We start from the raw sequence: 144179 nt of genomic DNA, 5'->3' as shown, positions 1-144179 counted from the left end.
TTTCAAAGCTAAAAAGTGTTATCCAATTTCCTATTTTTCCATCTCCTGATTAGATTTTATCATGCATTTAACTAACAGCGAGCATAAACTAGTACAAGTTTGTATCTGATACAACTAAACGGTTCAGGAAAGATAACTAAAAGTTAGCATCCTGCAACTTAACAGCAACACCGCATACACAAAAGCATCATTAGCTTCGTTAAGGCAAAAGCGGGGCAATTAATAAAACTTAACTAGCCGCCATTAACCCACATTCGCTGAAGCTCGTTACAGTCGAGACTTTTGCAAACTTTCCCCCAGACGTCATGTGAACTAACCAGCCCGTTCTAATCGGTGACTCTCTGATTAAAACGATACACTGTTAACGACTGGGAATTCGAAATGGACTTTGTGCGTTTGTGTGAAGTCACATTTCAACAGTCGGATGTATTAAAATGAATATTGCCGAGGAACGTGTATGGATTTTTGTGGTGCAAGGGTGCGCCTGGCACAAAAGCTGTGTCGCGTGATAACCGTCTATTTGTTAACTCATATTCATTACTAGAGGGGCTACCTGAAGGTGATTTCGATAGTGCTAAATTTGTGGTACAGTTTATCCCTAATCTTCCTTGATTAATTGTAAATCAATATTTTGGGAAATTTGCACAATTTGATGAAAATTTATAATTACAATATGTATACAATACAATCAAGTATGTACAGTGCCAGTTTTAGGGGGGGGCTGGGTCGAGCGGTGCCCGAGGGCGCCAAATAAGTTAGGGCGCCGCTTGATGCGCCAAAAGCGCTTTAAAATTAGAGCGCCAAAGGCCCTACATTTGTAGTCAGCAAATTCTATTAAAACAATCTACTGGAAAAAGCCAATCTTCAAATTAAGCTCACTGCGAGTATTATTAGCAATGAACTTTTTTTTTAAATTTTATAAAACAGCACAATTTACAAGAATTATATCCAAACATTTGGGTTTCTATGCTTTTGCTGACACTGTCTGAAACTGTAGCAAGGTCCCAAAGCCGGGAAAAAGGAGGTTGGTAATCCAGCTTTTTATAATTTTTTTCTAAGGGTGTTTAGAAAAAATTGCCCGAGGGCGTCATTGGGTGTAAGGCCGGCACTGAGTATGTAACAGATTGACTAAAAATGCATCGAAAATACTCAATCATTCAGGTGGGTGAATTGGCCGGTATATAGTAATTATCTGATTTGATTTTTATGCTATTTAGTCATTTAATGGTGAAAAAGAGCATCATTATACATACATATGTAGATACACATTTTTTTTTTATTATTACAATCAATGTACACTCGTCATTACAGATCGCTCCAATGCGACGAGTGGACGAGAACAGTCAGACAACGTATACAGTGCGTTCAATAAACATAGAATGCAATAATTAATCAAGTACAGAAATAATAATCATAGAGACATCTATAGATTATTTTTAGATTTTGTACACAATTATTATTACAATTTTTATACACATAATAAACACGAAATTATAGAGACATATATAGATTTCAGATTTCTACAAATTGTACACACAGATTTTTGTGACAATAGGAAATGATCTATTACCAATTTTCAGGAACCTTTTCAACAATGATCATATAAAATTGGCAAACTCTGATAGAGAAACGATCGATTTGGAGTCACAAAACCCCTAAATCTAACCAGCAGTTTGACGAGTCGAACCATCGATCGCAGTGGTGCTAAATATATACGCTACCATTAAGCCAAACTGCTAGCTACATACATAATTCTCTCTAATTTTCATATAATCAATCAACTATGCTAATAGTTGTGATTTCTTACATGATTCAATGTGCAAAGTAGAAAGATCATCGTAATCCTAATAGTTATGATTAAAGGGTGGCGGTCAAGTTTCCATTGCCCATAAAAAATGATTCACTTCTGTCAATTACTATTGTCCTACAAAGCAAGAGAGCAAAAAAAAGGTTGACAATAGAAATTGACAATAATGAACCATTTTTTGTGGGCAATAGAAACTTGACCTTTAGTTATGATGTTTAAGAACATATGTATTCTAAAGCGTATTAATGAATTTTAGTAATAATAGTGAGAGCTGAAATATACAATTATATTAAATGCATTTGCTAGTTACTGATATGTGCTAAATTTTCACCTTAACACTATGGCGGCCGCTGACTCATATTTGTATCATGTTTGGTGCGCAACGCTTACTGGCCGCTAATACATACATATATTGTATAATACGTATATGTATGATTCGCGACTGCGCGAACTGTTTCATTCCGCTGGTATATGTCTGTATCATAAGCCACAAATGATTGGCAAAAACGTGATACAAAAATATATCATCGGACTGAAACAGTTCGCGCAGTCGTGAATCATATGTTTATGTGTCAGCGGCCAGTAAGCGTTGTGCACCCAACATGATACAAATATGAGTCAGCGGCGGTCATAGTGTTAAAATGTTATTCAACATGAAATATTTCAATTCGAATTTCGTATAAACGAGTCATAAAATTACTTTTAAATTAAAATCGAATCCAAAATGGCGACATTTTCTGTAGAAAATTTGTATGAGTATTACAAATGGGAGACTTTTAGAATACACCTCATTTTCCGATTCGAATCGAGTTCGCAATAAACTTCTATTCTTTTGGCGTTTCATGATAATGATAAATGGTTTTCACCATAAATAAATTTGGCAATTTACCAAAAACGCACTTACTAGGGTATAAATTAACCGCAACGAGGCCTAATTGTTGAAAAACTACAACGTTGCTATAATAATTGCTGGAGACCCCAAGGACATGAAAATCCCGGTAAGTAATCGTAAATGATGAATCTAATTGATTTTTTTCATAATACTTCGCGAACTGAATAATATGCTTCTTGGAAGCAAATTTCAGTTTATCACTTGTCAAAAATTGAATTGAAATGTTTGGCCATGAGAAAATTAACCATAACCATTGTGGAAAATTATAATTTTTGCCCCGTTTTGGCAAATTGTTACATAAAATAAATATATTAAACATTCATAAATTCGTTCCTAGCACGAAAACAAAATAATCTATATTTATATGATTGATATAAGAAAATATCGGGCATTTTTATGTTTATCCCCAGACGCATATAATATTTTCCTTTCCTCGAAGTTTTCAATCGCAAACACGCTAGACACCACCAGGCTCCAATATCTGAACCGCGATTCTCACACTGTTATTATATTCTAACAAAGTGAACATTTTCAAACATAGTAATTCTAACATAAACTGTATTTCCTGAAACCTTTCTTAATTTTTTTCCCTCTTTATCCAAGATACAATATTATATTTCAAACTAAATGACATAAAACATCTAAAAGGATTATTTAAAGTTATAAAATATAGGTATGATCTAATCTAATGAAGATTCCGTATAATCAATATAAATGTAAAAATCACATGAATACTATCATAAATGTTCACGCATAGTATTCAGGAAGAACTGAAGCAATACAAAAATTAAATTAAACAGGCTTGGACTTAACGTTGTATACTAAAAATATTAAGGATAAAAAATAATGTTGTATGTACATATGTATAGATTTCATAGCCACAGCGTAGTACGCTCGTAGAGCTATTGCTTACCAGTAGATAGGTCGTAGGTTCAAGGCTCGGCCAAATACGCTGCTGGTGAAGTCTTATGGTTATTAAAAAAACATGGATTGATCATCTGAGACATCTATGGAGAAATTTTTGCAGCATTTTATTATATGTACATACAATATATCGGTGAATCTGAAGACGCCGAAAAACATGAGATTTGCAAGAAAGTTGGGAAAGGAGATGCAATTTTTTTAGAAACCGTCTTAATGAAAATCAGAAATATTGGCAAACTCTGATGGGAAACGATCGACCTGGAGTCACAAACCAAGGTCTGACCAGCAGCGGGACTCTAGTGGGACTTGAACCCGTGACCACTCTGTTTGAAAGCATAATATTCTAACCACTAGCTCACGCTGCTGGTTAGCAATTTGTTGAATCTTATAAAAAAGCTACCTACATAATGTATTTATCGCAAATTTGCTGTGTATCAAAAATTTGTTGACTGTCCATAGATGTCTCTATGTGTATACTGTTTTGTCTGAAAAATTGTTAGTGGTGTAGCGTAGTAAAGAGAAGCCGATTAAGTGCATTAGGGATTATCTGCCGCCTAAAGTGCAGTCGGGAGTGGACAATGGAGACCCCCGAATTGGCTTAACGGGACGCACTTAGTGGCAGGTAGAATTCTCAGAACTGAGAGCACGAAAGCGTGAGACTTTGCGTGCCTGAGACCGTGAGACAAACGGATCGAGGAAGCTGTGGTGAGGAACCTGTCATTTAAAGGAGGTACTCAGTCCATATCAGACTATTCTGGAACGAGCGCTGGCTGCGCGTGAACCTCCTTAATCACCCTATAAATGCTGTGAAGCGACTTTGGCCTTTCACTTGGATCCTCCACCCACCAAAACTTAATATAACCATATGTATGTGTTACCTTGGGGTAATTCCTGTCATAGCACATATGATGTATGTATGTAAGAAATAAATAAAAATACAAAACTTTAGCACAATTAAATTACATTCTGAATACTTAAAGTTTATATATTAAGTAATTTGAATACTATAATATTAGACGACATAATAGAATAGTAACTTATAAAAGATTAATTATATTGTATCCGCGAACCGATTCCAATATATATATATTTTAATATGGAAAAAGTTTGAGACGCGCCTATCACGGTTTTTCACGTCACGAACGACCGAAGTTATAAAAGAGGGCATTTTCTTAAAAGGAAATTCCACACGGGCGCGCAGTGTGCGCATGCAATGTACTGTGGAACCACTCTCGACAGATATCTCCAGGACAGACTATACGGCACATCGACAATGGGCTCCACCAGCTACCTAACCAAGCCGAGGCCAAGTCTCAGAAGTTACATCAACGGCGACAAGGAAAACGTGCACTCCAAAAACAAAAAGTCCAAAATAAGGTGACAATCGCGTATTGATCATCATCGCACATACCCTTCCGTTACTATGGCACAATTACTAATGATCTAACTTTCAATAATTGAATGAGTAATATATTGATTTTTTAAATTTACACGTAATACAAGACAAGATTAGTTAAAATAATTAACATAAGACTAATTAAAATAATTGACAAGTATCGTAATAACTTTTGAAATCATTCCGTTATTATATTTTCAATGATGTAATCTACATATATGTATGTATGTATTATTACATATATATGAATCAGTTTTTATATCACTATTAATATATACTTACAATATTAGAATTTGATTTAAATAAAATCTTATCTATAATTAATACAAACTACAATAAAATCAATAAACTTGTATTAGAATGGGTTCGGTGATAATTAGTCACAAAGCGCTCGCCCAAAAGTCACTAAAATCTCTATAACGGAACATTTAGCAGCGGAAAAGTCCATCATGCTAGCAAGAACTTGAGTGCCAAATATTCCGTATTCGCGATTTTCGTGGCAAAAATTGTCTTTTGGGCGATCGTGATGTGACTAATAATCCAATTACCATTAGAATTGTATACTTTTTTTTTTCATTATTTATTTTAAGTTTTAAAAAACATTATTGAATATATAATATTATTTGAAATAAATCTTTTTGCAGAATTACATCCAATCATAAATTCAATATAATAGTTAAATAAAATATTATTAAATAAAGAAATTGAAAATATAAATACTTACATATATGTATGAACTAAATTCTCCATAATAAATCCAAGCCATTTAACAAATATTTTGAAAATTGTAACTTCGAAATCTTTTATGCTCAATAGTATATATATTTTTAAAATATGCAATAGTGAATATTCATAAAAAAGTATATGTACATACAGTTAAAATATACATATAATTATATAACATTTATTTTTTTAAATTGTACGTTTCATGTCTGCATAATAAATTATTAAAAAAATATTTATCATACATTTAATTATTCATTTATAATCAGGCTTGACGAGAGGGGGGGGTAACCAGTTGATGCTCATAACCAGGGCAAGGCCCCCGAAAGGGCACGACTCATATTTTTAAAAATTTAAATTTTGGCGAATTTTTATGCTAAAATCTTTTGGATATTTGTGACTCCAAGTGGATCGTTTCCTATCAAAATTTTCCAATTTATATGATTTCATTGTTGAAACAGTTCCTCACCAAATCGGCAACCAATCTACCTATGTACTATTTGTTACTATTTGAAATTTATAATCCTAATATAATGAATAATATAATGAAAGTAATGAAATAATATAATGAAATTTATAATATAATGAAATTTATAATATAATGAAATTTATAATATAATGAAATTTATAATATAATGAAATTTATAATATATAATGTTTATATGTATAAGATCAAAACCATAGGTGTCACTTTGGGGCAACCATGGTAATGGCACCATGGTCAAAATTTTAATTTATTTTATTTTTTAAAACAAATAAAATTCTCTCACGTATATGTATATAATGAATAAAAATAAACGGGGTGGATTCATATTTACGATACTACACCAGGACCCAGATTTTTTTTTTTAATGGCTCTGTTTATAATACATATGTTGCTTTGTGATTCATATACAAATGTATGTATATATGAATGTGCAAAATTTTAAAATGTACGTATCGATATATAGTCAAATATCCAAGTCTGACTATATTAAAGATTAGCACAGGATCGAGCCCGGTAGCCTCTCGGTGCTAAACATAAATGCATCCACCGAACCATACTGCTGGCTCATTCATAACCATCAATACACTGAAAAATGACTCATTCATAACCATCAATACACTTACTACTTAGATATAATCTCAATTGCATTCGCTTCCATAATTGAAATTGGTTCAGTAACCTAGGCGTTTCCATAGCAACGAAATGCATAAACAAATTTGACAACACTCGACCTCCAGTTGAAAAAATTATTGATCATTCATAATGTAGTGTCCTCTATACAAACACGCCCGAATAAAACCTGGTAGTGTTAATGGTATTATAAACTAGCATTCATATTATTTGCAATACTCCCATCAGTTGAATTAATCAGTTTATATACTATAATAAATTCGAACAATTTGTTTTAGGAGAAATATCCCTAAAATGACAGACTATGGCATAAAGAAACGACTGCCAGACTACACTGAGCTTGCTTACAAAGAAGCTGTAAACCGATTGAGGTTTTTCTTGTCGGAGAGCTATGCTCCAAGTGTACGTCCTTTATAAATTAAAAAATATATTACATTATTATTCATAATTATTTAAATATCTTATACATTTCAGTCTAGAAGTTCCAAAGTAGGAGCTCCGTCGATAAAAAATCTAGATGAATCCGGTGACGAAGGCTACGATGTCTTATCCAAAACGAAATATCCCATTAGTTTCTATGGTGGACTAAGATCATACAATCCAGTATTCTTACCACCATCAAACGTGGTAACTAAAAGATATCCATTTTATCCGAGAGAAAACTTCAGAAGCAACACTGATGCTACGTTGCCGTTACACATATCGACTCATGGTACGTTGAACAAATTTGAACCAAATTCAAACTAATAATTGTTAAATGGATATAATATTTCTCTATTGCATTCAGATGCAAACATCACTACAAACCCAGATCCAGTTTCAAATCCAAAATTTCAATCGAACGATCCGGAATTGATGGGTTTCATTCAAAAACAAGAAGAATACATTGAACAACTTGAGAGAGAAAGCTCGTATTGTCGTGTAAGTTGTTATTGTTGACTTTTATAGGATAGTATAAAATAATTTTAAAAGCATTTGGTTTGTATTGTATAGGATGAGTTGAACAATTTACTCGGTAAAGTGAAAGAAGTGATATCGGAAAATGAATCACTCCACGATAAACAAAAAAATCAACTTTTATCCAGCGTCATGGATCACAGGTCGGGTATGAGCGAATCTGATGATAACGATGGAGACAGTACCGGCTTGGACAGCGATGCCAAGGTGCTATAATTTGAATTTAATTGACGGAGCAAAAAAGAGTACTATTGTTCAAATGTATTAACTGTTTAAAATTGTATTTACAGTATACTACTGTAAAGAAAAAATCTTCCCTTAAGCCTTCGTCTCGTTTAGAAGGTCCTAACATTGTATTCGAATCTAAAATATCAGAGCTGGAAGCTCAGTTGACTCAGTCAAATATTAATCTCAAAAAAATGCAGGTGAAACATTTGTAAAGTGAATTGTAACCAAACGCTTATGATTTTCTTTTGCATGTATGCAATGTGATGTTCAGCTTGTGCCGTTAATATAATTTTATAAAACGCTTTCTCATACTTTATTATTATTTATTTTATCAATGTATCGACATATGCACATATATTATAAAACAAATTTAATCACATAAAGCAAAATTTATAGGAGGAAAATAATGAAATGCGCCGGAAGATGACCGAAGGTATCGTCGATTCGCCGTGTCTTGATTCATTCAAAAGACAAATTGAAAACTTACAAAGGTATTTACATTATCTTTACATATAAAATTAGTTTCATTTAAATATAAATCTTTATTGTTAAACATTTTAGAGATAAATCTGTGTTGGAAGCTCAAGTCGACCGATTGAAATCATCCTTGGATGACAAAAAGGATTGCGACTCGGATTTGGCGAGCAAAATTAAAAGATCATCAGACATTGCATACCAAGCTAATTATGACAAAACTCAGCTCGAAATGGAAATTAGACGCCTTAAGGTTTATTATAAAATTAAAACAAAATTCAGCCTAATCTAGGTATTTTTAATTAGCAATGTACATAACATTGCTAATCTAATAGTAAACATTTTTTTTATTTTTTATTAAATTTATTTGAATCAATTTGTTTTATATATCATCATCATCATCATCTACAGCCATTCGACATCCACTACTGGATGAAGACCTCTCCAGCACGCTTTCACTCGTCTCTGTTTTGCTAAACTCTCATCCATCTCACCCCACACATTTTCCTAATTTCGTCTACCCATCTTCCTTACGATCTTACTTTCCCCTTTTGCATTATCTCGGGTAACATTCTAGCATTTTTTTTGTCCACCTTTCATCCATTCTTCTAGCCACATGGCCCACGCATTTCCATTTCAATCTCTTCACTCTATCTACTCTATCTACAAGACTACAACCCTTGTCATACTTCTCACCCACGTATTCGGTTTCCTGCCTTTTCTCGTAATGCCAAGCATACAACGTTCCATACTTAGAATGCATTGGACTTTGTGTAGCAACTTGGCGTTCAATGTCCAAGTTTCACATCCATACGTCATCTCTGGCTAAACAAATTGATCAAAGATCCTTTTCTTCAGGCAAAGTAGCATTTTTTATTTAAAAACCGCATTTATTCGTCCAAATGCATTCCATCCTTATTTCATACGTCTCTTTATTTATTTTTTTTTATTACCGGAAATGTCTATTTGACCTAAATATAAATAATTATTTACTACTTCTACTGGTTTATCATCTATGTATGTAATTTTTTGCATATAAGACAAAACAAATGTATAAAATATTGATTTTATAATACAATTTAATAGGAAGAATTGGAAAGACAGCAAGCAAGAGTAAGAGAATTACTTGGAGAGCAAACTAGGCGTGTGATGGAAGAACGAAGTGCAATTGAAAGACGTTATTGCTCTCAGGTTGAACAGCTCACAAGCGACTTGACTACTCATTGGGATTCGGCTACCAAACTCCAGGTTCAAATCAACCATTCTAAAAATCAACAATAATTGATTTGTATTATGTATTAATTTAACAAATAAAATTGGGTTAATAGATGGAATTAGAACGACAAAAACGTGAAGAGAGCGAGCTGAAACGTGAACTGGTACAAAAGAATTCTCAAATTGAAGACCTCAAATTGGAACTGAAAAATAAAATTGGTAAATCATATCAGTTGCATACAAATAATTTTATGTTATTTTTATTAAATATCCACTGTTCTGTGTGTAAATTAGCATCACTACAAGCTGACGTTTCTCAAGCTCATGCAGATCGTTCAGCTGTCGAAGAGGAGTTGGCAAACGCTCGTCTCATATTAGAACGTCATCAAAGACAGTCTAAGCACGATGCCAACAGACTTAACTCTGAGGTTTGTACATTTGAAATTCAAATAAATGATTTGTTTGTGTGCGCTTTGAAGATTTATCTTTGGGTTGAATTGCCACCATAGGTACAATCGGTACGACAGCGTCTCGACAGAGCTGATGCTGATCTCGTCCATTCAAGGAGGGAAAACCTTCGTTTGATGGAGCAACTTGCAAATATGGAGAAGGAGGTATTTCGTTATAATAGCCTTCATAAAGTTTTAGTATAAAAAATAGTCATACAATATACCATATTGCTATTTTCAGATGAACCTACGCAGTCTTCGTCCTGCTTCACCAAAAGAAAAAGAAGCTCCCAGAGAAAAGGAACTTTCCAGTATGTTAATGAACATGGAGAACAAGCATGGTAAGCATTATTAGTTTGTATGACAAGTAAAATATGTAAAATTTAAAGTGAAAACAAAAAAAAAACTAAATAAAAAATTCCAACATTTAAGGATTAACACTAAAATAAAAAAAAGGAAAAGTTAGTTCTTTCATTAACTTTTTTTCTTTGTTGTTTTTTCTAATCTGAATGTGTAATATAGCGAATATTGAACACGCATTTTATTTACTCCATATCTTCACTGCTATGATTTTTATTTGGTTTTACTCGTGACGTATCGCTCCCGTTGAACTACATACTACATATGTATATTGAAATTTGGTACAAATACAGAATACGTAGTTAGAACGTTCGACCGACCTTCACAAAAAACTCTTGTCTTAACCGAAACAATAATGTATTATTATATGTATGATGAAAAGTAAACAGTATAGCATTGTAATAACATGAAAACACTGTCCCACAGCTCAAACGGTGAGCGAGCTAGAGACGATGGTGTGTTCGCAGAACTCACTCATGGAGAAACTCACGGCCGAGTGTCACTTGTTGACTTCCAAACTAGACGACGCTAGCCAAAGGCACAAGTAATTATAATACATTGACAATATTATAATAATATATCGACATCAGCTCTTAGTTGTTGTGCTTGCTTCACACACGTTGAATAAATACCTCGTGATTGAAGGTCGGTCAATGTTTGCCCTGTAGTTTGTCCTCACCATTTTTCCATCATTCGTTTCTGTATTTATTGTTGTTGTTATAGTTATTCACTGCCATGTTCGCAACAAATGCTTTAATATGATGTAAACGAACACTTTTTAGAAAACATTTATTCTCATATACATACATATGTTTAGTGCAACATCATCATGACCTACCTTCAATACTTGACATTTTTTTATGACATATATTTTTATACCACCTTAATTGTATGTATGTAGAATTTAATCTAGAAAATCATACATTCAATATAATTTAATTGTATCGTATGTATTTTGTATTTTTTCCTACATTTTCCTACAAGGAGACCGAACCTAATCTAATTCGATCATACAAAAAGCTATAGTGAAAAGTTTAATTTTAGATTTATTATTGATGAATTTATACAGATCGAATTATCTGTGGTTAAATCGTTTCTTATGATAATTACAGGTAGTTCTTATTACATACATATATGAAAGTGGTAAATCAGTGTTTTTATTTTTTAAAGACAAATGTTTTGATTCTTGATAAACTTTTAAGTGTTAGTTAGCGATACGTTGACGTAGTTTTGCCTGATGGAACTAACCCACATGAGATTTTTTGATATATGCAACATTATGAATTTTTTTTGTGTGTCTCATATAAAAGCAAATTCATAAAACTTATTAATAATTTCCAAAATATTGTTGTTTATTATCATTAAATAAACTTATTATTATTATTAAAGTAAATTAATAAAATTTAATGATAATAAACAACAATATTTTGGAAATTATTAATATTGTACATAAAAAATTGATGAAGTTGCAGATTTTAAAAGAATAGTCTTGTGGGTTGGTTCTATTAGGCAAAACAATGGTTATGTGTGCTTCGTTAGGTGGCTCAAACGCTTTGTTCGCTTGTAAAAGTTAACTTTAAGATCACTAATGTTGATTTTCTGACGCTTTTGGTTAATGCGGCTTTGTTTTGGTTGGTATGATTATAGGGCTCTCCGACAGTCGGATCGGCCAATCAGATCCAACGAGAACAGAGCGCGCATCGTCCAAAAGCAAAGAGCTGCAACTCGAAGTCGTACCGTCCCTGAGGCCACCTGTAGTAGGAAGCGTGTCCGATTCGTCGAATAAGGCCGACCGTTGTATTGCGGTCGGTGCGACGAAGAGCGACCACACCAATTCACAAATACTTAACTTTCCGCTGTACATTAAATCGCCCTTTTTACCGGAGAAAAAGGAACCGATTAAACTGGACATCAGCGTTAAAGTTGTGCCCAAACCGCGTACCAAGTCCGACAAGAAGGAACGTAAAAAGTCCAAGCACAGCCACTCGGAGAAAGATGCAATTGTAGACGCTCCCATGGAGGAATAGTTTATACTTGTAAAATCTAAATGTTTAATAGTACAAATCTAAAAGAAAAATGTTTTTAGTCGTAAATTTTCTTTAAATGTTATATTAATGCTTGATGTATTCTATTGAAACTTTATTATAGCACCAATATGGTCGATTGTTTTGTCGTTTGTAATTTGTTAGAAACTTTATATACATATTATATAAATCAATGAATTTTTGAATATATGATTTTCTTCTCCATTAATACTGTTTAATTTTTCATGCTACTTGTTTTTAGTAACATTTCAGGAAGAGTAAGCTCGGGAGCATATTGTAAATATTTCCAAACAAGTTTTGACTATTAAAAGTGCAACTGCAATACCACATTATAAGCCTTACTGTTAATATATCGATTACTTATGAAAGAAAATACAATTGTGTGCCATAAATCTTATTTTTCAACATTATAATCCAACTATTATAAGCTGTATAGTCACTATAGTCTCCGAATATTAACCACTGAGGCCCTACGAGTTTCCCCCCTATGTCTCATTATTCGATATATAATATAATTTTTTTTTTAATTTATTAAATTTTTCATTATATATGTAAATTGACTATAAGAGAGTATGAATATTTTTTTTATAAATTGATAATACAAAAGTCAGCAGCATAGCTTGGTGGTTGTATTAATGCTAACCACCGAGAGGTTGCTGGGTTCGATTCTGTGGGTCGACCTCGATTTATAAGAATTTATTTCGGATATTATCTGTAGTGCTGCTGGTCAGACTTGGATATTTGTGATTCCAAGTCGAACGTTTCCTATCAGAGTTTGTCTATGTCACCACTATTTGAATATGATTTCAAATATTTATGATATATAAATTTATATATACAAATAAAATACCATGGATGTCTCTCGGGTGCAACCCGATAACGGCATCATGGGAAAATATAAAATTGGGTCCATCAGCTATGCTAATTTTCCCCAAAATTATAAAAATAAAACTTATGTGGGTTGGATCTTTTTTTTTTAAGTATATTCGTAGGATGGAACTGTTTGTTTTACTTTGTGGATTATTTGAATTCCATAATGTAGCCTGTCATATAAACATCTTACTCGCTTGTACAACAAAGCATTAAATTACAATATGCTCCTGAATATAATACAATAAAATAATATAATTTCACAATTAGTTTTTGAGTGTATTTAATTGAAATTACTGATTTATTTTTTAAGCACGCCTTTTTCATATCACCTAGTTAAATGTAGTACTTTTCAGGAAGGAAAAGCACGAATTGGAAAATAGGAATAGGGATCTAATGAAACGTCTGAGAAGCGTTTGGAACAATTACAAAAAGCACTGTCCGTTTGTGCAACAGTACGCTCTGCCGTCCAACAGTCACACACCGACATCTAACGCTAGTTTTTCAGACGGCATCACAACACACGCTAATCATTCACAGAATCCAGACAATTTACATGACATATCCAAAAAGAAAATCAGGGACTTCAATAATGGCGATAGCATCGACAGCACTGAAGAAACGACACCGTACAGTCTGAAGAACAGGTCGGCATTGAACGGCTTAGACGATGAATTCGAATCCAAACACATCACACATCTACGTTCAAACGGCACATTGAGAAAATCACCCGAGAACGACATTAAGAGCTTGTATAGAATGCACACATTTAACGAAAATCGTAGTCCCGACATAGACCGATACCGAAAGGTAGTTTTTTTAGTTTTTCTTATTTTTGTTTTTGCATGTATGTAAAAGTCATTCATATATACAACGTGTAGTTTCAATAGTAAAGTAATATAAATTTAATTGTGTATTGCTAGGTATGAATTGAATGTAATATAGAAACAAGCATGCATGAATTGATTAATGTATTTGTTATTAAAAGTTAATGAAAGCTTAGTTTTAAGTGGTATTTATATGCATTGGGGGTTCAGGTTGGTATATCTTAACCGTTATATCTAAATATATATTGTACAGTCAATGATTTAGATATAATGTTATTTACTTTTTTTGCTTTTAACTTGTTCTATTTGATGTGGATGTAATAAAAATAATAAAAATGGCGCATAGTTTACATTATTGCATGGTGTTCTGTATATTTGGTGTTTTTTTGTTGTTGCAGACACGAAATGGCCGCTCTCCAAAATAAACTAGAACAGATATCTTTGAGAGTGGAACAAAGTTCTCCGAACATTGATTCTCATAAATTAAACACAGGTACCGATGGACAGTTGCCGGAGACATTTGCCACATTAAAACGTTTATTTTTACATGTTGCACGTTTTGGTTTTAAATTTTCGTTATAATTTTGATGATTAGTTGGAATGGAAATCCTTTATAATCCAATAATTCATTCTAAAAATCGACAATTACAATTTTGAGTTCCATTTAAGCTGATCACTCATTATATGTTGCATGTTTGTTTCATTGATTTGTTTTTACTAAGCCTTACTTTTATATTGGGGAGGTTTGTTTTTATAATTTTTATTCAATATTATCATTTGATTCAAGTTTTTTTTTATATAAATACTTTCATATGAATCGTAAGTGTGTGCACTTTATTAAATCTTGATCAATTTTTAGTACAACCAACTTCAAGAACCACACAGCCCCCAAATAGCCCACCGTCCAATACCAACAAAAATGGTAACGAGCACTCCGATCAAATTGAACCTGGGGGACGAACAGTTTCACCGGAATCTTCTCGCGTTGAGCCCAGTCAGCCCCCCAATACCGAAGAACATCCCGTAGACGAGCAAGAGAGATTCGACAAACAATTCAAACAGTCCGAAGAATTATCAGATCAACAGCAAGCCGATAATCCCCCATTAAATTCTAGTCAAGTATATGATAGTGATAATACGCACAAATTAGACGATAGAGAACAAGAGCACAACAGCACAAAAGAACCAAGCGGCGAGGAACAAACGATGGATTATAACGCGGAACAATATGGCGCGGAGACCAATCAAGACTATGTCGATCCGAATCAGCAATATGACCAGCAGTATGTAGATCCTAATCAACAGTACACAGATGAGCAGTATCAAGAACAGCCGTACGATCCGAATCAACAGTATGACCCCAACCAGTATGATCCCAATCAGCAATACGATGAGAACTATGTTGATCCCAATCAACAATATGAAAATCAATGATTACAATAAATGCAAATATAAGTGGACCAAAATATTAAATGCGAAATCCAATCGTCAATTGTTTTAAATGTCAGTTAATAAGTTTCAGATTAGGATCTACAAAATATGATGCTGGACATATCTTGCCAAATATGCGTGCTAAAATCCGCGAAATGGGCAGAATTATATATCAAGATAGGACATTTACTTTCACTTATGTATAACATGTAATTATTCAATAAGAAAAATGTGTTTTATTGTTAAAATATTTATTAGACAACATTATTTATTTTCGTTGTGATTTTATTATCGGTATTCATGATACATACAATAAAATCTTAAATGCCCATTTTATTTTATTTGCATTTTAAACCCATTTGAAGGAGTTTGGCAAATGAAAGGTAATATGATGGGAAACCCTAAATACTGAAAACATAATTCCAAATAAGATCTTCCATTTTACGTTTTGACGATGATTTTGAATAAGGTTTAATATAACTTAAATAAAATTGACACAAGGTCATTAAATACTTACATCACCTATTAGACACAGATCCAAGTTAATTCAGTGCCTTGAACCTATTGTATCTACCTGAACCTGGTCTCTATTTACTGATATACTTTCATAAAAGATATAGAACTGATTGCCAATTGTTGTCTCATGGTCGAGCGATTTTCTATTTCTTCATAGCCTTGAATGTCTCATTAGCAGTCTGAAATTTTTCCGAAATGAGATAACAAGATTAACCAGTAGGATAAGTGAAATGACAGTCAATCTCCGTTGTCACGACAGCCCTTGCTGTGATCCTTTCTCATATGTTGCCACAAAATCATAGGATTATAAGAATAATAATAAATCATTAAATTGTACATTGACGTTCGTTCATAACGATATATATTTTTTTTACATATATATCAGGAAGGCCTGACAAGTAGAACCTAATGCGCCTTCCTAGAGAGGCTGAAGAACACGAAATTAACAATTAATTAATTAATTAAATAAATAAATTAACAATTAATTAATTAATCCATTGAGATATCTATGGATTCAGACTTCTACATATTTTTTTACATATTGTACGTGATTTTAGGATGATTTTTGCCAATTTGAAGAACCGTTTCAACAATGAAAATCGGATAAATTGGTAAACTCTGATAAGAAAGGATTGACTTGGAGTCAAAAATATCCAAGTCTAATCAGCAGTATTAAAGATGAGCACGGGATCGAACACAGTAATATCTTGGTGCTAAACATTGTAGGAATATAGCACGACTTGTGCTATTACGAATCAAAACCAGTGATCTCATCATCGATCCAATACAAACATGCATAACTCAAGGGCAACGTGCCCTTTGACCATTCTAGAAGAAATAGTTCATCGCTCGGTCGTAAAACGAACGAAACCCAACAGTGATGTCATCAGGCAAACGAACGACGTCCTGGCGCTGACCTCATAGCTATAAACCACACGTGTACCGAAGACAAGTGCCTCGAAAACAGGTCAACACTTGTCCTGGAAACGAAGACAAAGCATCTGCACGCGGCACGCTTCAAGCCAGAACGTATATAAAGCGACGCACCAGCTCCCAAACCAGAGTGAACCTCTGGAGTTCAACCAGCTCACTTCTCCGAAGCTCAACCTCTTCGTACATACAATAACCATTGTAATAATTGAACAAAAATAAACGATTCTCTTTCAAACTCAACTGAGTTTCCATAGGCTGGGAAACGGTCGAAACCTTTAACCCATCCTATAACATAAACGCAACCACTGAGCCATACTGCTGGCCAATATGAATTTAACAATATAAATAAAACGACAGTATTTGGCATAGAAACTAATAATTTTGTAATATGAATATTTCGAAAATAGTAGTTAATCATCTGTAAAATATGAAGATATATTTAAAATAGCTATTATTTGTGAAGAGGAAGTAAAATGCTACGATTTTAATATACCCTCTATTTTTTAATCAAAGCTACAAAGGCCGCAATCAACTAACTTATGGCCAAACAGCACGTGGGTAACAACTGTCATCATGTCGTTAGCAACAGGTTTGTCACATCAATTTTGATGCATATTTTCTGCATTTCCCCAATGCTTTTCAATGAAATTGTCTTTGATTTATTGTTTTCAATATGAAATACTTATTTAGTGATACTGACAACGTCTTAGTAATTCATTATGACAATTTTTCTCGTATCCTAACCTAAATTGTTCGAACATTATAATGGTCATGTGCTGATTTTATTTCAATAATCGTAGTGGTCGAATGAAATGATGTGAATACTGTATTTTATCTTTAGAATTAAAACGAAGACTGGAAGCAGACGAGCGTCCGATAGTGAAACGCCTGAAACTAGCTGAAAATGTTCTTACATATCCATTTTTTCCCGCCATAAACAGAGAAGAAATCGTTATACAATGGCTATGTTCAAATTTGGAAAACACCAGTGCAGATCATCAACAACTCCAAACCATAATTACAACACTTAAACAATGTGTCCGATCTTTAAATTTCAAAACATTTTCGCAAGCTGCCAAAGATCAACTTTTTATGGTTTGTTTTGTAACACTATTAAATTTTAATTAATTTTTTGTATTTGAATTTTATTATTGTATTATATATTATATACTTCCAGAGTTTTGCAACACTTTTGAAAGTAGAGCAGTCTGAGAATGTAAATAACATTGTATTGGAGTGCTGTTTTAATACATTAGAGAATCCTACAGCTAACTCACAATTCCAACAATCGCCGCTAGAAATATTTTCTATATACCAAAATATACTATTGAATATATCGCACAATCAAATTGATCAATGCAATATTACCATTCAAGATGCTCACATCAAGAGAGCACTTAACAATCTCCACGGCTTTATCAAAAGCTCCAATAAGAAAATGATGTTGGCGAATCCTTTCATAGATTCAAACCTACTCAAGATTATCTTCAAATTTTCAAATAATGTACAATTTGCATCAAAAATATTCAGCATATGCCAACCGATTATTTTCCCCCCACAGTCGTCTGCATTATTTAAAATATATTTGCTGTCGCTCATCAGGGGTGATAATTTAATGACTCTATTTCAAGAAAAAGGTGAAGCGCTCCGACCGATAGTAACGGTGATGGACTTGCTGTTTAAATATCAAAATTTATCGACTTTTAACAAAGACGATTTGTTAATATTTTTGAAATATTTCACGAATTCTTACAAATTCGACGATGGTCTTGTATTTCTCTTCAATGCAATTCTCTACAAATGCTTGAACATACAACAAGACTATGTCAATGTAAGTGAAACTGTTAAAAGTTTAAATTTACCAGAGGATAGTGTGAAAGAAATTCATTTGCAAAATCTCAAACTTCTCTCTGAATTCAATGTAAACTTAAATTTTCAAATGTCCTTCATAAAATCTAAAGAAGATGATACAGAAGCAAAGAAAAGCTTTTTCACATTTATTCAACATATATCGAATGATCTATTGAAAGAAAGTGTTCTGAATGATCTTTCACTTTCGATAGTAAAGCAAACATTCATATTGGATCCAGAAATATTAGAATCGAACTTGGAAACGTTTTTGCCTGAAATAATTGTACAGAAAAAGAATGAAAATGTTCTCGGTTATTATGAAGACATTTTAATAACTATTCTAGAATTGATGTACAAAATGAGCAGAGGTCCGGACTTTATCGTAAAAATATTACCAAATTTGAAGTTGAAACTTGAAGCGATTGACCCAGAGCAGCAAAAACTGTTGAGTAAAAAAATCAAACTATCCCAGAAAGATGATGGGAGTGTCAAAAAAGTTCAAAACAAACTTTTGACACTAGAGGATATATTTTCGAAACAATTTTGTGATCGATTCGGCAAATTGGGATCTGAATTAATGTCGTGGCAACATTTAGATTTGTTAAAATTGTTAATCACATATTTAAATGATTTTTGCCTTTCACATTTAGAAAAAGGAACAATTCGTTAGTACTTTTTAATGTAATATACTATAAAGATGTTTTAAATATTTAATACTAATATGTTTTTTGTAATTTAATCAGGTCCATCGATAATTTTACTCGTTGAAGTAATTTGTTCACTTCTTTCATCATTGTGCCATAATAGTAAAATGGCCGATCAGAATGTGGCCGAAAATGTTTACAAAAAATTTGATACTATTTTTGAGACCTTTGGCAATGAAACTCTATTAAAATTTGCAACAGTAGTCCAGAAATTCCCAAATGTAATAAATTATGTTTAATTTTTATTGATTCATATGCATGTATGTAATTATTTACAATTATTTTATAATTTTCAGGAAATACAACTTCATAGAGCTTTTCTTAATGTCTGCAAAAGTTATGGTCACTTGAAATTATTACTTTGGCAATATCAACCACATTTCATAGTTCAATTAGATGAAAATTGCATTGCCAAAGATAAACATCACATTTCTAATGTTACAATGCTGCACTCGTACATTCCAAGCAATATGTGGAAAAATATTAATAAACTGATTGCTAAAAGTGATGATAAAGTTTCTTACGGTTACATGGTAATTATATTTTCAACTAATTTAAAAATAATTAATAGATTAAAGGTAATTATAATTAATTTTTTTCAGAATATTCTTATTCTTCAAAATGCAATTGTCGAAATCTATTTGAAAAAGAATGAAATTAGCGAAATGTTTATGTGGAATGATTGTGTAAAACTTCATATAGTAAACAATTTTGATAATATACTCTCTATAGTTGAAAATGAAGAATTATATTTGAATGCAATATTTTCAAATTTAAATAATAATACAATGAATATAGCATGTAGCAAAATTGTTTCCGGAATATGTGAAGGCAATGTATCCGATTCTATATTGAAGAAAAGTTTCATTTATAGCAACAAAAACATAATTTCTACCATTGCTTCAGAGTGCATTAGAAACGTATGGTTTCATTATAATTCAAACAAATCGCTGAAGCAATACCCTTCATTGTATTTGACGTCCAATTCAGAAGAGTTTGACATTAAAACATTTTTCGATGGAGTTGATAACCGCGTTGAATTCATAAATGCCTTAGTCAATTGTAATATATTAGAAATGGAGTGTATAACAGAGCTGGAAAAAATATTCAAACTTCTTAATCAAATTCCGATACATTTTGTGACGGAAAATGTTCAAAATTCAGCGTTATTTTGCATTTTGCTGCTTCAGTTGAGTTTGAAAAAAATTGGAAAGCTCGGGAAATGCTTGAAACGCATCAAAAGCGATTGCATATCAATTATATTCAAAATATACGACTCGTCTTTCAAGCTACCTAATATTTTTGACGTACTTCCTTCACAGTCAGTGATTCAACTCATCGATAGCAATTATTTTGAATTAACGTTGTCTGAAAATAAATTTGATGGATACTATACACTGAATCAAATTATATTAGGAGTTATTTTTAATGGAAATTTGGACAATATAAATAACTTCATCCCTCTATTATACAACTCATCGTGTATAGCTGACTCTGAAAACTTGCCTAATTTAGCTTTGAATAACAGTTTCCAAACTCTGTGTCTTCTTTATGCAACATTTTCCACTATTAAAAGAACAAATTTTAATACAGACTTAAAGGTTGCTATTTCAAAACATCAAATTGTCATGTCGAACCATTTAAATTCGTATTTCGATAATATGGAATGGAAGAATGTTTATAATAATTTGTTTGATACTGATAAAAAGCCATCCGACGCAATGGAAAATAATGAATCGATGAATATAAATGAAAATGAAAGATGTGCTTATCTTAATCTCGTTGCATCGTTTGTGGCCGTTTTGTCAAATGAGCGTTTCATTCCGAATGAATCTGATACTAAAATATTCAAAAAGCTGAGCAAAGCTCTTGATTTCTTCTTAAAACTATGCGTAAGTATAATGTAATTTTTTTTTTATCAAATATGTTTGTTAGTTCAAATTTATATCGCTTATAATTTCAGTTAGAAGAACTTAATAATAAAAATATTAGTTTGCATCACGCAAAGGGTTGTTGTATGATAGTAAATTCATCTTTAAAAAATTACAAATTCTTCAAAAAGTCGATAACCATCGATGAAGATAATTTATATACCCAAATATGGCAATCATCTAAGTGTTTTGTACAAACAAGCCATTATAAAGTCGGTGCCGAATGGATGGAAGTTCACAACATGATGCTGGATAATATAAGACTTACATATGAACTGTGTGGGGTTAAATTTTTTAATACTTTCCTCGTCAAGGAATTATTGCAAAGCAGTAAATTGATGGCACGTTTTACACATTTTAAATTAATATTATATTATGTTAATGTATGTATTTTAGATTATTTATTTTTTATTTTTAGGTCGAAAACCCGTTGAATTCTGCTCTCGTGATTGGAAATACGTATGTAATGAAATCTCTGTGGTCTTGCTTTTTGAATGCAAATTTAAAAATAACTGGAAAAACGGAAGCGCGTTCATCAGCTGTCAAACAAATGATCAAAAACTGTTTCTTTTGGCTTAAAAATATGTCGAATACTGTTCAGCGTGAAAAAAAAACAGAAGATGATCAAAACGAAACAGTCCGTCAACTCTCTGATACAAACACACTTCAAAATCTTCCAGTGAAAGCTTCCATCAACAGGAATTTGGAAATTGTCAATGTTTGCTTTGAAGTTGTGGCTGAATTCGTTGCTACTAAGAAGGTATCAACACTAGCTACTAAAAATATTATAAATACACGCATGTAGGTATTTTCAGATTTCGTTTTATATATTTTCAGATGATTCTTTCCAACAATCTAATAGACACCATAATACAAATGCCGATTGTTATCAATTTCGACTTGTCGAATAATCAAACATTCAACCGAGAAGAATCTTTGGACGCTTTTTGTGCAGTTTTTGATAAATGCATTGCGTTGCTTCGGAACTTACTTCTTTTCCGAATTGAATTATTACAAGATAGGTATTACATATTTGATGAATTTTATCTAGAAACAGTGGTTCAGATTCAGTTTCTTCACACATTTTATACTATGTTTCAGATTACCATCATTTCTCCAATCGTATAGAAAACTTATTCACACCCTTAGTGTTAAAAGCAATTCCGATCAGATCTCAAACAAAAACGATATTGAAAAATTTGTTGCATTAGCACTCAACTTGGAAAAGTATTATCAAAATTTCATAGTATTTGTATTTTAATAATTTATTTTTATTGGTTTTCATGTACAAAAACAATTTTTTCAGGATGACGCAGATTATAGTCAAGAACGAAAAACAGGATGTAGCTCGAATTGCACCATACATAGTAGCCGATATAGTGTCTTCATTCCAGAAAGTCTCCATCTGTCCACCAGTCAAATTTCACTTGCAGAATTGCGCATATTGCTTAATGCAACTCCTCGATAATCACGCTACGGGCTTCTTAATGAGGAACATGCCTGACGCTAGTCGAATAATGTTTCAACAGCTTTACGATAATTATAAAAAGTATTACAAATATATGGGGACATCGTAAAATATTTCATACAGTTTTTTTACTTAATAAATCTTACCTACACAAGAAAACTAATGTGATCTATATTTTAGTTTTCCTTTTTTTTATTAATATTATAAAATAATCTTATGTAAATATGTATGTATGTCACCGTGATTTATTTTTTTTAATTATTATAAATACATAATTAATTCAGAATTATCATTTTATGAAATGATCAAAAATGAATTTGTTTATTTTGTTAGTTGTATGTTTATGAAGAAATATATTACATTAGAAAAATCATAATTGAGTATTTTAGTTTATGTAATTACACTGTTCGACACGAAAAATGGTTCAGAGACGAGATATGACTTTTCTTATAGACCTATGCCCAGTAAACACGAATCCGGTAATAAAAAATGTTGATTGACTCGAGATTCGGAGATATATGTGTTTTTTAAATCGCACGATTTTTCTATATCTTCGTGTTGTTCGGTCGATGTCTCAAAATCTGTCAATTTCTTGTTCAAAATGAATATTAGAATTTATAGTCTGGTATTTTATCTTTCATTTGTAGTACTTTTCAGTTTCAAATATCTCTAAGTAGTCGTCCAGTTCAATTCAAAAGTCAAAAGTACGTATTTTCACTTGGGATTTTTTCCCACTGTTAATACTATTTTGTATTGAATATTTTCTATTGAGGTAGTGTTCTGGCCAAACTATTTTTTGTTTTTGTTTAAAAGGGTTAGTTGGAAGTGTGTTGAATTTTAAATCGGTAAAATTGCGAGCAAAAAGCTCGTACTAGTATTTACACGAATCTTAATTGAATTAGTAGGGATAATATATTAAATTGTCTTTATATGAGAATTAAATGAAATTCCACTTAGATAAATCATATTTCGACTATTCTTGTGGATTAATAACAAAAATTCTATTGATAACTGGCTTACCTCGATAAAATAAACGAATATATTATAACTTATAAGACTTGGGTATATTGTTTGGTATAATTTTTTCATACTAACAGTGCAAGTACATATGTATACTTTCACAGGCGTTTTAGGGAATTCATCTTCCGAATACTTTCAGTTTATTTCTGATACTTCTATTAATGTTGCGTCTTCTTCTACCTCCAATAAAAGTCTTTCAAAATCTTCAGTATACAAATGTTAAATTACATCAGAAGGCAAATTTGATGATAGACAACTTTTGCAGTTTGTCCAAATACAGCTATCATAAAGGGACTGTTTGATTCGTGGATGGAATGCCGTATTTTTCATAAATAGGATAGTCTATTCTTCAAATTGATGCTGTTATGATCTATCATCCAAGTTTATAGCATGTTTTCAATGTCCTGATTTGTGTGGTATGCTTTCACTAACTGCGTTGGCGAAAGTATAATTTCACTGTAACATATATGTATACTCTCAGCTAGTAAATACGTACATATTTGTGCAAAGTGGATTTAATATCAATATATTATTTCATCGTGGATCTGTATAGAGTGCTTATTATTTAATTCCACGAGTCTGTTTTAAATTTTTATAATAAAATTTCAGTGATCAAAATCTTATATATAATTTCAAAAGAGACTTTGTATGTATTTATGTAAGGTTTGTTGGTAATCGAAAAACAAATCAAAGTTTTATATGATGATGATTCGATATGATTCGAATTTTTTTTCTTCGATTCAAATAAATTTAATAAAAAAACAAACGAATATTTACTATTAAATTCTCAATGTTTAAGCTGTTTATATTACAAATACTGAGCGAAGCCGAGTGAAATAACTAGTTTTATATATGTATGAACCTTTTTGGCAAAATTCCATATAATAAATAGTAGAATGAGAGTGTAAATTCAAACGGGAAATAACTGTTGAGGGTTGAATTGTTTCTACCAATATAATAGTAGCTCAAGTGTCATCATTTAATATTTGAATACGTTCCGTCTTCACAATTCAATACGTGAAATAATGAAGAACACACACAATAGGTCGTTAACTGTTAAATACTTCAAAGTTTTGAAGCAGAATTACGAGCCAAGCGTGATAGTATTCAAATTTGATACCAAAGTTACATTAGGCATTACATCGCTTCGAAATTCGAAGAGTTGATACATTTCGCACTAAAATACAATCAGTGTACATATATATAATATAGCGACTACCATTCCGGTCACACATTTTAAATATGACATTCTTAGTGTTAGATGTGTCCATAATTTGTAATGCGAAATGCGTCTGAATTTTCCACGCTATCCCAACACGATGATTCCGAGAATACAACGCAGAAATTTTATTAAACCGCTCCGAATATATAGAATGCGAAATATATATTTGTATGTATTCGGAATTGGAGTAGGCAATTTGAAGTGTTCAAGCTTTCGCGCGTTTCATTCAAACATTGAAAAACCTGTATGGAATAATGCCTCGAATACTAACCATTCCAAGCTCCAAGTAATACAAAATAAATCCCTAAAAATAATTTATAATACACCCATATATACTAACTTGAAAAAACTGCATGCCATTATAATATCCGCGTTGTTACAGACATTACTAACAAACTAACCAGTAGATTCTATGACAGAATCACTAATAACCATACTAACACACTTGTGAAGAGTCTCGGTGATTACAACAAAATGTCTATAACCTTCAGGTATAAACACAGATTAACTAAACACAATCTGCTTTAGGTCATCGACTTTAGAGAGTCTTTAATTAATATTATGTATTAGATGTATTATGAGCATTTATAAGGATTGTAAATAGGTTTTTGAGGTCTTTTTCCTATTATGCTGTAGATTAACATTAGAATGATATAATATTATAATTACGAACCAAATTAAATTAAATTGTAAAATAGAAAATGATCAGTAGATCAGTAGCTATTAAAATAGATGTATTGTGAACATAATTTCGTAATAATAAAAAAGCATTTAAAAATCAAATCAATCAAACATTGAATTTGCACGGAAAATCTTTTGGATTTTTGAAATTTGTATCGTAGAATAAACAATGACCGTGTTTCAAATTCGAATTATACAGCGATTTCGATGTGTATTTATGCATTTCCGCGCTAGTGTTTATGTTTAGACGTTCGGAAATAGTCGTTTTTTTTATTTTTTATTTTATATTCTTTTTCTTAAGCCGATCATCGACGCATTCTGACGCAGCAGACGCCACGGCATCATCAAATCTACGTTTATTTTGTAATCGACATCTAATGTGTTTTCACTGGCAGATTTCATTTTAAAATAATAATATTGAATGGAAATTTTAATAATCGAAACGATTCAGGCGTGTAACATAAAACTACAGATATATTTTTATTTATTTAGTCACTGTTTGCATACCCCTAATATAAAATCCGTTTACAAATATTTGCCGTGTTGATTTATTTAAATTCATACGTATATACACCACATATGTAGGTATATATCCAAAGGGATTGATTGTTTTTATAATACGCTTACTTTCTTTCGAACGTTTATACTTAAAGCCCTTCGCGTTGATTGATTAAAACGAGAGCGATTTCAACGCGTCCATCTAATTATACATATTTTAAATATTTTCAAAGCGTCGACCGGCTAAATATAAACGTCCCCATACATTCAAATCGATTTTAAAATATTTATCTTGTGCATAAATCGCAATGCGTACGCGCCTTGTGCGTTCCACATCGAAAATAGATTCCATACTATTTTGAAGCATTGACCAAAGTTTCTGTTTGAAAGACGCGATCGTTAAATGTGAAACACGTAAAACAATCCGTGTTTATTACAAATTACAAAAAGGAAATATAATTTAAAATTTAAAATATAAAGGAAACATTGTGGTTATTGGTCACTCGGAATTAAACAATATATTAAAGTTAATTGAGGGTAAACAAAAGATACAAAATAATTTAAAAACTTTAAAATGAATGTGAAGTTTCACTTCCGACAATGGTGTTTCCCTTAGTATTAAAACATAAATATAATTACAGTCATGGTGTGTATAAATTAGATTTTTTTTTTGATTTTTAAATGCTTTCTATTATTACGAAATTATAATCACAATACATCTTATATCTATTTTAATAGTTACTGATCTACTGATCATTTTCTATCATTCATAGTATTATATTGTTACAGCATAATAGAAAAAATAGATCAAAAACCTATTTACAATCCTTATAAATGCTCATAATACATCTAATACATAATAATAATTAAAGACTCTAAATTCGATGACCTAAAGTAGATTGTGTTTAGATCTAAAGGGCTGGGCCGCACCGTGCGACTTGCGAGCGACTTGGTTGAGGGCGACCAGACCAATGCATGCAGGTAGATGGGACATGCCACACCCGTCAACTTGTTTGTCGCACACATTTCCATACATTTTTTCGTGTCGCGCAACTAGTCGGCCGACAAAGTTGCCCGGCCCGAAGGGTATAGACATTTTGTTGTAATCACCGAAACTCTTCATAAGTGTGTTAGTATGGTTATTAGTAAACACCGGATAGACACCGTGCTTTTTCCCGGAATTGGGGCTGTTTAGCTCTTTTACAAAGCTAGAGTCCAAAAAAAACGTTCGGCGAACTTTTAACAATGCAATGAACAATACGCAGCACCCTATAGGTCCATTTTTTTGAATACGGCACCTTGGTTATCTGGCCTTTAGTTATTAGTGACTCTGTCATAGAATCTACTGGTTAGTTTGTTAGTAATGTCTGTAACAACGCGGATATTATATATGGCATGCAGTTTTTTCAAGTTAGTATATATGGGTGTATTATAAATTATTTTTAGGGATTTATTTTGCATTATTTGGAGCTTGAAAAGGTTAGTATTCGAGGCGTTATTCCATACAGGTGAAGCATAGGTTAATAATGGTAATATGAGCGCGCGATATAATTTTATTTTGATCTGTGTGCGCATATTGCAATCTAAAAATGACTGACAGTTAAAATATAAATTTTACTGCCCGAAAGAACATAGTCTTTATTCGCGCTGTTACGACATGGAACGTTGGATTTGCGCATTCAAATTTTGATTGTACCGTTTTCATTTGTTTTATTTTCGTAACGTATTTGAATACTCGGCCAAATTTCATTGATTGTAATATTATTATTCATTCGATATCGGTGGTGTTAATTATTTATTCCTAATCGATAGTTGCTGGCGTCCTTGCGCTGTAAATTTAATCATTGCGATTATTACTGCATCGTATATGAAGCACCGGTAGACTTACTAATCGACTACCGAAAATGGCTAGAACAATACATTCAGGATACCCTTATTCAATCGAAGAAAAAAGGATTAGATCATTATTTAATTGGTGGCGAACAAGGTACGATTCATATCATTACTGCACTACTTTTCCAGCAATTAATCTAATAATACTTATTATCATATAAAATAATATAATTTTTCTTCGTACTTCTTTTGTTTTGAATTTGATTTTTTAATTTGATTTTGGAATCAGTTCAAAATTTTAATGACTACGACTCCGACTATTAGTTATGAGTCGACTCCGACTCCGATCCCAAGCTTCGGCTCCAATTTGAACGATTTTGGAAAAATCGACTTTTCTCGCCAACGTATAAAATTATTAGTAATGAAAATAATAGCGATATTCAAAAGATAAAGGAATTAGAAAGTCAATAAAAATTGACATTATAATTCAATTTACTGTACGGTAATGAAATACGTATAAAAAAATTTGAGTAAATTTATAATGTATGAATCTATAATAATTTCATACAAACACAAATCAATTAAATAAAAAAATTAGAGTAAAAATGAAAAAAAAAAGTATAAGACGAAGGAAACAATGGCCACAACACTTCAAAATACATGCAATTCAACGATTTTACTTATAATGTAATTTAAATTAGTGGATTTTCTTCAATATAATTGGAGACTTTAGATGACACATACCGTAAAAAAGAAAAAAAATCGTATGTGACCAACCCATGACTTTATCTATGTATTTGAGGAATATAAGAAAGTCACAAAACAAAAAACATTCACAAATACTAAAAAACTAACATGAAATACGTGAAATACTTATTACAGCATTTTCGATACACATTGAGTGCAAATGTATGGAAACTTGCAAAAGACAAAAGTTTTATTTCCGGTTGTCGGGTTTTGTTCAATTTTTTTTATTACTTAAAATCACCATCAGTATTATACACAATAAATATCAAGAATAGGTCAAAATAAAATAATGAAATATTGCTTAAAAAAAAAATACTACTTTCGGTTTACGAATTCTGACCAAAACCTTATCAAAGCTAAGTTAGTACATACATAATACAAATACTAAATTTCATCTTGATATGTAGGTTCAGGGGTGTGGACAGAATCGTGGCTACAACATTCTGATTTTTTTTATTTTCATCACATTGATACAAGAATTTATTTGAACTTTTTCGTGAAGAGCACACATGTTTAAGGGGTCGAAAAAAATCGGTTGTTTTTCTACGACTCCGACCCTGCTTGAAATGCTCTGACTCCGACTCCACAGCCCTGCTTATTACATAAAAATAACAAAATCACGTTGAAATAACAAAAGAATTTTCATTTCCTTCTGAAATAATTTTCATTTGTTTTCCCTACAAAAAGAAACAGTTGCATATAAAACCCATACATAAACATGTGTTTGCAAGCAATGCAACCTTCGTTAGCGATTAAACAATTAATTGATTGCAATTTTATAGCATGCAACTCCTACACTGACATCACTCAATACGTGTGGTCTTCAAGTACATTTGATGCTAGATCTCATATGATAGCCATTTTCGTGTGGGACACAAAGTAATGATGATTTGATGACACATGCGTAGATAATTTCATATTTTATAAATGAGCTCAATTTATAATTATATTGATATTGTTATCACTTTCGATTGATATATTATTATATATATATATATATATATATATATATATATATATATATATATATATATATATATATATATATATATATATATATATATATATATATATTTAATATATATATATATATATATATATATATATATATATATATATATATATATATATATATATATATATATATATATATATATATATATATATATATATATATATATATTGATATATATGTACTTACTATCTCTTGTTTTTTTGTGTCCTCTAAAATATTTTTCACTTCAATTACAGTTATGGTAGATTTTTAAAAGACTGTGTACAAACAAGGTATAAAGTTTTGATAATGGATTTGTAAAAAAAATCCGTTATCGCTTTTGGAGGATTTTTTCATTCCTTACTGTATATATTGAAAAAAATTTGAATAATTTTAAAACTACAGATTCAAAATATTTATATCTATTTACAAGACATCAGCGGCAGTAGAAGCTGTATTGTGAATAATGTGTGCAGGGCAACCGTCGCTTTCTACATATATTTGCAGACAACGTTTCTTGTAATTTATAATAAAAAATGACTCTCTCTTCCTCCAAAATTCGTGTTAGCCCCGAATAATAAATAGGAGGCCTTTTACTGGAATATTAGGATGCTTTATTGCCTCGATACAAAATGCCGTTATTGTATTTGACGTTTCATTTGGTAATGTTTGTAGCTCCAGCAGTTTTATTTTTTTAAGCCATCATTTTCCGTGAAATAATGGACGAGTATTGGAAACATCTTCATATATTTATGATTCGGAAAATATTTTTTTAATTTGTGTAAATTTTAATTCGATCGGGACAAATAAATGACTCTCGGACGGGGACACTGGGACACAGACCTCAAAACCGGGACATGTCCCAGTGTATCGGAACGTATGGCGGCCCTACACTAGTATATACATATATAATGGATAATTATTCAAACATTTCAGATTAAACGACAATGAATCACATTAGTATGTCTCAAAAGGAAAACTCATCAAGTTGCAACTACCGTATTGGAACTTCGATGAATGAACAATTTCCAATAGAGTGGACCATACGATGTAAATAAGCAGTCTCAGGTCCGGTTTCTTGGAAGCGATGCATTATTGAGTGGTCTGAGGTGTCGGAATTTCACAGCAGACGCGCTGGAACGCTTTTCCGTAAGCTTCATTCATAATGATGATAGCACTCTGTTGCTCTTAAATTTGATATTTTAGCTTCAACCTGGAAAATTCGAGCGCCCGTCTGTCTCGAACGATAGCAATTTGCCCTTCGCTCGGCTCGTCTGAATTTCAAGTGCTTTTGCGGTTTCTGACAAAGACAAAAGCGCACATTCATCGTCGTCTTCCAGATGTTCCTCCCGACAGCGAAATTCCTCTTTACAATCGCTACCATCGTAATTGTTCAAACTCTTTCGATTACGCCGAAACGAGCAGCTGGGTCAATCGAATCCAGATCTTTTTCTGAAGACTTCAGCTCACTATATTGTTAAGTGCGTAATTTTTTGTGTTATCGCAAAACCGCACTCGCTTTCAAATAAAATGATACCTGGATGCGGTTTCACCGGCCGAATTCTCGCTACAACCGAGATAGCTCGCACTTATTAAAATAGCTCTTTCTAAATCGCCAAATGTGCAAAATATAATTATGACAGGTTGTGGTCTACCACCGGATAGAGTGCAGCGAATGCGCATTCTTGCATCCGCCTAACTCTATGCTTACTCAGATAAAGTGATTCACCGTATTCTACTTGTGTTTAACATGCAAATTATAGGGGATGACAAAGTTTTAACATTAATTTTCTCTATGGCTCTGTCGATTTGGAGACAAATTTCTTTTGCTATGAATGAGAAAGTACTTCACAGTCGTAACAGGTGATCGAAAATGATCTGAAGGGACTTTTTTCTCTTTTCCGAAATTGTTTCTAAATTTTGATTCGATTTCAAATTGTTTTTTTCCACTTTCTCGTGGAATCGAAAATGAATTTAAAATCATGTCCGTTCTTTATTGGTTTTCCCCAATTTATTGTGGAGGTAGTCCAAGAAGAAATAAATTCAACACGCAATTGTAAGCACTCTCAACTTAATAAATCTTCACAAAACACACTCAATCTTAACAAAAATTTATAAACCTTTTATCAGGTTATTTAAAAAAAATATGTATTGAAAGGGTGCAAAAGAGAATTACAAAAATACCTTCCGAACTTAAATCATTTTCTTATAATGACAGGTTGAAAAGAATGAATCTCACCCCACTGGAGTCGAGAAGAATAAGAGGCGACTTAATCAAAATCTATAAATTATTAAATAATCATTACAATTGTCTTACATTATGTAAGTTACATATGTCCAACCTCTTTATGTTCAATGATAACACTTATCTCAGACTCCTAAAAGAAAAATCGAACAAATTGATTACACATTACTTCTTTTACAAAAGTGGTAAAAGTTTCGAATAGTCTTCCCAACAATGTAGTAAATTTTGAAAACCGTAATATTTTTAAAAACAGACTAGATATCTTTCTTAAACGGTTTTTATAATATTTGAATTACAATGTCTTCATTTCTTTCTATATGTTCGTTTACTTTTAGTTATCATTTTACTTTTCTATTTTTTTTTTTTGATCTTTTTGGATTTTCTTTTATATCGTTATTTCATTTTCTTGTTTACTTCATCCTCTCTTATGTATTTTATTTTGTCATTTCATTTATATACATATGTATGTATATACGTATGAGTCAAGCCCCTGGGTCCATCGGCTTTTTCGCCTCCCCAAGATGCTTAATTACACAAATAAACGCTGATAAAAAATGTGATTGCTGATGCATATGGAAACCTTCGATATACTGACAATTTTTTTTTCCGAGATCATATTCAGAAACTAAGATCATACTAGATATATTCAGAAACAAATCTAACAGGAAATGAAGATTCGCCCCTATGAGATACAAATAGCTTAGAAGCTTTTTCCTGGCGACGATGTACATATGTACATATGTATGTATCTTCAGTGGAATTTTATAATACAACGTTCAAAATCATAAATCGAGAGCTCGATGCTTCCAATCGATCCCCAGTATCTGGAAAATGCATTAAATTATCTTGGTGTTTCATAACTTCTAAACTTGGCCCCTCTAAAATCACCTTATAATAATTTTTACCTAATTAAAAAAAAAATATATTCATCGGGTTTAATTTAGGCGGTTTGAAAGTTTGATTTATCTTGAGTGTGTGAAGTTATTTATATTTCCGATCCACCTGGATTAGTCACCGACTTCGGCATGACCATGTCGTCACGTCCAATGCGTTACCTTGCCAGCAGGATTGACATCATCGTCGAATCGATGAAGTGTGTGAGCAGCGTGTGTCACATTTGGAAGACAATTAACCACAATTTGAGGGTCATTGTTATTCAAAACTCGTAGAGCACTTCCAGAACCTCGTGGAAGAGCCACCCCGTTATGCGTGCCATTACATCATGCCACTCTTTTTTCCTCAAAATCGGTCAACGTTCGTCGAAAAATTGCGACATTTCCCACCAAATTGGGTCAACTCTTTGTAATGTAATATCCTGGGGTAGGTTGGTGTGTTTTGTGTACATATTTTTCACTTGATATGTACCTATAAATAATTTGAGTTGAGCTGATCTAGGTCGTATACTCGTATGTGAATTTACGAGCTTTCGCTATGAATTGCTTGTTTGTTTTACTTTGTTGCGTTTACTGCTATCTGCTGTTTCTTGCAAACATAATGCATTATGAATTCAATGTTCTGAACGTGCTAAAGTGATCTTACTTTATTTAACCCGTTGTTGTTCAAACTTTTAATACATCAAAATAATGTTTTGATGGGTCTGATACGCATCCTATTAAAATTTTGATTTCATTTCACGTAACTTATTCTATTCTGCATTTTCGCACTATCTTCGACACTAATTAAAGCCAAATGTTTTTTACCCTTTATAAACTATTTATTTATATAAGTATACATCTATTTTTATTTTTAAATTCTATGGCCAATATTTGTATTATTATGTTTATAAAGTATCGTAGAGACATACATATGTATGTATATGGACAAATTTGATAGTATTAATATTTGAGAAATACATACATTTTACAGTGTGGGCAGCATATTTATAATATTATATAATAAGTAGCGTGGACTATAGTCACGGTTCGATTCCCACTAGTAGCTGTTGGCCAAACCTTGGTTTATGACTCCGGGTCGATCGTTCGCTAATTTTTCTAATTTTTATTGAAACAGTTCATGTAAATTGGCATCTCCTTTCCAATCTCTCTTGCAAATTTCAAGTTGAGGTTCGCCAATTTCTGTAATAAAATGCTGCAAAAATTTCTCCATATATGTCACTGTGGATGTTTATATGAATTCGCATTGTATAAAAATAATTGTATTATTGTATTGTGTCTGTATTAGTACACTCGTCGCTTTGGAGCGCACTGTACGAGTGAGTGTACATGTTCGATTGAAATAAAATAAAATAAATATGAGCAAATTCGAGATGCTGTAAGCTTGAATTTATGAGTGAAACTTTTTCAGTGAAATCAGATCATTTGGCAAACTCTGATTTATACAAATCAGCAAAATTGAAAATACTGAAAAACTCGAAATTTTGCGAGAAACTGGGCAAAAGTTTGCCAACTTGTTGGAATTGTTTCAATGAAAATCAGATAAATTGGAAAACTCTGATAGGAAACGATCGACCTGGAGTCACATACATATATCCAAGGTCTGGCCAACAACACCGGGTCTGGTGACGAACTTATGACCACTCAGTTGAAAGCATTACACGCTAACCACTGAACTATGTTGCTGGTAGTATGAATTTATGTTGCTGGTTGTATAAGTATGAAGTATGAAGGTCTCATCCCGTCATTGTTTTCAAGGGGTAGTGGAAATATAGAAATATAGATCAAGGCAGGGGTGTGCTGCTATTATTAACGACTGGTTCGCCTTTTAAATGAAATTAAGAAAGGATCAAATTTTGACATTTCACAAAATTACAATCTTATTAATATTCCAAGTATTAAATATATAGCAGATTTGACTAGACAATATTTGCGAGTATTGATTTGTTTGCGTTTAATTAAATTTTAGTCGCCGAACGGGCAGAGGAAGTCCGTCGTCGAATTTCCTCACATCGAAGAGTTCAACGTATGAGATGTCGCTAAGTATATAGGAGGCGATATAGGAGCGTTTCCTATGTCGGCTCTAGTGATGTTTGGAAGTTCCAGAAGTCGGGTGAGTCACATCCGCGGAACGTTCGTTTTTTATGACAACGTAAGCATGATTTTATCTGTTTTTTTTTTTTCAAAGCCCATGCTTCGAGTAAATTTATGGTGTTTTCGATATTTCTTTATTAAAACTACATAAGACAACGCGGAACGGGGGATTATTCGTGAAAACGTTCGACGTCACGTTCGATTTTCCTTCTTTGCTTTTGCGAGAGTGAATCACGTCGAAGATGAAGTCATGATTATTTTCTTTCATTCCCATCCCAACGCGGTGGAGTTTAAGAATGGAGTTTGCATATTTGCATCGCAAACACGTTCGCGTTCGTGCTCGTCCACAGTGCATCATTATGTTTTGAATTGCATTCGTGCTTGATTTTCCGATCATAACATTCAGCCTAATTGATTGAGTCAATAGATAATTTCAATAATGTTCCATCTAATTTACAAACCCTACAAATGTGTAATAAATATATAGATTCAAAACACAATTAGTCAACTTTACTTTATAATAATTTGTTCTACAAGCTCGTTTGTATCCAAGAACTAGAGCATTGTATGAAAATTTATGTATCAATCAATGGTGAATTTTCATAGGGAAAACATCAATTAGTAAGAACTGTGTGTTTATTATAAGGAAAAAATGTATATTTATTCGTCGAAAAATATGTGTACATATGTAGGTAGTATACCGTAAATAAAACCAGCCATAACAATATGTAAATGTTAGGAATATAATAAAATTGCCTAAAAGTTTATTTTTTCAGATTTAAAGTTCACTTACAGCATCATAGACAAGTGGTAAGCATATAATGCTTTCGAACAAAGTGGTCACGAGTTCAATCCCACCGGTTGCTGCTGGCCAGACCTTGGATATGTGACTTCAGGTCGATCGTTTCTTATCAGAGTTTTCCAATTTATCTGATTTTCATTGAAACGATTCCAACAAGTTGACACACTTTTGCCCAGTTTCTCGCAAAATTTCAAGTTTTTCGGTATTTTGAATTTTGCTGATTTGTATAAATGCTGCAAATTTGTCCATAGATGTCTCTGTGGATCGATGTTTGATATTTAATCGATGTTTTTATTTGCCTTGTATAACAGTTACAATACTTCTGTACAATGGTGTTTTTAATGCAAATATGTATATATACCTGTATATGTATATAAAATTAATAACAATTCTTAATCTGTATACCACACTAGTCACTTTGGAGAAATCTGTTATGACTAAAGGGCGGATAGGAAGCGTGCTTTTTCCATATATTGGGCGTTTTGGGTCTTTTTACAAAGCTAGAGCGCAAAAAAAAGGTTCGGCGAACGTTTAACAAAGCACGGCCAACAATTAACAATGAACGCCACGATTCCGGTCCGCTCACTAGTTATGACGAGTGTGCACGATTGCTTGAAATAAAATGTACAATGAAAAAAATAACCATAGGCGGATACAAGGGGGCTGCTATGGGTGATATGGCCTCCCCCTTCGGCAAATTTAATTTCATATAAATTCTTATGTTTTAATTTTCCATATTTAAATCATTTGTTTACAATAGACTTCGATTCGGATAAATATATTTTAGTTTTTTTTATTTTAATTTTACATTATTACATGGTTGGTTTTATTACGACCCATCCAGATAGATAAACTAACCATAATACAAGATGAAAGTGGCCGTTCGTATTATTATCTATGCTAAAAATAAGACCTTATAATTCATGGATCATGACCTAGAGCTTTCACAGGATCTTTTTTTATTTATTATATTCTCAGTTTGATTCCCCCCACCCCCTACTCCCCTTGGCTATTTTCTGGATCCGCTGGTGCACATAACTGCCCACTAATATGCATAGTGTTGTCTTGAAAAATATACCCATTCGGTCATCGTTGCTGATTTTATGACCTTTATACGAGTATGTACATATGTCCAAAGGGAAAATAGTGATAATAATGATTTTGTATTATGGTTAAAATGTAATACTTGCAAAAGCTATGTGTTTATACAAACGTTTATATAAAGGCGAAAACACACTGAAAAGTACGGAACGTCACGTCATTGGCTCCACGCTGTGACAGTGGGTGTTCCCCGAACCGAATTCGGTTGTATGTAATTATAAGTGCAGAATGCATATGTATTTCCTAATTTTCTTCAAAGATGGGATTCACCGTTACTGATCACTGTCAAACAAGGATAACATATCACCGAAAACACTCCAGGGGGTGATTTTTGGAACTGTGTACCATGTATATGGGCTAGGGGTGCTGCATGTTTTCACATGTTTAAAAGTATCTAAAAAAAAAAACACGTACCACGTCCCACTCAGTGTGTTTTCGCCCTAAAGCATTTCAGTCGTTTCAATCCAAATGCACATACGATCAGATTAATCTCTCGTCGAGTATATGTATATTATGACGGCTTCAAATTGTTTATTGAAATAAAAAATCACTACGTTCTACACCCAGACCCAAGTCGGAGGAAAAATGAAGATCAAGCGAATTAGTAATCCTATGCTAATTTTGTGTGGAATGTCGGATACATTTTGTCCGTCTTGTTTATGGGCGGGATATTTTGTACAATATATTGAGGAAAACAAAGGGCGAAGGGATTTGAAACACTGACCATAGATTACACACTTATGTAAGTAGGTATCATTGAATTCGAGCGAGGATTTTCTTTTCGGAATTCGAAGTCAACATTGCAATGCCAACATTCTCCCCACAAAACAATACTTCCGACCAAGATTAGGTACAATTATTCCGACAGACCATTGTCTTCGAACAGTCATTGTCGTAAATCGATCGGCGACCCGTTCAACGGTTCGATCGCCCACAAACCATATTCATTTTCAATATAACCAAAAGTGAATCGTTTAACAACAAACAAAAAAAAAAACAAAACAAAACAAAAAACAGCAACAGCGTTGTTTCCACTTTAAACCGCCTACCATACAATTTTTCATGCCAAAACCTCAAAAATGTTATCTCAACAAGCATAGTACGCGGTTAATTTCAATTTTAAACGATTCTCCACGCGAGGGCGCTTGTAATTACGCCATGTCGTATATTTTCAAAGAAACGCTCTTCCATCATTTCCATATTTTGCGTAGACGGTTTTTTTTTCCTTTCTTAATATTTTTCGAGCTCAATAGCGATGATTTACAGTTATTACAATAGTGGGCATCGTAATTCTGCGGTTAGATTTTCATTATACAAATTGAAATCATTGCGTTTTTCCTTAGTGTGACCTACTGTTTATATTTCTCGCTATTATAATTCGAAAAAGTATACCCATACGTGCATATATGTATAAATAGACGTATCACTAGCTGGATGTGTGTACACTTAAAAATTACCTCATTTCAGTGAAACAAAAAGATCCCCGGTTAGTTATTCGATGAATGTATGTATGTATGTACATACCTAACCGTGCAACTTCCTGTGGTCAGTTTTGACCGCGTGATATCATCGAATCGTGCGCACATGTAATGAAATCGATCGATTTCGCCCTTTTATTTATTTGTTCGTTTTGTTTTCGTGGTCGTTTTCTAATTCGAAACGGTTGTCTCGAAAGATGAAACGGTTCACAATGGGTGGTGGTGACCCAATCGGTAATGAGTGGGTCGAATTCGAATGCGTCTCAATTGACCCTCCTTTCCCCCGAATTTAATCGTTCAAATTATATACGCTGCGATAAATCTAATCGGACACTCTGTGACAAGAGAGCTTTTACTCTGTCTGTTTTTTTTTTTCTTAATTATTTTTATGCTTGGTTGTTTAAAATTTTAAATGACTACCCATCAGTGCCGAGTGATCAAAATAATTCTCGGAATGCAATAATTGTTGATTAAATGGACGTTTATCCATTGAAATTCAGCGGGAAAATGTGTGTATGTTAAATATCTGTGTACGAAATCCATTAATTAAAGGTCCGAGGAATTCGTTTGAAAATAAAAAGTTTAAAATTTATGGAGCAAATTTTAAAAGGATCTGCTTCAAAAAGATGACAGTACGAAAAGCGCGATTTTAAGTGACGAAAAATTGCACAGGAATACATAAAAAGATTTGAAATTAAAACTTTTCGTCACTTTTAGAAACTCTTTGACTTGCAGTCGAACATAAACGTTACTGGGCTCTTTGATCTCCTTTTCGTGTACTTACTCATGTGTAATCGTATTTTTTTTATGTGACTTCTTACGCCCTTTTGATCCGAGTTATATTGCACAAGTAGAAAAGTCATCATTATTGAAGGGTTACCAACTGAGAAATAAAAAAAGGACATTTTTAAAAAGTATAATATAAAGTCAGTATAAAGTATAAAGTCAGAACTATATAAATTATAATTAACCACAAGAGCGCTTAGAACATCGGTCGCCAAGCTTTCGAACCTCGCGGATTTATAATTTAAAATCCCCGCGTATCACGTATGTATGTATGTATATGAATTTTTGAAAAAGATAAATACATACATGCATTTGTAAAATAGTGAATAGTTAATTTTTATGAATTGTTTACATGAAAATTAAAATCATGAAAGTACATATTGCAAATTTCAAATTATACGAAAAATTCGAAAAGTTTTAAAAATGAGAAAATTTGGGTAAAAATAAATGCCAGTTTTAATTTAAAACAAACACAAATTTACAAAAATTATGGTCTGAAAATAATGACATACTTAAGCGCTTTTTTTACTAATTCTTGAATTCTCATTGGAGGGTGCATTCGCTTTCACTTTATCATTAGAAAAACGTTATGTACTTAGTAGCGTTTTGTTTTACAAAATAGTGTAACGTTAGTAATGTATATATTTTACAGTGAAAGCATATTTCAAGTGAAAATATATTTTCACTAGTGAAAATATAATTTCACCAATTCAAGCAGTGAAAATGTATCAAACAATGAATTTACAACGTTTAACTCTATAAATTGAACTCTAACAACCCAATCATAACTGAATAGGGCCAACCCTTACTTAACCTAACCTATCCTAACCCTTAAATAATACCAACCCTAACAATCTAATCTTAAATGAATAAAACCAACCCTGAAAATGTAACTGGTTATGATTTCAATGAAATGTCAGTGAAAATATATTTTCACTTGAAATATAATTTCACTGTGACATATATGCAGTGGCGGACTGGGACTGAAATCAGTACATGCCAGGAGTCAAAGGGGGCCCAACCAGGGTTAAAAAAATTTGTCCCCCCCCCCCCATATAACAAAATTTTCTTATTTCCAAAAAATAAATAAAATTTTAAAAAATGGGAATTAACACATTTAGGTACAAGAAAAATGGCAAAAGCAAAATAAATCCATAAATTACATTGTATATTTCGTTTAAATCCTTGTCCTAGGTAAATAGAACGGCTTTTACTTTCGGTAGAAAACAATCGGGGACGTCATTTCAGCTTTTTCTTGGGAGGGGCAGGCAAAGATTGGTCAAATTGAAAAATTTTCAATAAATCTTGTTTATATCGGAATAAAAATGGAAAATATTCTTTGCATACACCTTATTGAGTTTTAAAGAAAAATTTTTTCCCAAAAATCGACCATCAACCTGAGTACATTTTTACACTGAAATAGTTAAAAAGTTATTTAATTTTACTGAGGGCCCATAATTTCTAACAGATAGTGGGGCCCACATGCCATCGGGCATGTTCGCTTGTATGGCCAGTCCGCCACTGCATATATGTACATACATACAGTTAAAACTCTTAAATTAAAAGTAATCAATAAAATAAAAAAGAAATATTGGTTAGATCGGATTTTAATTTTTCAAATTTTCTTAATAGATATTTAAGTAACGCTCTCTTTGATTTTCAGTAATCCTACGCATGACTAACGCTCCAAATTAATCACTATTATAAATGCTTATTTATTTATAAAATAAAACGTAAATGCTTATTCAATCAAATAAGCGAACATTTTGAGCATACAGTAGAACCTCGATTATACGGACTAATTGGGGATGAAAGTATTCGGGATGATGAAAAATCCGGATAATCGGAAAAATCACAATTGACAGGGAAAGATGTGTACCTACATTCAGTATGAATCATTTTTATTTATCTACATTTACATATATAATAACAGCAATATCAATATTAAATTATTATTTATTAAAAAATTCAATTATGGATTTTTGTTCAAAGTTAGCTGGTCTTTTTGAAGCTGCCAAATCACGAATACTTTTCATACAATAATGGACGATTTTCATACAATTGGCTGTCCAGACGATCGTCTTTGAATGAACCACATAAAAATACACTCGTCGACTTCTTCGAACCTCTCGCTCCGAGCTTCCATCTTCTGATATTAAAGATTCAGTAAACTTCATAATCTTTTCACTTGGTTTTTTTTTATATCCGAGATCATATTTCAACACCATATTTATTTGACAGAAAGAATGTTTTTTAAAGTATTGATTATATCTGATTTGTCTTTTAATGATAATACAACACGTTTTATTTTTCAAATCGGTAATATTAAAAATAAATATTGAAATCGCGATCAAATTTTCAATAAAAAAACTTTCTTTGAGTACGTATTGAATTTTGAAGACAACTGACTCATTTCTCCGTCTTATTTTCGAATTTTTATGTTATAAAATTCAAAGCAGCAAAATCGTTAATTTTTTGTTTTGTTTTTAACAATCCGGATAATCGAGGTACTTCTGTATTTGACAAAAGAGAGAGAACAAAATAATTTTGTCCAAAAAGAGGGCATGTTCTCTTGAAAAGAGACATGTTGGATGGATACCCATTATTGGATATATTATTGCACAATAAATCATGCTTATGTAAGTAGTTTTGTTCCAGAAATTTGTATCATTACAATAATGTACGGTTAAAGTTAAGCTCATTCACGAATGCCTTTCCGAAAACCATTCAATAAATTCCCATTGACCCCTTTGCACCTCACCTTCTTTAGGGATATTTTTAAGCCTTTTTTCCCCGTACACCTCTCATTGAAAAGCGCGCTGGCATTTCACAGTATTCGACAGGTCATCAATTGAATATTGATCAGCCAAAATTCAACTATTGTACATATGCAATATATGTACGCAGATATATGGATATTACACAAACTCTCTCAACAATGACGTTTCGACACAAAGAGCGATCGAACGGGAGCGATCGCAATCGAGATGAAATTCGTCTAGAAATCTCTAAAGTTTCAGCCGAATGGTGTTATCCAAATAAAGCGTCGCATAAAACAAACAGTAAAATTAAATATGTCGGGAGCTTTTTTTCGTCGAAGCTCTTCTCTCCTCTCGCACTTTATTATAACTTTATTTTCGCCGCAGCTTTCGTACGAAACGCATACAACCGTTGCACACTCGCTTGTGTGTCCGCGCATTATGCTATTTCACCTTGATTCCGAGCCAGGTGCTCTCAACCCCCTTCAACCCTTGCGAAAATTGCATGCAAATTGGTCGCGTTTTGTGTGTAGAATACGTGCTTGTGGGTATGCACTCTGCGGCTGGTTGCAGCGTTTCATATTTTTAGAACGATCATTATACTCGACGCTAAAAGTAAAAACAATGTTGTGTTCCGTATTCCGTATTGCATTCGACTTGGGCGTGACTAATCGGTCGCCATGTATGTATGTATTTATTTAATTTTAGAATTTCAATGCGTGTGTGTTTTTTTTTTTTTGTGTGTTTGTACGTGCTTATACGGAATTGAAGATCTTTTCAATGCAATTTTATTTGAAATTATCATACGATTATTTTTTTATGATATTTATGTACGTATGTATGCGCATGTGTATGTTCATACGTGGTATATTTTAGATTTATCTCTATATGCGAAGTATCAATCGATGAAGTTTCGTATTCGTGAGAAAATTTGACCTCGAGATTTTATCCGATTTTTTTTTAAATTAAAATTTTTACGGGTGAAAAGTTTTCCAACATACATACATATGTATAATACTCGTATAATTTAATAATTCGTTTAATATTTATATAATATAAGTCTTTGATAAGTCTATTTTAATTAATCTTTGATAAGTGGTGTTGAATTAAAGTTTGTGGATGAATTTTGTGATTTGGGGGTCTTGTTCTCAAATAATTTTCAATTTAAACGACACATAGACAATATTTGTTTGCGAGCCACAAAACGAAATACGAGTAAGCTAACCTTTCCAGAGTGCGTTGGTGCTTAAAATCCTTTGTGAATCTTTAGTACGTAGTATTCTAGAATTTTCTTCCATTATATGGAATCCTACCCATATAACTCATTCATTGAAGATTGAGAGAATCCAAAAACGGTTTCTCAGATATCTTTATATGAAACGGTATGGTTATTATCTTTGGCTATACCCTTGTGCATTCCTATTAGGGGCGTTAGGTTTCAAATCATTGGAGTCTAGTCGGGATATGTTACTGGGAAGGCACTTTTTTAAGCTGTTGAATGGGATAATACACAATCCTCAGGTTCTTAATGAGTTTAGGTTTTATGCACCTAGTAAATTCAGGGACTGGGAATCGTGATTTGTTTGTTCCTCCTGTGGCTCGCACAAATATGTTGGCAACGGCTCCTACATATAGAGCGATATATCTGCTCAACAGGATTGCTGGTGAAATTGACCTCTTCAATATAAACTATGCTAATCTGGTTAAGTGGTTGTTGAGGAATGCCAGTGGTTGATTTTGTCAATTATAAATGTGAATGATTTTTTATGATTTTATGATTTTAATGATGTTGTGTTAATATTGTTATTATTATAAGCTATTATTATTATTAGCATGTTATTATTATTGAATGACTGGCCACAGTGACGCGTTGGAGCTCTCTGTAATGTCACTGTGGCACACAATGTTAAATAAAATATATGTATTATTTTTTACTACATATTATTTTATGTCGACAATCTAAAGCAAATAGTTTTTCAGTATTTTGTGTTTAATACGTGAAGGGTAAGGACATCATGTTGTAATCACCGAGACTATTTACAAGCTTATTAGTCACTAATTTCTTAGTATGGTTATTAGCAGACTTAGGCGGTCAGGATGTTTTAACCCACAAAAAATGGTTCACTACTGTCAATTAATATTGTCCTACAAAGCAAGAAAGCAAAAAAAAGGTTGACAATAGTAATTGGCAATAGTGAACCATTTTTTGTTCATTATTATTATTATTATTATTTATTATTATTAGACTTATTATAATTATTATTAGTAATATTTATATTTTTTTTATATTTACTTATGTATTTATTTATTTATTTTTTGTTTACTATTTTTCAATACTCTTTTTATTATTATCCAAATATTATTTTTATGGGCGTTGGGGATTGCACTATTCTCCTTATCGTCTGGAATAAAAGCTATTATTATTATTATTTTGTAGGTTAAAGCATCTTGGCCGCCCATGTCTGGTAATTAGTGACCCTTTTATATAATCTTCTGGTTAATTTTTTAGTAATATCTACTAAGTACGAATAATAAATGCAAGTCTTAAATTACTAAAGCTATATGCATTTTTTTTATCTTAAATTCAATTCATGCAAAAAGTTATTCGACTAACGGAATTAAGCTTTTACAAGTTAATGCTATTTGATTAATTTTACTTTCAAAAGTCAAATAAAAATAAATCACAGTGAAAAACAAGCTTTTACGACTGTTCTATCTGATAGCTAGCTGTCATCGCTTCGATCCGACACAAGACTCCGATACAATTTTCAATGAGTTCGTTAATGATTAAACTCCTCTAGCTGCATATTGAAAACAATAGATTATTTCAATGTTAGCTATGTCATTGAACTAACAGAGTGAAGATCATATATATTTATGAATGCATTGTGGGAAAAGTATTTTTTATAGTTTCTAATTGAAATAAATATGTAGGCATGTACTTACAAGAAAATGAAGAGCATAATATGATTATTCGTCGGTGACAAATACACACTGTTAATATCTCATTATAAGCATTATCACAAGGTCGAATGAAAAGCTAAAAATGATTACTTCATTTCCTCGATATTTAAAAAATAACATTATTAATACTATATATGTAAGTACACAGCACACATGCACATCATGTGAGGGAGATATTTGCGGTTTTTAATCGGCAAACATTACGCACGATTTGTACAACACACTTTTGAGGAAACAAACCTAATAAATTGGTTCGAGAATTTTTACGTCATACTTGCATTTGGACACCCCTGCGTAGACATACATCTACACACGACACTATTGTACAGCGGGAGTTCTCTGTCGGTCAGTCTGTTGGCGTGTTCTGTAGCGTACAGTTGTTCGGTCCGCTGTTCCGGTGTTCCGCGACTTCAAGTGCCAGTGTGTGTACCTCTTACTTTTTTCGCAAAAAAGCGCACTTTATCAATTAAACTGTGCTTCGAATGAGTATTCGAATCGAAGCTCCAACTTTCGACCGATTCTGACCGTCGCTTCTTGCGAAACTTTTCTCGCGCTCGTTTGTAGCCGGCGAAAAAAGAATTAAAAAAAAATAAACGAATAAAGATTTCCCTTTGACCGGCTTTGCGCAAAATTTGTGCGATATCGAAGTATTTATTTATTTATACGCCAACTATGAAACCTGTTTCTGCTTAAACCGTGTTTTTATTCAAATGAATTGATAATAAATGTAAATTCCGAAAGTCGAAACTTTCCGTTGGATTGTTGAATTGTTTATAATATTCATCCGAGGTGTCCTTTTGACCCGTTAATGCAAAAGTACTTTGCGCGTCTACATTTTTAATGCCGTGTGTAATTCCTACCGCATTTTACAAAAAAAATCGTATTCGTGTATGAAAATTTTTGATTTTTGTCGCCGTTTGTGTGTTTTTTAAATCTTGTTGATTTTCAATCGTATATATGTATGTATGTATCTATATTGTGTTTACTAAACGGTGCACTCAATCGTTGACTGTTTGAGTGTCTATTTACGAATTAAAAGCCGCTGGTAAGCTTTGATGATCCCTCTCGAGTAAATATGAAATGTTTATTCTGAATAATATGTATGTGTGTGTGTGTGTGTATAAAAAAATACATTTTAAGCACGAATGTTTAAATATCAAAGAGAAATATATTTTTTTTATTAAATATTTTCCTTGTGTGTTATAATTAGTCACCGGAGCCTGAGGGGGCCGTGTATTGGGGCCGTGTAAATGCATTGTTAAAGGTTTGCCGAACAATGGAAAGCACTGTGACTATCCTACCTCTAGTTATAATTATAATTTTTTGCTTATTTTTGTAAGAAAAATGTAGCCGTCTAGTCGACGAATTCGATCGCTCTCGTCTATTTCAGTGTGTGAATCACATTCGCGCGTATTTTCGTTTGAGTTTTCTTCGCTTTATAAATGTGGGTCAGTTTAATGTCTTCTAATGCACTTTTTTTTTTTTTGTAAAATTTGATGAAACGCTGGGGATGTGATTCATCTTCAAGGCTACGTAATGTATTTTTGGGATTTTATATTGCACAATGTCTTCTCGAAAGCGACAATAATTAGACTTACTGTTATACTTTCGCTACCTACAGTCTGTTCTAAATATTTTTAGAACAGGATCTACATTTAATTTCTCAATTTGTGGTGTGAAACTAAAGCAGTCCTTGGGGACTATACAGCCAGGGGCGGCGCGTGCATTAAATTGGGCGAGTGTTACAGCGCGAACTTTTTACAATATACATACATACATACATACACATATGCACGTTGTTTTCATTACTATTGCTGGATGAAGGCCTCTCCAACACACTTCCATTCGACTCTGTTTTGAGCAACTCATCCCACACATTATTCTGATTTTATCCACCCATCTTCCCCGTGGCTTTCCTTGTACTCTTTTACATTCACCGTTCGCGTACTTCTTTTATCGTCAGTTCATCTAGCTACGTGACTCGCCAAATGTAATTTCTCGCACCATTCCATCAATCGGCTTTGTCATACCACTAGCTTACGTATCCAGTTTTCTCGTTACGCCAAGCATACAGCGTTTTATACTTTGTTGAGTGCACTGAACCTTATGCAGCATTCTGGCGTTCAATACCCAATTTTAGCATGTACGTCATCAATGGCAAGACATTTATGGAAGATCTTTTTCTTCAGGCACAGTGGCATTTTAGATTAGAATACGGCTTCATTCGCCCAAATGGACTCCATCCTAATTTCATACGTCTCTTTCTTTCCTCTTTTTTTGCCGGACATATCTAGATATCAGTGGCGTGCGGTGAAATTCTCCCCGTTTTTGTGGCACAGTCTTACTTCGTGTGTGCGAGCAGGATACAAGGGTACTAGTATCCTGCTCGCGCTCACGATGTACATAAGTAAGACTGTGCGACAAAAACAGGGAGAATTTCACGGTACACCACTGCTAGATATTAATAATTTTTACTTACCTCTTCTTAGCTTGCAAGCGATTTGGTCGTGTGACGAAGTTTGGGTTCTTATTTACTGATTCTACTGCCCTATTATCTAATATAACATATTTGATTACTATAATATGAGGAAAACTAATAATAAATTCAGTCATACAATTAATGTGTTGAGATAAAATATCAATGAGTCAAAGAAACAGTTGACGACAGTTTTAATTTGATCTGTATGGCTAATCAGTATGGATGTTATGATTTAAATAAAAATGTTTATATGATATAATAAATTTATCGTTCACTATTTGAAACTCATTCGATTTTTTTAATGGGACTGTTCAAATTTAAATTTATATGGTTTTAACATACCAAATATAAAACTAAATACAAAAGTTCAAACTCTCAAAGACTAAAATTTCAGATTTTTTAATTACTTTTTCCAATAAACGAAGTATCAATCGATATAAAATATGATTTTATTATCTAATTAGTGTCCTTATTTTATAGTATATGTTCATACCTATGCTTGAATTTGGATCTTGCGTGACTGCTTGCCTGCGTGACGGAACGCTAACAGATTTGAAACTACATAATATGTATACCAATTCTTCGATAAATAATTGCCCTTTTTTACGAAATCTATGAGCAAATTTATACGCAGGCTTAATACGCACACGTGTCGAGGATTAAGCCTGCCCCACTGCAATTACTCGCAACTGTTGACAATTTCAGAGAATTTTCGTCATCCACTTAACGCGTTTGAGGGAGAACGGCGGAATTATTATGTACGGTCGTTTGGGGGCGGCAAATTTTATGCGCCTAGGCACGGGCCTGTTTAGAAAGCTCCTCTAGGAACGCATCGACGTGTCATAAAATGCAGGAACCCGAAATAGAATCCCGACCGTTCGGGTAGAACGGTCCCCGGTAGAACGGAGTATTGTATGTATAATATAAATATAAACGTATGTATGTATGCGTGTGTGAATGCATTTCCAATATTGTAAATTTATTTTTTGATAATATTTTCGACCAGTGGCGGACGCTGGATGATGTGAAGCGAGACGCGGGAGCTTCGTAAATATTTGATCATATTGTGTTCAGTGCGTAAACAGTTATTACCTACATACATATTATCGTCGAAAATGTTTCAAATATACTATACAATTATCGTTTGAATGACATTTTTTTTTTACAATTTGGTTTGTTAATCATATTGCGTGATTTTATTACTAGGTGTGATATAATTAATTCAACGCGTTTCGTTAATTTTTTTTATTGCTGCGACCTTCAACTTGATGACGATTTGTATTTTCGCTAGTTAGGCCGTGTAACGTAACGTTTTAGAATTTCGTAATAGATTCGATCGTGAAATAAAAAAAAAAGAAATTGACAAATAAATAAGAGATAGAAACAGGGGGACGTTGAACGGTTCTATTGTAGGCGTACGGTTCAATATTGAATCAGTTTATCTGATCGAAATAGTTATGGCTCGTTTATAGCGACGTACGTCAATCCGGAATTCTTATCGAAAGGATGACGCCTCTTATTGAATAACATTTGAAAGGAGTTTGATCTCTCGTCTGACAGGAAAATTTCATTGAAAGCTAAGAGAATTTCAGGAATCTGGATCTGAAAAACTCTTGATGTATATTTTTAATATTAAACTATAGTATAACATGTTATATTATAATAAAAGTCGTTATAAATTATTTATTTTTTATAAACAAAGAAACAGCATTACAGCCAGTGACGGTTCGTGTATAGGAGCTGAGGCGCTGCAGTACCCCCAAGAAAAATCTCATTTACAACTTGCATTTAGATATTTAACATACTTATTGATAATGAATATGTTAAATATGTAAAAAAAATATCTTATTCACAAGTTGTAAATAACATACAAATGAGATTTTTTTCGTAATTTTTCTAGGGATGTTGCAGCGCCGTAGCTCCTATGCACGAGCCGCCACTGATTACAACGTACATAGCTTAACGTTGATACAAAATAAATTATTAATTTTGAAAACCTTTAGAAATAATGGGAATAATTGTTTTATTAACTGCTTATATTACATACAGTGGCGGCTTACGAAAAAAATTACGAAAAAAAGCGCATTTGTATGCACTTACAACTAGTGAATATAATGAAAATAAAAATGATTAGATATTTAACCTACTCATTATTAATGAGTATGTCAAATATCTAAATGCCAGTTGTATATGCGATATTTTCGTCATTTTTTTAGGGGACTGCAGTTTCTGATTACTTATGAAATATTTCGTTTATAAATTTTGATCTAGATATGCCGAAAAATTATGATGAAATATTTTTAAATTGTCCTCTTTTTTTAGTATTTTTTTTATATACAGATATTTCATTTTATCTTGTTTGGGGATCACACTTTTCACTAGGGAACATTGTGACATGATGTTTAAATTTAGGCCGTTCTTAGAATTTATATAGCATGAAAGTCGAACGATTTCTATGAAATAGTGCTGTAATAAAAAAACCGGACTTGGTATTTGATTTCTTTATGCGGTACAATTTTATAGCTTATGTATTACTAATCAAATCTCGATGTTTAAAACTTGTTTTATTGTAGATTTTATACGTCAATTGGCATATCGGGGTTTAATTATGTTCGTATAATTATGTAATTAATTAACTTTTTTTTGTTTATTTCAGCAGGAAGTGCCTTAGCCCTCACCAGCGTGTGATCAACGCTGAGTGTTTGTTTATTCGGTGAAGTGTTAGAAGAAACTGTTCGAGATGGCCGTATTTCGGTTTAGTTGGATGAAAATCCTGTTGGCGACGTTTCTGCTCGTCACTCTGATCCAATCTGAAACAGGTATTTATTTTTTTCCTGTAAAAATAATTACTTTGCTTTTCTCGAGTGCCGTGATATTATTTCCTTTTTATATTTACTATATGGACCGACCGTCATATTGTTGAAAACTGATTATGAAAATACAACGACAAAAAATAACAGAGGAAAAAGTCTTCATTAGATTGCATATTGTGTGACATTGGCAGTTGCGTGTATGATCTTTAGCATCTTCTGAAGATGAGTTGGTACATACACACATGCAATATATGTATATGTATTGCACAATCATATTTATTTTTTTCCGATGGCTTGTCAATTTTGCTGATTCACTAGTTACGCCATTTTTCAGCGGAAATTCAAACGATTAATACACATTTTGACCTTGAACGCGTTGACCGATAGGAAACTGTTTAATAAATCTTATGCATATGTATATGTATGTATGCGCGTAGTGTTGTGTAATTTTCATAAATATTTATACGTTTTATTATCTGCACGTTCGGGCTGAGCGCTAAAGGTTAACGAGTTCGATTGTGTTTTCGGCGCGCATTTCGGTACTTATGTCACTGTCAATTATTATAACCGTCATCTGAATGAACGCTCGCTAATTCACTCCTGTAACACCCCTAATAGTGATAGTTTTACTATTTATTTATTTGGTTTTTTCTTTTTTTTTTTGGTATTCGTTTCGGCGGCGACAGCCGTATTAATTGAACCTACATATGTATATTGAAAGTAGCGGGCTCGTTATCGTTTTCAAATTATCTCTACGTACCCTCATACGTTTTGAATTTTCGGGCAACGGTCCTCGTTAATTCGTCAGCGGCTCCCAAGCATTGGCCCGCATCGATATGTGTTAATTAATTAAACAACGGCGCTGTTTGATCTGCTTCAAAATCTTCGATCCTCACATACGTGCTGTACAAAAATGGGTGAAAAGTCATCAATTCCCACGAACGAGTCGACATTGATTGTACCAACCTCTGCCTCTAGTATTGGTCCAAAGTAGAGTGATTAGTTGATACCATCTCATTTTGCTTCATCGCCATCACATGAGATGTTTCACGATAAGTGATGTTAATGCTTGCCCGGCACACCCATGTTTTTTTTTTTTTGTTTTACACTTATCCCGCAGCATATAATAAGTATATGTAGTTTGGTAAACGTCGATCTACAGATAGTTCCCGTACATTTTCTGGAAATCGATTCCGATTTAGTATTAACGAGGTGTGTCCCATCGCTAGGATTTAATTTCGAAGATGCGGTTGAATAGCCTCAACGTGTAGCAGTATGTATGTACGGTACGAATGTACTTCACAAACGAAAATAGAAGTTTCTAACCCATTCCACACCGACACTCGTCACACATATATGTACATATATTAAAATATGTACGTACGTGTGTGCGTTTCCGTTCGCCGTATTTGTGTAACGTTCATACGCCACGCACTATATGGGTAGTCCTAGCGTTTGTAGTGCCTTGCATTTTATGTTTAGCAGACATGCAAAATTATTTACACTGATTACATCAGCAATTTATGTACACGCTCCTAATTTTGTTTCACGTTTATGCATTTACTTTGTATACGTATGTATGTGTAATGTTTCAATTTTCATTAAAAATTACTCGAAAATGTGTCGGGACCGCCGAGTCGGTTTGTTCTCACCTTCTTCGCCAAAAAGATACGACTCTTTTAATGTTTTTGCAGAAACGCTCTTTTCTTTTTATGACTTTTTTTTACTTTGACACATTTCACTTGGCATTTATGTGGACTGATGAAGTGTAAAAAGCAAGGTCGAAATTTGAACCCACCACGCCCAAGATCGATCCTATTTAGTTGTTTTTATTCTTGTTCGATATTCTTCTCAAGTTTTTCATTTGGCACACAAATTAACTTCTGTCTTATTGGCTTTCCTAAGAACAACTCTCCATTGTTCGTATAGATATGTAGAAGGAAAAAATGTAAAAATAAGAATATTCATAGATATTTAATATTGAGCTGTCTCACTAGCCGGTGCAAATATAATAAATATACTGTCTGATATTATATTTTCAATGTTTTCTATCAAAGTCCTTCCTTAATAATGGCCAATGAATGATGCTAAGATGTCACTCTTCCAAATAATTGTAGAGTTTAAATATCGTGTCTCGATATTCATTGCGGGGACAACTCACTGGCATACAAATATATAATATATCCACAATATTAATCTTTATTTTTTATATTGACTGTACTTTTTGAAATGTACATGTATATTGAAACCGTTATTCAAATATTTAGAGCAATTATTTTTTGAATCATACATTTATACATACATAGTTACTCTTATTTAATTAAACTAGTTGAAAACTTTCTAGCCTTCTAGAAATAATAAATTGTATATTTTGTTCGAAAATTTTTAGTATCGTATATATGTATGTAATTAAAAAATAAAATGTCCTAGAATCTTAATTATAGGTCTTATCCACAACCCTCTCCGTCTTCTATATTCACTGAAAGAAAAATACACACATCTCCATATTATTCCTGAAATGGGAAAGTCAACACATATGTAGTGTTCATTTCTTTTATGAATCCATTCTGTGTGACTTTTATATCGTTCTATTAGTTAGTTGCCTTGACAGATTTCCTCTTATGAATAACTCGATGTATGTATGGCTGTAATACCAGTATTATTAATTTACGCACGTCGTCCACTTTACGTACATTTATATTGACGACAAGTCAATCTTACTTAGAAGGGTAGTTATTGCCTTTCGAGTAGACTTATCTAAGGGTCGCACTATCGATACGGTACCTCCTATGTGTACGTATGTATATCGAAAAATAAACTGAAAGCCTGGGGGAGTTCGTCAATTGATATAGATATACGATCAGGGCTGTTCCATGCCATTAAACGACTCTTTGTACTGTTTTATTTTAACTTCTAAACTGCCCATTTTGAATGTGTGTAAAGGGGGGGCAGGTGCGTTGTAAATTTTGAACCAGATTGGTTCTCGCCGCCACTGACCCATTCAATTTGTGTGGTCCAAGCGGTGAAGAAAATTAAAAATAATAGAAAAGTCAACTCGATACCGCGCCTCGCACCGTCCCCTCTCCTATATTGTGTCCCTTATACGTTTCGTAGGAAGCAATCAAATTAATTCCCCCATGCGCCATGAGCGCGCGCCCAAAAATAGGGGAAAAGTAATGAATCGTATATTTCGTAGGGGCGGACTTCATCTCCTCTTCTGCTTTCACATTTGTATGTGTGTGTGTGTGTAAGTATTTATTTATATGTTTATGTTATGTTGGCCAAAACTGTCTTATTGACGTTTCGGTCGTAATGTTTGCTTTCTGTGTGGTTGAACTTCAAAATCAATTTCGTTTTTAGCGTTCTGTGGATATTTTTGGAGCCGTGGGCTCGTCAAATTTGGGGATTTCGCTGTAAAGTAAAAACGAATTCCACGTCGATTTTACTGGATCGTCGCAAAAATATTGTAGGCTAAAACTGGAAGATCAATCGAATAAATGAGTGTAAAAAAAGTAACTGTTTAAGTGAGTTGTGAATGGGTGGAAGAAACACCCGTTTGGATAGCTAGCTGTCATCGCTTCGATCTGACACAATATTCCGATGTAATTTTTGATGATTTCGTTAATGATTAAACTCCTCTAGCTCCATGTCGAAGACACTAGCGTATTTCAATGTTAGCTAACCCCCGTTTGTCGGTAAAATGTGATCTAAAGAATGGAAGTGGTTCAAAATCAGATCACAAATTTTTGACGGGCAGGAATGTCACTGAACTAACAGACTCGTAAAAAGCTGGCAAATATAAAGGCATTGCAATTTATTGAATGTACATATCTCTGAAACTAGCAATCTGTATTTTACTGCTCAGCTGAGCACGATCGCGACAGCTGTGTCAAAATCTGTGTAATATACATTTATATACATAAGTATATATGGCTGTGTAATATACATGTATATAGATAAATCTGTACAATATACATGTATAAATCTGTGTAATATACATGTATGTATATATCTGTGTATGTAGGTTTACATGTTCTTTAAAAATCACATATATTTTTGTATTTATATTTTGATATTTAAGAATTATATAAATTAGTTTTTTTTACAAAAAAAAACATTGGCAATTTAAATTTACAAATTCGTAATAGTAATCTTGAATAATACAAATAAATAGCGGAAGACAGTGAATGTTGATAATATACAAAACATATTGTAGAAAGTTGAATTTTCTCAAGATTAGAATGGAAGACTTCATCTATTAATACTACATATGCACATACATATATACTAAATATTTTGTAGATAAAGTACAAACAAAACTTAATATATTGATACTTCGTATATAGACAAAGTAATTAACATTATCGGAATTCAGATTGAAATTGATTTAGTATTGTGTTTGTATTCATACGATATCCAGTTACCGTTAATTAGTTATACTCAAGTACTTCTGTGTACACTACATATATACATTCGACGTTCGAGTATATGTATATGTATATGTATGTATGTATGTACATATATGTTTCAATCTTATCATTGAAAAATATATGTACAGTAGGGCGATGATATAATACCGTTATGCAGTGCACGTGACATTACCATATTTTCCCGCTCTTGCATTCATTACACATATTTTAAATATGCATCTTCATCGTGTCGATAAGAGCGGCCTGTAATTTTCTAAAGCGCACGAAATAAATAAATGGGGGGTCCCAAAAATCGCCCGCGGGCCACTAATTGACCCTTCCCGGTGGACGCTGGCCGTCTCGCTCCGACCGCTTGATTACAAAGTGCAGTCATCTCGCTTCGGCGCATTGTTTTAAGGAACGCTGCACCCTTTTGCACCGTTAAACGATCAGCGGCAAAAAAAAAGAAAAAAAAAGCAAACGCAATAAGGATTACGGTAATAACGTACGCTTATATTATAATAAATGAGGGTTAATTTTGTATGGTGAAATATTTCAATTGTGCTTTCGTTAATTAAAAAATATTTCCCGTCTAGAAGACGTATGGTATTGCGCGATTCGTTGAAACGATTCGTATGCAAATGTCAGACGTCGTTTTTCTGATGGAGAATTTTTCCGACTGTTCTCTTTACGGGTGTCGTAAAAAAAGCTCCCGGCGAAAAGCTCCAGTGTTGTTTGGTTGCGCCTAAAGTTCTGCGTCATTGTGACGCTTGACGTGTTATTGTTGTCGTGTGTTGCACAATTATGTTTATCGTAGTAAATTCGACTGAAATGGTTGCCGCTGTTGATCTGTGGAAGCTTTTCCTTTGTTGTGATAATTTTTCATGAAACATTGGTAGGTGTGTATTTTGGAAATGTAAGAAAAAATGTGGGGTTCGTCAAGTGTTACATTTTTTTCGTTTCCCGTGTTAGTTTAACGATAGTAAATTATTCTATTATTTTCAAAATAAATTTCAAGAAATTTCGCCAGAAAATATGTATGTGGGTGATTTTAGAAATAATTACCTTGCAGAATAAATTCTATTCAAAATAAAAGTATTGAAGCAAAATGTATGTATGTATGTATGCTGACGTGATTTATACAAAACGATTCAACTCACGCGAATAATAGAATATTTTTACTTTCGCGATTAATTGATGTTTTTGTGTTATACATACATATGTACATATGTATGTATGAATCCACATTACATACATATAGAAGTATAGCTATAGAAAATTAAATAATACAGTATATTATTGTGGGTTGGATCATTTTTTGCACAACTTTGTCTATGTATACATATAAAAGTATAACTTGAGTAATTCAAATTTTGACCAATTTTTTTTTAATGTTTGAGTTTTACTAACTTTATGTATTATATTGTATTATAATTTATATTTTCCCGTGATGCCATTACGGACTGCTCCTGATCAACACCTATGGTATTAAACTTGTATATATATAAATTTATAGATTATAAATTTGAAATCATGTTCAAATAGTGGTGATATAGTGGGTAGGATTGTTTTTGCCAATTTGATGACATTTTTTTTTACCGTTTTAACAATGAAATCAGATAAAATGGCAAACTCTGATAGGAAACGATCGACTTGGAGTCACAAATATCCAAGTCTGATAAGCTTCCGAATAAATTCTTTTCAATCGAGTTCAACCCAGGGCTTGAACACGGGAACCTCTCGGTGGTTAGTTTTAACGCAACCAACAGCTATACAGCTGGCTGATTGTCTTTTGAAAATTATGAAATTATATATATATATACATATCTATGTACATATGTATAAAATTATTGGCGGATCAATGTATCCTTCAAACATATATCGTGTTTCAACTAATGACATTTCAAGAGTCAGCTTTGTATAAGAGGATTATTTATTCCGGCCTCACTTATGTACACATGATTATTTTTCCTCTGTCGTGCAAATGATAAATTGTAATAAACTGTTTTATTAGTATATATACATACATTAATGTTATACGTAGTGGGTGTGGGTTTACCTGTTTGAAAACGATCATTAATTTTTTTTTAAATTACAATATGTAGTTGATTGCAGTCGTACACATATTTAACAAAATTTTCATGTAAATTGCCTGAAAGCTTTTTACATACATCAAAACTCATAACGCTATTATTTACACGTCTTCGAGCCACGAGAGAAATGGACTAATTGTATATATTACACGGCTGTTGGACTCGTATATATGGACATATGTACATATGTACATGCTTCTATTTCTATTCTATCTTCTTATTTCGCCAGCTCGACTCGTGTGTTGTTTCCTCTTCTGTTTCCCCTCGTTCGATTATTTTTTCGATTTGTCTTTCTGTCTCTCTTCTAAAATTTGCCTCGTTTGCATATTCTCTTCAAAGCTCTCGCTTTTCGATCTACCCATCTAATGGTTCTGCGCGCACAGCTGCAATGTTTTTACTTTTATATTTTTGCACCCGACATATTTATGTGCTTTGCTGATAACGTTTTCGCATCTACGAACGCAGCTGCTGCCCATCTCACGCGGGAAATGTGCCAATAATTCGCCGAAATTCCATCTGAAAATGGGCACATAATCTTATTTGTCAAATCCTCGAATGTGCTAATCTTACATAGCTCGCTTCGAATAAATTTACATATGTATCAAATTCAACAGCGATGAACAAACAGTATGATGTTGCACTTTTCACGTACAGTTGCATACGCTAATTACGGGAAGTTGCGTCTGAAAAAGAATAGTTTTCAAGCATTCAATTCCTATGAATTCTATTTATCCTGGTGTGTCTGTTAATTGTTTCATTGTACTTCCTGCTTCACACGTACATAATTGCTCTCTTGTTTTTAGATAGCCAACTGTCAAATGTAACATTCGTCAACCTAATATTATTATATGTATTCGCTTCTCATACATATGTACATACGCGTCAAAACAGATGCCTCAATTGTATTAGCGAGATTCTACAAGCAAGTTCTGGATCTTCCGAGAAGTGTAAACCGCAACCTGTCACACTGACCTACTCATAAACGGGTCATCATTTACTCATCGCAATGACTAATTTCCTTGCATACATTGCACTTGTGCAACGAATGACACGTAATCAAAAACAATATCGATACCGCAACAGCACGTTCTCGCACATCCTCTCTTCGATGAAGAAGCACTAGGTAGGTGTTCGCTAATGTCACGCACTAAAATTAGCCGTTGCACATTTCCAATCGTCATAATAAAAATAATAAAGTGCATGCGGTTTGCAATTGGGTCACAGCGAGCCAAACAATGCATAGAGAGGAAAAAAAGTTTAATGGGACCGAACAGGCAATACGCATTCCAGGTTTATCTGAGGCGATCGAACCGCAATGCACCGGGGGTTCTTGCATCCGACAATAGTGCACGCAATCTGGGTCACCGATGCAATGCGGCACTGTGTTGGAGACGCCTGCATGTCTGGCTTCGATCGACGTTTTAACCACCCCCGTGGGTTCGGACTCGGCGAGAGAGCGTTGTAAATCGACACTTAAAGGGGTGTTGTTGTGCTTTAATCGGAACGGAGGATTAAATTGGTGTAACTTTGGGTCGTGACCCGAGCTTTTGTACCTTTGTGTTCCGCCTTTGCGCTTTCGTGTTGTTCCAATTTGCCGTCACGAACCGTGTTCCATTGGACGCAAAGTCATCCCCGTATAAAATGTAGGTCTTTGTCTGCAATGTTTCAATATGCAATGGTGTTTTTACTATATCCTTTCTCTTATTTTTAACTTTTTTTGGTATTCCTTACATACATACATGTTCAATGATAAAGAAAACGGTCAAAATTTCTTAAAATAAAAAAAGACCAAAGACAAAATGGATTCATCTTCTGTGTAAACGTAGATTTTCATCCATATGTACTTATATTTCAATTGAGAAAGTGCACAAAGCATTTCTTCGTTTCCTATATAGGAAAAAGTATGGGTATTACCCACATCTGTACCCTACTCCTTTTCATTTGGGCATACTTGGGTATCATTCTCTTGAACTTCGGAGAAACTTTTCATTAATTCGATTTGGTCAAACGTCATGAACATGTGCGTGGTAGACATCATAATTTGATGGTTGTACCTCCTGCCCGCACAGTACTTTATCGGATGGCTCCTATTTCAAGAGCTATCCAACTTCTTAATGAAATCGTTGCTGCCCTGTCTGAATGCGATATTTGCCACCTCAGTGAGCGTTAATTATCACAGATTATTTTAACCTATTTGTCTGGTGGTCTGCGCTCATCATTATTTTCTGTTGTTTTGTATTCACGGCTGGTTCTTGTTCATAACATATGTATATGTACATATGTACGTATTGATGCTGACTGTTGATGCAAGACACTCTCAATTTTCCTCCTTATATTTAACTATTATTATTTGTGTTGTGACTACTTCTATTTTTTATATTTATAAGTATATGTACATATATGCATTTTTTTCTGCATATTTATTTTTTTCTGTTATATTTTCGAACATTGTGGCGCACTAGAAATTCCTATAATGCCACAATAGTCCTAAAAATAAATGAACATATGTATGTACATATATCCTTGCTTAGGATGAATTGTCTTATACATTTGTGTTGTAAACATCATTGAAGTTAACAATACATATGTATTTCATTTGTTAAATCATTTCATTTATGTATTTATTAAATCTCATTTCATTTATTAAATCACTTTAGATAAAACATTTTTACATAAATTTTGACGAAGTATTGCAAACTGTATGTATGTAAATCAACAGTCCAGCAAATTTTCATTGTTTCAAAACGTCATTCTTGAATATTTAATTATATTTTCAATACAAATTATAATATTGAATATATCTACATACATATATACATACGTTTTAATGGCGTGCCGTGGAAATCTCCCTGTTTGCGTCGCACAACCTTACGTGTTCGCGAGCAGGATACAAGAGGACTAGGTGACGTCATACCTAGCCTGGACCCTTGAGCCGAAAACTTGATGACACCTCCTCAACTCCCCCCCCCCCCTTATAGAAAACATCAGACGCCACCCCATCTATGTATACATATGTACATATTTCATAACACTATATTGTGTTGTTTAATTTGCTCTCGTTCCTAGACGTCGCCATTAATTATTCATTAGATGTCGTCTATCACGATATCCCAATTTGTCAGCGGGCCGTCGGACCGTGTTGGACAGTTCCGTATATCCGCAACATCCTTGGTCTGACTTCCGTTTGCCGCTAGACGACATGGCCAAGGTCTTTATCGACAATCGATCAGTGATCGAACATGGGTCACCCGATGATGTAACTCAGGAAGAAGGTCTTTGTTTGGCCGTCGCCAGGGGGACAATATGAAATATTGTGTGGGTGTGTCAAAAGTCAATATCAACAACCTCCGATCGTAATCACATTATGGTTATTAGTATTAGTCCCGATCGTTTTGGGTGTGCTTTTTGACCCACGCAACTCGACTGATGACTCGAACTTCGCTCCAAGAGTTATGTCCTACATTTTAATTGTATCGCGGTGTAGGCTTAGTTCTGTTTCCTTCTTTAGATTTATGTTGGGTTTAATTGGAATCATTCTTCTCTGTGTGTGTGTTATTATTTTTACTTTCTATACTTTTGAATATATATTTAACAGTTCACGTGTGTCTGTAATTTCGATGGTACTTTTTTGCTTTCTCAAGAATAGTTTGGCGTGTAAAATTTACGATCAAATGAGAAAACAGTTGTTCTTGACTGTTTTATAGCTTGACTATTTATCTAATTTTTTTGGATAAATTCGTGTGTTTTTATATAATTCCTCAGCATGCTTGCTTACAAATTTGGAAAATACAAAAATACAAATTTACAAAGATTGCATCGTTTTCAATGGAACTGTTCATTTAAATGTTTGTAAATAATGCTCCTTTGAATGATGAAAAACAGGTATAGTGAGTGGATATCATATATGATACTATAAATATAAATTTCTATGAATATATAATATTTTTATGTACGCTTACTTCGAGCTAATCCGTTTAAACAAATGATATGTCTTGGAAATGTGACTCTTCAGTGGTATTCCCGTTGACTTTTAAAGACGACAAAAATGATCTCATTTACACAGCAGCTAAAAACTTAAATATCATTCGATTCAATTTCAACATTCGTACATATTTTATATATAGAGAAATATAAGAAAAAAACCCTCGGAAAATTTTCCAATCACTTAATTCCATTATTTTTTGCATTTTTTCACACCCCTATCTTCGTCTTACGTTATATCTGATTTAATTACTTAAGAAAACACGTTCTGAATACTTGCACGGCGTAATATAATCACATGAAAGAAAACGTGAATATATAATATATCACGAAAATGAGGTCTCGTTAAAGAGACTACTTGTCAAACAATCTACAAATATGTATACATATGTATGTGTGCATGTAATTTAAAGCAATGTTGATAATTCTTATAAAGATCCATATTATCATACTAATTATCTTGATTTTTTTCTTTGTCCGATACTGTGAATAAACAAGCAATTTAATTACACATTATCTTGACTACTACCATGTAATTTTCAATTTCGTTGGAAAATCTCGGAAGCTGTAAAAACGACCCATTTTCCCTTCGGTTGATCATGGGGCGATAGTTTTGTGTAAATAAAACATTCTGTCTAATTGTGGGCTTTCGAGCGTTCGTCGGTCACAGTCAAACGACGATGACAGCTTAATTAAATGTTGCTCCGTGACGCCATGTTTTCATGGTTCGACCATTGAAAACCCCCAAACAATGGCGGCCGTCGACAATGAAATGGTAATAGATAAACGTCAATAAGCAGACGGGCTAGGCACGTAGAATGGAAAAGCGTAGACCCATCGTAGACTGTCGATAATTTGAGATTCGACTTGGAATTCGGCATGTTTTTGTGGATTACATAAAGTTGCGTGGTTCGTGAAACATTGCCAAGTTCGAAGATCGACATTCTGCGATAACGTTGGACCGGAGTCTCTATATAAGGAGAGTGCGAGTAACCGGCGACATTGGACGGTGAATCAAAGTCGCTTTTTCAATGAATGGATTCTGCGTTCTTCTGGGTTCATCGTACACCTTCGTCTGGGTTGGTCGACGCGTGTCTCTCGGGACTAAAGTCGAGTCTCAAGTGTGATTTCGACTAAAAAAATGCGATGTATCTATTACAGCTAGTGCTCGATTGAGGTATACTAGTTTTTAATAAAATTCTTGTACATAAATTTTAGATAACATCCCACACGGAGTTGACTTCGTATTATATATGGGCATAGTGCTTAGTGAACGCAGTGGGTTAGAATTTCCATACGAAAATTAGCACCAAATCATTGTCCTGTCTTTCACTTGAGCCTTATAGTAACTAAAATGTATGTAGTTAGTATAAGGTATTACAATGTCGACTGCATTTATAGATTTTTCATAGGCCAATAGGATAATACTGGAAAAATGAACTACGCCCAAAAAGAGCCCACTTGGCGAGCACTGAACTACATATCTGTCAGTCCATAAGTTCGTGCGCATTTTCAGGAAATTTTTAAATAGTGAAATGACGGACGGGAAATTTTTAAATGAAAAATCACGAAAGACTGTTCCATGAGATGAATCCATCCTTTCTGCAATCTGATCCACTGTACATATATTGTGGCTCTGACTCCACAAGATTTTTAAGAAATCGTTATCAAAATTAACAGGACGTCCTGAACGGGGTTTATCATAAATTTAAAATTTTTGAACCATTTCTGGGCAGTCCTTAAACTGATAGTATTTTCACCATGTACACTATTAATTTTTATCGCTGCAGATCTGGCAGATTCGCCACACGAAAATAAAAAGTATAAAACAGCACGTTTGTATTGATTATCGATATTCATTTTTATTCGTTCGATGTTTACAAAAATTGGTGACAGACTGAATTTCGACAGGTTCGAAATCTTTTTGGTTTCGCGAATCACGTGCATGTTATTAATGCGCACGAACTTATGGACTGACCTGATACATTTAATTTTATTTTACATAGATATATACCAGGAAAGCCTAACAGGTAAACCCCAATGCGCCTTCCTAAGCAATTAATTACAAATATTGCAGCATTTTTTGTATTTCAAGAGAATGAAGAACACTAAATTAACAAATAATTAATTAATCCATAGAAACAACTATGAATTTAGACTTGTAAATACATTTTTACAAATTGTACATAAATCAAATTCAGACATTTGTGATATAGCGGGAAGGATAGTTTTTGCCAATTTGATAGAGGAACCGTTTCAAATATGAAATCAGTTAAATTGGAAAACTCTGATAGGAAACGAAATATTTGGTGTCACAAATATTCAAGTCTGACCAACAGCATTAAATATTAGCACGAGATTTAACTCGGTAACCTCTCGGTGCTAAACATAATCGCAACCACCAAGACATACTGCTGGTTAAAGATATAGTACATAGGTGCGAAAAATCTTCTGGAGGAGTACCCTTTGTGAGACATTTCACATGTTTCACAAGCAACGTGTGACATGTTTATCGGTGTATTTTATGGTAAACGGTGTGTACGTAAAGCGGGCACTGACTGTACAGTAAAGATTGTCGGACAATGAGACTTAATATATGCACGAATTTACTAGGAAGCACTAAATACCGACTAACGAACTCCATTTTCGACATTTTCGGCCATAATCGAGAATAAATAGTAGCGGTAGAGGACCATTTGTAAATAGTTATGAACGGTCTGTTGGTCGCACACCATAGGGGTTTTTTCTGTATTTTTAAACGGAAGTCCATTTCTGGGTATTCAAAATAAAAAGCTCTAAACTCCGACTACTAATTGGATCATTTTTTTTATATGTATTCGGAAGCAGAAGAAGCAATATCTTTTAAGTTGTTTTTCAGCGGTGCTGAAATGCACAATCGTTCGGAATGCTTTTATGCTCAGTCAAAAGAATGTGACACCACAGTTTTGTATAGACATTTGCTTGTTCATTTTTCATCCTAGCTTTGGCTCTTTTGTTCTGCAGATTCGTTGTAAATGAAAGTCGAATGTTTTTCTTTCTTTTTTTTTCGTCTTTCAATTCATTCAATTCTCCGTGTACAAATATAACGGAATCGAGTGTGTTGCTGCTGCTTCTGCTGCTGCTGCTGCTTATCTCCGTTGAATACATTATGCAAAATAACACCTATGATGTCGCCTGTTGCTTCGTATTGACGGTAGAATCGTGTAGGAGATTTTTGTACTCATAGTTGGCGATCTGACGACATACTAGATGCATTGGTGTGTTTCCTCGGAGGTGACAATCGTGGGGTTAGTGGGTCGAGTGGATAGTGGCGTAGCAAAAGGTTATCGAATCGAATGCATTAATGACCGACAGAACGTTGCACAATCGGTCGTGAGTTGGGCAAGCGACGGAATTAATGGTAAACTTACAAAAAATAAATGTGTATGTACAGTTGATTGGCACTCTTAGCCTTAATGATGACTCTGAGAGTGTTTTCCCTCGTTTTATCGCAAAAGAACCAGGCGGAAGATGTATCTTACGCATAAAATATATGTATGTATACACATTTTCTAAGAAACTTTTAACTACGCAGCTTACATACGAATATAAGAGTAAGTTTTATTATGAGACCATATCAAATTCTATTTCTTCCTATTTTGAGAAACTTTTCATCCATCTTATCACCCAAATTTTCGTCAGTGTATCTTTCGTAACTCACAATCAGGCTTTCTTTACTTTTTTTTTGTGTGTCTTAGAAAATAAGAGAGGTGACATTGGAAAGCCGTACCATATTGAAGCAATACTAGGCTTAGATAATGTCTTTTAATTTTTGGGCATCGAAGAAACTTCGCATTAATTCGAATTATTATCCAGCTTCTATACCGTAGTAATACGTCATGCTCGTCGTTGCTGGAACGGTTGGGACTTTATGTCCCTAATAATTGGTAAACGGGTTACATCCCAAATTTGAATCGCTAACAGGATAACCGCCGCTACGAAAATCGCTCGCGCGGATCTCCTGTCGCATGAAAATATGTCGCACAGGAAAATTGCAGTACATAAAACTTGGTTGGTTTTATTAATTTTGGGATTTAGGGTTGGTTTTATTCATTTGAGATTAGGTTGTTAGGGTCGGTATTAATTTTTGTTAACCCATTTAACGTTTGCTTTGCCGGGCAAACCTCGATTGTGTCGTGCGATCTATTTTAGACAGGGCCACTCTTTTTATTTGCAGGGCGAAATGTTTTAGAGATGGTCATTTGCATAATATGTCGTGATAAATACCTAATTTGTCTGGAAATAGGGCTATTTCTCCGGGCCGAAAAATGGTACCCTTTTATTTCTGTATAGTTACTCTCTTTTTTTTTATTTCTTCTGTTATGTTTTCATTGGGAGTTCCTGTAAATGCCACAATGATCTAAACTTTAAATAAATAATTTCAAACGATTCAATAGTGAAACATACATACACAATTTTGTATTGCTATGCGAGTTTCTACTTAGCAAAAAAAAAATGGAATATACTTCGCGTGAAAATTTAATACATATTACGGCACTTCATTAGTGTAAATTACATTTTATTCGTAAAAGGTTTTTCTCGCAAATGTGTATGCTTTTGATTTAAATCCCTCCTAACGAGTCCCTCATTATTTCCTATGTAATATTTTCTTTTCCCGCATACATACATAAACTCGTACCTTGAGTACTCGTATTGATTCAAACCCTCCATTTCGAATTCGACAATGTCGCACATCACTCAAAATAATCCCACCTTTACGTTATTCTAAACGTTAAAATGAGTCAGTACGCTATTACAAATATGTATGTGTACATAATTAATTACCAACAGCATTGGGGGGTTGTTCCGCAACATTGTTCCGGAATAGCATCACGCCCCGAAAAGTCACTATCGTGACCCGAATACGTACTTTCAACAACACACACACACACACACGATTCAACATGCAATATTGTGACTTGCACATAAACGCTTTTGAATTTAATAATTAATATCGCACCTTTACCTATCCGTGTGTAAAATTTACGAATTCGGGGGATTCTTTTAATTAATTCGAGCGATAATTTCATAAATCAACTTCCCGCTCCCGACGGGCGGTGGGCTGGAAATTGGAACGGCAATAATTGGGTCGGTGTTGTTTCGATGGTAAATAATAGGACACGTTTATTTACGTTCCGCTTAGATAAGACGTGAACTATAAGACTCGTGTCACGTTTCATAGTTCATTGATTCACATTTTTTGTGCATAGTTTTTCATTCATTATTTTTTTTTACTTGATTTGATATGTTATTACAAAACGAATTGTGTTAGGATTGTATGTAGAATAGCGTCAACATGTATTCTTGGAAAAATTTCATTCAGTAAGTATTAATTGTATCATAATAGTTTTAATCAAGTTTACAAGACTATATGCATGCGTTTGTATGTATATATATATTTACATATGTAAGTATGTTTACCGGTAAATGACCCGAAAAATAGGTCGGCAATGTATCGGTAAATTACTTTAACCGGTAAATCAACAAAATATATTTTTTGTTGCTTTTTATCGCATTCCTTTCCTTTATGTTATTTTCTAGCAATACTGGTCCGCCGCAGGATAATAAAGTATACAATAGAAGTAGAAGTTATTTAACTGATATACGAGGAAGATGTAGTAAATCAGTTTCAGACTCCAAAGATGACATTGCATTAGTTCCATCTACGACTAAGTGTGTGTTATCAGTAAAAGACGAACTCCAGTTATTTTTTAGAAATAAATCTAAAGTTTGCGGCAGGAACTTACCCAGAAGAAAAAATTAAGAATTTTGAGAAAGTAAATGACTTTTTTGATGAAATGAAATAAAACTGAAAAAAAAATATTTTAAAAATGAAAATCTCAGCTATCGGATGATAGTATGAATAAATTATATTATTATTATCTTATACGACGAATAAAAAAATAAAATAAAATTTCAGTCCTTTATAAAATATAAATTTATAAAGAATTCAATACTCTTCATACTTTTTTTTGGGCAGTGTATCTTAGTTTTCAATAAATAATTTTTATTAGCGTTTGGTTTATATTTAATTCAAAAATGTAGTTTAATTTTGAAATTGAGAAATCCGGTAATTGGTAAAAAAATTATCGGATTATCGGTAAACGGAAATTACGGTAAATTGGACTTCCTAGTTTCATCTGAGTTTTGAATTTTAATATTATTCGATTGAACGACGGGTTGTGTATATGCAAGGCTGCCGAGAGGAATGCTTGGTCCCATGACAAACCTAATGAAACATATAAAAGCCTTGTAAAAAATAACTTTTAGGTATATTTTGAATATGCGTAAAATTTATAAAAACGTGGATCGAATAATAATAAACAATTAAAATTAAATAAATATATGTATTTTTATGTAGAATAATAAATATCAAATCTCGAGTAGTACAGTACGGTCCCTGGATATTTACCTCAGCTCCCCCCTCCCCCTCTTGTCGGCCCTGTGCATAGGTGCAAAAGCTCAAAAATGTACGTATTTGTAATCTATTGTGTAATGTGTACACATTTTCATGATTTTTTTGTAGTAAATGCAGCGTGTTGTAGGCAGAAATGTAGTGCGCATACAATCCGTTTGTAAAAACCCACATAGAACTTTTCACGGACGTTTGAACTCGTTCATTTGTTCGCCCACGTCGCGTAAATCACTATTACACAAAAGACTTAACATAATCGCGCACGAAACTGCGTTTCTCAAACTGTCTATCGCAAATGATCCCAAAGTACGAGCCCCGCCATTTGGGTCAATCGTTTAGAAAAAAACCTCATTTTCTCGTACCATTTTTGCCTCCCTACTTTCTACACTTGATGTATTCCTTTTTGGGTATGTGACGACGTTATCTCGGCATTTTATTTGACGATTAATTGCTCCCACCGAATGCATTAAAGAACGATTTTGGTATGCTGTCGAATCGTGCCAGTAGAAACCATGAATTATTATTGGTCTTCTTTTTTTTTCTTTCTTTTTCGAGGTACTGATTTACCGTTATTCGATGCGTTAATTTCGTAGTTGCTTTCTCGATGATTATGGCTCTATTGTTTCATCTTTGCATGTTCGTATTTTGTTGACATACAATACATGACGAGTCAGTCTTCTTTGAAGGCTTGAGATCCTTTTGTCCAATTACCGGAACGTATTGTGCCGCACTGCATTTTCGTTTGATATTTCTAGCAGATGGCAACACTGTCATTTTTAACTTTGATTGATGTTCTTTAATGGCAGTCTATCGTGTGTCGTACGATCCCTTCAAGATGGATAATCAAGGATAATTATCGCAACATTTACCTACTAATGCTACAGCTGAAAGCTTTCTGGTTCACTACGTTGAGCTAATCACACGTTTCAGTTGTTTAGAAAATCATGTCAATGAACTTTGTTTCATTAAAAAATGTATCGTATTTAAGTTGAGGTGTTTGCCCTCTGCACGCATCCATTGCAGTTTCCAAGCAGAGGTAAAGATCAAAACAAAGGCACGCCACTGGACACGTCACTGCTTTGCAATGCAATATCATAAACAAACATTTATGACGTGTACTGAAACGAACCCCAAAAAAAAAAAATAAAAGACTTGCGAAACATCGATGTGAGTCAACTTCTGACCCTTAGTCACGACACCCAACTCCCCTTTGCGAAATTCCTCGTCTCGCTCTTACGAGCTTTCAATGTTCTGTATCCATCAACATTGTTTCATAAGATTCAAGTCTAATTACATTCTGTATTAATCAAAAATCTTACTCGGAATATATTAGTCTCCGTCAAAGTACATTATATCGATACCACACGCACTAAAATTCATTATGGCATTTCTAAACGTTGTGGTTCATCAAACCCGCCTTTGAATTACATTCCCTAAGTGAGTATTATGATCGATCGGATACGCCTGTATCTCTATCAATCAACGTTCGTCTAAATGTGCGGTCAATATTCTCAAACACAATATTATTACATGTACGTTTGAGATATGCATAGATGTGTGTACTTTCAGTGACTTTCACTTTTCCTAGTAAACATTGCTGTAAATATTAAAAACACTGCTCAACTAATGAACAGCGCGTCATTTCAAATGATGACTCGCCATTTTGTGTGTGCCTTGAACCCTGCAAATTGACCCAATTAAGGATAACAGAGCGGCTAGAAAATACTCGGGACTCTCCACGGTTAAATTCTGTGCGTACTGTTCGTTGGGAGAAAGCTCGTGGGAAATTCACCGAAAAGAATTTCTTTCTTTCGAAAGATGCACGCATTTATATTCATAGGAATACATTTAGATCATAATTAAAGATATATCACCGATTCTCGTGTTCGGACACCATTCGTCTTGACCCGGTGTGTTTAGCTCACGCTTTACATGAACACGAATCGATCAAATTTACGATATTTCGACTTAAAAAAATTATTGGACTTCCGTTGTGTTTGTACGGGCTGTATTAGGCTCGGGCCACACTGGCTTTTAGTATACTGAAAGTATATTATCATACGGTTATTCGACAACTAACTGTAATTGGGAATGTTTTGACCATTGTAATTATGCCAAAGCCATCTGGTTCTAGCACGTTCGTCGGTTGCTTTCGTTGTAACGTTTCATACGTTTAATCACTCCAGTGGTTTTACATACTATACATATATTTATGGAAGTCATTGTATTTTTATTTTAATGTGGCCCTGGCCTTAGTACGATCAATATTATCTCTGAATTTATTGCACCACAGAATAAACTTCAAACAGGTGTGTAATACCGGTCTTCGTATGGGTCATTATCATATCTAAATTTGTCGGTTTGTTCTTTCTTATTTACAATTTGGCTTCTGGGAATGTTTTTTTTATTATTATTTGAAACTGTTTGATCGTATATATTATAGAGGGGGATTCAACCCTAAATCTAAGCGATTTTCACCAAATTTAACATCAATTTGTGTGACAGAAATGGTAATTTCTAATTACCAGCTGTCGCTGACCACCGTCAGTCCTGTCTAAAACTCAACCAGATGGTTCAACAATAGTTTTTTTTTATTCCGAATGGTAGAAATTCCAGATACTATCTATTCACGCACAATATACGCATTATTGCTCAGTGATCCCCCTTTCCTCTCTCGTTTGAATTCAATGCTTCGTTATTTTATTTAATGGGTTTCTCGACGCACTTTTACGATTTTACTTCTTCAGCGACCCGAATGATGCAATTTGCTCACAGCGAAATTCAGCTGTTGGAGATAAAAAAAATAAAATAAAATACTGATGATGTCATCATCCGACTTGCATTCGTTGCGCAAACTGCCTGATGACTGCACTGTAGGATTGTTTATTCATTGTATGCAGCTTGATGATGATGATGGCCGGGGAGCTTTCACGCTTTCGATTTCAAATCAGTAACCCTAATGTCTTCATTGTAGATTGTTTTCCGTGCTAAAGAAACTGGGTTAATGGTCTTGATGTTTTAAATATAAAAAAAATGTATTCATATATCAATTAAAACAAACGTTCTTACCTTAAGGCTGAATTTATTATGAGTATTTAGTACTAGTAATTGAGGAAAAGTACAAGGCAATTCGTAGCGTATCTTCAGAAAAAAAAATTCTTCTTTGGTGGAAAGAATTCATCTCATCAGCATGGTAAATAAGTAGCTTTATTGTTCATAGAATGAACCATAATGGAAGATCAATGTCTTTGAGTTGAGCTACTTCAGGATGGGGGAGGTTCTGAGAGCTAAACGTGTAGAAAATATAAATTACATGGTTCATTTTATATATTCCTATCAGTATTTTATTCAGTTTTCTGTACATATGTTTTCAATACGAGTGGTTCTAAACCTTGTGGCTATCTACACATGTGTTTATGTATTATAATATTGGGTAACTTGGTCTTTATTCTGAGGTGTGCCTAATAATATATTCCTACTTGAAACATCTTATAATAAAACCGAGGTAAAACGATGATATCATTAAAAGGCACTGGAGTATATAAAGGCATTAAAACATCCATTACGAAATCTAACACCGTTCCGAAGGTTGAACTTGGATCATCGGATGATACTCCTCAGTTTTTTTCTTACTCGTTCTTCTTTCTCACCATACATTCAACTCGCGAGATTAAAGTGGTCATGAGCAGACTATTTATTCAATTTAAACGTGCTCTTTCTCAAAGTCACCCCCTGTGCTCCCACTTGTCCCAGTTCTGAAATAGCACAAGACTCCTTCCTTCCCCGAGACGTAGTAATTCATATTCAACGTTTAAAGCGCTCAATCGAGTTCATATTCGAATTCCTTGAAACACATTTCCTCCTGCACGTACTCACACACACACACTCAGACTACACTGGCCTGTCATGACTTGGTAATTTATTAGCCGCACGCTTTTCTCTCTCGGGTATGAAAGCATGATCGTATTAAAAGCGGCGTATGGCTCTAACGACGAGATACGATTGTGCGTACGTTATGTGAAACCCAGACGTTCGTTTTTGCCGCGAAATAATTTCCTCGTTCGAATGCGACAGATTGTCTCGCACTGTTTGGTCAGATGCTCTTCTTTTATTTGTCCACATTCGACGGTGGATGTGTGGGTTGGTGTTGTGCATCTTTAAAAATGCATTGGCGATGTGTGTGCAAACACTGCCGTTTGTTTTGCAATGTAATATTTGCACAAAACCTTTTGCGAAAATATGTACATTATAAACGAGCCGGAATACGTTTGAAGTGTTGGCATGTAATTCGAAGATGTCACGTGATGTGATGTCAACTTTATTTGTTCAATAAACATATGAATAAATTCCAAGTATAACATTTTCGTATGCTTTGTTGATTATTTTTAATATTGAATGTTCACTATCTGTCATACTAAAGTCTCCTGGAAAAGATGCTTCTTAATTAGTTTCGTTTTATTACTAGTCAACAGAAAATAAATGATTCGAAAAAATTTAACTGTAAATATTGCTAGCGAAAAAATTTAACTGTAAAGTAGGGTAGCCATACCTCCCGTTTCGTCCCGTCGTTTTCGTAAAATTGTTTGATTTGTTCCGTTTTGTCAGCCCATTGATACACAGAAGAATTTTATTATACATATATGTATATGTATTTCCATATTTTTCCTTGTTTTTCCATATCAATTTGTTTCCCAAAAACAAATATTATCATTTGAAAATACGTTTACATACAAAATATTCATTTTAAAGTAACATTTAAACATTTTTTCACTTGATTCATTTTACATGTTTCTGAATAAAAATCGCTTTGTGATATTCTTTTAATCATAATTATTTTTAAATAACTGTAAAATACAATATTTTATTATACATATCTAATTTTTTGCCTAGTTTCATTTGATTATTTTAAAGAAATGTACGTTCTGGTAAAAATTATATTTCTTAATAAAAGAAGAAATGAAAATTTTCAGTCGCACATAATTTATACAATTGAAAGAAACCGAGAATATCTTTTTGGAAGATTTGTAGTTATTTTATTTATTAATTTTACGTTTCAGAAAAAAATTTAATATAATACACTTGGCACTTAAACATCAAGTATTAATATGTATTACTTTTAATCTTGTTTATCTTTTTTTTTTGTACACAAGAATTGTACATACATTCTGAAAAGAAAATTATAATTCCTTGACAATATTAATGGTTATTTGGAGGAAAAATTATAAACATTTTCTACGGTATTTTTTTTATATAAGGGAGGGGGACCATTTTTTCGGAGCGTCCCGTTTTGAGTCCTGTGAAATATGGTCACCATACTAATAAGGAAAACAGGCATGAACTATTCAATTCTTAAATTATGTACGTTCTATCAACAATGTTTCGTTATGGTTGAAATCTACTGACCGCTAGATAAATGCAAGTACATCCAAAATAAATATTAAATGAGATACTCGGAATCGAAATACTCATTGGTCTGTTTACGTTTTAGATCACCGCTTGCTTCGTAGTCCACCATTGATTTTAAATCTACAAAACACATTCATCCTTCTCCTTCCGTACGGCATTTGTCCAAATAAATCTCGTGGAATTTCCACAGAATTTCTTCGCGTTTCGAAACGGTCTCACGCCGGAATCCGACCCATTTTACCGAAACTTCTCGAAGTGTTTGAACAACTGCTTTTCGACAAGTCGACCGACCTCGGTCTTCGGCAACGCCCGCTGCCATTGTTGTCCAGAACTTCTTTTTTCCACACGAGGACACCGCTAGAATCTATGTACTTCTTCTATTCTTCGGGGCTCGTGTCGTCCGTTCGTTCACATATCCAAGATTTGAAAGACGGATCACTCGGCCCAACCCAACCGATCTCTCTCTTACTCTGGGTTCGCGCCATTGTCGTCTGTCCGTGTACAGTTTCTATTAGCGCCGACAAAAAGGACCAACAACGAGCGAGTTCCCTCCGTGTAAATATATTTTAACTTTGTCCATCCTAACCGCGGGGTATTTTCGTTTGTACATTTTTTCCTTCTCCCCCTAGTGTTTTGTATGCGCATACTGAATTTCTTCCTGTATACCTATGAATTTTTTCACCTGCCTACACACAAACAATGGGCGCCATATTGTGCTGCAAATATACAAAAGGTGCGTGTGCCTCTTTTTTTTTATAGTTCGTACCTTTGCGGTGGTAGTTTATGACAATGCTTTGTAAGTGGCAGCTTATAATCTTGCCCTTTTTGTCTAATTTTCCAAGTATTCCAGGTAAAAACTACTCATGATTCCTACTATTCACACTATTTATTATCATCGCTTTATTGGTTCTGGAATTGCAACGGACCCAACATATGCTTATCATTTCATCTTAAAGTCCACACCTCGATGGATACTTACTGTAAGGTAGATTGTAGTGAACAAAAGTAAAGTTCGTAAAAACAAAAAAAGCAAAGCTTTTATTTTTTTGTACAAAGGTACTTTAATTTGGTGCAGTCGTTGCCACCTGCCGCGTCTCAGGTATTCGACAAACACACCTTCTTTGTACAATATAAAAATCTGAACAAGAATCTTTATTCTTGGCACAAGAGAGTGCCGCCTCTCTTCTCCAAATCCGATTATCCTTCCTACGAAAGTGTGGTTTATTTAGCTGAGTGTTGTGTTATACCCAGTAATTTGTATTATTACAACTACAACACTTTGCTATCTTATCTCAGTGATTTTCTCACGTTTGCTTGAATTATCAATGCGCTTTTTTGTCCCATTGTACTCCAAAAACATTACTACGATAGTAATTCCATCCACCCATTGATTTTATTAGCGTTTGTTTCAAACAGACTTCGCCGCACTAAATTAATTTGTTTCACTCGTAGATAAAAGTTTTATTGGCGGCCGAAGCGATGATCCCCAAAAGAGCGATAAACTCCTATCTCGGAGCAAACGGGGATGATGATGACGACGAGCAAACTGAACTTAATCGTTATCTCAGGATGTTGATATTTACACGGCAGCTATTTGCTTCATACATATCCAAATAAATAAGATATTTCGTGGAGGGGAGTGGTGGGGTGAGGTAGCAACCGCGGCTCGACGACAACCGAGTCCATTTAATGGATTGGAATTTTAGTCTATTTTTATTTTACTGGAATCGAGGGTCGACTGAGAGGGCCGTAGCATAACAGGTGTCCGTTTTGAAGCGCAAACAAATAAGAATCTATTGGGGATGGGGATGGGGAGATGAAAACGGCCGTGGCTTCGATACGGGCTGGTAATGATTCAATTCATATGTGACATTCTCGTCTGACACGCAAACGCCATGTTAGAGCTGACCTCTGGATGGATGTTAAAAGTCGTATAAAGTCCTCGCCCCGGGGCGTACATTGTTAAAATACATACATACGTGAAGTCACCTCTGTTTTGTGGTGAATTTCATTAGAGAAATGGGTGTGGATTTATCATATTTAGAGAACAAAATATATATGATTAACACTCGTAAAAATGTAAATAACCATTACAATAGTAATTAGATACCTCTGGATGGTTGATAAGAACTTATATTGAGTGTACGCACATATATCATTTAACTGGGTAGTTTTTATTTAAGGGCGTTGCTTTGGAGCAGTTAAAAATTTAAAATGTCCAAATTGATGGTCACATTTTACTTGATTAGATAAATGGAAAAGGCGAAAAACTCCAGCTTTCTGCACCTCTTTAATTCTGATTTCTTTTGGTATTAAAATTTGACTTTATATCTACATACATATGTACATATGTACATATGTTTTATATCTACGTGTGTTTTCAATTTTCTTAACTTAAACATCTCAACAAAAATTCAGAAAACTTTTATCCGGCCTAAATTAGAATACGATTTTGTATATGGAATCTTCATTTCAAAAAAACCAAACCAAATGTTTTACATCTACATGTGTTTTCAATTTTCTTAACTTAAACATCTTAACAAAAATTCAGAAAACTTTTATCCGGCCTAAATTGGAATACGATTTTGTATATGGAATCCTCATTTCAAAAAAACCAAACCAAATACCTAACTGAAATCAATTTTTTATAATGAGAGGTTGAAAAGAATAAATTTCACCACACCACAAGAGCAAATTACTCGAGGTCTTTAAAATATTAAATAATCATTATAATTTTCATCTTAGAGGTCACTCTCAGACTCCTCAAAGAAAAATCGAACGAATTGATTAGAGATTCTTTCTTTAGAGAGTGGTTTAAGTTTGAATTTTTTTTTAAACTTTTATAATAATTCTTCTTTTCCTATATCATCATTTCTTTCTTAATTTTCGTTTTCTTTTACATAGTTATTATTTTTCTGTCTATTTTTATTGTTTACGTTTTCGTCTCTTATTTTTATTTTTATTTCATTATTTTTATCTTCATTGTTTAATTTTTTTCTCATTTATTTTATATATGTATAAGTCGAACCCCTTGGGTCTATCGGCTTTGCTCTCTCCCCCAAGTATGTTAAATTATTTTATGTATATTTTTTTTGTTTCAGGTAATTGAACACTTCGTATACACTCTGGCCGTACTTCTACGATTGCCCCACTTAAAACAGTGAGTGTCCTTATCTCAATTTTAAATTTTCGTACGACGTATTCAATTCGTCTGATGTTTGACTCGCATGTTCATTTTCGAATTCGGGGGTGGAATACGAGCGTTTATCTAAATTTCGATCTAAATTCATATATATTCATCTCGGGAGGGGTTATCGCACGGAGAACGCAATAATTACTGACGGCTCTGTACTTACTTTCCACGCTCATTAAAAGCGTGAGTTGTCCGTTTGTTTTAATTTCTTTATTTTTTCCTTCACTTCATCGTTCGCCAGTTCAAATTGTCTCGATGGGTGCCGAGTGGGCCAAAGACTGGCAGCCCTTTTCGTTTTTTGATGAAGATTTATTGCCGTTTGCAGGATCGCATCCATCACAGTTGAAAGAATCCTAGACTGGTCTACGATATGATATTCAGCTCTCGCTTTCGGGTCTTGACCCAGAGATCTGACTCCGTCCTTGAATTTCCACGGCGTGTAATCTCATAATAATTGTCTTGAACAAACTTACCGGTATCTCGTGAAACTTGAGCTTCTCTCGAATGCCCGTTCAAACAAATCTTCTTTATTGTCATACAATGCGATACGAGCATTCTTTATCACACATCAAACACGACTTGAACTTTTTCTAAGCGCGCTTATTATATTTTGGATATTTTTGAAAAGTGTTTTATGTAAGTAAGTTCAAGTTTATCTCCGCTTCAATCTGAATTGCGAGCAACATGTGGGGTCTGGAATACGCTTTGTATCCAATCTCTTTCACTTCCGCGTCCTTCTCGTCCTTTGAACATCTTGGTCTGTTTGTTTGCACACATGAATGGAACCGACTGGTCAGTCCGATGATGAGATTCTTCGCCAGTCGGCCAGGTTTGCGGCCGAGACGAGCTCAGCATCCCCAGTACGTTGACCCGTCGTATTATTATTGTACGACAGAGACTACCAACCATTTTATATGTATCAAAAATCAATTTAAATCCAGCTCAAAACTCATCCTAACCCTATTCAGATCACGCGTCCGTGAATTATTGCGTTATTTTGAATACTTCTGATCCATGACCCCTCGTTAGAATTATTGGATATAGAATGTGGTATGTTTTTAGTTTGGATACCACTGCTGTCCAAACGCATCGAGCATGAGATGATGATGATGATATTCCCAATTCTAAATCGAGCCACACACACTCTCTCTCTGATAATTAGAAGAATCATCAACGAAACGCCCCTTTCACACTCCTAGCATTTTTTATGCTTAAGCGGCAACTCTTTCGCCTGTCAGAAAGCACCGAGACTGAAGCATCCACCCTGCTACATATAATATTGTCACACTTCCTTATGCTAGTGGGGAATGTCAGAATCGTTTAAAATGCACACATAGCATCCACCGAGAATAGCGTTTATGACAGGCGGTGAAATTTTACTATCCCAACGAATCGTCAAAGGGAATAGCCAGCACTTATGTCATTTGTTGAAAGGTTCCTTCGACAACGACCTTTCAAAAATCTGTATCGTCTAATTAGTTGGTATTTATCAATGCTAAAATGTTCGACAAACTTATGACTGGTTTTTTTTGTAGCACTTTTCAGGTCAAGGTGTACCAAGCATTGACCGGTGTAAGATGACTGTTGAGGAAAATTGATATTGAAATTCTTTATATCTGCTTTTTTTTTCTTTGTCGTATCTACTTACAATACGTACTGAATGAACAATCGAATGTTTCGAGCACTTGAACCGTCTTACAACTTGGAACAGGATTTTTTTGTTGAAAATGTATAAAACCGGATACTGATCATTATATCGTTTTTATTCCTTGTAAATTCGTATTTTTATTACATTTCTGGGAAGGTTCAACTTGATAATTTTTGAAAAAAAGGTCGAATACCTTTCATTTTTATTATCCAACTTGGAAAGTGTGCTTAGAATAAACTTCTTTGACAAATGGGGTTAAATAACAACACATGTATATAATAAGTAAGTTACAGTACGTTCTTTATTATACTACATACTTATTTCGTCAATGAATCTTTCATTGGTGGTTGGTTCATAAATAATCCATATCTACTATTATTTCTATATGTGAGCCGTTATATTTGAATATTTCACTTTTCTTAATTTCGAGCAATATCTCGCAAAACATTAATTATGCGTTTTACAATATTTAAAAATACTGGTGGCCTGTAATACGTTTATTCCGCTTTTCCCAGATTCTGGACATATCGAATTCAAATAAGTGATACTGATAACAATTCGTGAATTAAGTCAAACATAAATATTGTTTTTGGAACTGAAAATTGGACTTTCGCTACTTTCAAATATAACGGCTAATATGCACAATAAATTTTATATGTACATATCTACTAGTGTTTTCAAAATTACAAACACAATCAGACAATATTTAATATGACGGCATCTGATCTTGTACTCGAATTACTCGATGAAGTATAGTCGTTTAAAATTGTTAAGATCAGATAACGCGATGGTGAATCGAATCCAACACATAAAGGAGCCTCGTGCGGCTCACGACCCTCAGTATCATGTAGAATTAATAAATTACATTTTAAATTGCTACTAGTCATACTACATTAATATTAACAAACATACGTATGCACAGTTTTTTAAATTTATCAATTTAATGATCTTTTTTCCGGAAACGTACCTAAGCTAAAAATGAATGCAATCACAAAATCAAATAATGAGCCGGATGCAACCGACGTATGACATCGGGACTTTGGATCTGTGCAAATTTTATTTTCTCATCAATATTAGCACTGCAAAAAGTGTGATAACTTCAAATATGCAATACGATGTTAATACTTTATAGCTTCTGGAAGCTGAAAATGTCTCTAAAGGGACAGTTTGGAGGGGTTTTAATGATTTCTTGCTGGAAAATTTCTGTCTTCGCTCACTTCGCCCCTATCCGTTTCTTTTCGCACTTCATCACCCCTGTGATTTACTTCTACTCATATTTTACTCAAATTGATCTATCCTTCCGATGCAATGTCACTTGATTCACTTGTGAAGATTGCATTTTGATGCCTCGGCGTATGCACCGGTCATAACTCACCCGTGAACAAATCCTGTCATCTCTCGTACACGTCCAATTAATCTCAATGCTATCTGCGCTTTCTTCGTACCCTCTCCTCGTGGTATTTCCTCGGCTTGTACACTCGAGAACCTGCAGCTTTGTCAGTCTCGCGTTTCTTTCTTCTCTCGTACATAAATTTCATGTCTTTCGTTGGCTTCCTCGAATTCGACGAGTGTGTGTATGTGCCGAGGCGTGTACCCGCTGTGAGTAATTCACGCAACAAGTGCGCAAGAGCGTGCATTTGCATTACAAAGACCGATGATCGATGGCGATTTAATCCATCTTCGTCGTATTGGGTAGCAGTGGAATGTATTCCCACGTTGGGTATGACTATTACAGTGCGGCAAGTCGTGCCTAGGTAATAAAGTTCTATTGATCGTAAAAAAATAAATTTGTAATATGTACAATGGTCGAAGTGTGATATTAGCGCTTTTGAGCATCTGAAATATTACCAAGTGAAAATACACCATTTAGGTGTAAAAAGTAACGCTAATTGCCCTTTTTGAATGAGTTTCTGTCGCATTATACAGGTTGGTTCAAATGGAAACGAGAAAGAAGATCTCCGTATATGTCGAGTCATTCATCCATTTTACACTTGCTCTTTCTTAGGTATTCCTTATATGTATTATAAGCAATGTGCGTATTGTATTGTCCTGTGTAGCCACAACCGGTGTTGGATTTTTAAAGTTGTGAAACTCACAGTTTATCTCTTACATATTTAAAGGCCGTTTTTCCTTTGTAGGTGTAGAATCAGCTTAAGCAATTTAAAAATGAAAAATGAATTCTGTATCACTGATAAGACAAATCGAAACTTATGTAACTAATACATATATGTATGTATGTAGGTCTGGTTAGGTATATTTACCCGAATACGTTACCACGACAAAGTAAGGCAACTCTTGCAAATAAGTTGTTTTGTGAATAGACAATTTTATTTTCGTATAAATCGCCGCTCTTAGCCGATTCCTTAAATTTTTAGCCTTCTTCTTCCGCCCGCATACATAAAGCGAGTCCTTTGAAGTATTTTTATCCTAATACGTGTATAAAAATTGTTTTTTACATAGATACTAGGGAGTCCATTGCCTGTAAACCCCCCGAAAAATTGCTCGGTAATTTTATTACTTTTACCGGTAAAGTCACAAAATATATTCACTGCGTTTTACCATAATAGTTCACCTTTATATTTTCTTCTGGGAACACTATCCCCATCCAGTAATTCATCTAGGTGAACAAAAACTTACAACAATGAAAATAATTGTAGTAAGTTATAGAACGGATTTTTTTACAAGGAAGATGTAGTAAATCTATCATCCTCAGATTCCGATGATGATATTGCAGTAGTTCCATTGATGACTAAATGTGTGCTATGTATGTATGTATATAGTGGCGGCTCGTGAACAGAGAAGTCGAGAAAAATCCCTGGGAAATTAATATGACAAACTACAAAAAAAATCTTTGAGATATATTTTTAATATGCGAAAAATACCTTCATACATACATGTATGTTGATTGCTATTTTTTTAATAATTGAATAAGAAAGTATGATTTACGAAACGGGGCCCCTAGATTAGTCAGGGCCCTGGAACTTTACCCCGGCTCCCGCCCCCTCTCGTAGGCCCTGATTGTGAGTATTGGGGGGGGGGGGCTGCAGAGATGAATCGATCGACCTGTAGTAGATCGTTGACCGGTGACCAAATTCAAACAAAAATAGCATAAATATTTACTATACTTGGGGGGCTGCAGCCTAGTCTTTTGACTTGTTTTAATGAAATGAAATAAAATTGAATAAAACACTTGAAAAATTAGATCACAAGTAGACGATAGTACGAATACATTATGTTTTCTTAGTGGTGATTTTCTTAAACGATGAATTAAAAAAAAAATTATTTCGACTCATACCATTTTTTTTGGTATATAATAAATAATGTATAGTTTCAATATAATTTAGTAAATAATAGAATATAATATAATTTAGTATACATATAATAATACAATAATAATTATTATTATCGTTATTACCGGTGATTGGTAGTAAAATTATCGAATTACCGGTAAACGGAAATTACGGTATAGACTTGTATCGTAAATATGTACATTTCCAAAGCAATTCGCAACGCTCGACTGTATAATTCTCGTTTCCTTTCTCCTTCCCTTGTTTCGTTTTGCATCTTCTTCGACTGTATTGTATCCTAACAGTATTATCCGTATGATGAATATGGATGAAATGTATGGCAATCGTCTTGTGTTTATCTTCGCCTCGGTTTATAACAATGAACGATGTCATCTATCGTAATGGCCGTAATTGCATCGACCGCCATAATCGCGTCACTCTGTGTGTATTCAATATTATTGATGCGGTCGAATTTCTCTCGAGTCTCCGTCTCGTGATCGCCGCAAGAAAAGCCATTAAAACATCATCTTCACTATTATTATCGTCGTCTGCCCGCACTTACATGCACACATACCAAATCCATCGTCAATGGATCGTTTGCATCCGTAACGATCCAGATCGGCGCACAGAGGAGACTTTATATCCTTTCGTTATTGCCTTCCTGTCTACGATCCCTCAGATGGATCGACGATTGAATTACCTTCAATTGTATTATCTCCGTTTTCAATTCCGCACTTTTGGGTGCGACGATCCAATCCAACCTTCGCAGGTCACCGGGTCATCAACGACCACTCTAGTTGACATTATTAACGCATGACAAACCGTCACATTAAGCCATTACGCTTTAATTGAATTTTATAACACTCTCAAACCCACGTTTTTGATCCGTTTGTATGATTGTACTAAAGTAATATGTATCGAGTCTTCTTTGAATGTTCAGCAGCTGTACACAGACCGTACCAAGGCATTAGGCCATTTGTCAAAGGCGCTAAAATCTGAAGGGCGCCCAAATAAATAAAAAAAATTGGAAAATAAAGATCCAACACTATTTTTCACTTGTGTTGTGACCTTTGATTTCAACGGGTAGTTTCGGAAAGGAATTGATACACGAATTAAAATAAAGTTGGATATTATATATGAATATAATGGTTCGGTGATTATTGGTCACAAAGCGCTCGCCCAAAAGTCACTAAAATCACTATAATGGAACAAATATAACGTTAAAAACATTTGTACTATTTAAAAAAGCTTAATTTTATATAACTTAATTTTAATATAATAAATAATTTTCATAGTAAAATTATTTATTTAATTATGTTTTTGTCATTAATCTATTAAAAAAATATATAAAGGGACGCTTATTTGATATTTGCCAAGGGCGCCAAAAACTGATTGGTATGGCTCTGCCTGTACATGTTATCAAATAATCATATATACTTTTTAACTTTGCTTTCGAGTCCATTCAATTAATTTGTTTCCATTATTACATACAATATATTGTGTTCTTATATAAATGTACATAATTTCAAGTAAACCCGTCGGAAATAAGAATAACAGGGTTTTTTATAGTGTTAAATGAAGTGACACTTAATCAGGGTCTTTCGACTGAACTAATCTTCTAAACTAAATCTGCTTCCACTGAAATCCCAACCTTTATAAATTGAACTCATCTATTTCTTTTAAGATCGTTTTAATTTAATCTCCACCTCCACAATATACATAGCTCCACATATACATAACGTAAATTAAAAACCATCACGAAATTTCAATCAATGATTCCAATGTGTTTCTCGCACACGTTACATCTACATATGTATGTTTTCGATTGAATTATCTTTAGATTCACATCGTACAGTGATATAATAAAATGTGTGCATTCATTGCATCAATTGTCTGCAGCATTGCAATTGATTTGTCTTGTGACGTTTTGATGATGACGTTGACCTAAGCCCTCAATTTGACTCTTTAAATCACCCCCCCCCCTCCCTACCCCCGGAGAACAATTTGGCAGGCGAGACGATGAGCAAATTATATGGAAACGAAACAATAAAAACCAGTTACAGGCAAAACACTCGTTAAAGTTTTCCCGCCATTTTTTGTGTTTTTTTTTTTTTTGTTTTATACCGTAACGTGGCACGCACGCGACCATTACATTATCATCATCGACATTGAAACGCATTTTATGATTAGGCATATACAATATATAGAGCCCTTTATAACCCTATTACGATCGTATTAATCATCGGTACGACCCATGCGTTTCCAGCGTTTGACACGCGCGTCAATGTGTTGACGTGAAAAAATGCATTTTTAATATGAGAACGTGAATAGTTTAGATTCGAATCAATGGAATATTTTTTGCACCGATTGGTTTCCATGAAAATAAACAACTCGGATTCGGCAATTGAAAGAATACATTCGACTTTGTAAATTGGAATTCTTAAAGTGGTATGCCCTTTAGTTGAAGGCATTTTGCATTGGCATCTCTTTGTTGATGACGATTAGTAACGCAAAAAATTACCGCGGCGGATACTAATCAATCTTTATTAAGATTGATTCACTGAATTCGAATATGACAATGATTTTTGTTGGTTTATTCTCTTTAATGATATACGAGCGTTTAAAAACATTTTTTTTACACATTTTCTTCATTCACCACTCGAAATATTGTTATATAAAATCAATCTTTAAAGATGCGATAAAGTAAAAATTAGCGAAATAAGCTCGGAAAAAATGTGTAGAAAAAATTATATTTTTGAATTTAAAAATTAGCATGTTAATAAATTTTAAAGCATTAAAAAATTCAAGAGGAAAAATATCCGACCATTGAGTCCAATACTCACTTTTGACAACGATACTAGATTTCGAGTCAAAGGCTGCAAAAGTCAAGAAACTGTAAAAATTGATCATTTTTTAATCGCTCATATCTCATAAACGAGAAAAAACCATTGCCATGTTTGAATTTAGTGGACCAAACTTAAAGATTGATTAGTTTTCGCTCCGGTAAGTACATTAAGACGAGATTTTTTGTAGATTAGAGTTATTTGAATTTGTAAATATGTGAGCCGTTATATTTGAAAGTGACGAAAATCCAGTTTTCAGTTCCAAAAACACTTTCTGTTTTACTTAATTCTCAAACTGTTATTACTTCTTTAGGCCACAAGTAGTTTTAAATATTCTTAAACGCAATGGTATATATGTATTATACATATGTATGCGTATAATATGAAAACTGAAGATACATATGTTAGTATACATATGTACTTTATGTACACATGTATAAGGATATCCGTAATAGTACACAATGTAGCGACGTAGACTTTTAAACATTTGTTTGAATCATCAATGCGGAAATACGCGTGTACTTTTGAAATAATTTTTATGTACTTTTGGGTTTTATGACGTTTTCTTCCCATTCTTTCACGTTTGACTATAAAACGCCTCGTTAATTTTCATTCTTATTGATTTTTTTTATCTGACGGTCGCCTTTCTAAGTCCTTTTAATGAGTTTTCCAAAACATCTTTATAACCTTGTCTATTTTTTTTTTATGTCCAATTACTTTTTCTAAGCTGTTTGGCTTTCGTTTTCGTTAATTAAATGTAAATAGTGTGGACCGGTCGATAAACAAACTGCTTGCTTGCTGGTCGGACGTGTGATTTACCCGTTAGTTGTTTATACAGAAAATGCTGGCCCATACTATTTGCGTAGGTTATGATCGAATCGCAAATATTTTCGTAGTATTTGTACAAAAATTACGCTTTCTGTTTACTGTAGTTGTGTAACTTCTTAAATATTGCACAATACTAATTGAAGTGATCAATATTCTTTTTAAATAAATATTTGAAGTCTTAGCTAATCATTGCACTTTTCGATCAAATATCCGCAATAATATACACATATCGTATTTATTTATATTATACGACAATACATAACATAAAATGGCCTCATATACATATCGACGGCTTGGTGCACAGATATTGTACATATGTATGTCCTTGTTGAATTTGTATCGAATTTTAAGTTTGAAGATGCTGGAATAATTCAAGTTTTTCCTTTCAAGGTAATTTATGTGTACATAAATTACCCTGAAAGGAAAATTAACAAATTAAAAAATGGACATGCTATATCTGTGCACCAAACCATCGTCATTTTTTTCCACATCTAAAATACCTATTGTGTCATAGTAATAATGCATCTTACTTATGGTGATTTTATAGTGCAATCGAAGTATTCGTATTGAACCTGGTTTTAAATTTCATAATAAAATTCTAGAATTTATCCCTGTAAGTGTGTTCCTCGAGCTGTCTAGTTTGCAATAAAATACATACTTGCATATATTATATGAACGGTTGGAATTATTGTCATTTTGCACATTTTTTCAACTCTAAACAAAACAATGCGAAGAAAAATGAGACGATCGTGTGACTTTCCATACTTTTTTGTTCCTGAAAAAAGTGTTTTATCGTCTGTATTTATTGCCGTTTTTATTACATCCTGTGATGTCACCGACGCTTTTTTAAATATATTTTCGTGCAAAATTGTATATAAGCATGTAACTGGTTTCGTAAACATACCGCCCATATGGCAACTTGTTGATCGAGTTCATTTTTGGCTCATGTTTTTTCACCATATTCTAAATTGATCCGTTGGTTTTTTTTTCCACTCTCGATTTACTTGTTGATTGTTCCGTTGCCATAAATATACTCGATTTGAATAGAAAGTGAACGCACATTAAAAAAACTATCATTCAATTTGACACGGCAAGTGTATGAAATTTTAACACAAACTTTCCTCTGTAATTTTTTGATTTGAAAACGTATTGGTTTTATATGCCGAATTAATTTTTCTGGCTTCGTTTTTTTTATTATATTTTCAATTTGTATATTACTCCACGTTGTAATGTAACATGAGTAACATATTCCCATAGGAGACGAGACCACATGACATCAAAATCGGCTCCAACCATCTTCCGAAAAAAAAAAAAAAAATGACGCAAAAAGAAAGGCATACATAATTCGAAACATACATACATTACTCACATATGTATGTGAAACGTAATAAGCAATCTCAATATTTTTTTAACTGATCCAATTCCTTATTAAAACGAATTTGGCAGTCAACATCTTCTACGAAATTCTTCTATTATAAATCCATCTGTTCTCATTGCATAGCATAAAAAACACATCATCAATTTATTAATTGAATTATTCGGCTTGTGTCTATTTAATAACAAGTTGAAAAATTAAATACATACTCGACGATTTTAACGAGCTCTTGACACTTTTATGAATATACACACATATATGTATGTATGTATATGTACGTATGTTTTTCAAATACAAAATTGTCCAAACGTTGCCAAATGTAGGCACACGTAAACACTCGAATCTGTCATATGTCAAGGACGTTCATCGGTTCTTTTGACCGAAAATTGAAAATTGACTACAATTATGGTGAACTCGTTATATCACAATTTACAATTGTTTGAAATATAGTGTTGATAAAACTGGAGGGCTATCTAATCGTGTCAAACTTTTATGGTGTTGTAAATTCGGAGACAATGCGTGGAACCTGTCTTAAGGAATAGCTTTTTACGTGGGCGTTTTCCTGGCTGGAATCACTTTCCAAATCCGATTTATTGTCCTTTTGTCTTTTCGATTGTATTAGGTACTCGGTTCAAGTTCATTGCCACCGATCGATTGACCACAGACAGACAGCTACGGGTACTCCTAATCCGATCGAGCGCTTCGTGAGATCGAATGATGAAATCACGCTTTCTTAATTGACGAATCAAAATAAAGTGTGCGTGCTGAGATTTCAATTTCTTACACACTTCAAAGAAAAAAAATTAATACCTTGTTTTGCAACATTTTTATTAATTTTGCCCACTTCTGACACTATGAAGCCCACTTCTGACACCATTGGTAAATCATCCAGTTGAGATAAATGATCGAACTTCATATTTAGTACAAATGTATCCATCATCGTAGAAATACAAATATGCAAGGGGTTGGAAACTACTATTATAATAAGATCGTGATTCAACTTATAAATCCTTCTCATTCCACAGATGGGTCTTCTAGATTGAGTAAGACCAGTTCTCGTTAGACCAGTTGCATCCGAATTGAAGTGTCCACAAAAATGTTGGGACCCTCAACACGGTTAACATTCTCGACGGTCGGAAACTATGTGCTTGTTTGAACAACAAATCACAGACTTACGTACGTGTCAACGTCACTCGTTCAAATATGTACCTCGAGAACCAAAGTACTTTTGTTCCGTAAATCGTTCGGATAAACAATCGAGCGATTGTGCAGGAATGGAATCGGAATATTCATCCGAGCTCATAAGAACAAAAGGGTCTGGAGTATAAAAGTCATAAATCTTCGCCGTTATGGCTTCCAATGAAAGTTGTAATCGGAGGCTGAAAGTTTATTGTCGGTCTGCCGATTTTATGATGATGGACATTTATGATTTGAAAGGCTCAAACATGAGCCCTGAACGCTCGCTCTATTTAATTTTGTTTGGACTTTGTGTGTGTCTACGCGCAAGGCTCATGTTTTACAATTAACGACTTACGACTCAACTGATTTATAAACATATATATGTACATAATTGGAAACTTTAACCTCTACTAATCCTGATTTAAGTCTTGTTCTTAATGTGTAATAGCTGTGTTTATCTCGCTCGAGAGCGCGTGTATTTACGTTGTAGGAGTGCAAAGTTTTGGAACTGGAACTTTGGCTCAAATTTTGCTATTCATATATACATATATATTACGCCTAGTGTAATTTTTGTTATTTAAATCATTCCGAACACTTTTTATTATAATTAAAAAATTATATAAAAATTGGAGAATTAGAATTTTGATCTGGTTCAAATTTACACTTGCCGCACTATGATGGATAGCGAGTGACCAGGACTTGGTTTTATTTTATTTCACCAAATATTCTGAAGGCATGGTCTTCATATTTTATATATTCCTTATCAAAACCTCTACGATTCTAATTATGTCATTACGAAATAAAAACATTGATCAATATCAATAGAAATAATTATTTTAACGGGAAGGCCTCACAGATGCGAGGGAGAGGGAAAATTCAGTACGCGCCGAGCTCAACGGTCAATGTAAGAATGATATCCGCCTTGGAATGACGGCTCCGCTTCAGCTATAATTTTATTTCATTTCGTGCGCTTATTATTTGATGTTTAATACACGATAAAATAATTAGTATAGCTAATTACAATAATTAATCTCGCAGATTTTGCGTTATTTTAACTTAAAACACACATTTTTAGCTGGACGCTTGGAGTCCAGCACAGTGGATAGCGAATTTTTTATTAAGGCAAGTGTTAATTAACATTTATTCCATTATTTGAAGTTTTACTTGTGTGCATATGTACATTAGTATGTAAATTGGCACTACTATATAATTAATCAAATGTATTTGACCCGTTCGTATATATTCGAAAAAAAATTGATAACATGTATTTATCTAGGATAGCTCGTTGATAGGATTTTCATTCAAGTTGAATGATATTCAAGTACTTATTTTAAGAGCTTAATTTTCAGTTGATGTTTCTGCATTTTAACTCCTTATAAAGCTGAACCAAGTTCAACTCTGAATCCAGTATGGTCCGCAGCACTTTGAAGAATGTCGTTATACTAGTTTCTTACTTATTTTTTTTTATAAATAATCATGTGATGTGACGCCACTGCTTAACACCTTTTTGCCCAACACTATGCATAAATAGATTCGTCAGTCGACAATCAACATCATCGAGTCATCATTACAATGGTAACCAATATTTAACTGCAACGATCCAACTCTATAACCATTGCATTCGTGACAGACAGCAAAAGCACTTGCTCCATTGTTGGACAGATGCAATACTTCCTGTGACCATTTTGTTAAATACACATCCTGCAACACGGCGATTACATAAATCGCGATAGCACTAATCGACTGATACGTATGCGCATAATAATTCGTCAATTGGACAACGATGAAAATTGGCTAAAGGGCGGTTTCGTTCATGCTAAGCAAGCATGGCCATGTTGATGAGTAGCAGATTTTCATCAGATTTTATGATGCCTCCCAGGCTCCAACGAATTGGAAAACTAATTCGTTTGAGATGAAATCTAACAAACGTAACCGAAACTCGCAATGTCTAATGAGTGTTATGCATTATTAATGATTATTTTCGTATATGTACCTCTCGGACCGGTGGGTCTTTGAAACGAGTTGAACTCATACCTAGAGTTTCATGACCCTGCATAGTTCTGAATTTAAATATCAAATCTGAAAGTTTGAAATCAGTTTCACTCAAATGAGTGTTAAACAGTCATGCACGATCGATTTCCGTCACGATCATCAGATTTGAATACCCTTTTGCTTTCTTGTAAGCATCTCGGAAACATCCAGGAAGCGTTCCACGATTCAAAGACACATTTGCTTTGCTATTTCAACTTGGATTGTTTACCTTATAAGGAGGATGCTAGTTCACGTTTCTAACTATGTACATATGCATTCATATCCACTTGCATTATTGCTCAATCGATTGGTATGACCGAGAACTTGTATCTTCCGAGATTACATCATGGCTCGCTTCAATGGTTTGCGCCGTTTTTACCCGCTTTTTGCTTCCTGGTCGCTATGGGAAGTCATAATATGCAAATGCACGGTATAGGGATGTGTGTGTGCGCCTCACGGGTCATAAATCCCCGAAACAATCGCCACAGTTGCCCAATCTACATTGAAGTAAGATAATGGTCACCATAAATATATATCATTGTGTCCGGAATAACTTTTATTCTAAATGAAAATTCCGAAATTGGAATAAACACGCTCGTCGAAGTGTAAAATGCTGTTTGCTTTGTTCGTTAGGAGCGTTCTGGACTTGACCGTGTTGGTTAGAACTTGTACAATGTATGTAACTTGTCTAAAATGAGTTGCGGTAGCACAGTGTGATATATCACACTTACTTCAAATATTTTTGTTATTTTTCTTTTTTATACCAGTCCACTAAATTCTTAATTCAAATTCTTAATTCACATACATAGTCGGTAGAGGTTAGTAATTATATGTAGATGTTATACTTTTACATAATAATATTATGTGCGTGGTAGATATACGTAGGTGTAATCGATTATTTGATGGTTGTACCTATTGTCAGCACAGTTCTTTATCGGATGGCTCCTATGTCCTATTCCAAGAGCTATCCGATTTCTTAATCAAATCGTTGCTGTTGTGCTTGAATGAGATGTTTTTCACCTCAGAGAACATGGTTATCAGAAATTATTTTAACCAATTTTTCCGGTAGCCTGCGCTCTTCATCATTTTCATAATTGCATGTGATGTGTTAAATGTATGAGTGAATTTTGATCTTCTCTCTACTTTTCGGGCCCCAAAGGGATGTTTTGTATTCACGGCTGGTTCTTTTTCATATACATATGAACAAGAAAACAATAAAATAAAATGCATTTAGCCTTTGTACATATTAGATAAATGATAATGTAACAATTTTTTTTTTAATTTTGTTTATGAATATCAAATGGATCAAATTGGCTAAAGTCATTTCCCAGTTTATGAAGTCTGGGTAATATATGTATGTTGATTCTGACTGTTGATGCAAGACATTCCCAACTTTCCTCCATATATTTAACTATTATTATACATATGTTTTGTGAGTACTTCTATTATTGCTGATATCTTTTTTTATTTGTTATGTATAAATATGTATTTTTTCCGTATAATTATATATTTTTTCTGTTATATTTTCGACCATTATGAATTCCTATAATGGCTCAATGGTCCAAACTTAAATAAATAATTGTATCCAAAGTGGAGCTGATTCTTTGCAGCTTGGCATTTTTAGTTACAATTTATCTGTTTATGTATATACATACATATATCTTCGGCGAATCTGCTTCTCAGAACTTCTTGGCTCTCTTATATAGAATAGACATTTTTGTAAAAAAAAGCATTTACTGTTATCAAGGTCAATTAAAAGTTTGCAACAACTATTTGCTTAATTCCGTTCCTTAATTAGTGTTAATTTTTTTACAAGGTACCTATTTTGCATTTTCAAGCTTAGAGAATATTTAAAAATCCCACATTTTAATTTTAATTAACGTATAGAGTACACATTTATTCATTTTTATTTCATCAAAACCACTAATAGTAATAGGAAATGTTACATAAAATATATTAATAGTCAATTTTTGAGCATTTGAACCATAACATATTTTAATCTACAATATATTATTCTGATCCTAATGTAAGAATTCATACTTTCGTGAATAGTAAAAATTTTCAGTGCGTTTATATTTGCTTAATTTATCTATATGTTTGAACGATCACCATTTTATAGCTCATCTATTTTACATTTACATTATAATTGGTCGAATGTACTGTAAAGTATGTGTAAACATTTGTTAATTCTTCACTGAGGCAAACTGCTTTTGGCAGTGAGAAATGTTTATGCAATTTATATCATATTATAATATTATAGTAACACTCAATATTGGAACAATGTTTGTTTTTGGCTCAAAATGAAATTCCCATATATCCCCCAAAGTTTTGCCTTATTTTTGAGATCCACATATCGAATTCACACATTCTTTAGTGGTGAGTGCTGGAACCAGGTAGTGGCAGACACGCCTAATTTTCACAGAATCCTTCGCCAGGATATATACCTACCTTTCTGTGCATTCTTTCCTCGTATAAAAGGGCGAGTTTTATCCGATAAAAGTATCTACGTGTACAATGTTGGCGCCACACTCAACAAACGATCGAATTTTAAAAACTCCCGAAGTGTGTAATGGATCGAGAATTCACATCTCAGGTAAAAATCCTCGACTTTGAAGGGACACAAGCTGCGATGTTTCAATTCGGGCGTGTCCTTATAATTCGCCCCACACATCGCTCAAAACATTTTATTACCGGTGGGCGCCGCCATTGTTGTCCCCCGGTTATTGGTGGATACATATCCGGTTTTTGGATGAAAATGGAAACCCTTTCGCCGCTTCCGGAACTGTGGAATCTCGCCGACGTCGATGCGTGTGTATTTGGGGTTTATTTTCATTCTTTTTTTCGGTGGCGCATCTGAACGTAAACATTTTCATGTACCCCACTGTCATCGCTTCTGAAAATGGATGTTCGGCTTTTACTTGAAGGAATTTACATGTCGGATCGACTTGGATATATTGGACGTGTCAAAATCGCTCGATTTAGTGTATCTTTTTTCATTATATACGAGCAAAGCGGTATTAGATAGTCTAATTGATAAATTATTTTTAATTAATTCTACATTGGCATGAAACATGTGTAAAAATTATATATATTTAACTCGCTTCTAACACGAACCCTTTCTATTATGTTTCCGTTTCGCTCTTTTATTCGGTTTATATACGTAAAGAGTGAAACGCATATACATTTTTAATTAATTAATTTTTAAATTAAATTCAAACTATGTACATATGTATGTAGTGCAAAGAATGCAGTCGGCTATTAGAAAAAAATAAAAGAATTTTTTTAAATTCAATTCATATGTAATATAAAATGTATCACTATGCCATTTTCGTTTAATTTTTGTCCGATTCGGTCCGTTGAACGGATGAAACTACTGCAATTTCTTCTCTAATGAAAAGCAATTCCGACTCACTTAATTAAAGTCAACCTAATTGAAATTTAGCGATGCTTTTCGTATACAAATTGTCCGTTTGTTTTATTTGTGAATTCTGACTGCTTCTTATATGTATATGTATTAGATATGTAAGTGTAAAATCCTCTTATTATTTTACGACTTACTCGCATTAAAAAGGACACCTGCCCTCGTGTGCATCGCGTCGTTCATCATCAGCTCACCCTATGTGGTCCTCCTAATTCCCAAGGTAAATATTCGTGATTAAATAAAGTACAGTGCGCTTCAGAAAAATATTTATTATGTACACAGCATTCGACGCTCCTTTCCGTGGCACATTTAATGGGCCTTTCTTCCACGTCATTGAATTTCCAAAACTAGGTTTTCTTCTTCCTTTTTGGAGAGCAGAAAATTCACTAACCGTGAGAGCTAAAAGTGCTCGCCGACGATAATTTCTTCTGATTTATTAATCTTACACGTCATTGCACATTAACGATCTCATTCGGAAGACTTTTCCGTAAAGTTACACGACTTCTACTCTCGTTAGTTCGTTTTGTAGTAGTTATTTACATTGCATTCGAACCAAAACTGCCCGACTGTTGTTGTTCGTACGTCTATCTTACGTTCGTATGTAGTGGATGCAACTATATTTACGTTATAAATGAGTTGCTTTCGTAATAAACGGGCGAACAGCATCAAGCGATAAATTTTCGAAGCACTCGAAGAATTCATAACAGCCGCACGGAAAGAATTTCAATCTTCTCATATTCTTTGAAGTGTGTGATGGAATTGTAAACTTGCGCTCGAACGTTTTCATTTGTCCATTATCGAAAATAGTATTGCCATTTCGGTGACGCATTTATACGATTCTACGTCAAATTTAGTGTGATGTGCTTAGTAAATAATTTTAGAACTGGTTCCTAAAATACGGAAACTTAAAATAATACGTAAAAAAAATTCTAATTTTAATTTTAATTTTTTTAATTCAGATTTTTAATTGACTGCAATACTTGATCTGATGTGGATAAAATAAAAATTTGCGGCCGTCAGTAGTTTGCGTTCTTTATGATTTAGGGCGGAAACACACTGAGTGGTACGGAACGTCATATCCTTGGCTCCCCGCAGTGACAGTGGATGCACCCCAAACCGAATTCGGGTGTAGTTGCACATCATCATCATCATCATTTACAGCCATTCGCCATCCACTGCTGGATGAAGGCCTCTCCAACACGCTTCCACTCGTCTCTGTTTTGCGCAACACTCATCCATCTCATTCCGCACATTTTCCTAATTTCGTTCACCCATCTTCCTTGCGGTCTTCCTTTTACTCTTTTGCCTTCTCTCGGGTACCATTCAAGCACTTATTTTGTCCACCTTTCGTCCATCCTCCTAGCTACGTGACCCGCCCATTGCCATTTCAATCTCTTCACTCTATCCACTATGTCCACTACCCTTGTCATATTTCTCACCCACGTGTTCCGCTTTCTGTCTTTCCTCGTTATGCCAAGCATACAGCGTTCCATACTTCTTTGAGTGCATTGGATTTTATTTAGCATCTTGGCGTTCAGTGTCCAAGTTTCACATCCATAAGTCATCACTGGCAAAACGCATTGATCAAAGATCCTTTTCTTCAGGCAGAGTGGCATTTTTGATTTAAAAACAGCATTCATCCGTCCAAATGCACTCCATCCTAATTTCATACGTCTCTTTATCTCTTCATTTTTACTACCAGACATGTCAATTATTTGACCTAAATATAAATAATTATTTACTACTGGTTTATCATCTAAGGGGATGCTATCAGGCATGCAATAACTATTGAACATTAGTTTAGTCTTATCTACGTTAATTTTTAATCCTACTTTTCTACTTTCCCTGTCCAGCTGTGTTAGTCTGATAAGTAGGTCAGCAACGCAGAGTGCATATATGTCTCTCCTATCTTTCTTCAAATATGGGTTTCACCACTATCGATCACTGTCATTTTTTTCAAGTACCTTTTAAATATATTTCATTTAATTCGCCCTTATCATCTCGAGTCAATACAAGTCGACACATGCAGAGTGAAGTAGTGAGGATAATTCACTAAATTGAGAAGAATAATTAATTATCGGTTGCAGTTGTATGTGGGGCTCAGTACATGTATTTGTTAAAAATTATTTGAAGAAACTTTTTGAATTTATTACAAGCTGTTTTTTACAATGTTTTCATAAAAATTACCATTACAACAATGAAGCAGCATACACAAAGTTTTATGTCTACGTTATTCTTTTAAATCGTAGGGAGCAATAAATAGCTTTATAAATTTAAATTTGAAAAACAATCCGGGGGGGGGGGGGTATGTTCGCCAAGATGCAAGCCGGTTAGTAAGATTTTAGCAACATATCACTGTAAAAGTACATACATATATCGCATTATTAATTTATCATTTTTCATCGTGTTTATTCAAATTTGGTGTAACTTTTGAACACACTGTTGTATTAGTAATCGCCGGTCTTCGGGTTTCACGGAGATTTTGGTTTCGAATTGAGACGAGTAGCCGCCGATAGGACAGGTTGGGTGACCGATCAGGGATTATCAACCCGTCGGTCGACGCGTTTTATTTTATTAAAAATGTTTTTTTATTGAATGCGTAGGTGTATTTTATGGGAATTGCTCAGTATTCCATAAGTTAATGCGACGAGAAAAAAAAGTAACAAGAGGTTAGTAAAAAAATATAAACCGAAGGTCTATATACGTATGCTAAATATTCTCCTCTCTAAAGCGACGACATCGCATAAATAATTTATGATCAGCGGAATAAATCTGAAATAATGCGAAAAGCACGTGCCTTTTTTTCGGAAGAACGGTTCCGTACCCCACCGAAAGGAGCTGCTATCACGTTTTCCTTTTATTTTTCCTCGCTTTAGAAATTAACAAGCTGAAGTACGTATTCAGAGGAGACCGAAGCCAATCAGGAACCTTACGAGGGATCTACAAAACAAAAAAAATTACGTATCCTGAGGACCCACACCTTCATTATGTACGTTTTTGTTTTTTTTTTCTTCACATCACGCCTCGTCCCTTATAAATATTCCACGCACTTACCTACCTTTCGTAATGGTATGAAACAACGATAATGCACTGTGTGAAGGGTGCGGTATGTTAGCAGCTAGATCACACTAAGCGGCGGATATTGTCTAAATCGGTGAAACTTTGAAGCTCCCAAAGTTCATAAGAATTAAGATAAAAGCTCTCCACTTGCTGCTTATCGAAGAAATAATGTCCTTTCGGCGCCAACTGTTACGTGACTAACATAGTTTCCTCTTGACTAACGTCATTGTCTTTTACTGTAGTTGTGAATCAATTTGCATATTAACCTTTTGCACTCGTCAATTGTACTCTCACATAATGCGTAATTGGTCTCATGTCGATGCAATGTTTATCGCCGCTAATTGAGTTTGGCAAGGGAGAACATTGAGTATGTACATGTTTATGACCCATTTATTCGCAACTTAAAAAGCGTTACGAATCATCATCGCTTTTTTAATATAAAGAGACCTTGATGCTTAAAAATACCGAACAAGTCATTATTCGGTTGATCAATCGCGTCTCGTCGTTTCGTAATCAAAACACTATTTGAACGATGATCAATGAGAGTTGATTTCACACGTTAAAAATAATGATCAGAATGCGACTCATTCAAAAAATAAAGAAATATAGACACGCCTTTTTGTATACGTTTAACACGTATAGCTCGTGCTGCATAAAATAGTGTATAATCAATCACGACCCCCGAACATTCGTTATCAGCTCGACACGAAGCTATTGCTCTTCAATGACCCACAAAAAAGTCAAAATTGACTCTGAGCATCCCCCTCCTTATTTATCTGAAACACCCACGTTCACGAATTTAACCTCACCCCCTCGTCGCCTCTTCGAACGCTTGATACTTATCTCAGTGATGTATAGTTAGAAACTCGATATACGCTCTTAATTTGGACCTATTAGCCAGCCCTGCAGTGTTTTCTAACCGCATTATTATACATCTCAAAAGAGTTATCAGCCGTGTTAGTTCGGGTTCATCTGATATGCATCGGCAAAAACTACGAGCGGTGAGGGTTAATAGTTGTAATTATGTATGCACATATATAATACATATGCATGTTGCTTCGTACCACCTATTATGACTTTTCTTCGTGTTTTTCCTCTCGTTTTTCTTCTCGGGGTGCATTTCGGTCTGTGTGTGTACATGGTTTTGGGTGTATGCTTGTTCGTTTTCGGTGGAGCATTTGCCTAGAATCCAGTCTTAGCGGCGCCTCTGTCCTCCCCCAGTAACCAACGTGGTTCAACGCTCCCCAAAGTGTGGTTGATGCACTGTTATATTTATTTATTTTATAAACCCCCACCGTGGCATCTCATTGTTGCTCCGAACGTGTGTGTAATCCGGCTTGTAAATACCACTCTGTGACCAGACGAGTTGAAAGCTCTGCCGCTTTTGTCCTTTCTCTTACTGTTTGTGGAATCCTCTTGTATGTAATTTTATTTGAACGTTTCATAGTCACGTTTCGGATCGTATTATTCGGAATATTTTGAAACATATTTATTTATTTATTACAATTTTGCTATAGTGACATTATAGAGTAGTTCCAATACGTCTCTACCGCTAAAGAAAAGAGAAAAGTATATAATAAGATGAAAATAAAATAAAATAATACGTACCAAATACGTACGTATCTGGTATGTATAAATTAAACGTCAATTCTTCACTTTTTGACAGTCGTATTTAATACTGTGATCTAATAAATCTATACTTAAGAGAGGGTGGATAAGATAGAAACTAAACTCTATTTTGAAGTAAACTGAAGCTTTATAAGAGTTTAACGTTATTGAAGAATTTTATCAATCTTTCGTAGGTGATATTTGATGTATTTATTTAAAGTTTGGACCATTGTGGCGTTACAGAAATTCCTAATGCGCCACAATGGTCGAAGATAGCACAGAAGAAACAAAAAATATATTAATTATATATACAATACATAACAAAACAATAGCAGCAAAAGTTTAAACAATAATAGAAGTAAAATAGTAAAATATAAGGAGGAAAATTGGGAATGTCTCACATCAACAGTCAGCATCAATATATGTATGTATGTATGAACCAGACCCAGCAATGAATACAAAACATCCCTGTAAGGCCTGAAAGGTAGAGATAATATCAAAATTCACTCATAAATCACATCCAATTATGAAAATAATGATGAGCGCAGTCTACCAGACAAATAGGTTATAATTATCTCTGACAATCTACTCTCACTGAGATGGAAAATATTACATATTCAGATATGGCAGCAACAATTTCATTAAAAAATCAGATAGTATTGCTAAATAAAAATAGAGGATTTCTCTGTAAAATATTAAACATTTTAAAATAGCGGAAATTTCAAATGTTTCGACGATTCATTTAAATATTATTTTAGTTTTGTCTGTTTATGTGTTTTGACATGTCAATTGACTCATCTTCCGGGTGTAATTGCACTTTTTTGAACTGATTTATGTAACGTTGGGCTATTGTGCTAATGATTTTTTTTTAATATTTTTTGCTAGTAGCATACATGACTCGTAATCGCAGGAAGCGCGCTGAAATTTTTGCAAAAACATTATTTAAGTATACTACATAGCGATTTTTAAAAACGACCTCGTTGCATTTTGATTGTGCGCGTCGAGTAATTAAAGAACCATTTGGGAAGGACACTTTGGGAAGAAGTAGAAGTAGAAGTAGTTTCCGTACCTATCGTCATGGAAACGCTTTCCCGGATGGCCGATGGCCTGTGAAAGAGCGGAGAAAATTAAAATGCCACCAAGTCGAAGGCGTTATTAAAAATATTATACTTTGAGATTATCCTGTGTCGTTTTTGTCTTTTTTTACATAAATTATAATTTTCACATAGAGCTTTTACGTACATACATAAGTATAGAAGCTTTGAATTCATAGTATCCCTCCTGTTTGTACGTATTCGATTTCCCCTTCCGCATATAAATATACATTTTTTCACTTGTTATGATGACGTACATTTTCCTTTTTAGAATTTATTGCGAATGAATCATACGAAAAAAAAAACATAGACACTAAAAAATAACTCGCAGGGTAAACTTTTTGTTCCGATAAACATCTGAAAAATCCTAGCCTCGGGCGACGACGTGCACCCTTCTTCTTTCATAAAAAGACTACCCCTAAAATTTTGTTTCAATTTTGCTTATCTTCCAATATTATAATAAGGTATATCGTTATTGTTCCGCTAGAATGTAAAATAATATGTAATGTTATTACAGTTGTTCAATCATACTCTGTAATCTGTATTGCTGTATCTAATATGTATATAATTTTCAAAGAGACTTTGTATAGGTATATGTGTATGTAAGTTTTGGTTCGTGGAATCTGTGACGTTATCGAAAAAAAAGTTTTCTATGACGACGATAACGATATCGCTTTCGATTCCGTTTTCTGTTCTGGATCCAGATTCCTTTTTCAGTTCCGGTTCAGAATTCCTTTTCAGTTCCGCTTCCGGATTCCTTTTTCAGTTCCAGATTCGGATTCCAGTTTCAGTTCCGGTTCCGGATCCGGATTCCTTTTTCAGTTCCGGATTCAAATAAATAAAAAAAAATAATAATGTTTACTATTAGATTAGCCATGTTTAAGCGGTTTATATTACAAATACCGAGCAAAGCCGGGTATAACCACTGGTAATATAATATACATATGTATATGAAAAAGATAAATTTGCAATCTTATGTTTCACAACGTGACCTTCTGATAATAATAATTATATTATGTCATTTAAAAATACGCAATAATTATTTATGTACATATGTTCATATATCCCATATGAAGAACGTTCGAATGAGTTTCTATTATGTATGACATTAAGCGTCAAATGATTCAATTTTGCGTGAAATTGCTCATCCTTTTTATTACGGCCATAAATAAAACTTTTTGAACAAAGAAAAAGGGTTCGATCAGATCGATTCATTAGGCAAGAACTGTCTAATTTGTAATACGTATTATTTATGGGAGGATTATGCAAGTGGAACGCGTTTAAAAACCTATCAGTCATGCAAGACTTGAGATTACACACACTAGCACACCGGTTTTGGCCCACGCGATTGACAGCTAGTATATGTATTTATGGCTATGAAATGTACATAGTACGTTGATGATGTTTGCCGATCAGAGCAAAGTTGGTCGGGCTCCCCTCCCACCCTCCCCCATCCTCTTCGATCGAAATTTGATATCCGAGCTGAAAGTTTGGATCGTATAGCGGTAGTTTTTTTTCTCACAACACGGATTGGGATATTAAATTCTATTTGAAAAAATTGTGCATGTCGATGATGTAAATATGTATAATTCTACACTTCCGTATGTTTTCAATTGTTTAAACGGCATTGTTGCAAGCTGATTAACATTTGTCGACTGTGTGAGCTAATTATGCATCGCGTGCATTGGTATCGCAATAATATAATTGCACCCTTTCGCATTTAGCAAAATAGACGCTCGTTAAACGCTTACGATGACGTGTAATTAAGCGCGCGGCTCAATTATTCGAAAATTAAGGGCGTGCGCGCGCAGTGGAAAGTGTTAATATATATGTAATACGAAATCATTTTTCGTACACAACTATTATATCCGGAATTCTGAGTATTTTGTTTCAATGTTTTTGTTGGCACGTTGTGAATCGAAAGCGGAATTTTCATTCGCGATTTCAGCTAATTTTGTTTAAGCTAACGCATGTTATTTTGTTTTTGAAAAATTTGTTTACAATCCGGCTCTCTTTTAACGCATTGTATGTTTGTAATATAAAACGCGGCGTGAAAAAAAAATCCCAAAGACATATTTAGTCTCTTATGCAAACAAGGCATTGAATTTTATTTATACGCATGACGCTATTAATACATTTCGTATGGGAAAGATTTTTTTTACGGTACGTTCAGGTATAATATAAAATTGTATGATGTACGTACATACATACATACATATGTAGATGCGATGATCACCCTATCTATTTTCTATATACATATTTTCATCTAATAAAATTCCAAGATTGAATATACGAAGTATTTCTATTGAACGGTTTGTGATCTTATCAATACGGTAATTATTTTCATTTATAAGATAAAAAAAAAAATGTCATTTGAATAATAATTGTGCAATATCGTATTTAATCGTATACGTATATCCTGTTCTACCGGTTGATTCGATGACATACAATTTTTTTTTACTCAATGATCATCAGTCTGTTAACTTTACGAATGCAAGGTCACATAAACGAGTTTAGAGTTTAGGGTTGTATAATATTTCAGGGCTTACAAACACATGTTTCCAATAAAAATTTATGAGACATACATACATAAAAGGGATGGATGCCTTCCGAGATTGTATATGTATATAATATTAAATAATTTATTACGCTTATGAATCGAAATACTTAATATGCTAATATCGATTACCCTTTTTTAATTTATTATACGTGTATTGATTTTGTATGTTTTATAACCCATTTTAAAAATTCACTGTCGCGTCGTAAATTTGGATTCATAATGGGATTTGGTTGACGCGAAATTTCACACCTTTTAATAATAATAATTTATGCCGAGTCCCCTATTTTTGCGTCTTAAAAGGGGGGAATGTTTATTATAAGATTTTTTATGCATTGTTAGGGGTATTGATATATGCATACAATGGGTTAAATTATCCTACAGTGATGAGACATTTTTTTACTTCACCCATACTGTAATAAACTCTCACTGTAATGATTGTTTAATTTAAACGTTAGCGGTCGTGCTTTCGAGTCAAACGAACGGTCAACAATTAACAGTTAAAATATTTATCTTTTATAAATTGAATAATCACTGTGTCTATTGTAGGCGAAGCATTTATAATTAATTGATTAGATTGTTATTTATTGGGCGCGTTTTGTAAACTTTCGATTTTAGCCTTCGCAAGTCGCTTGTTTGGTTTTATTTTTTTCGCTACCGTAATTTATGATTATATTTATATATAATATATGTGATACACCTGTAGCGTTCATAGCATGGATTTGTCTCATATTTTTTTAAACGCAACTTGAAAAATTACGGTTTTGAACCGTCATACCCCATATGGAAGCGTTCGGCCACGGCGCGAAAATCACAGATCCCACATGTCTAAGGAATTCCTAATATAAATAAGACAAATCATTTGACGTGGTGTGTCGAAAGAACGTCTAAAACAATGTATGAAGGTTGGAATGACGGAGCAGAGATTGGACGCGAGACGAGAAACTCAATATTGCTAACAAAGTGGAGAAGACCGCGCTAATTGGATAGACGCTGAACTATGGAGATGTAATTGGCGAGACACGTTGTGCTTCGGGAAATTTGACAAATGCCTACGGGTGGTTGTAGTGTGGTTTCCCGGGATTTCGTTTCCCGGTCGTTAATTTTCGGCGCGAATTATTTTGCTCGGTCATGCGGATAGAGAGAGTCGTTTCCGGCCGAGATCGTTATTACTCGATATCCAAAGGTTACGTTCGAAATAATTGATGGGGTTCAAAAGTATTAGGGGATCGTTTGAACCGTTATGATTTTATCCACATTGATCATTTAAAGTGGGTATCTATGAATAGGGATACAAAAAAGGTGTAATATATTTTCGACTTGAGTAAAAAAACGGTATAAGCAGCTTATGTACATATTTCGATCAAAGCTTCGTTGTTTTGTTTTGGATTTGGTTAAGAAGGTCGCATTTTCTTCAGTGTAATATTTGGTTATTCTATTATATAATATAATCGTATCAAGAAAAGTAACCTGGTTATGGGCAGCCCGACATAAGCGCGCGAAACTAGAAGCATGCAGTACGGTACCTCGACAAAAGCGCGCTGACATAACCCCGCAAAACAATACTATAAAATAGTTTTTTCAGTTTCAATACAAAAATTATTTTATATTCTGATTTCTATCATTTTTTACAGTTATCTTCTAGTTCTTTTAAAGTTAAAATAAAATTACTGGTTTTGAAATTAATACGTAAAAAAATATATGATATTTTCACTACCTCTTCTATATTATTTTTTATTTTTCGTTACTCAATTAGCATTTCACTTTATATATTCAAATTCTACCTACGACCATCAAACCACTTTACGTACATATTGTAAAATTAAGAAATAATACAATAAAATATGTAATTAAAAATCGTTTTAATGTTGACAAAAATAACTGGCTTATTCTTCCGAACGACGTTTTATTTTTATTTTTTTTTACTTTCAAAATATTTTTTAAAATATATTAAATCCTGGTTTACTTTATCAAATATTGCGCGCTTATGTCGGCGCGCTTTTGTCAGGATTATCAGGATGTCGTAATATCTAGTCACCGGAGCCTGAGGGGGCCGTGTATTGTTCAAAGGTTGTAAATGCATTGTTAAAGGTTTGCCGAACAATGGATAGCACTGTGGCTATCCTACCTCTAGTAATATCTATGAAACTGAACGTGTTACGAATCGTTGCATACTTACTCTGCTGTTTCATTAAGTGAGAGTGGGACAATGGGATGGTGCCTGCAACTTTTCCCTCCTTATGAATTATTACACAAACCTAACCCGTTTTCTATCGTACATTTTGTGTAAGCAAGTTTCACTTCTGTGGTGTGTAGTCTAAAATATAGTCGATTTTCTGCTTTCTTTTTAAAATGTTACATAAACAAATTTTGAAGAAATTAAATATTTAATTACAAACTTGAAAAATGTGTATATAAATAAGAAAATAAAAAAAATTAAATTTTTAGAAAGTAACATTACTTCTACATATACATATGTACATACATACATATATACAATTTTCAGCCACACGTAAACACTTTTTTGCAATATGAAAAGGGTATGACAAGAAGGAAAACTTATTCTTTTTTGTAGACTGTCTCAAGATTTAAAGTTTTACTCGTGTCATAAATTAACCTTATGCCCGCCATCAACGCGTCATCGCTCATCTCACCCTCCACATACTTTTTCATCATTAAAAAACAAAAACAAGTCAGAAGGGGTAACTCTTCCAGAGTTTATTTCATTATAAACAATTTAAACTGTTGGGTAGGTAGTGAACGTTTCAACCTTTTCGATGCCGGACCACACGCGTAGATCACGCTCGTATCGGGAACTTATTTATTTTATTTCAAGGTGCTCACTTTTAACACACTGATCCCCGCTAGATTTTCACCGATAAAATATTTTAGTAGGATTGTATGCGAAGCATGTGTCATTCATATACAATATGAGAACATTTCGGTTATTTTAGTCTCATTTGAGAGCAATAAAAAATATAACTTTATGACCCAAATAAGCTGGCGATGACATTTGTACGAAACGTGACTACCATCTGCATTTTGTGGCGTTCTGTATTTGAATCGATCAAATTAGATGCTAATGTATTGATTTTTTGATTTTAAATTAAAATTAATGCACATATTTATATGAAATTCTAATTCGTTCCATGAAATGTAATATATATATATATATACATATATACATATATGGTGACCCTCTTTTAAGGCAATCTATCAAGGGAACACCCCCGAGCAATCTGCATAGTTATGAGCATTAATTCCGCAAAAAATACAATATATAATACGGGTGGGAAAAAATTATGTTAATTCGTAATTCGAATTGCGTGACGCTTTTTTAATTCGATTAGGAGACAAATCGATCGACCCATTTACGAAAAGGGGGTGCTTTTTCCATCAAAAGATGCTTTCTAAAGGTGTGGCTGATTGTATGTGGTAATTTGCCATGATTGATTTATTACAATAATCATGATTTACATATATAACAATATTGATAATTTTTCGGCCTTCGAGATTACGATGAATGGGTGCAATTATAAAATAATTCAATGGGTATGATTGTCGTTTTAATTCGAGCGCAAAATAAACGTATAAAAAAATGTCGTTCGGCCCTGAATAGGTTAATTAAACGTTCCACTTGACGGAATTCTTCCTTGTGATGACTTCATTTAATTAATTAATTCGAAATATTTACTCGTGTCGTTCACAAAAAAAAAAAAATACAGTTTCAGGAAATGTTTTGGTGTGAGACTTCTCATTGACTTCCAGTCTGATCCGATGATTATCTGACCGTTGCGCAATCGAACGATACTGCATTTAATCTAATGTTTCGTTTCGTTATCTCGTAAATCAATATTCACTGTGTTTAATTTTCACTTTTGAGGTCGTGAACCTCGAAAACGTTTCATAATAATCATTTATACATATAGTGAGGCGACGATGCTATCCCACGCTAAGAGCCATGTGTAGTTAAAAATATTAATTACACTTAAATTATGGCAAGTATAGATATTTCATTTTTATTTTAACATTATGCGTGCATAATGAGACCGTCTATGATGCAGCGGCGGCCAACAAGTTTCTCCGAATTCGATGCATGCACTTTATCGTCGGTTCAATAAGGATAAATTACAGAAAATGACAGTTTTTTTTTAATTTTGTATATATGGCAGAGGTCCTCAACCTTTATACGTCGTATATATGAAAAGCGTGTCTGACTCTCGCATATTGAATAATAAATAAATTATGAGCGTTTGTATGCGACGTGCGCGTTGAACTTTTTCGTTGACATTTTATCTATGTACTTCGAAACGCAAAAGTGGACCAATTCCATGATGTTCGGCAAATGGAAATGTGCCAAAATTAAATCGCACTAAACATTGAACTTGGACTAGAATTTTTACTTCGCGTAGTCTTCTTTACTTCAACAGTCAGATGTTTTTTTTTATGGATTGTGATTTTTTTTTTGTTTTAAAATATGTACATATAATTAATTGTCTTGCGAATTTTAATAATCAAAAATACATATTTTTTTACACACTTTTGTCTCATTAATTGGGCCAGTTTTATATTTCAATATGTTTTTTCGAAATTTTCGAGTGAACCTGAGCGAGTGAGATCGCATGATGCGCTCTCCACTGTTAATCTCGCTCTTGCATTATGAATACGATATTTTTTCAACAACATCATTTTTACATACATCTTCTTAGCTTGCAAATGATTTTTAACTCTATTTAAAATAATTCTCATTAAAATAATTCTCATTTTAATTCTCATCTTCAATCTCAATTATCAACATTTACCCCTAGAATTAGTACAATATGATAAAAAAAATATTGAGATTGAAAACTAATTCTTGTATTGAAATATAAAACTGGCCAAATTAATGGGAAAAAATGCATTAAAAATATGTATTTTTTAAAATTCTCTAGATAATTAATTATACGTATTTTAAAGCAATAAAAAATCACAATCAATAAGAAAAATATATTGAGATAAAAAAATACTAAATTAACAAAATAACATTTGCAACAGCAATACTAGATTTTAAGTTAGATGCTGCAATAGTCATTTTTTTTTCATTTTTTTAAAGGCTCATATCTCACAAACTAACAAAAACTATCGTCATATTCAAATTCAGTGAGTCAAACTTAGTTAAGATTGTCTCCGCCTTGGTTATTATATATTTTGCTCGGTATAATTGAATGAAAAAATAAGAAAAAGGTTTAACTATTTTTACGATGTAATATTACTATATAAACATACTAATGTTCAAAATAATCTATTACTACCTAAGTTTTATTTACAAACCATCTTCAGTTTAGTCACGTCTAAAAAAATTAGTCATATTAATTTTTCGCCCACACGATGTGTAGAAAATAGTAGAATACACGTATGTTAACGACCTCCGCAATCACCAAGTACAGTTTTAGTAAATGTGTACACATCCATATTTGTTTTTAATATATGTAATACGATCACCAAGGACATGTGTATGGGATCGTATTCAAATATTACCAAACATGCTATATTAATATCGCCATGATGGGTGCAATTTTTGGTCGATTTAACGCGTTGTTTCCTTCGACATATGTACATTATGTACATAAAAATAATAGGACCCTTTACCCAGTAAAAAACAAATTATTCTCGAGTCGGGTGAACGCTCCGATATACGAAATCATGGGGGCGGTTTGACGCTAAAACCCACCCTTCCCGTGGGGGGGTAAGTGCCGCTCCCATCTCTTCGTATCGTCGTTAAAATAAAACAGGTGTGATATAGTAGTACGGGACATGCTAACGAGGTACGTGTACCCCCTGTTTAACGACACGTGCCTTCTTATTGCCTATGATATAAATTTGGATATTATGTAGTTTTTCGCGCGACGCCCTTGTAAACCATTGGCGCGCGCCGCCGGCCAAAATAAACGGTGTATAATTAATGCCGACTTATTATTTAAAGTGTCGAATATGATTTGCTGTTTTTTGAACGATTGTATGTACGTATCGAGTCCTTGATCTGATCGAACGTCGATTTTTATTTGCGTTTATTGCTGTCTGGATTTTTTTTCCGCGAACGGGTCGAAATCAACGCAAAAATTATACGCTCTTGAAAGAATTTATTGACTCAAATAAAAGACATAAATTATGTTTGATTTTTGTACGTTTTTTGAAACGTCATGTCGTCGTTAATGCGTCCTTATGTTGCCTTCTAGTTTTTGGGTCATTCATTTGTATCTTTACTCTTTTCTGTTTGACCTTTTCTTTTCGACGAAAGCCAGAACGCACTGTCTATTCGTGTGACCCAAAAACATTTCCCTGATAACCCGGTTTTCTATATGTACCAAAAAAAAATTTTTAAGAGAATCTTATAAGAAATTCGGTCTGGATGTGAAATCACGACCGAAACGTCTGCAGAATTATGTTTTCTATTTTGATCCGTCGTCAATCATGTACCGAAACGTCATTTGCGCCAGAATTGAATCAATATTTCTCTCATGTGTATCGAATTTCATGGTACATTTGGCGCAAACATCAATCAATACGCATTCGAACATCAAACATCCTCGTTCCCGTTTACAATCGCAAATAGTCCTTTTTATTAGACGCGCTTTGTTTTCGCTTTCAAAATTAGGTCGCTTTCACGCTCTCAATTTGAATACATTTTTCGCTATATTTGGATCAAAATGGCGTGTTGTTTAAATAATGACATCCAAATAAAAATACAGGTGTGCGCATTCCGTATGCCTTCGCTAGCGGAAATGTTGTCATTGCCTATCATTATGATTTTCTTTTTTTACACGCAACCTAATTGATCCCTTAAAGTTCCAATCATTTAATTTATACCTCTACAGACTATTTAAGTAATATTTTTGTATAAAAAATCTTTGACCAAGTCAATTTCAAGTATTAAAGCACCACTTCCTGTAATATTTTAAGTATTATGTATTTAATTCTCGAGTATGATGCCACACGATTATACATATATTTACATATCTACCATAAAATAAAGTAATAATAAATTTGAATGAAGTATCGACATATTTACATATGTATGTGATAATAAAATCAAATTATTTTTTTGATTGATTAATAGCTTATGAATTGTTAGCAAATATCTACATATGCATGTATATACACTGATATATACGGAAGCAACGGTTTTGTTTCTATTTATACCCACATTTATAAAAGTTACCATATATATACATATGTATCTTTATAGTAGTTTGGAGTGTCAATTGACGTTATATGAAATGTTGACCATGTTACGTCAGAACACATTTGCTAGTTAAATACTTGCAAAAAGTATGCGAATTCTTGACATTACATACATTATATTAGAATTAGAGCATGCTTTGGACAAAAGGCCAAAAAATGTATATATGCCGTTTAAAAAACATTAAGTTGATACAGAAGTATATTCCTGGATTTATGCTAATGGAAACAAAAAGTATTATATCATGTATAGCCGTGGATAGATGTACTAGGCCACTTGTAAAAAATGGTTTCGACCAAAAATACTGCATCGGATTTTACTAGAAATTCCTCTAGTCTTATGTTTTCTTCCTTGATTTTCTTATTATTTTTAAAATATACGAAATTTGTCCATTTTTCGCAAATCAGAGTTTTGAAAGATAAAGTATCGTCGCGTTGGTTTTTTATTTCTATTGCTGTTTTTTTTTTTTAATAAAGTGCATCTTTTCAAAAACAAATTCCAAAATACGAAATCTAGTGGTCGGGATGGATGAAAATTTTTACGAAATTTAAATTATCGTCATGTGTGGTTCAAACGACATTAAAAGGATACATCAAAATTGGTCCTATAAAAAATCGATCGAAAATAAGTTGAATAAGGAAGAGAACAATGTGTCAAGATCTCGCTTTAACGAGCGTGTCTTTCTAAATTACAAAAATGAATTTTTTGAGCATGCTGGAGAAGTGAAAAGGACATAAAATTGAATTGAATTTTTTTTCGCAAACTATAAGAATATAGGAGGAATCTCTAATAAGATGCGATGCATGTATGTATGTATATAGTGGCTGCTTCAAATGTCAAAACCATTTTTTACAAGTGGCCTCATACATTTGTCCACGACTGTACGTCTTAATGAGATGAAAAATGTTTTCCAGCAATTTTTTTTTGCTACATAGAGGAAATGCTTCTTCCTTTTTTATATTACGTTTTTATAAAACTATTTTTACTTAATATACACTTTTCTATAATGTCTCTTCTTATCCTTTAATTTCTTTACGGTATATACATATGTATGTAATTCTAAACTTATGTACATACATATATAGTTCCTTAATGCAATATTATCCGTTTTAAATATAGTGGAATACGAATTCAATAGGCTTCTTTCAATACCAATCGTCTACAACTTGTTATCCGACTTCAATTGTATAATATCACGCTGCACAGTACCGTACGTGCAACTTAAATTTAGAATTGTTGTTTTTATGCGATACTTGAAATTTTGCCAGATACCTACATAGATATCTCACGAACGTACCGTTTTTTGCCAGATTCAACTAGTTCAAAAAGAAAATAAGCAGGATTCGTCGCTTTTATTTTATTTATTTTCCCGGTCACGCTTGCTACAATTCTGCACTTTTCCTGCACTTCTGGGTCACATTGTGTGACGCACGATGAATGAATGATCATGCCTCCAACATGTATGACTATATGACGATGTTCGTATGTCTCATGCGAATTAATTAGCGCAAACGTGCCGACGTATAACGAGGAAAACATCAATTAATGAGCGACCGCTAACTGATGCATTGTGCGATTATGTATGTATATGGATAGTGGACACCAGATCGTATTGTATAAGTAGTTAACCTTTCGATTAAGTTCCTTTCTATTGTAAACTCCAATGCAGAATAAACTTTCTTTAGCATTTTTATTTTAGGTCAATCCAGTTTACTTCCTTATTTATATGGTATTCATTGTTTTTAAGTGTGACGAATGAAGTGCAAGCTTATCATGACCATGATATGGTGAGCCGTTATAATTGAAAGTGGCATTAATCCACTTTTCTTCATTTCGAGAAATATACAATTTTTAAAAATATTGGTGGCCTGTAATATTTTTATTCTGCTTTTCCAAGATTCTGGAAATACCAAATTAAAATGTGTGATAAAAATTTGTGAATTAAATCGAACAGAAAAAGTATTTTTGGAACTGAAAATTGAGCCGTTATATGAGTTCCGCCACTTATATAACGGCTCACATATATAAAATAATTCAATTTTATTATATGTATAAGAATATTCTAATACGACTATGTAGTGTTGTGCCCGTTGATTTCAACGGGTGGCTTCGGAAAATAATTGATACACGAATTAAAATAAAGTTATATGTTGTGTATAAATAAAGTGTAAGATAACTTCCCCGCTACCTAGCCTCCCCTTGTCTCCTCGACACGATCGCTCTTCACGCCACATCCCTATGCATAACGTATACTCTTGGTATTCGAAAATTTGTTTTCATGAAATCTCCATACTTGTCCACGCATCCGCCACTTACCTACAAACATACATCACGTCCGATCTTATATATGTATGTATATAATTTTTCATTGAATAATCTGCTAACGAAAAAGGCACTCGATTGGTACTCAAAAGAATGTACACATTTCACATGTGTAAGAAGCAAGATGGTATGCCATAGGTGTGTTAATCTGACGAAGATTTTCCTCTAAAAATGAATGGTGTTGTTGATGATGATGATCATTCAATTCAAATGCACTTACGATTTTAAAATGTGACCTATAAAATGCGGTTAATGCTCTTGTATCGAACATTTTTCGTCCGATTGATAATTGAATTTGTAGTTAATGAGCTGAATAGGCTATTATTAAAAACATTGTCTGATAAGCGAACGTCGACTGTACGCTTAAATTTATTTTCAGCATATTAAAATAATAAATGGTTGTCAAACATAATATACGAGGTTGTGATTAATTCAGTTGTTGGCCTCTTTTATTTTGTATTTTTTTTCTCTATTTAATGCAATTTTAATTATACGTTACTGATTGTTTTCTATTTCTTTTTTGTTTCAGGTAATTGACTCACTATCAATTTTCGTGTCAAAGAAGTGTTTAAGGTGTCAAAAGTGTGTGATTATGGTGTGCAGCTCGTATGTATTTATACATTATCTTTACTCAGTCTATTTTTATGGTTTATTATACGTCTCTGGAGTGCATTGTTCTTCGACACATGGATGTGAAAGTGTTTAAAAAACACACATTTCTCGTAATCGTTGTCAATAAATCATTTCATGCAATCAATTTTGTATTATATTATATATTAAAGTGTCATAATAGGTACTTAATATTGTAAAAACGGACCTCCATAGTTGAATTCAATTAATTGAGCACAAGAACTTACGATATACTGAACTGTAGAGCTTTATTTTGAACTTTATCTCTTCGTTTTTTACGAATACGATGACTCGTTCACAGAAATAAGTATATTGACACAGAGATTGCTTTTGAGAGAAGATTAAAAAAGGAAAAATTTGTTGTGCAATAAAGATATTACATATAATATAATGATCGGTCAAACTATATGTAGAATTGTCTCAAAAACTTGATATTTTTTATTTCAATCGAACATGTACACTTGCCTTTAGAGATCGACGATCCATAGCGACGAGTGTACTAATCCAAGTACAATACAATAATAAAATTAATATAAGCATTTTTATACAATGCAAATTCATACAACCATCATCCACGGTGACATCTATGGCTAAATTTTTGGAGCATTTATTCCTCAAGACGCTGAATAACTTGAGATTTGCAAGAGAGCCAATTGCATGAACCGTTTCAATGAAAATCAGAAAAAATGGCAAACTCTGAAAGGAAACGATCGACCTGGAGTCACAAACCATGGTCTGGCCAGCAGCGGGACTCTAGTGGGACTCAAACCCGTGACCACTCTGCTCGAAACACAATATGCTATCTACTAGTCCACGCTGCTGGTTGAAATATGCTGTGTAAAAACTTTATTTCGTTTATTTAAGTGTTTTTTGTTAAAATAAAAAAAAGTCCAGCTTCTTAGGAAACATTCAATATTAGAAACCTTGCTTCATCCAAATGTGGGCAAAGAAGTGGATCTTTCGAAAGTACTCGAAATAAATAAAACTAGCTGTCTTCAATTCTTGAATAAATACTTTTTTGAATTTATAACCAAACTATTTAGAAGGTTAGTCTCGATAAAGGTTTAAGCGCCTACCTTCAACACCTTCGCTTCCACCCAACATAGTATCGTTAATTGTCGCCTTTTTCCCGGTCGTTCCACCTCGCTTTTTACACAATCGCCGATTACCCACGTTTACAGTTAAGCAATTTGTCGGTAATTCAATTTATATGCAGACCGGTGGGTGTCCCAGTACCGCGGTGGTGGTAGCTCGGGGAAGCCAGCCACTTCCAACTTCCATTTATTTACATGTAGAATTGAAAAAAATACACACAAGGAATTGCGTGTCCAAATACGCCGCATATTTTATTATATAACCCACGTTTAATTGCCAGGAACATTTACGAGCTACGTGCGCCAAACGCCACGCGACCACCTTGTTGTCCGCGTGAAATAGAGTGAAAATGGCATAAAAACGCTTACAAATTTAAATTTTTTCAAATCATATCCTAGACTTGGAGTTGATTGATGCGTTCGCGTCATCGAAAGTCGCAGACAAAATCTGGCGGCGGATTTTAAAAGAGAGATGTGTTTGGCGAAGGCGCGCCAAATCGTCACATTTATGTAGGTTTAGCTCGTAAATCCATTGCATATGTATTTGCGTACGCGTTGCCCAACCAATTATAACATCATCTTCATAATCTTCGCTATCGCTGTTTAGCAACGGAATTGCACAACGCTATCTGGGTGTGTTTTCAGTTAATCCTTCGTCAATTTTCCAGTTCGAACTTTACGACACGCATTCACATTCGTCGAGTTGTAATTTGCCTTACAAGTACAATGAGAGGATTGCAAAACGTTTTCTTTTTTTGGAACATCCATAATTTGCCTTCATTGTTGTCTTTGCTCTCGTTCACGTAGTGAACACGTGTTGTGCATAACCATTTTCCATTCATTCATATTTTTTATTGTTTTCTTATGATTTTTTTTTGGTCTTGTCTGAGTCGTCTGTACTTTTGATAGTGTCTTGAAAAAACATTTAACGTTGTTTCACATTCTTTTTTAAGTGGCGTGCTTGATTTCATGCGTTGCTCCAGCACTTTTTGACAAATGTCACCATCTGTCATCCTACTTTGATTATAACTAAATTGCTTTTATATATTTTTAATACATAATTATAAAATTTATTGAATATGTAACGATACCAAATTTTATATGAAACTTCATAGAACATGAACACTCGCCTTTACAAATCGCTCCAAAGCGACGAGTTTACTAATGCAGATACTATACAATAATACAATTAATACAAGCATTTTTATGCAATGCGAGATCATACAAACATCAACCATGGTGACATATATGCATTTTATTATATAAATATGCGAATCTCAAGACGCTAAATAACTTGAGATTTGCAAGAGAGATTCGAGGGGAAATTCCAATTCACATGAACCGTTTCAATGAAAATCAAAACAATTGGCAAACTCTGAAAAGTAACAATCGACCTGGAGTCACAAACCAGGGCCTTGCCAGCAGGGGGACCCTAGTGGGACTCGAACCCGTGAAACTCTGCTCGAAAGCATAATATGTTAACCACTAGTCCACGTCTCTGGTTATGTACATATGTACTGTACTCGTCATATCATGTTTACAAGTTTTAATTCCATTTATTTCTTTGCATATTCATTTTTGCATGGTTGATTTTTTCACGTGGTATATTTATTTTTAAGGAGATTCTTTTATATCTTAAGTTTCCCAACTGTGTTTGTACACACATTATATTGCAAGTTTAGTGCGGAAAATTTCCCTATACGTGGACGTGTCCGGACATTTCATCGCATGGCAGATTTCATGTAAAAAAAATTATCCCCAATTAATCTTTAATTTTTATGTTGACTGGACTTTTTGAAATGTATATTGAAACCGTTATTCAAATATTTGGAGCAATGATTTTTTTTAATCATACATATGTACATATGTATGTAGTTACTCTTTTTTAATAAAATTAATTGAAAACTATCAACAAAACAATAAATTATATATTTTGTCCGAAAATTTTAATGTTTTAAGTTTCATGAAATCTGTCAGCGAATTGTCCCCGCGATTAAAAGAAATGGCCGTGTGATGAAATGACCTAGAATCATACGTAGAAGTTTTCAATCTGTAGATTCCATTTACACGCTTCAATATGTAGAACCAATGAACCGTGTTTATGAAGTTCATTGCTGTAATCTCATCCAAACTTCGGGTTAGAATTATTTAGCTCTCACTTTGTATCACATTTCGTGCACTCAGCGAAGATTTCCTCAATAAAAGAAACACACCAGCATATGAATCGAGCAGTTATTAAAATTCTGGCCACAACGCCTAGTAAATATATCAAGCGACACGTAATCTTTATCATAGTTCGATCGAGGCTCATGAACCTGCATTGTAATTTGTTATTCTGTTCGTACGATCTGGTGTATGCATGTATGCAAGTACGCCCGCAGGGAATCCGGAAATTCTTCTTTTGAAGGCTTTTTAGATACCAGTCATATTAAAATACCACGTAAAACAACCGTCGTTTGGATTTCAAAAATGCTTATTTTTCCATCAACGCTTCAGCGAAAGAAGAGGAATTCTTAATCGAAAGTGCATCGTTGTACCGTTAATGAAAAGGATGCACACAACTTATATCGAGCCGCATTCCGAGTTCGAGGATCGTTTCTGAGAAGACACGCTAAATATGCCGCTCACACAGTGGCGTGTCCACTTATTCGAAGGCTGGAGGAAGAAGAGCAGGAGAGCTGCTCTTGCCATCTTATGGAAATTCGACGGATCGAAGCATTCTGAAGAGGGCTGGTGGTGGTCGTTTGCGGTGAAGATTGAGACGGACGTTGAAATTGAATGCCTTTGATATGGTGACCCTTCGGGGCGAGTTCAAATTCCACGAAAATAGAGCCAAATAATAGACTAGATTGGGTGGTCTGCGGAATCCGTAAAGAATGCTTATAATAAGTGGCCATTAAAAAGATAAACTGGCGATAGTTACAAGTGGTACTTTAGTACGTAAAATCGTACGTCGAGTATTCAATCGTCGGTGTTTATAAAATGTATGGATGTGTCTTCTTATATATGTAGATTCGTTTGATTTGATTTTATTTTTCATTTAAATAATTCATTTATGCGGTTTAATCCGACCTCCAGGTGTCCTCCCAGGTTTGAAAAAAAAAACTAAAACGAAAGTATCATCGTACTCCAGGGCCCTTACACGGTCTACGAAATGTGTCGAGGAATGCTGGCGTAGTAATTTATGGTCCATGGAGATAATCCACTAGATGAATCTGGAAAGATGACGGTCGGAATATTAATAGATGTCATTGGTGCACACATAGATACAATAATATACACAAGGCTGAGTCATGCGTCATGTCATCCACCCCACAAAAGTCCTAGGCGCTTCTTCAAAGGACACAAGGCGATCCTTTGTGAAGAGTTTCATCGTGACTTCCTCCAACAATTATCGACATTCCTCTCGCGTTATGATGATTTGTAAGTATTGAAATGCACTCTCTTCAGTGCAATTGCGTTCAGAGAGTCATCGAATGTAATTCTTATTGTACCTATTAGGCTATATACATATGTATTGTTCAACCTTACCAATGCAGGTACTACGTATATTCATCGAGTTCGTTATTTTCGGAAAAAAAATCCTGCAATGCATTTTTTACATCATAGTAAGCAAATTTGCAAATATTGCTAGCTGCGGTCCTGATCATGCATAACATCTCTTCATCAAGTTCAATGCTCATGTATACAATTCCGAAGCGTTTTCATATAAAGCCTTTTCAAAAAAAAATGTCAATTAAACGGCCATTGCAAATTGCTCAATTGAACCATGAATGAATTCGATTAATGCGAATTCTCCAAATTTGGCCGTGGGACGATATATCGACTACCTATTACCGGGTCATTAACCACTTTGTTGGCTATAATGTTCTTTTTTATATATGTACTTGATTATCTTGCTTGTGTATAAAAAAATACACATTCTTATCAAACGAACGTGTTTTATATTGTTCTAAAATATTATACTTTAAACATGCAATGCATAACTTAGCCTAATCTAAACTAACTTGACCTGGGTGTTTATGTTTGTGTGCCTTTTTGACGTATTGAAATAGTAGAGGGTGTGGGTGTGGGAAAGTAAACTCATTGATCATCCACAGAAAGATAAATGGATGTGTTTTCTCATTTGAATATTAAAAATAAAAAAGATTAGGGTTAAAAGTTCACGACTTGCTACGTCAGTGTTAAATATTGAATACACGGAGGATCATATGAGTATGACAGTTATAACATTTTTATAACCATAGGAGGAAGGTGCACACACAGAGAGGTATGCGGGTAGTATTTATTTTTTTAGATAGTTTTGCATATTAAAAAAAACCGCTAGCACGCCAGATCTATGATATGGCGTCCAGGTCAATTTTTTCGGTGATATTTTATCCTTGTATTGACATAGGTTTGACACAGTGGCGTAGCTACCTCATTGCTTGACAGGGGGTCCAAATTTATATAGGTATATGTATGTACATATGTAGATACAGTTAATACAATTTAACATTTTCCAGCTTAAAAATATGGAAAGTAATAAAAACGATTAGAGTCATATATACTTATGTATATAAAATATTAATTTTGCTTCTCGTTTATTTTACGACGCAGAAATTTGAAAAGGTCTATTTGGACTTGTATCTTTGCAGACCATAGAAAGCTACATATTTGGGTTATTATTGTTAAAAACAAACTTTATTGGAAATATATCCATAAGATTCATCACAGAATTTTACAAGCCTTAAATCGAGAGTTTTTAAAATCGGTGAGCTATGCTAAATTTATTTTTTTGTAGAATTATATTATTATACTGTGTAAATATATATCAACAAACAACTTCAATTATTTCATCTTATATTTTTAAAAATCACGTTAAGGGGTAATTTTCCACGAGGGCCCGAAATTCCCAGCTACGCCACTGGTTAGACAGTGATCTATAACGGCGATTCCTATATTTAAAGAAATGTAGGAGAAACTTAAGATCGTACGAATTAGCAATTAACTGAAGAAACGTCCTTCCCACCTGGAAACCACGAGCAGATGCATGGTTTCGTTTCTTTACCCTTTCTTCCTCACATGATATGTATTTACATATTAGCCACAGTGACATTACGCAATACTCTAACGTGTCATTGTGACCAGAAATATAAGCATAATACAAATATTATATATAAGAAAATTAGCGAGACATCTATGTTATTAAATTTTCAAAATCATATTAAAATAGTGGTGACATAGTGGGTAGAATGGTTTTTGCCAATTTGATGGAGGAACGGTTTCAACAATGAAATCAGATAAATTGGCAAACTCCGATAGGAAACGATCGACTTGGAGTCACAAATAGATTATATTATACTCAGAATAAATTCTTTTCAATCGCGGTCAGCTCACGGGATCGCACCGGGTGACCTATCGGTGCTTAGTATCAACTCAGCCACCGAGCCATGCTGCTGGCTATATATATGTACAGACATATGTTTGTTGCCTCAAAAAATTTCTTGAAAAGTTTCTTGCAAATATCCTATGAATGTATCGATGGGTCTGTTCACTTCATACGGTATTGACATTTGATTGAACATTTTTTTCCGTGTTCTAACCATGACCTACGCATTGTGCGATACGGTGCTCAAAAGGTTGCCGCTTCTGTCACAAAAGGCGCCGACATGCGATAAAAATTATATAAATACTGAAGAACAGCACATTCATTAATGTCGATCTGACGTTATCTCTGTTTACCCATTCACGTTTTATGCAGAAAGAATTCCTACGAAAAAAAATAAAGAAACCACATTGAGACATACATCGACCCAATTGTTGAATGGGTCAAACGTTTATTAACGAATTGCAACATTTTCACATGTCGTAATAGCTCATTACTAAACCGAGTATTGTTTACTTATTTGAATGAATTTCAGATAAGGACCTTGGGTGTATGATGTTATGCCTCTTCCGCTATCTTTCGTGTTATAAATACTCTTCCGTGTTAGACGGGGTGCGTTATGATTTATTTCCGTTTATTTTTGACGCGTTGGTCTTCCCCCGAGGCGTTATAAATGATCTGAGCTGGAAACTGTTTGACTTCTTTCACTTTGCCATTAACTTTTATGAATTATTAGGTTCTTGTTAGTGCGTGTTAGGGATTCGTCATTTTTTCGTTATTATTCGTTAGCAGGCTCTGCGTTATAAATATTATTTATCGACGACATAAGATATGAAGCTGAAATTAATTGGGTTCGTGGTTTCGAATTTCCCATATAAAACATTTGACCGTGTGAAACGGAAAGTTACTAAATTTTGTCGACCATTTGGGAATTATAGTATGTATCTACATATGTACGTATTTATTTATACTTTGGTAAAGGCATAGCTGATGGTCACAATTTTTATTATATATGATGTTCTGCCCGTTGATTTCAGCGGGTGGCTTCGGAAAGTAATTTATACATAAATTAAAATAAAGTTATATGTTATAATATAAATATTTAATAAGGTAATTTATAGGCACGAGAGCGCACGTAATATTAATCGTAATAAAAAGTGTATGTGTCACCCGTGACTCGGCCCAACGTCGTACATGCCTGTTTTCAAATGTTTCCCACTTCCCCGCTACCACGCTACCCCGCGTCTCGAATACTTTGCTCTGATTGGGTGTGTCCACGCGTCTGCCACACACATGGTCACATATCTACATAGTTCACGTCTCTTTTTATGTATATTATATATTAATCCCATGATGCCATTTTCAGCTTGCTCATGAGTGACATCTATGGTATTAAACTTGTACATATATGTATATTAATTTATAGATTATACTATTCAAATAGTGGTGACATAGTGGGTAGGATAGTTTTGTCAATTTAATGAGGAACCGTTTCAACAATTAAAGCAGATATGTAAATTGGCAAACTATGACAGGAAACTATCTACTTGGAGTCACAAATATCCAAGTGTAACCAGCAGCACTACATAAATTTATCTTATGTACTACATAGTTTATCGTATGTTTAACGGAGAGCTGAATGAGGTTGATCTGTTTGGTATTTCCCTACATCAATTCAGGTCTAACATCAAGAGAATCTTGACCGATTGATTCATTTTTTCTCCTATTCTATTTTTCCAATATTTCCATTATTTTTATACTTTAGTTTAGTTATGTAATGTGCTATTTAATCATATTATAGCTTTCATTCTTTTCCATTTCATTTGTTTATTTTGTATTTACCTTTTTCATTTGTTTTATATTTGTAAATTTCAATTTCTTCTTATATTCTATCTTATAACCTTTTCCAAATATTTTAATACTATAGTTTAATTATGCAATGTACTACATATTTTGTCATGCCTTTATTCTTTACTTTTTAATTTGTTTTCCTTATATTTATCTTTTTCATTTTTGTAAAAATCTATTATTGGACTCGGATGTTACATATTTTACTTTTTGTTTTTTTTTTTATACCTATCTCTGTACATCCTGTCTGTTGATTTTTCAATTAATAAAATAAAAATAAAATAAATACTCGGAATAAATTCTTTTCAATCGAGGTGAACCCGTGGATTCGAACCCGGCAACCTCTCAATGGTTAGCATTAACGCAACTACCAAGCTTTGTTGCTGGCTACTATATACATATGTACATATGTATATGTATACTGTAGACTTTATTGTGAATATATAATATAATTGGAGTTTAAGTGGATTGTTTGCTTTTATCATAACGCACGAAAGGATTGATTCAAAAGAATTATTCATTTAATCTGATGGAAAAAATGATGACTACCTAGAATTCATTTATGCCCAATTAATATTCGTATTAAAAAAAAAGAATTTCGTATTAAAATAAATAATATGGAAATTTTTGCTGAATTTTCAAATACGCCACTGTATTTATTCGCTTTTTTTTTATTATAATTGATGTAACATTTGATTGCGTAATCAAAATATGTAATTATTACTTTTATCGTTGCTATTACGTTAAGTTTATTCGTTTGTGGTTTGTTATTATTTTAAGCTTTTTTTTCGTTATACAGTAAATTTATCATCAGATGAGTACATACATACATATGTATAGTACAAAATAATGTAATTATATTTTTTAAGTTCGACAATCGTATAAGAACAAAAGGATGTTCGTTCTTGTATAGTCTTATCCTAATGATGATTTATGCATTTTGGGCACCTCTCGATCGCTACACTCGAACACTTCCTCTGGTCTAAGTGGTCTATCTGAGCGTTTATAGAGACCACTAAGCTCGTGTAATCTTTATAGCCTATTTATAAAAAGACCATATTGCCCCAATACTAATGCTATTATAACACCGCGTAAACACAACTTGCATTTGAATAATCCATACACCCCGCCCATCACTATCTCTCTCATCCCAACTTTTCTTGTCCGATTTTAATTTCGTATATACATATGTTACAGTCAAAGTGTATTTTCACTTGTAATACATACCAACTGGCGGCTTAGGTCATTCATATTCGAAAATAATTCAACTAGTAAATTATATCTCTTCAAGCGCAAATACACTTTCAACAATGTTTGATTTTTGATTTTTAAATGCTTTTTATTATTACGAAATTATGTTCACAATACATATTATATCTATTTTAATAGCTACTGATCTATTGATTATTTTCTATTTTACAATTTAATTTAATTTGGTTAGTAATCATAGTGTTAATCTACAGCATAATAGGAAAAAGAGCTCTAAAACCTATTTACAATCCTTATAAATGCTCATAATACATCTAATACATAATATTAATTCAACAATGTGCGCCAGTTGTAATATAACAGTTGAGCTTTGACATGCTGATGTTTTTACGAATGCTTTAAAATCCAATAATGCGTTAATATTTGCTAGGTATTACGAATACAGGAAATAAGAACCGTATTACGATAGCTCTAAAAACATATTCAAAACAAAAACGTGACTTTCCAACTCAATTTACTAATCGACTGATGCTTTCACTAAAACCTAACCTCTCCATATAATCTGGTATCAACTTATAATTGAATTGTATTTTCAGTTGTAGTATATTTTGACCAGTTGGAATGTAATTCGCCACATGAATGTTACATGGGTTAGATGGAATATATTCCAACTAATCAAAATATATTACAACTGAAAATACACTTTATGTATAACGGTAGTTGTTACTAGGTTAGTTGGAATATATTCTAGCTTGTCAAAATATATTACGACTGGAAGATATATTTCAACTGTAACATACATATGTATACATATAATCCAATCGCATTATTTCATAAAAGTGCGTAGGAAAATTTTATTTATGAATACCCATTCGAGTAAACTGAGGAAATTGTGAAATTGCGTGGTGTAATGTATGCCTTTTAGTGAAGAACATCAGTTTTGCATTTTACTATTTGGTATATGGAAAGTATATTTTAACCGTACGATCAGCTGATGCATTTTGTTAAAGCGAAAACATATTGAAGTACAGAATGTTTTTGCTAAAACTTGTACATGAAACGGGATCCATGTGTTGGCTATACCTGATATAAATAAGGGTCTTGCACCTGGTCTGTATATAGAATTCCCAAATGATCCCGAACAAAAGAGGGTTAGTTGCAAAATGTGCATCGATACTTTCACGTTTACAAGCTATTTATAAGCAGTACGTCGATATGGATTTTTTTTTTCGAGTTTCTCAAATGCATTCAATTTATTTTCCCCACCACTATGCTTTCATTAGAATCGATCGTATCAATATTAATTTAATATCGGCTACATCTGCTCTTCGATTAAAAACAATTCACCATTTGTATGCAATTCATAACGAGCGGTAGTTGGATGGTTAAAGCTCGCAAGCAAACGCCCACATCAGACCAGCTGTACGACTAGAATTATTACACACACTCGAAAAAAAACTTGCATAATCGAAAGTGTTAATAGATAAATATATATGTAGGCAAAAAACAAACAAACACATACCTGGTGTATTTTTAGACACTGTTTTGCACGCGCGGTCAATGTTGATGCGTGCCGATTTTTTTTTTCGCTGTTTGGATTAGTCTAGGAACTTTCAGATGAGCTCCAATGTGCCCGTTGTTCGGGAAATGTGGAATCGGTCAAATCAATGAATCGAAGTGGCATTCCTCGCTCACAAATAATCAAGTCCAATAAAAATACATGGGGGCTCGAAACCAAACTGCAGGATGAAACTAGAGAAAAAAACGTTCGTTGTGCTTAATTTGTTGATTTTTATTTTTGTTTTATTTCTTCATCGTCATCCAATAAGCTCTTATGTAGGATTTAGATTGAACTCTACTCCTTCCTGTCATGAACAAGTCTACCCAACTCACGTGTGGTCCCTTATATGTACTTACAGTTTAAGATATTCACTCGATGCACTCGAGTTATAGATGATCTTATACAGGTGGGGCTTTTTTATTTACTGTAAATCGTAGATAATGTGATTTCATCACTTTTGAATATATTAAAAATAATGAAACATGCACCAAGTGACACACATTGAACAGAGATCAATACAAATCATTCAAAATTTCTCACTATCCCAATACTATTATAAATCGATACCTTAATCATTTTTAACACATTATAAGCTGGAACAGAACTAAAATGAACGATTTATTTATTTCGGATACGGTAAATCACATAATTATAAAATAATAATAAATCATCTACAGCCATTCGCCATCCACTGCTGGATGAAGGCATCTCCAACACGCTTCCACTCGTCCCTGTTTTGCGCAACTCTTATCCATCTCGCCCTACACATTTTCCTTATTTCGTCTACCCATCTTCCCTGCGATCTTCCTGTTACCCTTTTACATTCTCTCGGGTACCATTCTACCACTTATTTTGTCCACCTTTCGTCCATTCTTCTAGTCAAGTGGCCCGCCCATTACCATTTAAATCTATTTAGTGTATCCACTATGTCCACTAACTTCATTCTTTTCACCCACGTATTCCGCTTCCTGTATGTCTTCATTATGCCCAACATACAGAGTTCCATACATCTTGAAGTGCATTGGACTTTGGGTAGCATCTAGGCGTTCAATGTCCAAGTTTCACACCATACGCCGTCACTGGCAAAACGTATTGATCGAATATTTTTTTCTTCAGGCAGAGTGGCATTTTTGATTTAGAATAAATCATCATATATATACATACGTATGTACAATATATAAAAGGCTAAAAGGCAAAAATAAATAAAAAAGACCTCTTGCAAGCCTAATTTGTGTCATCGCGATCCTTTCTAAAACTCACCCCTTAAAATGTTTTTGGTTATATAATATTTTATCTTAATAATGAGATAAGTTTGACAGTGATCGATGACGGTGATTCCCATATTTGTACTAATGTGGGTGAAACTTGTAAATAATAAGATCGTACGAATTAACAATGACATCAAGACACGTCTATCACAGCTAGAGTCAATCTAGGCGTGACGTGCCGTACTTTTGAGTGTGTTCTTGACAGATAAGATATTAATACATTTTCATACTTGAAATAAGGCGAATTTCGCATATCGTGTGATATGCGAAATAAACCGGCAGAGTGAGAGAGACGGCACGATGTACGGCACGGGTTTTAGTGGATATGTGACGACAAAAAGGCGCGAAGCGTGCGCACGTTCGGTGTGTTTTGCGTACAGCTACAAATTACAAGCACGAATTTTCACGCATCGGGTTACTAATGTATTTGTATTTATAGTGAAATAAATCAACAAGAAATATAAAAAGCAAATTATATAAATAATTTTATGTATAGGTTATCCACTACATAAAAAATTCCAGGCTCAAATATTTGTATTGACAAGTAAATTATATCGATAATAAAAAAAACATAGGAAGCCCTTCAGTGTTATATGTACATATGTTGGCATTTCATTCGTGGATGTATTCCATTCAAATACACTCAAGTATATGTATGTATATTTCATTTTATTTGATTCACGTTTAATATAAATAAAGATCAACAGCCACTCAATACAATTTTATCAACCGTTCTCTTCGAATTCATTAGATTTAATTAAATCTTATAGGCTCGTAAAGACGACGAAGACTTCCACTCGAAATCTTTCGGGCACTTACCGGTGTCGTTCTCTCACTCGTTTCGAATTAAACGGACCCTTAGAATTTTACGACCAGTCTCTCGAAACGTCGATTGCGTTCATTATTTCCCATGCGTACTCACATCGATTTGAAACCTAGGCGAAATACGATAAATCTGTCAAATGGGCAAAATTCAGGGTCAACACTGGGTTAAAATGCTGTCGAAAAACGTGTGGTCAAAAATCAAGTTTCACTTTCTCAATCTGATATAACTAGATTTCCCTCTTAACGCAATCGTCGATGCAACCGATAGAAAATTGATCTGTGATAATATATGTATATATAATACATACATAGCTCTGATCGATTTTTTTTTAATTTCTATTGGTTAAATTATGCATTGCAAAATGTGCATCGCCGATGAAATCGATAGGCTTTCTATGTGTATTGGCATCGCCACGGGATACAGATTATGGGTACGTTGAATAACCGTTTTGTTTATTTATCCGAGTTCGGTTTATTCGCGTGGTTCATCGAACGCATTAACATTTCAACTTGGCAGCGATTTTCAAATGCATTACATACATATATGGAACGAAAATCAGTGTTTTTATTTTTTTGTTATTTAAAAAGTGACAAATTTTGTTAGTACACTTCATATATGTAGTTTCATTTTGTACTTGTGCTTATTTGCTCCTTATGACTAGTGGTATACTAATTGTAGCATGAATGAAAAAAATGGTCACTTCAGAGGCCGAACTGGGAAATTGCTTTATATTTTCAAGGAATTGTCATAGAGCGTGAATGTGATATTTTCCACTTCAGTGAGCGTAGAGAGTATTTTAACTTATCTGTCTGTTAGAATGCGCTCATCATTATTTTTCTAATTGTATTTGATGTATGAGTGGAATTTTGGTCTTCTCTATTTCATTTTATTTCATAGAACATGAACACTCGACTTTACAGATCGCTTCAAAGCGACAAGTGTACTTAAACAGATACAATACAATCAATATAAATAAGCATTTTATATAATGCGAATTCATACAAACATCCACAGTGACATCTACGGATAAATTTTTGCAGTTTTATAATCAAATTGGCGAACCCCAAGACGCTGATTAACTTGAGATTAGCAAGAGAAATAGGAAAGGGGATGTCAATTTTTATAGGAAACGTTTTGTCAGATTTAAATTTTTTAAACGCATTGATGTATAATACACTAGATCCGCCCTCACGTCTTATACTGGTCTCCCTCTTAGCGCATGCAAAATACATGGCGCATGCACAGTTTCTATCTATAGGTAGGTAGGTACCGCTGCGTCGTAGGGAAAAAAAAACATTTTTTTCCCAACTTCCCCGCTAGTTAAACCCCCCCGCACCCCTCAGTTAGTGAAGACAAGATCTCCGACCAAAATCACACGTCAGGGCCCATCTATGTGTATTGTACATCAATGTTTAAACGCCTATAACTTTATCATTTTCTCACCATATCTTATTAAATTTGTATTATAGGCTCGCATTATCCCTCATATATATTTTTACTTATCTAGAAAACTTGATCAAATTTTAAATATCAATAAATTTGGAATATTATACGTACCTACATTTTTGAGTTTTAGTAAGAGTCATCTTAAGTTTTTGCTTTCGTAAGAATCATTTAATAAAATACATACATATGTAGATAAAAATCAGTCAAAATCTAGAGGTCGAATTTTCTCACTGTCACAATACTGCTGTATATTGATACTTCATATACATACATATGTATCGTGTGATTTTCTTTCAATATAAGTTAGATCTGCATCACGTTTTCATTTAAACTAGTACTGGATAAACTTGTGACTTATCTCATGCTTCCGATTCAATGACTAATTTTCCAAGAATTAACAACAGATACAGATTGAATTGGTACTTCTAACATTATACAATATAAAACAACACATTGAATCATCGATCTTAATTAAATCGTATATAACAGCAACTCGGACGATAACGTATCCGATGTGTAATGTCAATTGCATTCTACATGCCAATTTGTCTTCAGATAGAAATAAGTTATTTTATATATGTACTATTAAAATACATACCGAAGCTTATACTATATATTACATATTTTTATAATACACATTCTCAATAGTCATGTATATTATATTTCACAATATAGAGATATATACTGTATACATGTATACATTTCCTATGTCTATTTTAAACGTTTTTACAACATGCTTTTGATTGCGAAATATCGTTAAGTCGGATAATCTGTTTGTGTTGGATGCGTCGTAAAAGCTGCCAATTTTATCTGTAGGTACTAACTCTACGTAATATGTTCAAACTCTATATATTGTAATATGTACCAATTATGTAACAATTAATGGTGGATAGTTTAAAGATTATATCGTAAATCTGGTCGGTTTACGTCAATCGGAATAACATTGACGTGCTGATCATCGCTCTGTTTAAACTCCACACGTTTTTCAATATAACTTATTTGTGTTTTCTAAAAAGCGCCGATGTAAACGAGGCTTACGTTTGTTATACATATGTATATTTGATTAGCGTGTTGAAATGCAATATGCACTTATCGCATCTATTATAAATAAATGCAATCTCATTATATACTGCAAATTTATAATAAAATAAAGAATGTATGTAGGTGGGTGACCATTATTTGTTGTTGATTTTATATGGACCACTGCACATCGGATTTGTCATAAGGCTAAAGACCATTTTGTTTATTCGTATGTATGTAGTATCGCGCGTACGTTGCATTTAAATACATACATACATGGCATCACCCAAGTTTTATTTAATTCTTTTGTGAAATAAATCACAATAAGAAAAAAAATTAGATCACAAAAATTCATCTATTTTTATTACGTAAATATTAATATATAGATAAAGTAAAAAATGCAAAATTGCTTGCATTTTCTCTGCAACGTGCATATAGGGATAGCAATATAGTGTCAAATTTCATTTACCGGTAAAATAATTTCTCCCAATGCTTACTTTTACGGTTACTTTTATGAAATACAATACAATAATACAATTAATACAATGCGAATTCACAGTGACATCTATGGAGAAATTTTATTACATAAATTGGTAAACCTCAAGACGCTGAATAACTTTTTTATTTCAATCGATCATGTACCTACATACATGCCTTTAGAGATCGACGATCCATAGCGATGAGTGTACTAATCCAGATACAATACAATAATAATAAGTATATTGACACAGAGATTGTTTATTGCTTTTGAGAGAAGATTAAAAAAAAGGAAAAATATGTTGTGCAATAAAGATATTACATATAATATAATGATCGGTCAAACTATATGTAGAATTGTCTCAAAAACTTGATATTTTTTATTTCAATCGAACATGTACACTTGCCTTTAGAGATCGACGATCCATAGCGACGAGTGTACTAATCCAGATACAATACAATAATACAATTAATATAAGCATTTTTATACAATGCAAATTCATAAAACCATCATCCACGGTGACGTCTGACTAAATTTTTGTAGCATTTTATTCCTCAAGACGCTGAATAACTTGAGATTTGCAAGAGAGCCAATTGCATGAACCGTTTCAATGAAAATCAAAAAAGTTGGCAAACTCTGAGAGGAAACAATCGATCGATCGAAACGAGTCACAAACCATGGCCTGGCCAACAGCTACTAGTGGGAATCGAACGGTGACCACTCCGCTCGCAAGCGTAATATGCTATCCATTAGTCCACGCTGCTGGTTAAATATGATCAGTTTACTGCTTGCATATCTTCTAGTCATTTTGAACATTTAATACAGAAAACAAACAAATTCGAGACTACCTAATCCACAATACGCCATTTGCATCGATTTTCAATGCAATATTATGCCTGTAGATGTACATTTAAAAATAATCATCCTACCTACTGTCACAAATCTTCTGTATTATGTATGTACAATTTGTAAAAAAATATGTACAAGTCTAAAATCTATAGATGTCTCAATGGATGAATTCTTTAATTAATTAATTAATTGCCAACTTCGTGTTCTTCAGTTTCTCGAAATACAGTGGTTTATGTAATAAAAAATGCTGCATTGTTTGCAGTGGTGTCACCCTAATGGTTTCCATGGGTTTCCGGAAACCCGTTGTTAAAAATCAAAAGTTTCCGGAAACCCGTTATTTACTCTAAAAATTCATATAATTTTTGTCAAAAATTATAGAAATATTGAAAATTGAATGAACTTTCATGTAATAGTTAGTGCCTTGGACGAAAACAAAATGCATACATACATATGTATATATATTTGAAAAAAATTTGGAAACCTGTTGTTCCAAAATTGGGTTGACACCACTCATTGTAATTAATTGTCTATACAAATCTATTTAAAAATATAAATTTACGAGCTTTTTGTGATTTACCGGTAAATCGGTTAACCGGTAATGCAGTCGTACATACGAATATATGATAAATAAATTCATAACTTGACACTTTGTTAGTTCAGTTCTGGATTATCATTAATGATTCATTCAATTTTGATGTTGAACCACTTTAGTATGATACATATATATACATATAGGTGATTTTATCACATTTTTTAGACTCAAGAAGACATATTTAACGCGTTGTGCAATATGGCGCATTTATTATGATGTGAAACCGTTTCTAGTTCGTCGACACACACAGTCGCACAACATCCATCAGATGGTCTCTCGTGATTCTTCAGCATCAGCGGCGAGAGCAGCAGAAGCAGCAGCATTCCTGGACGCAAATAAACATAACCCCATTATAACCGACGCCGCCTTAGAACACACATACATATTATATGTCCCTAGAAGACAGTCCGAAGGGTTCAACGGTCACCGTGACCGCACCCACAACTTTATAACCAACCATAACTCGATCTTCACCTTCGTATATAAATAATAATCATGATCGAACTGTGGTCGGTTGTGTGGTCTGTGCTCTCGATCCGACATTTGCCCTTCCATTGTGTTGCGGCCGCGCTCGTTGAAAGCTCTCCTTTAATATCTGCTAGCTTTCGTTTGAGATGCTTCTTCTCGTGAAGTGTTTGTGTGTGTGTGTGGTGTGTAGGCGAGCCATCATTATCATCATCGGAGAAAATCGGGTAAAAACTAAAAAATAATTGCGATAGAAATCGTCGTCTGACGTGTTCGATCTGATCCAACCTCGTTACGCTCGAAAGCTTCACTTTCAATATGTGTCTAAATGTTCCATCTCATAAAGTCGTCTTCGTTAGGGTCTGGATTGGAAAGTTTGGTTTTGTATTGAAAGTTTAGATCTTTTCGAAAACGGCACACCAGGAAATTCCTCTCCTTCTATTAGCCCGATCTGTGAACTAAATTATCTACACCTAAATATAATTGGAAATAATTTATTTTAAAATAGCACGCGTATTAATATAAAATCTTCGGTGCTACTTTAGTATGCGGTATACCTTAGCATGCGATCTACCATTGAATCGCATTTTTTACTTTATCTATGTTTTTTATTTGTATAGTAGCAACGGCCTGTTTATAATTTTTGTTTTTTCCTGCCGCCTACAACCTAATCTTAAATTAATAGGGCCAACCTAACTTAACCTAACCTAACCTGACTCTTAAATAAATAGGTGTTGGCTGCTAAGACATATTTTTTAAAGTTTTATTTCATCAATATTTACACAAAAAAAACATGTCTCACTGTCACACGCGAGAGCTGAGACAGTGAAACCGCAAAAAGTAAAGTAAAGTAAAAACGTGAAGGTAGACCGCATACTAAAGTGGCACCAAATCGTCGCCTTTAAGTAATATTAGAATGAAAAAAAATTTGTTATTTTATTTGCGAAGTTACGATTTTATTATGACTGTTTTCATTTTTATCTTAATGTACATATACATATATATGTATGCATGCATAAAATGCTAAGGGTGAAAACACACTGAGCGGTACGTGGTACGTATTTCTTTATATACTTTTAAACATGCGAAGAAAATGCAGCACCCCCTAGCCCATATACATGGTACACAGTCCCAAAAATCACCCCCTGGAGTGTTTTCGGTGATATTTTATCCTTGCTTGGCAGTGATCAATAACGGTGAATCCCATATTTGAAGAAATGTAGGAAAAACTTGTCGGTTGCATAAGGATATGCATACACGTGCAACCTCCCAAATGTGTGCATTCTGCACGTGTAAGTACACCAGAATTCCCACCCACTTTACGGTCACAGCGGGAAGCCGAGGACACGTGACGTCCCATACCACTCAGTGTGTTTCCACCCTAAGTCGACCGTTCCTTCGTGATATTAATACATTAATATTAATATACTTCGTGATATTAATATAATTAAGCATATCGTAGAGCTATGCGAAATAAAATAACATTTTTGTCAACTTCAATTCATTTATTCCTTTCTACATACACGAATTTTCGCGCACCAAACCATATAAATTCGTTTTATAAAAAAATAATTTAATGCATAATTCGAATAAAAATAAAAACATATGAACTAAATTATTTTATATTTCAATATAAAACCGAAACAGCTTATGTAATTAGTTTCTGATTGGCTGTCGTCAAAGTCGTTTCTGATTGGCTGGATTGGTCAAAGACGTTTGTGATTGGCCGGTCGTTAAATAATATTATTTTTTTTTCGATTGAAATAAATTTTCATAGTTTTCATTTCATTCTCATTTACCGAGCGAAGCTGTATTCAAGTATTCAAATAAAATAAATACACATATTCGTTTGTTTTCAACAACATTACATTATAATTTGCTGAAATATTAATCCATAAGGACTACTTTGTATAGATACATTGTACGTACGCACATTATTGTATTGCCCTGGGCCTAGTAACAGTAAATAGAGCCTCGACACTCAATTAGCGTTAATAAACGTGTATTATCCAAGTCGATTGGATAACAACTAGCCCAACTAACTAGTTGCTAATTATCATATACCCAACTAGCGATTCTTCTCCAGAAATCTGCAACAGATTCCATGTATCTTACATATGTATAGTAAAATCTGCATGTATGAACTATATACTAAGTTCGTGTGATCTCGCTTATGAGACACTTTGACACTGTATACTCGTTGGTTTCGGTGACTTTTTAGTCTTGTCCGTGTGTGTGTGGTACACAAGACGCAACATCCTGTCCGGGAGTACTTCGGTACTTCAGATAAATCTCAGTATTTTTAGAACGTACACTAACGCAACGAACATCTGACGATTGTTGCTCAGTGTCTACGTATGCCCGACAGGCATTTTAATCGATTTTTTAATAAATGATTTTTTGTCAGTATTTTGCTGCGGTAGTTGAGGCTTGCTTATTTGTCGGAAGACGGCACTCATGTTCCGATACAAATTATATCCGAACCGGTTCTGCAGCTCGATGCAGCTGGCAGTCTAGAACTACCCTGGACCATGAATGAATGAACTCGCCGGCTTCTACTTACATACATACGTAGTTGGATATCAAAAAGCTCCGGCTGTGTATGTATATGTATATATCTGCTTTCTAATCGGAGTCCATTGTCTTCGGGATGCCGACGATGCGATGATGATGACAGCTGACGACAACCACGAAGGCTGTCGACCCTGGCCCACCATTGACGTTGCTCAACATCCACTTTTGCCTATCTCCTGTACAGTCGCTTGGTGCGCTTCTATGAATGAGTAATTCGTCTCCGTATTCGGGTTGGGGAACAATCGTTGTCAAATATGGACTCCTGTGCGCCGATAACGGTCCATTACTTCCTTTGGTCATTGTTTCTGATCGTGTAAATTGTGAGGATTTACATAGCTGCCGAATTCAATAGTCCCGAATGTAAACAGCTCGGAGGAGTTCAATAATAGAGTCATTGCTTCGTAAGTAGCAGTTTAGTTGAAATTGAATTTGAATTTGAAGAAACTTTTCTATTGATTGCGAGTTATGGGAGTGTCGTGCAAGTCGTGCACATTCCCTTCTCTAGCTTGCTGCATTGAAAATTTACTATACGACTGTTTCACACAGTTTTGCTTTGAATACGATACAACTTCTGGTTTAAACATTAAAGTTGCATACGAATTAAATAATTACAATTTACATACATTATTGTAGATTGGTTGTATGAAGTCAATTTAAAAAAAAAACTATTATACATCATATTTTATAAACATACATATGAGGAGTGCCAGAGCAGAACGTTGTAAGTGCCACATAGTCTCGAATGCATTTTATTCGTGATTTGCGGTGTATGTGCCGACCTTTATTTGCACCTTTATGATTTTGAATGATTTTGAAATGCCGTCTCCTAGGAGTAGAAACTTGAAGCAGTCGTAAATTATTAATTGCACTGTCATTTGTACTGTCAATATTGTAACGATGGATGTGTTCATATATCAGTATATTTAGTGAGTCTTACGACATTATTTAACTAGATGAATATTGCTAAAAAGATGATTTAACATCAAACAGCTGATGATATTAGCGATAGATATATAGCGCGAACGGTTCCCGGAAAGATGCACTAAATTGCACTGAATGGTAGCGCAGTTTCGAGAAGTCATAATTTTCAAAGGCGCTCAAAAAGAACTTACGCAATTAAATTCCACAAAAAAAAAAAAGATTAGCACCCTCGGATAACATCCAAATACCCCTTGTCGCCTTTTTATGGAATTCTATTGCGATAGTTCTCCTTAAACATCTTTGAAAGTTTCGATGACTCGAGAGTGCAACTATTTCGAGTGCATTTTTCTGGTCACCAGTGCGAACGTGTAGAGGGGCTTCCGAGATCGGAGTGAAAGACGCAGCAGTAGTGTTAAAGGTAGTTTATTTTTCTTGATCCGTCGGCCTGCTAGCTCCGAATGAACCCAGGGACGGCTCGTATTTCAGGGCAACCGGTGTACAAATTCTCTTATCCAAAAAAATAAAAGATTTTTTTTTATATTGTTGGTGACTCAGTCAACCAAGAGTCAAGAAGTGTTTCTTTATCCTGCTCACCATGCGGTGAGTTGAACTGGTTCGTAATTAGCGTAGTTCCATAGTCCATAAATAAAGTTGTAAGTAGAGTAAGAAAGAATAAGACGGCTGGGGGTGTTTTTCACAGGGGTGTGCTCATGTATAATGCCCTCCCTGAGTGCATCAGGTCTGCTAAAAACATGGATGCATTCCTGCGAGGTGCGAAGAGACACCTCTGTGAGGGACAGTACTTTTTAGAGTTAAGTATAATAATTAAGATGTATTTTTAAATTAGCTTGATAACTAAAATATATATAAATAAATAAATAAATAAAATAAATAAATAAATAAATCATCAAACATCATCCACAGTAATATATATGTAGACATTTTTGCAGCATTTTATTATATAAATTGGCGAACATCAAGACGCTGAATAGCTTGAGGTTTGTAAGAGAGATTGGAAACGAAATGCCAATTTACGGAAACTGTTTCTTGCAAAACTGAAACCGAAACTGGCACTTGAAACGTTACGGTTTGACACTCGTCATATGTATGTATAAGGTCTGAAGACCTGCTCAGGGAAAATTTTCGTTTTTTATATAAAAAAAAAGTATTTTGCACAGGTCTGTCGACACAACAAAGTTGGCGCGCGCTCTACTTAACACGTCCTGGTGAGATAAAGAAGCTCTACGTAGAAAACACGTTCGATACAGCTTAGACTACGTAGAAGTAGAAGAAGCACGTCTCCTGCACGTTCTCGTTATTTAGAACCGGTACTAGGCGATCGTATCTAAGCCATTCCCGACATACGTACGTGTATAGTAACTTGTCTGATAAAAGAAAAATAAATTGCATCGGATTTTTCGCGCGCTAACAGGTACGCGCGCACGCTCTTATATCTGTACGCTATCGGAAGTGATCGCAAACGAATTCTTCACGAGTCGATCTCTTCAATGCAACGTCTGGAGAGAGAAGAGACGACTCTCGTATAGTAGTATATAGTAAATACACACGTAGTCGAGATGCTAAAAAAGCATTTTCTATTTCGAGGACACTCCAGTGTGTGCGTGTGCTTGGAATTTCTCAAATGTTTTCGTATTCGATACCTCTCTATGTAGTGGGCTGCTCGAGTGCGGTTCTGTTTGTTTGTTTGTTGTGAAAGTTTAACAATTGAGTTTGTTTGTCTTCCTTTTTCAGAAGCCAGAGCGCACAATGGATTAAAAGTGAGGCGACTTGTGAGAAGAGAAGTCGATTCGCAGGAGAATGCCAACGATTCGAAGGACTGGGATAGCGAGCTCGCCCTTGGCGATGAAGGGACTGACGACTTCCTCAACGACGATGATGGTCAGTATTACGACAGTGTTGTATAATCTACATAGATCTGTTTACGATTATTGCCTAACTGAAATAATCGTAAATAAAATACATAGCTTGCTCGTTTCGAAATAGTATTGCGCAAAATTTTATTTTTCTACCCATTCAATAGTAAGTGCACTTGAATTTTATTACATACATACATATGTAGTAGTACCATCTCATTGCGACAAAAATGAAAATATCATCTTCAATTGTATGACCTAATCTACTGAGTAGAAGTGTGATTCAACCGATTCAATAAAAAATCATTTCCTTCAGATCGATTTTTTATTAGATGTTAAAACGCGTTTCTACATCTATGTACACTATCGTCCATATGCTTAAGACCAAAGTGCTTTTTGAGCATATATTATACGGGTTTGAACCAATTTATAAAAAATAAACGCAGTTAAAAATATATATTTATTGAAATAAATAAAGATATGACAACAATTCTTTAACATAAAATAAATACGTCAAACTGAACTTTCGTCAAAAAATTCACCCTTGCTTTTAATGACTTGGAGATTTTCGTGGCCATGATTGTCGTGTGCGACAATAGTCATCACCATCCGCTGCCTACTCATAAGTCATAACTTACATATGTACTCCCTTCATTAAAAACAGCATATCATTTGAAAGTGATAGTACATACATATAGCCAGCAATGTAATACAAATGTAATGCTTTCAACTGAATGGTTATGGGCTTATTCTCTGGCCCAGTGTTGCTCTAAGTGGACTTCAAGTCGATCGTTTCTTATCAGAGTTTGCCAATTTATCTGATTTCATTGAAACGGTTCCACCAAATTGGCAACCGATTTACAAATATGCTACCTACGCTGTAACGTGTATGTATCTCCATATCTCCAACGACAATTGAAAATTTAATAAAAATCATTCCGAGATTGTGTGCAAAAGCAAAGGTGGATTTTTTGACGAAAGTTCAGTTTGACGTATTTATTTTTATATTAGCCAGCAGAATAGACTAGTAGTTAGCATATAATACTTTGAAAAAAAGTTCAAATCCCACTGATTTCTGCTGGCCAGACCTTGGATTTGTGACTCCAAGTCGATCGTTTCCTACCAGAGTTTGCCAATTTATCTGATTTCATTGATACCGTTCCACCAAATTGGCAGCAAAATAGGCTCTCGCAAAATTTCGAATTTGCCGATATACATACGCTGTCAAGTGTATGTATTTCTCGAAATATTAGTACTATCGAATTTGTCCGTAGATGTCTCTATAATACTGTATACATAAATATTGCTTATCGATGTACTAATTGGCCAGGAAAAACTAAACTAAACCCAAAAATGAAATCTAATCTAATATATAATTTCGAAAGAGACTTTGTATGTAAGTATTGTTGGTTCGTAAATCCGTGACGTCATCGAACAAATGAATATCCAAATAAATTTAAATAAAATAAAACTATTCAAATAAATTTAATAAAATGTTTACTATTAGATTTGCCATGCTTAAGCGGTTTATATTACAAATACCGAGCGAAGCCGAGTACAGACACTAGTCTAATATATAATTTCGAAAGAGACTTTGTAAGTTTGTATCTTTGGTTGGGAGCATCGTTTCTATGACGACGATTCGATATATTTTTTTCGATTCAAATAAATTTAATAAAAAAAACAAATGAATATTTACTACTAGATTCGCCATGTTTAAGCTGTTTATATTACAAATACCGAGCGAAGCCGGGTAAAAACACTAGATATATATCTAATATATAATTAGGAAAGAGACTTTGTATATATGTATGTATCCTTCGATCGTAGAAATCCATGACGTCATCGAACAAATAATTCGCTTTTTTCCGATTCAAAAGATTCGAAGTTCCCGGGGGTGTAGGCGCCGAGGGAGAAGCCCTAGGGGACGCAGACGCCGGGGGCGTACATATATATTTTTATAAGATACTTACTATATATGTTTGTTTGTTTGTGACAGTCAATTTAATAAAAAAAACAAATCAGTATTCAAATAAATTTATATAAAATAAATTTAATAAAATGTTTACTATTGCATTGATCATGTTTAAACGGATTATATTACAAATACCGAGCGAAGCCGGGTAATACAGCTAGTGTAGTATAATTTCGAAAGAGACTTTGTACTACGTATGTATGTAACTATTTTTGGTTCGTAGAAAAACAAATGAATATTCAAATAAATTTAAATAAAATAGAATTATTCAAATATAAATTTAATAAAATGTTTACTATTAGATTGGCCATGTTTAAGCGGTTAATATTAAAAATACCTTTCGAAGCCGGGTAAAAACTATAGTTAACTATGTATATATGTATATATTTACATGTAATTAGTCTTTTTTGTATGTATGTATGTATAGTGTAAATTAAAACGATCTTGTGCTTATTTCAGATGGTGAGGATGAAGACGGCGATGAGGACAGCGACGAAGACGATACCCTAGACACGAAAGATACGCCAGCTGCTGCCATAACGTCTCACCCGATCAATTTTACACTGAAGGCAGGTTCCACAGTTTGGCTGCCGTGCGAAATCTCCAACGCAGGTGAGCTACGTATTTATCGCACGTCGTATCGTCATCACTCACCAGACGGATGGCTCGAGGAAGTTTATAACACCCTCTTGAGCGGTGCGTCAACTCGCGCGTTTTTCAGCTTGCCAGACGTGTCAAGGTCGCGGCTCTGTCTGCCAGCATCTCGACTAAATTTCGATGGACGGACGGATGGGTCAAGGTTGAGAATGAGACGAAGAAGCGCGTTGCTCTTATATTTTTTTCTGTCCACTTCTCACTTCCATTACCGCTCGAAGACGCCCACAAATCTGGTGTGCCTAATTGAGTTATTGTCCAAAAGGCAGACGATTATGTCTGACACGGTTTCCACGCTCCGTCTCTCGGCCAAGCTGAGCTTTTGCTTCCTACGCACTTTTACGAGCGACGGTCATCTTTAAATATTCCAACGTTTATTTTAAATCAACCCTTTCTTACAGCCATGTGTGCTGAATTCTTCTCCCATGTGTCAAGTATTATATAATTTTCGCATGTTTTGCAAGTTCTTTTCGTTACTACAAGCTTTTTAGTAGCTTCACTCTGTTCATTCAGTGACATTCCTGCCCGTCAAAACATAGTGGTCTAATTTTGAACCACTTCCACTCTTTAGGTGGCTTTGATATCTTACTGACTTACATGGAGTTAGCTAACATTCAAGTAAGTTAATGTCTCCGGCATTAAACTAGAGGATACAACAGGAACAAGAGGAACATGCTTTTCCTCCCTTTTTCTGCGCGCGCACATTTATACGGCAGGAAAAGCCTGTTCCTCTTGTTCCTATTGTATCCTGCTCGCGCAAATTAAGTGAGTATGTACCGTTTACCATGCACCATTTTTTTTGATCTTTCGACTTAAGATATTTCGATTTTCGATCTTTGCGTTTTCTGTAATTTAACATTCTGTCTCGTCTCGGAGACCGATCTTCCATACGCCTCTTTCTACCACCTCTTTGCAACTCATTGAAACAGTGGTAAAGTTACTTTTTTCGCTCTCTTCTCATTTAAATTTAATATTAAAAGCTTTTATACTCTCTTATATTGCTTTTTTTTAATTCACTGATATATTAAATAATTTTTATATTGGTTGTTGAATGTATGTATGTGTTACAGTTGAAGTGTATTTTCCATTTTAATATATTTAGAATATATTTCATCTAACCTGGTACCAACTACCGTCATAGTTGAAGCGAATTTTCAGTTGTAATATATTTTAACTACATAGTTGGAATATATTCCGTCTAACCCATGTAAGTGGTTTTATATGGCGAATTATATTCCAACTGGTCAAAATATATTACAACTGAAAATACAGTTCAACTATAATTTGGTACCGGGTAAGATGGAGGGGTTAGGTTTTCGTGAAAACGTCACTCGATTAGTAAAGCCACATTTTAGTTTTGAACACATTCTTAAAGCTATCGTAATGCGATACTCATTACCTTTATTCGTAATACCTAGCAAATATTAACGCATTATTGAATTCTAAAGCATTCGTACAAATATCGGAGCTGTCAAAACTCAACTGTTATATTACAACTGGCGCATATTGTTGAAAGTGTATTTGCGCTTGTAGACATATAATTTACTTGTTGAATTGTATTCGAATATGAAAGACCTAAAACGCCGGTTGGAATATATTACAACTAAAATTATACTTCGACTGTAACATACGTATTACGAATTATGTTATATACGAAATTGAAAACGGACAAGAAAAGGTGGGATGAGAGAGAGTGAAGGGCGGGGTGCTATACTTAAATAATTGTCTCAAAATATTGCGTTGTCAATATCGCATTACGTGTAATGGCGTCACTAGTGAATTAGATGCGCTTCTTCATCGTTAAATTTATCGTTCTCATCCGCCATGTTACCGATTGCCAAGTTTCCCGCCATTTTTACTGTCAATTTTCCCGCCGGCCGGTTTTTGGCCACTAGCCAGCTCCGCTTACGGCCATCCGCCGACCTTTCCGCCATCAATTCCGATAAATATTATTTAACAGCTCTGAATCATTTTAGAATTTGGAATTCATGTCACAATGGCCAAAACACAATACAAACGTATGACGGATAGAATTGAACGATATTTAATTTAAATTTATTCCAATTCATTTTACGCACTATGTATGTAGTTGTTTCCAAACAATAAAAATCCATGTAAAAAGTAAGAAACTATTATTTTGATAACAACAGACTCAAATTAAAATTTACTCAAAAATCAAATGAACTTCTCCCCCAATCCTATTTTTACATACCTCCTTTACGTTTCACTTACGACTATAATTCAGGTAAAAGTTTTCCTCTTATCCGATCGTTTTCATACTTTGCCATATTACTCATTTTGGTCATCAATATAAGTAAATGGATCCTCCGCCATTACGATAGAGATAAAATATCGTTTAAGAAGCTTTTCAAGTCCGAACATTTTTAATCTCGGTGACAGTTGGTAGTCATTAATTTTATACATACATACATAGATGGCGATAGTAAAAAAAATTATTGGTGTTTTTATTCAAAATAATAATTTTATATATAAATTATAGAAGAGGTATATTTTTAAAAAACTTTTTTTTTATTGTAGTTTTTGTACACATATTTGTATATAATATGATATATTTTTTTATTCGTTTTTTAAACTGATATTTTAATTGCAGGATATGCTGTTGTTATGTGGAAGAAGGGCGAAGCAGTCTTGTATCAAAGCACAATGAAATTGACTCAAGACTCCAGGATTCACAAGTACAATCTATACATATATTTATTATAATGATAACTAAACATTTCCACATGAATACGCATCTAGCTTTAACTTCACCGTATATTACAGATTCAACAATCACACCATGATGATTCAGGGAGTTCAAACTGAAGACGCCGGTGATTACACTTGCTCCGTACTCGGCTATTCGGCCAGCGAGACTCAACAAGTGACACACTCGGTGCAGCTATACACGGAGCCGAAAATCGTCAAAATGCTTCCGGAGGGAAACAATCGACTCGTACTTAAAGGTTCCACACTCATAGTGCAATGTATCGCCTCCGGTATTCCGAAGCCAACTATCAAATGGAGCAGAGCTGTAATTTGACATGAATTGACTATATTTCTGATGTGGTTATTTTTGAATTTTCAGATAATTTAAATTCGTTTTTATGTTTAGGGTCAACGCATTCGCGAAGATGGTGTTGAATTCGACGACAACTCCATTATTATTAAACACGCCAAGAAGGCAGATTCTGGAATGTATCAATGTCTCGCTTCGAACAGTGTCGGTAAGCCGGCTCACGGCGCTGTAGATGTTAAAATTTTGTGTAAGTTGTGCTATTATACATAGGTGTACTAAATATTTTTATAATTGGAATATAATTTATTTTTTGTACATTCAGATGCTCCTGAAGTTCATATTAAAAAAACGGTGATCAATACTGATGAAGGATACGAAGCTGTATTAATGTGTCTCGTTAAGAGTGAACCGAGGTATGTTTTCATTAACTAATTGATGATGTTTTTTTAATTACAAATTTATTAATAAATATTTAACATGAATTTCAGAGCAATTATAACGTGGCAAAAAGGCGAAGAAGTGATTACACACAATGATAATAAATATCAAATCCAATTCAACAACTCCGATCATTCAACTCTAAGGATTTTCCATGTAACATCTGATGATTTTGGAAAATACACTTGCAAGGTAAATATAAATATTTATTCCTTTAAATGAATAGCCAGCGGCATAGCTTGGTGGTTGCGTTAATGCTAACCACCGAGAGGTTGCCGGGTTCGATCCCGTGGGTTGACTTCGATTGAAAAGAATTTATTCCGAGTATTTCTATAGTGGTGCTGGTTAGGTTAGGTTAGGTTGCGTTAATGCTAACCACCGAGAGGTTGCCGGGTTCGATCCCGTGGGTTAACTTCGATTGAAAAGAATTTATTCCGAGTATTTCTGCTGGTTAGACTTGGATATTTGTGATCCCAAGTTGATCGTTTCCTATCAGAGTTTGCCAATTTATTTGATTTCATTGTTGAAACGGTTCCTCATCAAATTGGCAAAACTATTTGGTCACCACTATTTGAATATGATTTCAAATTTATATATGTACAAGTTAAATACTATAAATGTCACTCAGGGGAAACCTAATAATGGCATCATGGGAAAATATAAAAATAAACTGGGGGTCCATTGGCTATGCCTTCTTTTCCATGTATTAATTAAATAAATATAATTTTAACCATTTTATTAAGATGTATGTTGTGAATTTTGTAGGCATCTAACGAATATGGAAACCATCACGGTCACATCGATTTGGTTAAAGTGCCTGAAAGAGCTTTGTGGCTTGAAGGCAGACAGGATCCCTCAGAGGATAATCCCTTGTTGACTTGGATTGTCGAATCGATTCAACCCCTCACCGACATAGAATTGAAATACTTGAAAGTTGACGAGGTCAGTATTTGAAACGTATATGAAAAAAAGATGCTGAATTAATTGAATTTATTTAATATAATATATTATTTATATTGTGTAATTTTCAGAGAAATGATGTTGTACTAAACGATAGAGATTGGATTATTGTGCGTCCAGACATCAACCAACCGACTGGTAACAGATATACCATTTCTCATGCTCTCGAAGGATTAACGCCAGGAAAGTATACTGCCGTAGTTCGCTCAAAGAACACCCAAGGATGGAGTCAACCATCTGAACACAAATTCGAAGGAGGTAAAAATCATCAATAACACATATCAATCCAGCACTTATCAATTAGATTGTAATTTGAATTCGGTGTTGGTATTATCAGTGACGGATTTATTGACAGGGGCCCCAAATTTTTAATGTATTTTTATAGTTTTTCTATAGTCCAATAGAACATCATGAAAGTTGACTCACTTTAAGCCATCAGCATGGCTCGACCTCATTGACTTCGATTGAAAATGATTTATTCCGAGTACATATGTAATGCTGCTGGTTGGACTTGGATATTTGTAACTCCAGGTCGAACGTTTCCCGTTAGTTTGTCAATTTTTCTGATTTCGTGTTGAAACGGTTCCTCGATTAAATCGGCTAAAAACCTTTCTGCCTACTATGTCACCACTATTTGAGTACGATTAATGTACAATAAAATTTATGTACAAGTTAGAATTCATAGATGTCTCGTTAATTTCGAGATTCCAGTGTCTCGTAATTTAGCGACTTGTGTCTATAATATTGAAAAAAATGCTGCATTATTTGTAATTGCCCAGGAAGATGTATTGGGGTTTAACTGTGAGGCCTTCCCGGTACATACATATGTATATGTATAATAATATTAAAAATATGATTTCCTCTAATCTCAGCGAGGATAATAAAAACTCATTGCTTTCGCCTTTTGGTGAAGAATTTTTTTTAATCGATTTTAATCAGTCTTAATCAGACATTCGTTCTAAAGATTGCGTTTTTCCAAAGTTGTGTATTTTCTAATACAATATCATAATAAAATTTCGTATATTTAACATTAATCAAAAGGTGCCATTCTTTTGTGACGTCCAAAAGTGAATATATGTATATGAATATCTATATATATAAAATTGAATCTGCTGTGTCTTGTATAGGCTCCTATACCACTGAACCGATTACGATGGAACTTTCAGGATTTGTTGTATGCATATCCGAGATTACTATGAAAAAAAAATCGCCCAAAAACGGGAACGATTGTCATTACAACGCAATAATTTCAAATGTTTTCGTGTCGCGACCTGCGTTGTTAGGGTAAAATAAACAAACCATTGAATTATTTCAAATGTGTTCGCTGCCTGCGTTTCTCCAACGAATAGGAACGGGAATTGTATGCGGTGTTGTGGCATTGCAACGCATGCCGGGTTCAGCTAGTATATATATATATATATATATACACATATATAGGGTGCCCCAGAAATTTGTAACGCCTCAGGCTCCTAGCAAAGTAAATCTGCCACTGGGTATTCATAATTAATAAATTCGCACAATTCAAATATGTATGTACTAATATTAAATGACTAGTATTCAAATTACAAAAAAAAAATTCCACCATATAATTTTGTATATAAGTTCTACTGTGCTTTTATTCATTTTCACTACTTTTTATTCCTTATTATTATTTAAATTTAACTTATTATTTTCTGTTTATTTTTATTTTCATTCTTTTCTCAGAATATATGAGCAACGAAATAAGGGCAGATGAACGAATGGAAGAAGGTAATATAACACATCACCTGCACTTTTCATTTTATATTAATTTTGATCACGCATATCTAATAAGTAGCATGTTCATGAAACACAATCTATAATTTTGGTAGAAAAATTGCACACGGTTAAATATTAATTGTATTAAAATATGTCGATCTGTTTTAAGTATGCATTGAGAACGTTTTCGTTTTTTCAGCGCCCCAAGCGGAAGTTCGCTCCAGCGCCGTGGGACATTTGCCATCATCGTCATCGGCGTCCATTCTGATATCATCGTTCTTCATGTACTGTCTAGTCAGGGTGCTCTAAAGCGCCATAGTCGTCGTGATTGCAAATTGTACTTCTTAGTTGTTCTGTTGACATTTGACGAAATATAAGTGAACTTTCTACGGCAGGTTGAAATATATGCACTCGTACGTACATTATATAAGTACACGCCGAGGTACATATTTGAATGTACGTATTGGGATGTGTGTATTGTTTTGTGAGTGTTTATGAATTTTTAGTATTCTCAATTTAGTTTATGGTTTTTAATGATGTCCGTAATTATTCTTCTGTTCGAATATGATTTTTATTCTTTACAGTGTAGATGTATATGTTAAATAGAAATTTGAAATTGTGGATCTCCTCTCCTTAGCACCTGAAAGTTCTTTGTCATTTGGGAAGACTTTTTTTTTATATATATATATATATATATATATAACAAAACTGCTTTAGTAGTCTTTTATTTTGCAGAGAGATTTGAATGCTACCTATTTTGTCATAGAACTCGACGGTGAAAACCTTTTTGGAAAACACTGCTTTACCAGAATTGATATCCATATATTTTTTATATTGT

The 144179-nt window shown here is 33.8% G+C and overlaps 4 protein-coding genes across 5 annotated transcripts; all 4 read left to right on the top strand.

Moving 5' to 3' along the window:
• The first annotated feature begins 4828 nt into the window (after positions 1-4828).
• Positions 4829-12793, top strand: LOC143909024 (serologically defined colon cancer antigen 8 homolog). Of its 2 annotated transcripts, none has more exons than XM_077426911.1 (14): positions 4829-5000; positions 7138-7261; positions 7334-7571; positions 7647-7780; positions 7853-8023; positions 8107-8241; positions 8441-8535; positions 8606-8771; positions 9605-9766; positions 9847-9952; positions 10028-10161; positions 10243-10347; positions 10424-10523; positions 12190-12793. In XM_077426911.1, the coding sequence occupies exons 1-14, from the start codon at positions 4837-4839 to the stop codon at positions 12567-12569; spliced, it is 2214 nt and encodes a 737-aa protein (XP_077283037.1). In that variant the 5' UTR covers positions 4829-4836; the 3' UTR covers positions 12570-12793. The 2 variants fall into 2 exon arrangements, with proteins under 2 accessions (XP_077283037.1, XP_077283038.1); XM_077426912.1 differs by lacking the exon at positions 4829-5000 and adding an exon at positions 6991-7031.
• Positions 12794-14123: 1330 nt separating this feature from the next.
• LOC143909025 (uncharacterized) lies at positions 14124-16044 on the top strand. Its single transcript, XM_077426914.1, has 3 exons — positions 14124-14267; positions 14683-14777; positions 15144-16044. Exons 2-3 carry the CDS (start codon positions 14690-14692, stop codon positions 15716-15718), a joined length of 663 nt encoding a protein of 220 aa, XP_077283040.1. The 5' UTR covers positions 14124-14267; positions 14683-14689; the 3' UTR covers positions 15719-16044.
• A 1665-nt stretch (positions 16045-17709) lies between these two features.
• Positions 17710-23483, top strand: LOC143909521 (uncharacterized). Its single transcript, XM_077427532.1, has 11 exons — positions 17710-17753; positions 18006-18259; positions 18342-19680; positions 19759-19940; positions 20016-20252; positions 20322-21611; positions 21683-21991; positions 22069-22410; positions 22488-22672; positions 22752-22877; positions 22957-23483. Exons 1-11 carry the CDS (start codon positions 17738-17740, stop codon positions 23225-23227), a joined length of 4551 nt encoding a protein of 1516 aa, XP_077283658.1. The 5' UTR covers positions 17710-17737; the 3' UTR covers positions 23228-23483.
• A 22100-nt stretch (positions 23484-45583) lies between these two features.
• On the top strand, positions 45584-143792 carry LOC143909530 (opioid-binding protein/cell adhesion molecule-like). Its single transcript, XM_077427564.1, has 13 exons — positions 45584-45657; positions 50374-50533; positions 134437-134583; positions 136993-137145; positions 139799-139883; positions 139972-140221; positions 140303-140453; positions 140529-140619; positions 140695-140836; positions 141410-141586; positions 141676-141862; positions 143309-143353; positions 143541-143792. The coding sequence occupies exons 2-13, from the start codon at positions 50455-50457 to the stop codon at positions 143648-143650; spliced, it is 1617 nt and encodes a 538-aa protein (XP_077283690.1). The 5' UTR covers positions 45584-45657; positions 50374-50454; the 3' UTR covers positions 143651-143792.
• Positions 143793-144179: the final 387 nt, after the last annotated feature.

The sequence above is a fragment of the Arctopsyche grandis genome, chromosome 3 (assembly GCF_051622035.1).
Source record: "Arctopsyche grandis isolate Sample6627 chromosome 3, ASM5162203v2, whole genome shotgun sequence".
NCBI classification, from domain to species: Eukaryota; Metazoa; Arthropoda; class Insecta; order Trichoptera; family Hydropsychidae; genus Arctopsyche; species Arctopsyche grandis.
Note: the sequence above shows the minus strand (reverse complement) of the source record. Positions and strands in the feature narration are given on the sequence as shown.

What these genes read in the sequence shown, in the direction of transcription:
- LOC143909024 (XM_077426911.1), top strand. Translation starts at nt 4,837, where the DNA reads ATGTACTGTGGAACCACTCTCGACAGATATCTCCAGGACAGACTATAC. An exon ending in AACAAAAAGTCCAAAATAAG is followed by an intron (nt 5,001 to 7,137) that starts GTGACAATCGCG and finishes AATTTGTTTTAG; the next exon opens with GAGAAATATCCCTAAAATGA. An exon ending in GCTTGGACAGCGATGCCAAG is followed by an intron (nt 8,024 to 8,106) that starts GTGCTATAATTT and finishes TTGTATTTACAG; the next exon opens with TATACTACTGTAAAGAAAAA.
- LOC143909530 (XM_077427564.1), top strand. Translation starts at nt 50,455, where the DNA reads ATGGCCGTATTTCGGTTTAGTTGGATGAAAATCCTGTTGGCGACGTTT. An exon ending in CTATCAAATGGAGCAGAGCT is followed by an intron (nt 140,222 to 140,302) that starts GTAATTTGACAT and finishes TTTTATGTTTAG; the next exon opens with GGTCAACGCATTCGCGAAGA. An exon ending in AGATGAACGAATGGAAGAAG is followed by an intron (nt 143,354 to 143,540) that starts GTAATATAACAC and finishes TCGTTTTTTCAG; the next exon opens with CGCCCCAAGCGGAAGTTCGC.
- LOC143909521 (XM_077427532.1), top strand. An exon ending in CCAAAGATCAACTTTTTATG is followed by an intron (nt 18,260 to 18,341) that starts GTTTGTTTTGTA and finishes ATATACTTCCAG; the next exon opens with AGTTTTGCAACACTTTTGAA. An exon ending in ATTGAATTATTACAAGATAG is followed by an intron (nt 22,673 to 22,751) that starts GTATTACATATT and finishes ACTATGTTTCAG; the next exon opens with ATTACCATCATTTCTCCAAT.
- LOC143909025 (XM_077426914.1), top strand. Translation starts at nt 14,690, where the DNA reads ATGGCCGCTCTCCAAAATAAACTAGAACAGATATCTTTGAGAGTGGAA. An exon ending in TTCTCATAAATTAAACACAG is followed by an intron (nt 14,778 to 15,143) that starts GTACCGATGGAC and finishes ATCAATTTTTAG; the next exon opens with TACAACCAACTTCAAGAACC.